Here is a 140,811-nt window from a genome sequence, read left to right on the forward strand (position 1 = left end):
AACACAAAACAATCAATTTTTTTTATTAATGATAGCTAGTTTGAATTGATTGAATGTAACTTTATAGTTTTTTAATTGTAAATCATACATGCTTGCTGGCTCAAGGCTATTTGAAGCAATCTTCAACCTCTTAAAAAAATATTTTTCCTTTATCAAAAAAGTATATTTTCTTATCTCATTACAAGAATAAAAAATTGAAAAACAAACGACTTGAGAATCCAATGGTAAATGTAGATGCCACTGACCATTTGGCATGTTTAGCACTTTTTACTTTTAATAATGGGACAAATATGTGTTGACTCTAGAATATGAATCACATTAGATATATTTTTTTTGAATCAGGATTAATTATTCAAACGAGTTAATTAAAGCCAAGGTAAGTAAGTATGCATTCATTAGAAGAAGAAAAAAAATAAACATTGAACTATTGGGTTAGGAACTAGCTAGCAAGTGATGCTCACTTTTTTCTTAGTGTTTGTTTAACCAGTTTTCAACCTTTGTTGACCTCATACACACAAGAATATCCTCTCAAATTCATACATTGAAGTTATTCCCACTGTGTTAGTTTATTGTAGATCACTTTGAATTAGTCCTCTTAAAAACACTCCTAAACAAGTGTAATTTCTCCCCCTCCTTCCAAATCCTTTCCTTACTTTACCTCTTCTTTATAATATAATATCTTAATGTATTTTTGGATAGGTAACTGGAAACTTTAGAGAAATAACAAATCAAATACTTCAATTAAATTTCATTTAATTTTAAAAAATTTATCTGGAATTTTTTTTATCAAATTCTTCATTCTTAAACTTTGTTGAGCAACCCAAGAACACTTGAATGACATTGTAAGTGTTTATTTCCGGCTTAACCAATGGTCTTGAGTTCGAATCCAATCATGAAAATGCAGCAATAATAAATTTCTTGAGGGAGAATTTTGATATCTATTGTAGTCCTTTTATACTTGAGGGACTAACCTCTACAATTGCATGCGGAAGATACCCAAATCACGGGAAAAAAACTTTGACGGGCTATTATATAATTTTAAATGTTATGAGATAAAGTATAAATATATAATTAACTGTGATCCAAAACAAGGGTTTTAAAAGATTTGTTAAATTACACTTATTGTCATTGAGGTTTTTACGGTCCATTTTCATCCCTAATCTTTATTTTCTGCTTTATATTCTTCTCCATTAAAAAAAAACAACATTCCCTTTGCCCAAAAACAAATCAATATTCTCTTTTGAAATTTAGCATGTTTCTATCATTTTTTTGACAATTAAAATCTCATATTCTTTCACTTCTCAAAAGAATCTCAATACAATATGGAATCAAATCAAACAGTTGGTGACGAGTATGCAATCTTGACTCCCCTGGCGTAAAGTATAAACGACATAATTAGATTGTCTCATAGCAAAACTTATCTTAAAGTTTGGATGTTGTTGTAAAAGAGCTTGACAATCAAATATAATACAACCAAACTCCGCTTGGTTGGTCTTCCTATCAACTATGCTATCAATCACTAGTTTACAATCTAGTTCTATAAACACTTTTGATAAGCCTAATCTACCAAGCCAAGAAATAGCATCACGTAGTCCTATTGCTTCCGCTTCTTGAGGAGGGGAGCTGCCTTCATGCCAACATGTTACTGCCTTTAAGAAATGGCGCCTAGAATTCCAAATACACATACCTAAAGAGAATGCAGAAGCGTTGTTACTTTCTGATCTGTCAATGAGTACAATTTTATACATGAAAACAACATAGAAGCATATATAGAATATTCCTATGTTGTTAACCCATAAATTCTGTCTAGACAATTTCTACCATTTAAGGGATTTGACTCCACATTTATTCCAATCCTGATATCCTTCATTATAGCAGATTGCCTGTCATTATTTATTTTACAATCAGCACCTATCAAGGGATTTTGACTTTGTTCCTTATCATGCCCCCTCAAGCTAGTGGGTGGACTTGGATACACGCCTAGCTTGCTGCGGAATGTGAAAAAAGGATCCTTAGCTAGTGGTTTGGTGAAGACATTTGCAAGTTGAGACGATGTAGGAATATAACGAGTAACAAGAGCTCCCATGGCTACTTTTTCACGGACAAAATGATAGTCGAGTTCAATATGTTTGGTGCGAGCATGAAACACCAGATTGACACTCATGTGAAGAGAACTAATGGTATCACAAAACAGTTGTGGCGCACGAGAAAGAGAAACACCTGTGTCTTGAAAAAGATATGTGATCCATGTTAGCTCGGCAGTGGTGTGAGCCATGGATCGATACTCTGCTTCAGTGCTAGAGCCAAGACTCTTGAGAAGAGTTTATAAAGAGGAGGCAATCCTCACCTTACAAGCCGGTTTTGTGAGGATGAGTTATGCCCCAAATTTCAACATGGTATCAGAGCTTGTCGAATTCAAGGGCCACCTACCGATTCACGCACCAAGCCCAAAGAGTGCTGGGCGTGAGGGGGGTGTATTGGGAAAAACCCAAGTCCCACATCGGATAGATAAGACTCTTAATAAGAGTTTATATAGAGGAGGCAATCCTCACCTTACAAGCCGGTTTTGTAAGGTTGAGTTAGGCCCCGAATTGCAACAATACCAATATCAATACACCTTTGCGCCCCAAACATTGCCGCATCTACATTGCATTTCACGAAATCCTCTTTTGGTGGTTGCTAATTGCTTCTATATGTTGATGTTGGTGTTGTATCGATCTTGCTAGTCTAGACAACACTTTCTGCCATTGAAAAATATATTCACGTGCAAGTTGGACAGCTATATTGATAGGCTTTAAATCATTGTCCCACACTTTGTCATTACAACTGCGCCAAGTCTGTTTCTATCATGAAAAGCCAAAAAAGGGGAAAATGAAAGTGGGTAAATAATAATAATAATAATAATAATAATAATCTATACCTATTAATAAATGGAATACCCTATTTTTATTTATTTATTTATTTATTTATTTATTTTTTCATGCTATAATTTTCCTAATTTAATGACTTTTGTTTTTGTAAAAGTTTTGTTTTTTGTGTTTGATGGGAATTTACAACCGAGAGAAAGACAAAAAAATTATAAGAGGATACTAAAGAGAAACAAAAAATAGAAATAGGGTTTAATCGTAACAAATTAATACGAAGATATTCGAATGTGTGGTGAACAACAATGAGGGATACTAATGTTGTGCCGCAACAGCATGATCGTTGTGATGACAGAAAGTGGTTTGCGACGGAGACAATGGTATTGCGTGGAAGGCACCGGTGCAGACATGTAAATCTCCATCCCATCTATGATGTTGTACTCACAAGAAATTCAAACAATTAATCTATTTGTCATGCTTATATATATATATATATATATAGGTTCATGTTCCTTGATATTATTGTTCGAAATTTCCATTTTACCAATCTATTACATTTCTCGCTTTCTCTACTTCTATTATTTGTTTTTATTTCGCTAATGCTTATGCTTTTCTTTTCTTACCTTTGATATTGTGTTTCTTATATGTGGTAACTCAAAATTGAAGACTATGGTTGCTGACATAAGAATTGAAGTCAAATAGTTAACAAAATTAAAGTATGAATGTGGAGATAATCTATTCCATTAATGGTTGGCAGTCGATAAGGTGTGTAGAATATTAATTGCATTCTCAGTATTGATTTTGAAACTTTTCCATTCACATTAGTTATAATTTTGACCACTTTGTTTTACATATGTTACTCAAATGGTCTTTTAGATGTTCTATCTTAATAATTTTTGTGGACTAATTTGTCTAAACTGATTAAATATGAATATTGCGACTGTGTTTTGTCACTACTATCATTTAAGGAAGGGTTTGTGTTTTTGTTTATGCATGTGATTCAGAAAAATCAATAAGAAGTATGAGAAATAAATTCTTTTACTTATGCTTACACCAGTGTATATAAAATTGAAAGCAATTTATTTTTTTAATGGTCGTAGCTTATTTAAGAATGAAGTATGAGAACAGTAGTCAACAATCAAGACAATATCAAAAGGAAAGACGAACACAAAATGCAAGAGATAGAATACAAATAAAGCATTTCAAGTATTTAAAAGAACAGTTATGTGTACATTTGTGTTATTTGTATGTGTATGAAATTATAAAAATATGTAAATAGCCTTTATATTAGAATCAAAATTATACAAACAAGCTTGGTAAAATATATACACTTGAGTGTAATAAGGAGATGACAAACACCCAAATGAATCGTAGCCTAGTGGGGATGGGTAGCTCACTCAGTGGAGTTAGAGATTAAATGAGTTAAAGAATAAAAGGTAACATGTCATAATCTTAAATATAACTCTTATGTCATAAGTTTTTGATATGTTTCTTCCTAATGGTGTTAAAAAAATTAAAAAAATTATAGTATTTGTGTATGGCATACTATATATTAATTTATACAAAAAAAATATAGTCAAGTATATACATACATTATCGCAGTAGAAAAAGCGGATAGACAGACACGAGAGTGCCCGTCTGAACGCTAGTAGTAGTAGTAGTAGTAATAATAATAATAATAATAATAATAATAATAATAATAATAATAATAATAATAATAATAATAATAATAATAATAATAATAATAATGATAATGAAGATAAACAATACTACCTCCGTCCCTAATTATAGGGCCCTTTTGAGAAAAACACGGAAAATTAAGAAAGTCAATTGTTGAATTAATTTTGTTGACAATTGTTATTGTTTCACTAGATGTTACCATTTATGAAAGGGAATTAGTGGATGTTTTCATAGAGTATTTATTAAATATTGCAGAAAAATATGCAACATAAATAGGGATATAATGGTAAAGAAATAATTAATGTACATTGAAATTTGAAAAGGGTCTTATAAAAATAGATAAAAAAAAAACATAAAAGGGTCTTATAATTAAGGACAGAGGTAGTATTTTATAGTGAAATTATAAGAAATGCGATAAAGTAGAGCACAAAAGACAAACACGACGCATAAATACAATTAAGAGATATTCAATTATTTTATTATTATTAATGTAGTCTATTGATTACTGTAAAAAGGTCGTCTATTGATTACTCTAAGAAAGTATTAGCCAGTATATAAGTGCTAAAAACTAAGAAGTGATCTACTCCCTCCGTTTTAAAATGAGTGTCGCTTTAGCCAAAAAAATTTGTTTTAAAATGAATGTCGCTTTCAGTTTTCAATGCAATAATAACTTTTTATTTTCAATTGTACCCTCCAATTAATACTCTGCACACTACTTCCAAAGTATTACTTTTAAAACTAACCAATAGTTAATAAGGATAATTTGGTAAAATAATCATTCTCTTTCTTTTAATCATTGCATTTCTTAATATGTGTGTAAACACCTAAAACGACACTCATGTTGAAACGGAGGGAGTAACAATTTTCGATTTGTTACATCTAAAGGAGAAGAAACATGACTACAATTCTCAAGTTTGCTTACATTATGATCACATGTCTTATCCTTTTCCTGCTTCACGTTGCAGCCCAAGAAGATTTTAGTACATTTTTTTTCATCCTTTCAAATTTTATTCTTTATTTTATACACAATCTTTCATTCTGACACTAGTTATTTTATGGTTTACAGTAGTTTTTGCCTGCCAGAAAAACAGGGATTGCAACGATGTGTGTGCCATAAATGGTGGTATTCCATGGTGCTTTCAGAATGTCTGTTTGTGCAAGCATTACAATGAAGGGACACTGCATGCAGAATTACACTGAATTGTAATAAATAAAGATGTAATCATGTGAAATAATTATTAAGGAGCAATGCTATATTTAGCGACATTTCTTTTCTTGAAATATCCCAAAGTGTATTTTTATGAATGAAAGAGGCAAAACCGCTGTATTTAATTAATTTTGAATTGTGAGATTCAGCCGGTAGTTGTGTGAAATAACACTATGGTACTGCTTTTGTGATTCATTCGAGATAAAATCCTTCGCTTTAACTAGCATTTTCCATTATTAAATAAAGATAACATGATTATCTCATAATTATATTCATTCATGCATTTATAAGCATACATGGGTCTATTAGATACAATTCTAGACATACAAATTACATTAACCTAATAAATTTTTGTGTTGCTACAATGCCACTCATATTCATGATAAAAACAAAGGTAATTAAGTATCGGGTTAATATGTGTTTACCCCCCTGTAATATAGGTCATTTCCGGTTTTCCCCCCTGTAAAATATTTTTTTTGGATTTCGTCCTCGTAATTTGAAGATTTTTGGTTTTGGACATTCATGAGCTTTGACAGTACAAAATCAAAGATATGGCAGGGGGTAAACCGAAATTTGCTCAAATGAACAGGGGGGTAAACCAATTTTTTTTCAAATTACAAGAGGGGTAAACCTAAATTTGCTCAAATTACAGGGGGTGAAATTTTTAATGAAGGTCTAAAACCAAAATATTTTCAAATTTCAAGGATGAAATTCAAAAAAAATATTTTACAGGGGGGAAAACCGGAAATGACCTATATTACAGGGGGTAAACACATATTAACCCTTAAGTATCAATATCAATAAATTGTAAAGCAGTCGTGCATTTCTTAATGTCCGCCGCTATTGCAAAGTCATGGCCTTCTCTACCGTGTGCCAACCATTGGGTTGCACCCTCCATTCGATCACCCCTCTGTGCAAACGACAAATCGTTACTATGCTCGGTCGTTGGACTGTTGTAGCTTTTCTTTCTCTCTCTTAGGCTCTCAATCGTGTGAGAAAGGGATAAATCATATATTTTTTGGTGTGTAATATCTCAGTTGTTGGATAGGTGCAACAGAGAAGGATGCAAACATACAGACTATTGAGGAACCAGATCTGCAATTTGCTGATTCTTGGTTTTGGAACTCATCTCTATATTTGAAAGATGAAAATGTTTGATGGACTGTCAAATACCTCATTGGCACATTGAAAGAGGAAGATATATAGAATGATGCAATAGATATGATACATATATGGTGCGTTTGATTTGTAAAAGGTGGGATACTGGACAGGACAGTACTGAACAAGTGAGTGAGCCACAGGACAACTTTTTGTACTTTACTGTGTTTGATGGTTGATACACAGGACAAGCTGTTTTGTCCTGTATCTTGTTTGATATGTTGATGCACAAGACAAAACAATGCAAAATTTACTGTAATACCCTTTGTAACGTACTATGTTTGATTTTTCACTGTGTAAAGACACAACAAAATTTTAAAACTATTTTATTTATTTTTCTAATAGTATCAACACACTTAACGATTATTTAAAAAAATTGATAAAGATGTTTATATTTTTTTTTGTGGTGGCCGGGGTTTGAACCCCGGACCTTGCTTATTTTACGCATTGTCTGTCCATACCAACTGAGTTAAGCTCACAAAGACAAAGATGTTTATATATATATATATATATATATATATATATATATATATATATATTATCAACTACATCGTATTAGAAAAATAAAAAACGATTATTTAAACAAAAAAATTTGATAAAGATATATCGTATATATTTATTTAAAAAAAAAAACGAGAGAAAAAAAGGTTACTTCAAAAACAAAAACAAAAAGGTGACATCATAATCATCATATATCTTTAAAAAAAAAATCACCATCATATATAACACACGCAAAGCAGAGGAGGAAAAAAAAAACTGGAAAAAGACAAATTGAAAGAAGAATTGCATGAAGACGATAGTATTGAGGGTTTTAACAAATAGAAGCAGCCCTCAGAAAAGAAAAAAAAAATAGAAACAATGAAGGGATAAAAAAGTATTTTATGTATAAGTGAACACAGGACAAAACTTTGTCCGCTGGTTTGATGCGGTACAAAATAATGGGTAGTTGTCCAGTGCATCACTCCTTATTTTGTGCTGTGCTTTATTGCTTTTCCAAATCAAATGTCGGACAAAAATTGTTGTTCTGTCCAGTGCTTCATTTTTTTACAAATCAAACGCACCCATAATGATGTAATATGGAAAGAGAGAATGAGAGGAGAGAGAAAACATTGTTAAACGAGTGTATGTAATGGGTATTCACATAAGTTGTTAGTAATTCATGGGTGTTCAAATACTATACTCCAAGAGGAATCACATTCATGAAGGTCTGCCTAGAGGCCAGTCCCTGTGAGTTTTGTTGTTTTGCAATGTTTTAGAAATTGAGTTAAACATCACACTAACTAGGCATTTACATCATTGTTCAACTTCTTTAAACCATATAAAATGTGACAAAATTGTACTTAAAATTGCTTTAATAAACGAATTGTAAACAATGCTAGTTCAAGATTAAACTAATTGAATTGAACCATGATTTTTTAAAAATATTAGTGTCTTTCTACACGGATTTAGATTGCATGCAATCAAGAGTGATTTGGTCGTCGATCAAGATCGAGCAATCGAGATTTATAGCAATTTAAATAATAAGAATAAAGCTACTTTAAATTTGGACAGTCTCATTTAGATCAGATGGTCAGATCTCTCCTGCATGAAGTTTTAACTATACGCGCAATTCAGATTATTTTAACGCAATAACTTTAATATTCAACCATTTATGTAACAATATTAATCAAACACATAAATTAAGTATTGCAAAAGCTACCCTAAATTAATACTTGGACGATTTCGAACAAGAATTTTCAAAAGAAATTCATTTACCCTATAATTTTCTGGAAAAAATATATTCCCGTTGAGTACATAAAAATGGCAAATTTATATTTTCATAAAAAAAAAATATATATTTTTATTGAGCACGCTTTAAAATTGAATCCAAGTATAAATTTTTTATCTATTCGATATGAAACATTTAACACATAAAGTAGTTTTGGCATCATGGTTGTCATATATATCATCTTTTGAATATTTGCTCTATTCGTTTGCCTCACTTTACTGTCTCTTCTCTATTTAAAAAAAAATAATAACTATGCGCATCATTCTCTACTAAGATGATGCCCAATCGGCATCACAGTCAGGATGGTTCAAATTGATGTTAGTCTCTTGGGGTACTTTGCTACTTGTAATGTTTTTAAAATAGAACTGGATATAAATCAAAGAGACATCCAACTCATTGTTCTGCTAATTTAAACTTGTCGAACCAGATATAAATCACGATTGAGGAGTGTTATGACAGTTTCTCTAATACCCACTTTCTTATTAAGTAAAACCTATAAAAAGAGTAAGTGTTAAAGATAATGTTAGAAAGAAACTGTTACTTTTAAACTGATGTTTGAACCCGACTTAAAACATTGTTTTTTTTAAGAAGGTCTTCAAACATTGTTGTCTTGTTCCAACACTATAATTCCAATATTCAACCATTTATCTACAGTAATTAATCAAACACCCAAATAATTCATCAATCTATCAAAACATCTTTTACAAAAGACAAAATAATTCATACACAACACTCAAAACAAACAATGCATTGAAGCATATTTGAAGTCGAACTATTGACGCATTAGATTGGGGTTGAACCTTGAGGGTTGACAAACTCTTTATACCTTACACACAAAAAAAGTCTTATAGTTATATTGAAATCGACCTTAAGGTAGTTTATAAACAACCACACTCCTCTTTAAATCAAAGTATGTTTTACAAACAACTATGATTGTTCATACAATACACAATACACAAAGTGGACCATGCTGTGACATGTGGTCACCTACCCAGTGTTCGTTTAGTTTGCAACTTAAAACACAAAACAGTTCTAATTTTATATTTTTTATTAATGATAGTTAGATTGAATTGATTGAATGCAACTTTATTGTTTTTTAAATGTAAATCATACATCCTCCTTGCTGGCTCAAGGCTATTTGAAGCAAATTTCAACCTCTTAAAAAAATATTTTTCTTTTATAAAAAAAAGTATATTTTCTTATCTCATTACAAGAATCAAAAATTGAAAAACAAAACGACTTGAGAATCCTATGGTAAATGTAGATGCCACGGATCATTTGGCATGTTTAGCACTTTATACTTTTAATAATGGGAACAAATATGTGTTGATTAAAGCCAAGGTAGGTAAGCATTCATTAGAAGAAGAAGAAAAAAAAAACATTGAACTATTCCTCTCTTACTATAGCTATTGGGTTAGGAACTAGCTAGCAAGTGATGCTCACTTTTTTCTTAGTGTTTGTTTAACCAGTTTTCAACCTGTGTTGACCTCATACACACAAGAACATCCTCTCAAATTCATAGCATTAAAGTTATTCCCACTGTGTTAGTTTATTATATAAGTTTTCTCCTTCCTTATTTCCCCTTAAAAACACTCATCAGTACAAGTGTACTTTCTATCCCCTCCTTCCAAATCCTTCCCTTACTTTACCTCTTCTTTATCATATAATATCTTAAAAGTATTTTTGGATAGGTAACCGGAAATTTTAGAGAAACAACAAATCAAATACTTCAATTGAATTTCATTTGATTTGAAATTTTTTTATTTGAAAAAAATTAATCAAATTCTTCATTCTTAAGCTTTGTTGAGCAACCCTAGAGGCTAGAACACTTGGATGCCATTGTAAGTGTTCTGTTCCGGCTTAATCAATGGTCTTGAGTTCGAATTCAAACATGGAAATGCAGAAATGTTAAATCTCTTGAGCGAGAGTTTTGATTAGGGATGTAAATCGATATCCATGGATGCGGATAATATGATATTCGTGTCCGCTCTGTTGGATAAATATGAAATATGTACCCTATCCATATCCGTGCATATATCCGTTTAGCGGATTATCCACGGATTTTGAGGTATCTGCGGGTATATACAAATATCCATGGATAACATTTATAAAAAAAAATAAAATTGTTTAATTTTTTTTAGCTAAAATTTAGAAACAAAGGTTCTTTACATGCATTTTCTTTTCTTTTTAGCAAAACATAATATCCATACATTACAAAAACAACAAAGATCATTGACCCAACAAAAACATAAATAAAGTCCCTTACATTTAATAAAAAAAAGTTTTTGATTTAACAAAAACATAGGTAAAGTTCATCATATTCAACAAAAACAAAGCTCTTGCATCAACAATCCCAACCACTTTCACTTTCTTTTAAAGGAGCGTAATAACTAATAACACTCACAATACCTAGGGTTTTTTCTTAGAAAGTTGAATGGTATTAAGTTATTTATGTAATTTACTCGGTTTAATAGCGGGTATGGATATCCGCGGGTGTGGATACCATTAAATTTGCATTCATATCCATTAATTAGCGGGTAGTTAAAAATCCGTTTATTTTATCCATGGATATCTATTAAGGTATCTCCTCCGTGTCCGTGGCTGATTTTATCCACGGGTGCGTATTTTTTTGCCATAACTAGTTTTGATATCTACTGTAGTTCTATCATATTTCGAAGGATTAACCTCTGAAATTGCGCGCATAAGATACTTGGATCACAAAAAAAACTTTGATGAGCTATTATATAATTTTAAATATATAACTAATTGTGATCCAAAACAAGGATATTAGAAGATCAGCTAAAACACCCATTGTTCTTTAGGTTTTTGCATTCCATTTTCATCCCTTAAGTTAAAAAAAATCAACATTTTGGCTACTTAATTTTTTTTTTGTTTTTTTTTTTTGTCTCTTAATAAGTTACAAATGTTAGACACTTTAGACATCAAGTTACACATAATAGACATTGGCAAAAAGAAGTAAAGTGTCTAACATTGTTAATTTAAGGGACCAAAGTGTATGATATTTGTAACTAAAAAGGGACCAAAGTGTACAACATTTGAAACTTATAGTGACCAAAATGATACAACAAACTTATAGAACCAATGTTTCTAATATTTATAACATAAAGAATTAGAAATATAATATAGCCTAAAAAGTTTAGCATAATTTAACCTAAAATACTTAGTATAATTAAGCCTAAAAAATTTATGTCTAATTTGAAATTTCAAAAGTTTGAGAGACCAATTTCAAAATATGAAAAATAGGGACCAATTTTTTTATTAATAAGACCAATTTGTAATAAATAAATAAAATTATATGGAATAATTTGAAAAATAAATAGGCACTAATGTGTAAATTTCTTAAACATATACCAATTGGCATAATTCGAAATCATAAGAACCAATTTGAAGTTCATATTATATAGAGTAAAGAAGACATTTCAAGTTCTTAGTTTTGGCAAAAAAAAAAAAAAATCGTAGTTTTAAAATGGTATTTGAAATGATCTAAATTTAGTTTTGATAAAATACGTCATAAAATCTATTCATTTGAAACTTCTCCATAATTATTGTACACATGAGTAAATTTGCAAGTGATGTCTAAAAATAATTATTCAATTTTGAAATTCATATTAAAAAAATTTAATCATCCTTTAAATATTCTTTAATTTCTTTCTCTATTATCTGAGCTTTAATTTCTTTCTCTATTATCTGAGCTCTTATGCAAGCGGTTGACTGAACTTTTATCTCGGAGCTTGGGATTTTTATTAATGTCAAGTTTATGTCAACTTCAGATTTGATTTTAAATGGTTAATTTCTACTTACTTGATGTTTGAGTTGATCTAGTTTAATTTCTCCTATCTCTTGAATCTTTATGAAAAAAATCGTAACACGTGAGCATGAGATCGTGACACTAATAACAGATAGAGTGTAGTACTGTATTGACATACTAACAGCAAATCGTGACACGATGGGTGTCACAATTTTTCGTATTCTGGACACTTTATAAAACTTCATTATTCACTTTTTTTTTTTCTGATAGAGCGTCGATGGAGAGAAACTTGGAAAATCAAAGGAGTGAAATTTAGGATTGAGTGTCATTGTGAGAGTTTTTTTTTCTTGGTTGAAAAACATTTGTAAACACCTTGGGTAGTGAGATCTCATTATAGGAAGGATAAAAAAGTTTTCTTTAGTGTTTTCTCTTAGGATTCATTGTGAGTGTGGTTGACTTAAAAAATAGGTAGAAATTAGGGTTTGTTCTTTGTGAGCTTTTAAGTTGATTTCTTGTAACCTATTTCTATCATTCTCAGGGGCGGATCTGGGATTAAATTATTAGTGGGGCTAATTTTTATTTTTTTTTCAAAAAAGTATGAATAAAATTTTGACGAAATAAATTATACAAATAATAACATTTGTATTAATCGTAACAAATCGTCAATCATTTTGTTCCTTGTGTGGTAAAGTTGTTTATATTTTAGTGAATTTAACTTTTCAATAATAATTTAAATGACATCATAAAAATGATAAAATAATTTAAATAAATTCGGAGTAAAAAATCTCAATCCAAAAATGGGTCTTCCCTTTATACTTTTTTTTTATAGATTAAATAATGCATGACATAAGTTGCAAAATAAAATCTTAATATATATATTCATGTATAATTTATATTTATATTGTTTATATTATTATCTGAAAAAATTAAGAAAATTGCAAACGAGAGTAGAGTTGAACTTGAAAAAAATTAAGAAAAAGTGCAGAAAGCGAGAGTTGAACCTGAGACCTAAGACATTCAAGTTTGTACTCAAAACCCACACCACCAAGCCACGGTTGTTGAATTGCTAATGTTATGAAATAGAAGATATATATTATTTAAGATTAGCTTTGTATATAAAAAAAAAAAAAAAGTATGGGCTGGGCCTGGGCTGGTGTGGCTATTGCCACACCCTGCCTTGCTCAGGTCCGCCCCTGATCATTCTTATCATAGTGCATTGGAGAGCTGCTCTCTCCCCATAGTAGGTCATTATGGACCTAACTGGGTAAAAAATATTGGTGTGTTGTTTTCTTTCTCTTCTTTCTTATCTTTGTTGCTTTAAATATGCTTGCCGTGTTACTTCACACATAGATCCAAGTCTATTTGTTGTTGTTGTTGCTTGTGGACCTAAGTGTTATTGATGTGATTATTTGCTCGAATTCGCGTAAGTTGTTTTAATTCAATGAAAAACTTTTTTTAAGTAACAAATGAAGAACTTATTTACGACGAAAATAACATTATAATAAATTTGTGATTTCCTTCCTTAAAAAACAAATTTGAGATTTTTGAATTTGGATTTTTCTTGTGATGACGCTTTTTCACCCCAACTAAAAATAAATAAAACTCTTGGATTCCAGTTTCTAATAAATACTTTTATGGTCATAAGTCTAAAAAAAATTATTTAGATACACACACAACAATATATATCATTTGATTATTTTAAAATTTCATGTTATTGAATTATTTTTATTTTACTTTTTTCGTGTGAGTGTGTCTAAATGATTTATATTTAGGATTGTTTAAATAAATATCAATATTGTTCCTAAACTTAGTGATCCTATATATTAAGGAAAATTCTATGGTGAAGTCTCTTGATTGTATCAATGTGTCGTGTTTGTCTTTTCGTGCACTCAATTTATCCCATTTCTTATAATGATTTCACTATAAATCTTCACTATTATTATTATTTTTTACCCACTTTGATGTTCCCCTTTTTTGGCTTTTCATGATAGAAACCGGCTAAATTTCAAAAGAGAATGCTATTCTTTTTTTTCAAAGGAAATGTTTTTTTTAATGGAAAAGAATATATATATATATATATATATATATATATATATATATATAAGTTATTTTAGGATGGAAAATTACAACAAGTCAAAGAAACAATATGTCTTCAAAATACACGAATTAAGATACAATATATCTAACCCGACATTATAATCCAATTAAATAAAGGGTTGAGAGTTCCAATAATCATAAAGATCAAAATAAAAGTCATTTTTCTTGGATTTAATCAATGCCCAAGATAAAAGACATGTATTTTATGAATCTTATAGAAGAATATGATGTTTTTAATGTGGTCTTAGCGTTGAATACTCATCAACAATCTTTCACCTATGTCGGCTCTATTATTGAAGATTGTATTAGTTTAAGTGTTTGATTTCGTAGTTTAAATTTTTTGCATGTTAGGCGAAACCAATCAAGCTACTCATTATTTAGATAAACATGCTCTTCATAATTTAGATTGCATATGAATCGAAGAGACTTCACCTTGTATTTCTGCAATCTCGTCATTTGATTTATTGTCATACTTTTGTTAATGAAATTATCTTTAACGTAAAAAAAAAAAATTAAGAGTTTTACCATATCGATGATTGTTCCTTCATTAATTTCAAGCCATCACAAAAACAAATTATTTTGCATATACCAAGCTATTATTTGATAAAACACCACAAACCCAACCACCCAACTACTTACGTCCAAACCTTCAAAAAAAAAAAACAATAAAAAACAAGATGTTGTGCGCTCCCATTATATCCACATTCGATGACACATAAACAATACTCCAATTGATTAAAACCACGTTTGAGTAGATTACCAATTGTTGCTAATTAATCATTGTAAAGCCTCCACTCAAGTAAAGATACTATATGAGGCACCAATTTGTTCCATGAAACATTGCTTATCGGAGGCTCATTGATTTTGATGGTATGCTTCTTTGACAAAGTATCCTTCACCTAGATTTTGATTCCAAATCCAAGCATTTTTTAACATTTTTATGCAACCTCCAGTCCATGTCACCTAAACCTCCACTCACATTCAACATATCTTCCACAAATGTCTGTTTATTAATAAGAATTTCTCCGACCAAAATAAAGTATATATATCATTTCCAACCACTTTTGGCAAGCGGTTAGAACACTAACTACCAGGAACACCGCCGTACTCAACATTAGCTTTCCCACCAAGATGAATATAGATTACACTCTATGAAAAAACCCCATTTCACCCCATATTTACTTGATAAAAATTGATACCATAAACTCCATTCACACCCCTTATTCTCCAACATCACTTCTCCAACAAAAGCAATATTTACCTTTGGGATCCAATTAAGCAAGCAAGCATCAATTAAAACCGAAATTCTCTACTTAGGCAAGTGCCCATGATACTATTAATCCAATGAGCAATGGTAAGTTCTTTAGTACCTTAAAGTTTGATTGAGTATCGGTTTCCCACAAACAATTTTTTTTAATATTTGAATTTATTTTAAAACAAAGTAATAAAAAAATATGGCATAATGTTGAATGATTGGATGAGGGCTAACACCCAACCAAAATTCATGGGTAGCATTGTGTTCATCATGAGCAATTAATATATGGGAGCTTCTATGGTGCAGTCAGGAAACTGACTTTTTTGGAAAAGTTAATTTTGATCTTAATGCTTGATTCATTTTTAAATTGTTGATTACTGATTAATGATCAATAGTAATTCATCTAGTAATACTTGCAGCATCTTGGACTTATAGGTACTATTTTATCGTTGACATCTTTAACATGCAAACAGAGTTGATGATATTATGTGATAGTCTTAAGTGTTACACTTTGTGGGGGTGTTATACTTAAAACAAGGTTGGATAAAATTAGATTAAGTGTAGTCTTGTTAATCATGATGAATTGATGATACTACGGGGACTGAACTTTTGATGCCACTACAAACAGTGGGGTGTTACTCACCATATTTTTGATGATATAGTGTTAACTTCACCAGAAAAGTCATTCTCATGACTTCACCATAGAATTTTCCTTAATAATTTATTATCATTAATGGTGTCTATTGATCACTGTAAAAAGGTAAGTATTTGCCAATCGGAAATGCTGGATTCAGCGAAAAAAAAAATCACGGGATTTTCCAGATATGAGGTGGCACTTATTAATTGGCTATTCAACACCAACATGCCTTGTATTCCACCAAAGGTCAAAGAGTCAAATGGTTGGTTATTTAAGCATTACACGATCATGATCTCTTCGGGATGAAAAGTTTCGCTTGAAATAGCAGTCCTCTTTGCCAATATATAAGTGCTAAAAACTAGGAAATGATCAAACAATTATCTATTTATTACATTCAAAGGAGAAGAAACATGACTACAATTCTCAAGTTTGCTTATATTATGATCATATGTCTTTTCCTGCTTCACGTTGCAGCCCAAAAAGATTTATGTAAAAAAATTTCATCCTCTCAAATTATATTCTTTATTTTATACACAATCTTTCTTCTCTTTTATCGACACTAATTATTTTATGGTTCACATTATTGATAAAGCAATTCGGGAATGCAAGGAAGATAGAGATTGTGTCTGCGCCGTACATACTGTTTCAAAGTGCATTGACAATCACTGTGTGTGCTATTACCGAGAGTAAAACATCACTCCAAATGAATTGTAATAAATAAAGATGTAATCATGTGAAATAATTATTAAATAAAAATTATAGTATGATTATCATACAATTATATGCATGCATTTATAAGCATACATGAGTCTATTAGATACAATTCTACTAGGCATACAAATTATTAACCTAGTGCATTTTTGTGTGGCTACAATGCCACTCATTTTTGTTATCCAATTTTCTATTTATTTTTAAACGCTGGCATGTATTAAAAATGTTGGATTCCATTTTTTTTATTAAAAATCCCAAATTAATAAAATTGGGTGTTCTTCCTTCTCTTGAAATTTATGGGTTTCAAACCCAGAAGCATCTTCCCTCCCTTTTCTGAACTCGAGCTTCACTAACAAAAAAATAGCCGCAATTTGAAGCAATGATTTGTGAAAAGCAATATGATAATATTTTAATAAATCTCAACTCTTTCTTGACCTCTCTCTATCATGGGTTATTGTTGCTGACCAATCTTCAACCAAAGCTATAACAAAAGAAACTCAATTCATCTTCATCTCCTTGTTTCGTTGTAGGTTTTTTGTTATGTTTTTGGTTGGTTTGGTGTAGATCTAGTGAAAACTTCATATTATGAAAGTTGCTGAATATATAAGTGGTTTGGTCTTTGTGATAAAAAAAGGCTCTGTTTGATAAACGTCATTTTATCATGAACTTCTAGTTTATTTTACGAGCTTATAACTTATTTTTTAGAAGCTATTTCAAATAGCATTTGAGATTATAATTTATATTTTATTATTTTTTTTCTTATTACATGAAAAAAAAACATTAGTTTCACATCTCATTACAAGAATAAAAAATTGAAAAACAAAACGACTTGAGAATCCAATGGTAAATGTAGATGCCACGGACCATTTGGCATGTTTAGCACTTATACTTTTAATAATGGGACAAATATGTGTTGACTAGAATATGAATCACATTAGATTTTTTATTTTTTTTTAATCAGGATTAAATATTCAAACGAGTTAATTAAAGCCAAGGTAAGTAGGTATGCATTCATTAGAAGAAGAAAAAAATAAACATTGAACTATTGGGTTAGGAACTAACTAGCAAGTGATGCTCACTTTTTTCTTTGTGTTTGTTTAACCAGTTTTCAACCTTCGTTGACCTCATACACACAAGAATATCCATCCTCTCATATTCATAGCATTGAAGTTATTCCCACTGTGTTAGTTTATTATAGATCACTTTGAATTAGCAGTCCTCTCAAAAACACTCCTAAACAAGTGTAATTTCTCTCCCTTCCTTCCAAATCCTTCCCGTACATTACCTCTTCTTTATCATATAATATCATAATCATACTGTATTTTTGGATAGGTAATTGGAAACTTTACAGAAATAACAAATCAAATACTTCAATTGAATTTCATTTAATTTGAAATTTTTATCTGGAAAAAATTAATCAAATTCTTCATTCTTAAACTTTGTTGAGCAACCGAAGAACACTTGGATGACATTGGAAGTGTTCTTTTCCGGATTAACCAATGGTCTTGGGTTCTTCAACCATGAAAATGCAGCAATGTTAAATCTCTGGAGAGGAGAGTTATAATATCCAATGGCGGAGGCAGTGGGGGGGCCAATGGTGGCCATGGTCCCCCCTACATTTTCAATAATTTTTTTTTTATATGCTAAACTAACTATGTTATAATGCTTGGTAAGATATATATTAGGCTATGGTCCCCCCAATTAGGCAAGTGTTGGTTCGTTTTTGTTAACCCTCTGGTTCTTAGGGTAAATGAGCCATCGTGATCTTACATTAAGAAGGTAAGTAAAGTCAAAGATACATAAATAATATAGGGTTAAGTATGTTTTTAGTTCCTACAAAATCAAGAGGTTACAAATTTAGTTTATATGAAGTTTCAATTGTAATTTTAGTCCATATAAATGAAAACAAGGACTACAATCTTCTTAAAAAAAGAAAATAAGGACTAAAATTGGATAATTTTTTTAGAGATTAAACTTGAAAGTGTATGATTTTGTAAGGACTAAAATTATTTTAACCTTGGAACATATGCACTATTATTTTTCTAACTTTTTACGATGTTTTTAGGTTTTCGCTCTCTAATTTTTCTTATTTTTTTCTAATAATAAGTCGACACTTGTTGTTGACTATACTTACTATTTAGTTCCTCTCATACTAAATATAGTTACAAATTGTCCACAAGTTCTAACTTAACTGACAAAAATTGTTGAAACTGTTCGGTCGGACGCTATGATTGAGGTTCAAACTCTAACACCAACATGTATGTGTGTGAGTTTATAATAACTTTATATTTCGTCTATTAAAAAAATATAGTTATAAATGTCTTTAACAAACAAGAAAAAAATATTAGTTTAGGGTTTCTCATATACCTTTTGTATTTAAACAATTATTTTTTTTACTTAAATTATGTTTCTTATACTCGGTCCCCCTGACTTTAAATTCCTGGCTCCGCCCCTGATAATATCTATTGTAGTTCTATGATATTCGAGAGAATAACCTCTGGAATTTCTCGCAGAAGATACTTGGATCACAAAAAAACTTCAACAAGGTATTATATAATTTTAAATGTTACGAGATATAGTATAAATATATAATTAAGGGTGATCCAAAACAAGGATTTTAAAAGATCAGCTAAATTACACTCATTGTCCTTTGGGTTATTGCAGTCCATTTTCATCCCTTAAGTTAAAAAAAAAAATTAACATTTTGGCTACTTAATTTATATTTTTTGTCTCTTAATTAGTTACAAATGTTAGACACTTTAGTCATCAAGTTACACATAGTAGACATTGATAGAAGAACTAAAATGTCTAACATTGTTAATTTAAGGGACCAAAGTGTATGATATTTGTATCTAGAAAGCGGCCAAAGTGTATAACATTTGAAACTTAAAGTGACCAAAATGACACAACAAACTTATGGAGGCAAAGTTTCTAATATTTAAAACTTAAAGGATTAGAAGTATAATATAGCCTAAAAAGTTTAGCATAATTTAGACTAAAAATTTTAGTATAATTAAGCCTAAACAATTTATGTCAAATTACTAAAGTTTGAGAGATCAATTTCAAAATATGAAAAATAGGGACCAATTTTGTTATTAACAAGACCAATTTGTAATAAAGAAATAAAATTATACGGAACAATTTGAAAAATTAATAGGCACTAATGTGTAAATTTCTTAAACATATAACAATTGGCATAATTTGAAATTCATATTATATAGAGTAAAGAAGACATTTCAAGTTCTTAGTTTTGGTAAAAAAAAAAAAAAAATCGTAGTTTTAATATGGTACTTGAAATTATCTAAATTTAGTTTTGATAAAATACTTCATAAAATCTATTCATCTTAAACTTCCGCATATTTATTGTACACATGAGTAAATTTGAAAGTGATGTCTAAAAATAATTATTCAAACAATGAAATTCATATTAAAAAAATTTAATCATCCTTTAAATATTCCTTAATTTCTTTCTCTCTTATCTGAGCTCTTATGCAAGCCCATGGTTGACCGAACTTTTATCTCAGAGCTTGGGATTTTTATTAGGGAGCTTCTATGGTGCAGTCAGAAAACTGACTTTTTTAGAAAAGTTAATTTTGATCTTAATGTTTGATTCATTTTTAAATTGTTGATTACTGATTAATGATCAATTGTAATTCATCTAGTAATGCTTGCAACATCTTGGACTTACGGAGACTATTTTATTGTTGGCATCTTTAACATGCAAACAGAGTTGATGATATTATGTGATAGTTTTAAGTGTTGCACTTTATGGGATGTTACACTTAAAACAAAGTAGGATAAAATTAGATTAAGTGTATTCTTGTTAATCTGATGAATTGATAATACTATGGGGACTGAACTTTTGATGCCACTGTACAAACAGTGGAATGTTACTCACTACATTTTTGATGCTATAGTGTTAACTTCACCAAAAAAGTCATTCTCATGACTTCACCATAGAATTTTCCTTTTTATTAATGTCAAGTTTATGTCAACTTCAGATTTGATCTTAAATGGTTAATTTCTACTTAGTTGATGTTTGAGTTGATCTAGTTTAATTTCTACTATCTCTTGAATCTTTGGTTGCATCTGTTTATTAAATATCCGTTTTAATATATGGCCTTATATATATATATATATATATATATATATATATCAAAATGTTTATATTTGACTCAAAATTGGATGTCGAAGTTATGAAAAAAATCATAGAACGTGAGCATGAGATGAGATCGTAACACTATTAACGGATTGAGTGTAGTACTGTATTGACATACTGATAGCAAACCGTGACATGATGGGTGTCTATCATGGCATGATTTTTCGGATTCTGGACACTATATAAAACTTCATTCTTCACTTTTTTTTGTGAGAGAGCTTCGATAGAGAGAAACTTGGGAAACCAAAGAGTGAAATTTAGGATTGAGTGTCTTTGTGAGAATTTTTTCCTGGTTGGAATATATTTGTAAACACATTGGGTAGTGAGTTCTCATTAGAGGAAGGATAAAAATGCTTCCTTTAGTGTTTTCTCTTAGGATTCATTGTGAGTGTGGTTGACTTGAAAATGGATAGAAATCAGAGTTTGTTCTTTGTGAGCTTTTAAGTTGATTTCTTGTAACCTATTTCTATCATTCTTATCATAGTGCATTGGAGAGCTGCTCTCTCCCCATAGTAGGTCATTATGGACCTAACTGGATAAACAATATTGGTGTGTTGTTTTCTTTCTCTTCTTTCTTATCTTTGTTGCTTTAAATATGATTGTCGTGTTACTTCACACTTAGATCCAAGTCTATTTGTTGTTGTTGTTGTTGCTGCTGCTTGTGGACCTAAGTTTTATTGATGTGATTATTTGCTCGAGTTCACAACACAAAACATAGTGAATACTTCAACTTATTAAGGAATGGAAGTAAACGAAACTAAAAGAAAGACTGCCACGACGAACAACTCCTCAAGTGTCCTTCACCTTGCCTTCAACAATTTACTTATCTGTAAACATGAAAACTAATTGGGATGAGAATACATCTCAGTGAGCTCATAACTAAACCATATATGCACCTGGCCCCTTCAATAATATTTGCTTAGTTCTTGCATATAAACTTCCTACTAAAACTCTAATTATGTCTAGATACTGGAATATCATCATCATATATACATATTCGTTAAAGTATGAATAATAGAGTTTATATCTACTATAGAACTTGATCATCAACACAACCCTTTTCCTTAAGGTGTTTTCATCATTTACTTATCTATGCATGTTGCAAAAGTCCACCCAAGCGTGAGTATACTTAGGTGGTTGTCAACCGGTAAGGTAGACATATAAGTCGTAAATAACGCCCTATTTATCTACCCTTACCGAACATACTTAGGATATCCCATGTTCATGAGGATACCCTTCTACCTCACAATTTTTTTCTTTTAAAATTCTTTTATTATACTGCCTAGTCATATAATTTAGTGACTAGCTAGTGTCTTTCACCTTGATTTATAAACTATGATAGATATATAATAGACCTGTAACAATTTGACATCAGAACCGAACTTAAAATTTGACTAGTGTCTTGCACTACCCTTCTACGTGGTAGTGCAAAACCCACTACCACATAGAAGCTAATACTCATGTGTATGTATGTATGTATATATCCATTACGGCGCGCGCGCACACACACACAGATATATATATATATATATAGATATAGATATATGTATATGTATATGTATAATTCCATTCATAACAGAGGTTAATAGACATAGGTTCTTCACAATTCAGAGCATAAGAACTACCTAATATATATACATATGAGTATTATTATTATTATACGGTTTACATACATATACTTATATATAATGATCTTAATTTAGTTTGCCCATAAGTAGTATCCACCAATTATATATAGATTCTAGGTTTTACCTCTCACGGGAACTACACCTAACAGAGCTACATCTCACAGAAGCTACCTTTTTGGGTTCTAACAACATCAAAATTCATTTCAACACAGTTCATCTTGGAGGTTCTAGTAACAACATCATCTATTCTACATGATGACTATTTCAATTACCAAAATATATCTGAATTATTATACCTATTTAATTCTCAAATTCTAATCTCTAAAATCAATACTTAATAAGAACTCACCTTATTAAGAGGGTCAGTGACGATGCCAAGAATTGTTGGAACCGTTCTTGTATTGTTTTTATTTTGGACGGTTTGGACGAAAGTAGTTGGGTGGTTGGGTTTGTGGTGTTTTATCAAATAATAGCTTGGTACATGCATAGAAATTTCTCCGTTTGATATCAAGTGGTAGATAAATGCATGAATGCATCAAATCCATTTGATTATCTTGCATTTAGTCTAGAGATTCGTAAATAATTTGTTTTTGTGATGGCATGAAATTAACGAAGGAACAATCATCGATATGGTAAAACTCTTATCTTTTTTTTTTAACGTTAAATATAATTTCATTACCAAAAGTGGCAATAAATCAAAAGGCAAGATTGCAGAAAATACAAGGTAGAGTCTCTTCGATTCATATGCTATCTAAATTATGAAGAGCATGTTTAGCTAAATAATGAGCAGCTTTATTGACTTTACGTCTAACATGCAAAAAATTTAAACTACGAAAACAAACATTAAAACTAATACAATCTTCAATAATAGAGCCGACATAGGTAGAAGATTGTTGACGAATATTCAACGCCAAGACCATATTAAAAGCATTAGATTCTGTTATAAGATTCATAAAACACATGTCTTTTATCTTGGGCATTGATTAAATCCAAGAAGAATGATTTTTATTTTGATCTTTATCATTATTGGAACTCTCGGCCCCTTTTTTAATTGGGTTATAATGTCGGTCAAGATCTATTGTATCTTAATTTGTGTATTTTGAAGACATATTGTTTCTTTGACTTTTTGTAATTCTCCATCCTAGAATAACTTATATATATGTATCTTATTACAGAAATAAAAATGTTTTTTTAATTACAAAAAAATTGAAAAAAAATCTGAAAATTAATAAAAAAAATTGAAAAAAAATATTATAAAATTCTGGAAAATTGAAAAATTAATAAAAAAATTGAAAAAAATAAAAAAATTCGGGAAAATTGAAAAATTAATAAAAAATGATTAAAAAAATAAAATAATCTAAAAAATTCTGAAAAAATAAAATTTCGAAATTTTCTGAAAAAAAAATTAAAATTCTGGAAAAATTCTAATTAAAATTTTAATGAAAAATAAAAATTCTGGAAAATATTTAAAAAAATTCAAAATTTTCGAAAAAATTAAAAAGATTAATCATTTTTAAAAAAATGAAATTTTTGAAATTTTCATTAGTATTTCTCGAAATTTCGAAATTTTCATTAGTATATATGTCGAGCTTAGGTTTTTTCAGTGTATTTTTCGAAACTTCTAAATTTTCATTAATATTTTTTCCGGGAAAATTTTCATTAGTATTTTTTCCGGGAAATTTTCATTATGTGTATTCCGGTTTACAAAAAATTATGTGTATTCTGGTTTGTAAATACACAAAAAATTATGTGTATTCCGGTTTATAAATACACAAAAATTCCCGGAAAAAATACTAATGAAAATTTCAAAATTTTTTAAATATTTTCCGTATTTTCCAGAATTTTCAATTTTTTCAATTTTCCAGAATTCCGTTTTCAAATTTTCCAGATATTTTTGAAATTTTTAAATTTTTTTAATACTAATTAATTTTCAATTTTTTCAATTTTTTTAATCATTTTTTATTTTTATTAATTTTTCCTGAATTTTTAAATTTTTTTCCGTATTTTTTCAATTATTTTTCATTTTTATTAATTTTTCAATTTTCCAGAATTTTTTAATATTTTATTTCAATTTTTTTTATTAATTTTTCAATTTCCCAGAATTTTTTAATATTTTTTTTCAATTTTTTTATTAATTTTTCAATTTTCCAGAATTTTTAAAAAAAAATTCAATTTTTTTATTAATTTTTCATTTTTCCTGAATTTTTATTTATTTTTTAATTACAAAATAAAAAAAAATATTAAAAAATACAAAAATGCATCCACGTCAGCATTGACTGGGTCAAAATTGGGCTAGGGGGCCAAAATTGCAACCAAAAGTGAACTTAAGGGGCCGAAAAAGAGATATTTTTTTTAGGGGGCCAAAATCGCAACTTTTGGATACTTAGGGGGCCAAAAGTGTAATTAAGCCTAAAAATTAATAGGGAAATCCTTGTGTCGTTGGGGCATAAATTAAAAAGTCAAATGTAGAAGTTTTTTTTTTTTTTTTAAATTTTGTGCATTCAATATTTTAAAATTTTCAAAAGTTATATTTTCAATATAAAATTTATTTTTAATTTCCGTTTTAAGCTCCTTAACTTGTGTCTCTAGGGAACAAGTTAACATGACTCAAAGAATAATAATAGTGAAGATTTATAGTGAAATCATTATAAAAAATGCGATAAATTGAGTGCACGGAACGACAAACACGACACATTAATACAATCAAAAGATATTTAATTATTTTATTGTTATTAATGGTGTCTATTGATTACTGTAAAAAGGTACTATTTGTCAATATACAAGTGCTAAAAACTAAGAAATTACTCCCTCCGTTCCTTTTTAAGTGTCACTTTTGAAGAATTTTTTTGTTCCTATTTAAGTGTCATTTTACATAGTTCAATGCAACATTAAATGTTATTTTACTAATATTACCCTTATTTATTATTGTGGAGGGAGAAATATATGTAATGAGATATTAAATAAATAAGGTTATTATAGTAAAAATATAAATTATTGTATCAAAAGTAGCAATATTTATTGATTGTCTTGGTTTGTGTAAAATGTCAAAATGTGACAATTAAAAAGGAACGGAGGTAGTATCAAACAATTTTCTATTTGATACATCCAAAGGAGAAGAAACATGGCTACAATCTTCAAGTTTACTTATACTACCTTTGTCCCTATATATAAGACCATTTTGCTAAAATCACGAGAATTAAGAAAGTGGATATTTGCATTAAAGTTGTTTGTAATCACTATTGTTTTTACAATTTTATCCTTAAGAGAGAGAGAGAGAGAGAGTTAGTTTATGTTTTCCATATGCTATTTATTGTTGATTGAAGAAAAAGATGTATAATAAATAGGGGCATATATGTAAAGAAATAATTAATGTAGTTGGAAATAGCAAAGGGATCTTATAAAAAGGGACAAATGTTTTTTTTTCAAAAGGGTCTTATAATTAGGGACAGAGGTAGTATTATAATCATATATCTTGAATAACCAATGAAGCTAGCATTATTTTTACGAAGCTAGCATCATTGGGTCTTATACTTGTGATACAACTGCGAAACAAGATTTATGGATGCGCCTGTCTCAATTTATTCTTATCAATGGTGATGCGAATGTCTGTGTTTGTGGGGACTTTACTTCTGTTAGATTGGAGGAGGACAGGAGAGGTAGAAATGTGATTTTTAGACAGTTGGATGCAGATAATTTTAATAATTTCATTGATGGTAGTTTCTTGATAGATTTACCTATTTGTGGAAGATTATACACTTGGTACCGTGGTGATGGTATTTCCATGAGCAGGATTGATAGATTTCTTGTGTATGCAAAGTGGTGTGAATCTTGGCCTAATTGTATTCAAGTGGCGCATCAGCGGGGCCTCTCCGATCATGTTCCGCATGTTCTTTATGTTGATGAGACAAATTGGGGACCTCGACCTCTCCGATTGATGAAGTGCTGGTCTGAATATGATGGTTATGCTGCTTTTGTTCGTGAAAAATTAAACTCTTTTAATTTGGATGGATGGGGCGGCCATGTTCTCAAAATGAAGCTTAAAATGATTAAATCTTGTCTCAAGGAGTGGCATCAAAACCATTCAAAGAATATTAAAGGTAAGATATTAGATGTAAATAATAGACTTTCTTTCCTTGATACTAAAGGGGAGGAAGGTGAGCTGGTGGAGGAAGAGGCTAAGGAGCTTCGCGAGTTGTCTGTTGAATTGCATTCTATGTCTCGCGTTTATACTAGTATGAATTGGCAGAAGGCGGGGGTGAATTGGATAAGGGAAGGTGATGCAAATTCAAAATTCTTTCATAATATGATGTCATATAGACAACGTTGGAATTCTTTACATGTCATTAATGTGGATGGGGCGCGTGTGGAAGGGGTTCAGAATATTAGGATGGCTGTTCTAAAACATTTTGCAAGTCATTACCGCAATCGTGATGTTGCTCGCCCAGATGTTAACGGTCTTAATTTCAGAAAATTGTCTTTTGCTCAGGCAGGTCACTTGGTGCGACCTTTTTCGTTGGATGAGGTTAAACAGGCGGTTTGGGACTGTGATAGTTATAAGAGTCCCGGACCTGATGGTATTAATATGGGGTTCATCAAAGATTTTTGGCATGAACTGAAAAATGATTTTTTGAGGTTTTTTGTGGAATTCCATTGGAACGGGAAGTTGACTAAGGGAGTAAATTCGACGTTTATCACTTTGATTCCGAAGGTGGATAGTCCTCAAAGGCTAGCTGATTTTCGACCAATTTCCCTTGTTGGGTGTTTGTACAAAGTGCTGGCAAGGTCCTTGCTAATCGCCTCCGTAGTGTTTTGGATTTTATGGTGTCGGATGCGCAGTCTGCCTTTGTTTGCGGTAAACAAATTCTTGATGGCATTCTCATTGCGAATGAGGTAGTTGATGAGGCTAAACGAATGAACAAGGAACTGTTATTGTTTAAGGTTGCTTTTGAAATGGCCTACGATTCTATTGATCTCAATTATTTACACTCAGTGATGTTGAATATGAATTTCCCAACACTTTGGAGAAAATGGATTATGGAGTGTGTTGGAACAGCTTCAGTTGTCGTCCTTGTTAATGGGTGTCCGACGGAGGAGTTTCCTATCCAGCGGGGGCTTCGCCAAGGGGATCCTCTTTCGCCGTTTTTATTCTTATTGGCGGCGGAGGGTTTCGATGCTCTGATGAAGGCTTCTGTGTCTAATAATATTTTTCAACCATATGGTGTGGGTTCTCAACGGGATGTAAGGTTGTCTCACCTCCAATTTGTTGATGATACTCTTATTGTGGGTGAAAAAAGCTGGTTGAATGTACGTACGATTCCGGTTGTGTTGCTAATTCTTGAGTAAGTGTTGGGTTTGAAGGTAAATTTCAATAAAAGCATGCTGACGGGTGTAAATATTTCCACATCTTGGCTTTCAGAAGCGGCTGCTGTTTTAAATTGTAGAACTGGTCTGATTCCTTTTGTGTATTTGGGGTTACCTATTGGTGGTGATAGTGGGAAACTTAGTTTTTGGAAACCAGTGGTGGACCGTATTTCTGCTAGAATGTCGTCCTGGAATAATAAGTACTTATCTTTTGGTGGCCGCCTGGTTTTTACGGTTGGTGGAGATACCCACTACCTTGTATGGGTATCATGTAATTGTTTAGTTTTTTTCCTTTAGTGCTGGCATCTTTTTTAGGTGCCTGTTGATTGTATCAGACTTTGGTGGTTCACCACTTTAGCACACCTTGTACGGGATGAAACACTACTCTTTTGAGCAATATATCCCATTTTGAATTGTTAAAAAAAAAAAGTTTCCTATAAACTTATAACAAGATATAGGGAGGAGAGTAAACCATCACTCCATGTAAAATAAATTAATTGTAATAAATAAAGATGTAATCATGTGAAATAATTATTAAATAAAGATAATATGATTATCATACAAACAATTATATGCATGCATTTATAAGCATACATGACTCTATTACATACTCCCTCCTTCCCTGTATGTAAGCATCAATTTGACTAAAAATTTGTACTAACTATAAATCCCTTTTCAAATTACTAGATGCATTTATTATTTTTTCCTAAAGAATGAAACCATTCAATCCCATACCATGCTCTTGCATCGTTATACAAAGTAAGAGCTTCTTCCATTACCGTAGGCCAGAGCAACGCTTTGGCTCTTTAATTCTCTTCCTGTTGGGTAGGCAGAGACAAAACCTACAGGCATATAATCCTATATAACTCATCTATGTCCTCGTATGCCTAGTTGCCAGCCGAGGATCATAGCCAACTGATGCCATTAGTAGAAGCCCAATGTAATCAACTTCATTAACCCCATTGTTGTAAAGCAAAAATCTGGACCTATCAACAACATTAACCCTACTGTTGTAAAGCAGTCGTGCATTTCTTAACGTCCGCCGCTGCTGTAAAGTCACGACCTACTCTTCCGTGTGCCCAGCGGCGAAGCTAGCACTATTTTTACGAGGGGGTCAAATATAAAGAAGAAAAAAATCAAACGCTAATATACGAAACCTAATTAATTTTACTCATTTAATGAAACTGCAACAAAGAAAATAAAAGCTAACAATAGTTGTTTATAAAAGTTGAGCTCTAAGGAGTTTTTCGAAGTTAAATTTATTCATATTTGACACTAAACTAAATAGATTATCAATATTTTTATAATATCATCTCTGTTTTAAGCAACAAAATTGTTTGAAGTAGCCAAATAATATCTTAACAGGGTAGCTACATATATACCTAAGTTAAATATTCAAGATTTTTTTCTTCTTTTGGGGTAGTCAATGCTACCGCATAGTTGTGAAGCCCTTCGCCCCTGCGTGTGCCAACCCTTGGGTTGTATCCTCCATTCAATCACCCCTCTTTGCAAACAAATCGTTATATTTTTTGGTGTGAGAAAGGGATAAACCATATATTTTTTGGTGTGTAATATCTCAGTTGTTGGATAGGTGCAACAGAGAAGGATGCAGACATACAGACTGTTGAGGATATATATATATATATATATATATATATATATATATATATATATAATTTTTTGATTCTCAGTCGTTTGAATATTTGCTCTATTCCTTTGCCGTACTTTACTGTCCCTTCTCTATTTCGAAAAATTCACTTTGAGCATCATTCTCTACTAAGATGATGCCCAATCGTCATCACAGTCAGGAGGGTTCAGATCGATGTTAGTCTCGCAGGGTACTTTGCTACCTGTAATGTTTTAAAATCGAACTGGATATAAATCAAAGAGACATCCAAGTTATTGTTCTGCTACTTTAAACTTGTTGAACGGAGACAAAATCACAATAGAGGAGTGTTATGATAGTTTCTCTAAAACCTACTCTCTAATTAAACCTATAAAAGAGTAATTGTTAAAAACAGTGTTAGAAAAAGAGTGTTACATATAAACTGATGTTTTTCTTGTTAAAAAAAATATAAACTGATGTTGGTTCACATTTAAACTGGTTGAACCCGACTTAAAACTTTGTTATTTTACGAAGGTCTTCAATCATTGGTGTCTCTTTCCAACACTACAATTCCAATATTCAACCATTTATCTACCGAAATTAATCAAACACCTAAATAATTCATCTATCTATCGAGACATCTTTTACTAAAGACAAAATAATGACGCATATACAAAACCAACTTAGGTTGACCTGGTGATATTAGTTTAGGACCTCCTCCTCGAGATCTCAAGTTCGATTCTCCCCATTGTCAATTTAGGTGTGTGCTAATTTAGCTTCATAAAAAAATGAAGCAATCGTTAGATTGAGGTTGAACCTTGAGGGTTGACAAACTCTTTAGACCTTGCACACAAAAAAAGTCTTGGAATTATCTTTTAGAAAAAAAGTCTTGGAATTATCTTTTACAAAAAAAGTCTTTAGACCTTAAACCAAAGTATCTTTTACAAACGTATGGCAATGTTCATACTGTATACAAAACTGGGCAATAGCTCAAAAAAAAAAAATGGTGGAGGAATTTGAGGTCAAAACTAGTCGCACTTTAATATAATTGTCGTTTTTCCTATGTAATCATGGACCATATGCTGTGAAATATGGTCACCTACCCAGAGTTCGTTTAGTCTGCAACTTTAAACACAAATGTTAGACACATACACACACACACACACACACACATATATATATATATAGAGTTAGGATCCGTTGACACCAGGTGTCAACGAATTCGTTGACACCAAATCTCAACCGTCAATTTAATTTCATCAAAGGCTTATATATTTCTATTTTGTGTGTACTGTTTCTCTCAATCGCATAGTATTTTTGTTTTCAATCATTGAAAAACTGAAATTGAAAACGGCATCATGATACTCTTTATTATCTTCTACAAATTGTAATTCTCAGCTACACATCCATTGATATTTATTTAATGTTTGCATCTCTATAATCTATTTCCTCTTGTTAATTCAACGTTTTGAATTGCAGACAAAAGTAGTGTAAACAATGATGGACTTTGTAATTTAGAGCATTATGGAGAACATCAATTTTTCAACAAAATACCATAAATAATTGAGTTTACTAACATCACGTCCATTTATAAATCGATGAAGAACCTTCATTCTCATGATAATTTGTTTGTCCTTGAAATCAATCATTTCCAGCAAAAAATATTACAATTAAAGAGCTAAGATTGGTTTACCATAAAAGAAATAAAGAAAAAGATTCACCTACACCAAAAGAATTGAAGACTTCTTAGGGCCTTAAATGAGTAATTATGAGCCTTTGATTAAATTTAAATGGAGGGTTGAGATTTGGTGTCAATGAATTCGTTGACACCTGGTGTCAACGGATCCTAACTCATATATATATATATATATAAATGGTTTAGATTATATCCTATGAGAATGACATCTTTATATGAGAATGATGAGAATGAATCTCAGCCATCAAGATCAAAATAAATGGTTTAGATTAAAAAAACTTATTTTATATAACACATGCCTTTCCACATGCTATCCTCAATCCATTCATCTTCTCCAACCTACCAGATCTCCCTCAGCCTGAAACTCTCGTGACTTCCAAATCGTTTCCAACATCATCCATCTTTCTATTGTCCGAGTTTCGATAATAATAACAATTGAATCCAATTGAAAATCAATAACCGATTATTTTGAGTTTTGCACAGAACACATCAATTTTCTGTTTAATTTAACAAAGGGTTAAAAAGAATTAAAAATCGTTGTAGATTTGGGGAAAATTGGTTGAGAATTAAAAATAATTATGCCCAATAATAGATCCAAAATTAAATTTTTGTTTAATTTAACCATCAATTCTGTTCAATGGTGTGTACGCCAGCAACGACGACGATTCTGTTTGAGATGCTCACACCGGCGGCCATGTGGTTATGCAGAGAGAGATAGAGAGACGGCGTGACCATGTGGTCGAATGTTGGGGGCGCCACCGTGACCCTGTGTTGTATGAGTCGGAAATGGTGGTGAAAGGGGGTGACGGTGACTGGCGTGGTGGAAGGTGAGAAGAAAAGGAAAGCTTTGAGGTGGAAGGAAGAAGAATCGTAAACATGAGAAGAAGAAGAATGAAAACGTGTGAGATTAAGAAATTTGGCACATGATAAGTTATGACATAATCTTATCCATTCATTTTAATCTGATGGTTCATATTCATTCTCATCATTCTCATATAAAGATGTCATTCTCATAAGATACATCCTATATATATATGTATGTATATATATATATATATATATATATATATATATATATATATGTGTGTGTGTGTATATGTATATGTATATATATGTATATGTATCTGTATGTGTGTGTGTGTGTGTGTGTATATATATATATAAACATAAAGGAGTACACCCTCCGGTCACTATTATATGTAAAAATTTATATGTTTCATTTATTCAATTAATGATGATATATATAGACTATACATCATTTAATAAATGAATCTAAAAATCAAATATTTTTCGAAAAGTGTAAGTTAACAAACCTACTCCCACTTGTAGATAAACAAATTCCAGTAGTTCATGTTACTTTTGAATAGGGATAGTTTTGTAAATTTGATTTAGTTTTATATTTTCTAACAAGATGTCCCAATTGTATTCCTTGTTTTAAGGATGAGTCGGCACTTTTTTTTTGAGCAAATAGTCACTTTAGTCCCTGAATCAGCACCTCGCTGTCATATAGGTCCCTGACTCAGGATTAAATACAAACAAGTTCCTGACTCTACACTTCCGTTATCACTTTAGTCCCTGTAGTTAAAAAAATCTGTTAAGTGATGATGTGGCACGCTGACAAGGAGTATGACGTGTCACAGGTGTTTTATCTTGGTTTTCGGGTGTCAAACATTGATTACGTTTGAACCTTTTAAACCGGTGATATCTTATTTTTTCTTGGGAAGGGAAAAAGTAAGCAAAACCCTTGAGAATCGAGGTCCGGGAGTTGTTTTCGCTACGGGAAGGTGTTAGGCACCCATAACGACTATAGTATCCTATAGGAACCGTCTTTTATTTCTACGCGCGCGCTTTACTTTTAAATGCTATTTTGAAAATGTTTATTAAACCTAAAGGTATTCTAAATGAAGAATTGGAGGGAGAAGAATGTTTTTGGATTTTTATTTTAGTTGAATTGAAGGAATTTTGTTCCTTGCCTACGTACCCGATTAAGGGATCAAATCCACCGTAGTTCTCTTCCAAAAATGTTTTTGTTTTTGTTGGTTGATTTTAAGTTTGAAAATGAAATTTTGAAGAATGAGAGAGAGAGGCCTCAAGGGCATGAGACTTATGAAATGAGTGAGGTTTGATTAGTCATTTTGTAAAAGAAGTCAAAGTTTGATTATTTTTCATTGAAGTTTGATTAAGAAAATAAAAGGAAAATTCAATGGGGTTTTGACCCCAAGGTTTATTGTGAAAAACGTTTGAGTGAAGTTTGTTCAAGTTTTTTGGAAAAATTTTTTTTTCTAAGTATAAGGCCTAAACATACATCTAAACATACAATCCTAAACATACATCTAAACATGCATATTCTAGCTATATAGTGATGTGTGTGCATGTGTCGATGCTTGTGTCGGTGTACATCATTAGAGTCCATTGTCCTTATTACATCATACCCTAGATACATTCTATGGCCTCTTTGCCAAGAAATTAAAAGTGCATAAAGGAAAATATTACAAAACTCCTAAGTGTTTACATTCTAACTTTGGTACAAATTAAATTGCAACAAAATAGAGATGAATATGGGATGAAATGGGAATGCTTATGAAATATATGAGACATGAAATGAAATGGTTAGTAATATAAGGCACAAAATGATAGAAGAGATAGGCAAGAAAGTATTAAGCAAATCAATGAGAATTAGCACTAAAAAGTGGCAAAGACATGCCTAAAATCTACCATGATATGAAAGCAAGATCATGACCTATAATTTTCATGTCCTTGCAAATTTCCAAAGGGTTTTATTTCAGCATATGACATGAAAATCACAAGGCCACATCAAGCTTCCAAAGTTTTGGCATACTTTAGACCTATTCTTGCACTAATTTTGCACATAGTAATATTCAAACAAATCACAACACAAGAAAGTAATATTATGCACTACAAACAGCACCAAATATTCCAGATCAATAACAAATAATGCCCCAAAATTACTCTTCAAGAACCAATTATCATGAGCCAAAATATTGGAATTAAAATGTGCAAAAAGACTTCACAAAATATGATAAAAAACAACACAAATCACTCACAACTTCACGTGTATGTTTTCTAACAATTTTCAACATGCAAAAGGTCACAAGAAACAAGTCTTAATCACTCAAAACAAATGTAAAAGAAATCGCAAGGTTTTGGCAAGTTTTTCATCAAGACTTTCAACAAAAATTAAAGAAAAAACAATAAACCAAAGTAAAAATAATTCTCCAGTATTTCTTGATCAATCTTGACATGCAATATGTCAAAATTGATCAAAAAGTACAAAGAAAATTATAGGAATTTTTCCAGAATTTTTAAAGGACTTTTTGAACATGCAGGGGTGCAATTAGCAAAAACATTAACTAAAACGTACAGAAAGGGGGGTGTAAACAGCATACTGGAAAAATGAAGCACTTTGGGCTGCAAGATGGGACCAAGGGAGGTTGGATATGCTTGCTGGAGCGGGTTATTGGGTCGAACTGACCCAGTTCAGTTGGGTTATGGGTTAGTTGCAGGTATAAAAGGGCTTTCTACCCTCAAACCTTTCATTCCAGTAAGTATTTCCTCTCCCTCACATAAAACCAGCGCCGCCTGTACTCATCTTCTCCGGCGAGCACCAAATTTCCGACGCGGTGGTCGGCCGGCGGCGCCACCGTGTCGGAGTTCAAACTTCGCCGTTTTTTGAAACGAACACCATTTTCTACAATCATTTTTCTTCCTCTTTACGAATCCACCGTTAATTTTCGAAAACAAACACTAAAAAGTTCTAGATCTACGTTTTTATCTTCAAAAGAATGTTGCAAACCATGAACGAACAATAAACGTGCGCAGCAGAGAAGGGAAAGGAATCCAGGTACCTTGTTTAAATCGGAGAAACTGATGCGAATTCTGGTCCTTTGTGCGGTTCCAATTTCTTCTTCAATTCTTCTCCGGTTCGAAACAGTCCCACGAGTCTTCTTGCTTTCTTGTGATTCTAATCCGTTGGCTTTGAATTTGGGAGGTGACTTGCGCTTCAGATTCGGTTGTGTGGTATAACCTTGATAAAGATTGTACTCGAAACCTCAAATGTCATCGTTACTTTGTTGAACAGAAATTCGAAAATAGGTGTTGTTGTTTGGGCCAAAGTTTCTATGCCATGGAATTTGCATGATTTTGTGAATTGATTGAGACTTTTGATTGTGGAATGGAGGTTGAAGATGATGAATGTGGTGGTTGAAGTGGTGGTTGAAGTGGTGGTTTAGGTTGGTTATGGAGGTTAGGGGGTTAGTTAGGGTGGTTTTGGTGGTGGTGAAAAGTTGTTAGAGTGGAGAGAAAAGGTTGTTAGGGTGGTGGAAAATAATAGACACGTGGGAGAAGAAAAGAGGGAAGAAAGAAAATTTATTTTTTTGACTTTTTGTGAATTTTTGTGGAAAATGATTGAATGATTAATTGTGTTGAAAATTGACCACAAGTTTGACTTATATAGGTGATATGGTAAGCTTGGACCAATGAGACAATGCCATGTGTACTTGGACTTGTAACAAACTCTTATGGACCAATAGCATTTGGACACGTGGCACTTGGACTCTAACAAACTAAAAAGGATTAAAATGCAAATAACAAAAATACAAGGACCAAAATGGAAACTAAAACTAAAATTGAATTGAAAAAAGTAAATTGAAAATTAACGTAAAGCGAGACGATTAAAAACAACGAAACAGACAAGAGTTTTTATGTGAAATGACCAAAACGCCCCTAGGGACTAAAACGACTAAAAACGACTCAAATGCAATTTTAAAATGATTTTTTAACAAGGGATTAAAGCAAGAGCTTATTCAAACAAATTAAAAGACTCAGAGACAAATTTTAGAATTTAAACAGGGTTTTAACGCATGAAAAGACTAAAATGCCCCTAGGGGCAAAACTGACTCAAAATGACTTCAAATGCAATTTTAAAAATGGATTTTGACATAAAATGAAACAAAGACTTATTCTAACCAAATGAAAAGACTCAAACATTTTTTCAAAGACTGAAAGAAATTTTAACATGGGAAATGACTAAAATGCCCCTAGGGGCTAAACTAGAAAATGACTCAACTGATATTTTTTGGAATGACTTTTGACATGAGATTGAAACAAAGGCTTATACAAACCAATTTAAAAGACTCAAACAATTTTCAAGGATTAAAATGAGTAGAATGCAGGAAATGACTAAAATACCCTTCTATGTGAATTTTGCAAATAACATTGAAATAAAATGCAGAGAAAGATGCAATTGATCAGAGACAGTTCAGATGATTTATAATGCAAGAAAAGAAAAATTGATTAGTATTTTTAGGTCCAAAATTAGGGTATAACAGCTGCCCCTATTTAAGTTTCTTTGTCCGGAGAGTCAAGAGACGAAGTCTTAGAGTTGACGGGACGAAGATACTTAAATATTAACATTTGCACTGCTTTTGGACATAAAAATACGTTTTCAGATTTTCAAAAACATGAATGCCATGCAACATTTCATTTATGAATGCAAGACAATCGAACCGGAATCTACGGGCTGTGTCACACCACCAAGGGATTTATAGACATCAAGGTAGAAAGAACGGGCAACAAATAGACAGGTACAAGCTGTTCTTTGGATCGAACTTGCCACTTGACCGAGAGATACAAACAAGAGATGGGTACAAGCTGTTCTTTGGATCGAACTTGCCACTTGACCGAGAGAATACAAACAAGAGATGGGTACAAGCTGTTCTTTGGATCGAACTTGCCACTTGACCAAGGAAATACAAACAGGAAACGGATACAAGCTGTTCTTTGGATCGAACTTGCCACTTGATCGGTGATACAAACAAAGGGTAGATACAAGCTGTTCTGATCGAACCTGCCACTTGATCAGTACCACAACATGTAGGTCGGTGCAAACTGTTCTTTGGATCGAACTTGCCGTTTGACCGGAAACATAGACATATAAGCAGGTACAAGTGGTTCTTTTTGGATTGAACCTTGCACTTGACCAGTAACAAGATACAAATTGAAAGTCTGGTTTAACAAGATACCAATTGAGGGTAAATTGTCATTGACTTGATTTGAAAATAGACATGACCATTTTTGTTGGCCCAAAAGTAAATTGACATTGATTTGAATTGAATTGAAAGTTGAATTTGACATTGACATTGACATTGGCTTGGAAATTGAAATTGACATTGACATTGACATTGGCATTGACATTGACATTGACATTGACATTGGCATTGGATAGTGAAATTGACATTGACATTGACATTGGATTGGCATTGACATTGACATTGACATTGGCATTTGACATTAACATTGACATTGACATTGACATTGGCATTTGACATTAACATTGACATTGACATTGGCATTGACATTGACATTGACATTAACATTGACATTGACATTGGCATTGACATTGACATTGACATTGACATTGACATTTGACATTAACATTGACATTGACATTGAAATTGACATTGACATTGGATACTGACATTTGACATTGACATTGGATATTGACATTTGTCATTGAAATTGACATTGAATTTGACAGCTGACAGTTGGATATGCAACATGTATGCATGGTATAGCAAGATTATTGGATGTATGAGCACATAAAATGCATGATTATGCATGTATGAATGCTTGAAATGCATGATTGGTTGGCAATTTGGCAGAGAAGTTTCACAAAGGCAGACAAGACATTGGAAGATTGGGCACGTAGTGGCTCGTGTTGCAACATATTCACAGGGGAAAACCTCTTTGGAGAGACCGTCGTTGAGAGACGTATCGAAACCATGGCTGAGGGCAATAAAACTTGTAAAGGAGGACCCTTGGAAGGTTCTTGGATACAGGTCGCCGTTGCTAGGCGTGTCAGTGCTGGGTGAACATTGGATGTTCGCATCTGCGGTCAATGCTTTTCAATATTCCATTCTTTCCTTTTTCATTTTCAAACCCCACTTTTGCCTGAACCGCCCTTTCGGGTTTTCGATTCACCGGGGAATAGATTCTTTTCATTGCCCCATTTTGCCTGAATTGCCTTCATTGGTTGTCAATCAGCGGGGTGCTCATTTTTGCCTAAGCCGCCCTTTCGGGTTTTCAACTTAGCGAGCTTTTCATTTTCATTTTTTTCATTTTTTCACTTTCATTTTCATTCTGTTTTTTCATTCTTGCCATTGACCACAGATCATCCCGGGGAGTAACCTGCTTGTAACATGTATTGAAATAGACATTGACACTCATTCATTCATGCATGTTTCATTGAAATGTACCCTGTTGCTCATGTTTGCTTTCAAAAATAGACAGGAAAAGATTTTTCAATTTTCAAAGATGTTTGTTTCAGACATTGACATTATCAAATAGAAAGAAAATGTTTTGTATATAGCATTGAAAGAAGAAAGACAATAGAATTTCAAACAATAGAAAGGCTCAAATTGATGTAGAAGAGTGAGAGTCAGCCAGAGGCATGACTTCACGGATTTACAAAGCTTGGAAAATGGTAATTTTATTGGTTGGTGATACATTGAACACGATGACCGCTACATTTCATAGAAATTTTGAACCCACAAGTACAGAAGCCTCTGATGAAGAAGATCATTGACAGTTGCAGATGCCCCAAGGGGTGATGGTAATTTGCCAGATATAGTTACTTGTCTTTCATCAACCTCATTTTTGCATGAACCGCCCTTTCGGGTTTTCGGCCCATCGAGGCGCTCATTTTTGCCTGAGTTGCGTACAATCTCAGCGAGCTCTTTCATATTCATTTTTTTTGTCCCTAACTTTTGCCTGGATCGCCCTTGCGGGTTTTCGATCCACCGGGAAGCGCATTTTTGCCTAGGCCGCCCTTTCGGGTTTTCGACCTACCACGCTGTTCTTTTCTTTCTAGACAAAGTATTTCTTGACTATATCGGCATTAACAGGATTTGGAAGCTCAACACCATCCATGTGTGTAAGAATCAAAGCACCACCAGAGAAAGCCTTCTTGACAACATAAGGACCTTCGTAGTTAGGTGTCCACTTGCCCCTTGGGTCGGGTTGCTGACTTATCCTTCTTTTCAATACAAGTTCGCCTTCCTTGAATTCTCGAGGTCGGACTTTCTTGTCAAAAGCATTCTTCATTCGCACTTGATACAACTGTCCATGAGTCATAGCATCCATACGTTTCTCTTCAATCAGATTCAATTGATCATACCGACTTTGACACCATTCAGCCTCAGTTAATTTTGCTTCCATTATCACTCGAAGAGATGGAATCTCCACTTCCAGAGGGAGAATTGCTTCCATACCATACACCAAAGAGAAAGGGGTTGCCCCGGTTGAGCTGCGCACTGTAGTACGATAACCATGCAAGGCAAAAGGTAACATTTCATGCCAGTCTTTGTAAGTAGTGACCATCTTCTGAACAATCTTCTTGATGTTCTTGTTAGCGGCCTCAACTGCACCATTCATCTGAGGTCTATAAGGAGAAGAGTTGTGATGTTCAATTTTGAATTCTTCACATAAAGCTTGCATCATGCTATTGTTCAGATTGGAACCATTGTCAGTGATGATCTTGTTGGGAACACCATATCGACAAATGATGTTATTCTTGATAAACTTGACAACCACTTGCTTGGTCACATTTGCATAGGAGGCAGCTTCAACCCACTTGGTGAAGTAGTCAATTGCCACTAGGATGAAACGATGTCCATTGGAAGCTTTTGGTTCAATTCTTCCGATCATGTCAATGCCCCACATAGAGAAAGGCCATGGGGAAGATATAACATTGAGAGCATGTGGAGGCACATGGATCTTATCAGCATAAATTTGACATTTGTGGCATCTTTTAGCATGTTTGTGGCAGTCACGCTCCATAGTTATCCAGTAATAGCCGGCTCTTAACAGTTTCCTTGACATGGTGTGACCCGAAGCATGGGTCCCAAAGGTACCATCATGTACATCATGCATCAACTTCTCAGCTTCTTGTTTGTCAACACATCTCAGCAAGACCATGTCATAGTTCCTCTTGTATAGGATTTCTCCGTCCAGAAAGAATCTACTAGCCCATCGTCTCAAAGTTTTTTTATCCCTGTTGGAAGCACCAGGTGGATATTCACGGTTCTGCAAGAATTGCTTGATGTTGTAATACCAAGGCTTTTTATCATTCACATCTTCATCAGCTTGATCTGGCATATTTTCAATAGTAAACACATGAGCGGGTCTATCAAGACGCTGCACCTTGATCACAGGCACATCATTCCAGTGATTCACACGAAACATGGAAGACAAAGTAGCGAGAGCATCGACCATCTGATTTTCATCCCGAGGGATGTGGTGCAGTTCAACCTTTGTAAAGTATGTCAACAGACGTCTTGCATAGTCACGGTATGGGATCAGCTTCTCATGATGAGTCTCCCATTCACCCTTTATCTGATTAATAACAAGTGCGGAATCTCCATAGATGTCAAGGTGCTTAATTCTCAGATCGAGGGCTTCTTCAATGCCCAAGATGCATGCTTCATATTCAGCTACGTTGTTTGTGCATTCAAAAGTTATTCGAGCGGTGAAAGGAATGTGGTGCCCCTGCGGAGTTACAATGATGGCTCCAATTCCATTACCATAAACATTAACAGCTCCATCAAACACCAATCCCCATTTGCTATTGGGATCTGGCCCTTCATTGATCAGTGGCTCTTCACAGTCTTTTGCCTTCAGATACATAACTTCTTCATCAGGGAAATCAAATTTAATTGGCTGGTAATCATCAAGAGGTTGACAAGCAAGATGCTCAGCAAGGACACTTCCTTTGATTGCTTTCTGAGCTTTGTACACAATATCATATTCAGACAACAACATTTGCCAACGCGCAATCTTTCCAGTAACAGCAGGCTTTTCAAAGATGTACTTGATTGGATCCATTCGGGATATCAACCAAGTTGTATGATTCACCATATAATGACGCAGGCGTTTGGCAGCCCAAGCTAAAGCACAACAAGTCTTCTCAAGCATTGTATACCGAGTCTCACAGTCGGTGAACTTCTTGCTCAGATAGTAGATAGCATGCTCTTTCTTACCAGTCTCATCTTGTTGTCCGAGAACACAACCCACTGAATCATCTAACACTGACAGATACATAATCAATGGCCTTCCTTCCACTGGCGGGACAAGGATAGGTGGTTCCAACAGGTATTATTTAATGCTATCAAAAGCTTCCTGGCATTCATCATTCCATACAACAGGCTGATTCTTTCTGAGCAATTTGAAAATTGGTCCGCAAGTAGTAGTCATGTGAGATGTGAATCTTGAAATATAGTTCAGACGTCCGAGGAAACCTCTGACTTGCTTCTCAGTCTGAGGGGCTGGCATCTCTCTAATGGCTCGGACTTTGTCAGGATCAACTTCAATGCCTCTTTGACTGACAATGAAGCCTAGCAACTTTCCAGATCTTACACCAAATGTACACTTGTTAGGATTCAACCGCAGCTTGTACTTTCTCAGTCTTTCAAACATCTTTTTCAAATACACAACATGCTGCTCCTCATCACTTGACTTCACAATCATATCATCAACGTATACTTCAATCTCTTTGTGAATCATATCATGAAACAGAGTGGTCATACCCCTTTGATAGGTAGCACCAGCGTTTATCAAGCCGAACGGCATCACTTTGTAACAGAACGTTCCCCACGGAGTGATGAAGGACGTCTTTTCTCTATCTTCAGGAGACATTCGTATTTGATTATAACCAGAGAAACCATCCATAAAGGAGAACACTTTGGATTGAGCAGTACTGTCAACAAGCACATCAATATGAGGTAGTGGGAAGTTATCTTTTGGACTGGCTTTATTCAGATCTCTGTAATCAACACACATTCGGACTTTCCCATCTTTCTTTGGTACTGGTACGATGTTGGCAATCCACTCAGGGTATTTAGCTGTCATGAGGAAACCCGCATCAATTTGCTTTTGCACCTCAGCCTTTATCTTAAGAGCCATGTCTGGACGAGACCTTCTCAATTTCTGTTTGACAGGAGGACATTCAGGTCTTGTCGGTATCCGATGTTCCACAATCTGGGGATCTAGACCCGGCATATCTTCATAAGACCATGCAAAGACATCTGGATAATCATGGAGAAGTTGAATGATCTTCTTTTTCACTTCTGGCTCAAGTGCAGCACCAATCTTGATCTCTCGCTTGTTCTCTTCAGTACCCAGGTTGATAAGCTCAATTTCTTCCTGGTGAGGCTGAATGGCTCTTCTTTCTTGCTCAAGCAGTCGAGTGATCTCATACGGTATCTCTTCATCATCATCCTCATCTTCAGCCTCATACACAGGGAATTCAAAATTTGGAGGAACCATAGGGTCACTGTGTTCAACGGGTTTATTATGGTTCAATCTGCATAATATGATTGGGATGATTTTAGAAAAAGTTTTTCATGCAGATTTTTGAAATTAATAAGAAAAATACAGATGTTTTGGTTTTTTCTGGCATTACCATTATTTCCAAGAAAAAGGCACTAAAAAGTAAAAAGCAAAGAGTCGTGAGAAAGACGACAACTTTTATTGAAAACGGCAATGCCGAAACAAACAGCCCTTACAATGATATCACTTTCGCCTTGGGCAGAGCGAAATGATTGTTATTTTGAAAACAAGAAAACATGAGCAACAAGACACATTACATGGAAGCATGCATGACTAAGGGAACATCAATGGCTTCCCAATTTCTCACAGTGCCTCCTGGTATAACAAATGTAGGCACGTAACCACCTCCAGCAGCATCTTCAGTAATAGCGTTGATGAACCCAGCACTGTAGAAGGTTCCTGTTGAAACGCCTGAGGTTGGAGAGAATCCAAGGCCCTCTTTACGCTTGTTTTCCAAAATCTGAATCACTTTGCTCCAGCCAGCAGCTTGCCCTTCTTGACCCGGAGAATCCTGAAGCACTGGCACAATCACACATACATCACTGACGGTCAAGCGTTTGTCATCCATCAGACTCTGGATATCATCCTGCACCACACGACAGCCCATAGGATTTTGGAGACATTCTAAACAGGAAGCATGATCGTGATTAAACAAAGAAGCTTGACAAAGCTTGGTATGTAGTGGTACCAAGGGAGTAACGACATTGCGGACATCCAGCATGGGATCCTCTTGAGGAACAGGGATCCTTTCAAAAGCCTCGATCATGTTAACTGCATCATGGTTTGGGAGTGGATTATCAAGAACATGAGGAGCACTATTCTCAAAAGTCAACCGTCCCTTTTCTATTAGGTCTTTCACAATATACTTCAGAGCAAGGCAACCCTCAACATCATGGCCTTGAGCACCCTGATGAAATTCACATGTTAGATCCTGTCGGAACCTGGGAGGCAATGGATTAGGCGGAGGCCTGCCTGGTCTAGTGACACAGTGTCCCTTGGCCAGTAGAGTTGGGAGCAGCTCACCATACCGCATTGGTATTGGTGGAAAGGAAGGTTTGGGTCGGGGTCCCTGTTGTTGCTGCTGTTGCTGTTGAGCAGGAGGCTGTTGTTGCACTTGCTGTGCGATGGCATTGACGGGCACTGGTGGTTGGCCCGGTGGCAGAGGATATTGCTGGTAGAATGGCGGGAAGAAAGGATGCTGAGAGTACTGCATGTAATGATAAGGCATAGGTAATTGTGTAGCCGCTACAGATGGGTTACCAGACACCATCCCCACATCAGATTCTTTCTTCTTATGATGACCATTACCATACTTCTTTGATGCACTGTTTGAAGATTCACCTTTCTCTAGGACAATAATACCATCTCGGACGGCCTCCTCTAGACGCGTTCCCATTGTAACCATATCAGAGAAGTTGTTTGGGGCAGAGACTATCATTCTCTCCTTATATTCCTTCTTCAGAGTCTTCAGGAATGTCTGTGTTAATTCTTCCTCATCAAGTCGAGGAGAAACACGGGCAGCTGCCCCTCTCCATCTTTGAGCATACTCTCGGAAGGTTTCATCTGATTTCTGAGACAGGGCTTTAAGAGAGTCCCTATTTGGTCTCAGACGGGTATTGAATTCATATTGACTCTCAAAAGCAGCAGCCAGATCCTCAAAAGTATGGATGTTGTCCTTACTACCAATCTGCTGCATCATCTGTCAAGCTACTCTGGAAGCAATGGATCATTAGTGCATCATTGTCGGCGTAGTTAGCCATCTTTCGGACATACCGGATAACATGGTTGTGTGGACAAGAAGTCCCATTGTATTTGTCAAATTCTGGCTCTTTGAATTTCTTAGGAACCTCAAATTGGGATACCAAGCATAGATCACGAGCTTTAGCAGGAGCACCATTGTTTCCTCGGCTAGCCTTGACCTCACGGAGTTCTCCGGCCAACTCCCTTAATTGTCTCTTCATAGCTTCCATTGCGGGATCTTGTCCACGCGGAGTATCGACATCAATTACCTGTTGCACAGTGTGTACAATAGGATCGGTAACAACGGTGGTTACTTGAGGCATAGCAGTAGATACAGGAATCTGTCCTTGACCAGCAAAACCAGAGACACCAGCAGCAGTATTAGGAGAATAGTAAGCTGAGAGACCATAAGGACGCCCATTGGGCATAACAAAACGAGCATCAGTAGCCACAGTAGATAGTGGGATAGACGGAATTGCTTCAGTAGAAACTGGGACAGATGTGGCTGGTTGTTCTTGTGCAGCCAGCAAAGCAGACATAGTGTCATGAGCCTTAGCCAAGTCTTCTTTCATAGCAGCCAATTCGGCACGGAGCCGAGCATTTTCTTCTTCAAAGTTAGTCATGATCCTTCTCTTGTGAAATCTTGTTTGATGCACTCTATCTGGTTGGTAAATCTTGCGACCACGAGCCACTTTTCAGACTGCGGCGGACAAAACCAGGAGGCAATGAGCACGAGAGAAGCTTTTTGTGACCAATGAATGCATATGATGCATGAAATGTGTAAATGCATATGCAAAAAGATTCTTTTTATGTGTTATCGAAGGGTTTTTAGACAAATTAGAAACTTGTAAACATTACTAAACAACGATTAACATGAACGGGAAACAAATAACCAACATATAGTTTTTACAAGACGATTCCCTTTGAAATGCTAAGCCAAGGGATAGACTTTAAAATGTAAATCAACACAAAATGGAAATAACAACAGGAAATGGAGATCCTCAAGCATAGGAAGTGGAAGCATCATCCTCAGACTCAGACTCATAGCTGCAGTATCGTGCATAGAAGTCACGGGCACCCCTAGCCCTCTTAGAGTCCCTCATAAGCATCCTATCTTTCTCTTCAATCTCTCTCTTAGCCTTAGCTAACTCTTTCTTCAGTGTCAAGACCTCATGAGTCTTCTGCTCATCCTTTCCATCCAAAGTCATGATCAAGTTCTCAGCCTCATAGTATCTAGCTCTCCACTGATGCTTCTCCCGACTCTCCATAGCTAGATGCTCCTGATACATCTCCTGGGTAGGTGGGAGTAGAGGCAAAGGCATGGTAGGAACAGATGCAGACACATATCTCATAGGGGGGTAAGGCATACCAATCTCATTAGCTTGGTTTATAACCCACTGTGTATATGCCTCATGAGCAATACCGGACCTTACACCCATATGCTTCACCTCTTTCTTCCGAAGCTTAGTCCAAGCTTCCATGAAATCCTCTCTTATTCCTGTGGGAGCATTGGAGTAGTGAAAGAAGTAAGGAGCTGTAGCAAGATTGATGGGCTTATCTTTCATCGGGAAACCAAATTGTCTCAAAGCGAGCTCCGGGTTATAGTTGATTCCACCCCGGGTACCAAGAAGAGGTACATTAAGAAACTTTCCACCACCAAAGATAATTTCCTTAAGCCTAGAAGCGGGAGTGAGCCAAACCACTTCATTAGGAGTGAGAGCCATAATCCTCTGTGAAATAGACCAATTCTCCGGATTGGCGTGGAAAGACTCCGGAAGGTGCGAAATAAACCACCTATAGAGGAGAGGCACACAACAAAGAATGTAGCCACGTCCCTTGCCGGAACGATCATGAATAGCATGGTATGTGTCAGCTAGCAAAGTAGGAACTGGATTCTTGGAGTGGAAGATCATAATAGCATTCATGTCCACGAAGCCATCAAGATTCGGAAAGAGAATAAGCCCATAGATGAGAAGTGCAAGAATAGCCTCGAGAGTGTCCTGACAAGTGGTATTGAGGTTGGCTTTCCCAAGAAGATACTCTGAAGTGAACCCTCGGATGCGTGCTTTAGTGACAAGATTCTTGGAGACATCGGTGGTCTTGAGATAGAGATCCTTAGCAATAACCAATGGAGTAAGAGGAGGCTCAAGTCCTGAGAAAGGTACCCCCTTAGCAATAGACAGATCCATCAAGGAAGAATAAGCCTCTAGAGTAGGCACCAGCTGAAAGTCCGGAAAAGTAAAGTACCGATAGTCCCGATCATAGAATTGCACTAGAGTGTGCACAAGCTTCTCATCCACATTAGTCTGGAGAATAGTAAGTAAAGCCCCGTAACGACGTCGGAAACCAGTCGGATCCTCAATCTTGAGTGCCAAATCTCTCAAACTAGCCAAATCCACTTCCTTGAACTTGTAGGAATTAGTCCTCTTCATTCCTACAATGTTTACAAATTCAACTTGTCTAAGCCCTTCGATAACAATGCATGGAAAAAGTTTATGCATGTATGCATGTATGCATGAATGCATGATTATGTTCAAGTTCGGAGAAAACATGGTGGGTTGAAGTTCAAAGTCGAGGAGTCACGGGTGGACACGGTGTCCGGTGAATCTAGGGCTTTAGGATAATAGTAACCGGGTTCTAAAAAAGGTTCCCAAGTTGCAACCTCTCCGACGTATATCATGGTGCTATGAGGCAACACTCGCTCCATGATTATCCGTGGAAGGTCTAACTTGAGTGTAGTATCGCGTGACGACTAAAACTCGAGACAACACTCGGTTTAGCCTCCGCACTACATCCTAGAAAGTGGCCACGGATGGATTTGGTTATCTACGGTTCATAGCGTCATAGAACAATTAGAAGTAAAGTGCCTAAACGCGACGACACGCGCCGACAACATCACCCCCAAAATGCCTCAGCTATGTGGGATTGATCGCATAATCCAAAACACGAGGCAACCCCCGGAATGAATTGTCGATTATATCCCTCCTAAATCCTAAGTTCACTCAGCCCGGGTGCAGGACTTTTGATATTCTCACCCCACACGTTTGCAAGAATTTAAACATTTATTCACATAGGAAAGCAAGTAAAAGAAACAAGTAAAAAGAGCGCGAGCGTGGAAATAAAGACTAGGCGTAACTCTCGAATCTCCCCAGTGAAGTCGCCAGCTATTTTATCTTGGTTTTCGGGTGTTAAACATTGATTACGTTTGAACCTTTTAAACCGGTGATATCTTATTTTTTCTTGGGAAGGGAAAAAGTAAGCAAAACCCTTGAGAATCGAGGTCCGGGAGTTGTTTTCGCTACGGGAAGGTGTTAGGCACCCATAACGACTATAGTATCCTATAGGAACCGTCTTTTATTTCTACGCGCGCGCTTTACTTTTAAATGCTATTTTGAAAATGTTTATTAAACCTAAAGGTATTCTAAATGAAGAATTGGAGGGAGAAGAATGTTTTTGGATTTTTATTTTAGTTGAATTGAAGGAATTTTGTTCCTTGCCTACGTACCCGATTAAGGGATCAAATCCACCGTAGTTCTCTTCCAAAAATGTTTTTGTTTTTGTTGGTTGATTTTAAGTTTGAAAATGAAATTTTGAAGAATGAGAGAGAGAGGCCTCAAGGGCATGAGACTTATGAAATGAGTGAGGTTTGATTAGTCATTTTGTAAAAGAAGTCAAAGTTTGATTATTTTTCATTGAAGTTTGATTAAGAAAATAAAAGGAAAATTCAATGGGGTTTTGACCCCAAGGTTTATTGTGAAAAACGTTTGAGTGAAGTTTGTTCAAGTTTTTTGGAAATTTTTTTTTTTCTAAGTATAAGGCCTAAACATACATCTAAACATACAATCCTAAACATACATCTAAACATGCATATTCTAGCTATATAGTGATGTGTGTGCATGTGTCGATGCTTGTGTCGGTGTACATCATTAGAGTCCATTGTCCTTATTACATCATACCCTAGATACATTCTATGGCCTCTTTGCCAAGAAATTAAAAGTGCATAAAGGAAAATATTACAAAACTCCTACGTGTTTACATTCTAACTTTGGTACAAATTAAATTGCAACAAAATAGAGATGAATATGGGATGAAATGGGAATGCTTATGAAATATATGAGACATGAAATGAAATGGTTAGTAATATAAGGCACAAAATGATAGAAGAGATAGGCAAGAAAGTATTAAGCAAATCAATGAGAATTAGCACTAAAAAGTGGCAAAGACATGCCTAAAATCTACCATGATATGAAAGCAAGATCATGACCTATAATTTTCATGTCCTTGCAAATTTCCAAAGGGTTTTATTTCAGCATATGACATGAAAATCACAAGGCCACATCAAGCTTCCAAAGTTTTGGCATACTTTAGACCTATTCTTGCACTAATTTTGCACATCGTAATATTCAAACAAATCACAACACAAGAAAGTAATATTATGCACTACAAACAGCACCAAATATTCCAGATCAATAACAAATAATGCCCCAAAATTACTCTTCAAGCACCAATTATCATGAGCCAAAATATTGGAATTAAAATGTGCAAAAAGACTTCACAAAATATGATAAAAAACAACACAAATCACTCACAACTTCACGTGTATGTTTTCTAACAATTTTCAACATGCAAAAGGTCACAAGAAACAAGTCTTAATCACTCAAAACAAATGTAAAAGAAATCGCAAGGTTTTGGCAAGTTTTTCATCAAGACTTTCAACAAAAATTAAAGAAAAAACAATAAACCAAAGTAAAAATAATTCTCCAGTATTTCTTGATCAATCTTGACATGCAATATGTCAAAATTGATCAAAAAGTACAAAGAAAATTATAGGAATTTTTCCAGAATTTTTAAAGGACTTTTTGAACATGCAGGGGTGCAATTAGCAAAAACATTAACTAAAACGTACAGAAAGGGGGGTGTAAACAGCATACTGGAAAAATGAAGCACTTTGGGCTGCAAGATGGGACCAAGGGAGGTTGGATATGCTTGCTGGAGCGGGTTATTGGGTCGAACTGACCCAGTTCAGTTGGGTTATGGGTTAGTTGCAGGTATAAAAGGGCTTTCTACCCTCAAACCTTTCATTCCAGCAAGTATTTCCTCTCCCTCACATAAAACCAGCGCCGCCTGTACTCATCTTCTCCGGCGAGCACCAAATTTCCGACGCGGTGGTCGGCCGGCGGCGCCACCGTGTCGGAGTTCAAACTTCGCCGTTTTTTGAAACGAACACCATTTTCTACAATCATTTTTCTTCCTCTTTACGAATCCACCGTTAATTTTCGAAAACAAACACTAAAAAGTTCTAGATCTACGTTTTTATCTTCAAAAGAATGTTGCAAACCATGAACGAACAATAAACGTGCGCAGCAGAGAAGGGAAAGGAATCCAGGTACCTTGTTTAAATCGGAGAAACTGATGCGAATTCTGGTCCTTTGTGCGGTTCCAATTTCTTCTTCAATTCTTCTCCGGTTCGAAACAGTCCCACGAGTCTTCTTGCTTTCTTGTGATTCTAATCCGTTGGCTTTGAATTTGGGAGGTGACTTGCGCTTCAGATTCGGTTGTGTGGTATAACCTTGATAAAGATTGTACTCGAAACCTCAAATGTCATCGTTACTTTGTTGAACAGAAATTCGAAAATAGGTGTTGTTGTTTGGGCCAAAGTTTCTATGCCATGGAATTTGCATGATTTTGTGAATTGATTGAGACTTTTGATTGTGGAATGGAGGTTGAAGATGATGAATGTGGTGGTTGAAGTGGTGGTTGAAGTGGTGGTTTAGGTTGGTTATGGAGGTTAGGGGGTTAGTTAGGGTGGTTTTGGTGGTGGTGAAAAGTTGTTAGAGTGGAGAGAAAAGGTTGTTAGGGTGGTGGAAAATAATAGACACGTGGGAGAAGAAAAGAGGGAAGAAAGAAAATTTATTTTTTGACTTTTTGTGAATTTTTGTGGAAAATGATTGAATGATTAATTGTGTTGAAAATTGACCACAAGTTTGACTTATATAGGTGATATGGTAAGCTTGGACCAATGAGACAATGCCATGTGTACTTGGACTTGTAACAAACTCTTATGGACCAATAGCATTTGGACACGTGGCACTTGGACTCTAACAAACTAAAAAGGATTAAAATGCAAATAACAAAAATACAAGGACCAAAATGGAAACTAAAACTAAAATTGAATTGAAAAAAGTAAATTGAAAATTAACGTAAAGCGAGACGATTAAAAACAACGAAACAGACAAGAGTTTTTATGTGAAATGACCAAAACGCCCCTAGGGACTAAAACGACTAAAAACGACTCAAATGCAATTTTAAAATGATTTTTTAACAAGGGATTAAAGCAAGAGCTTATTCAAACAAATTAAAAGACTCAGAGACAAATTTTAGAATTTAAACAGGGTTTTAACGCATGAAAAGACTAAAATGCCCCTAGGGGCAAAACTGACTCAAAATGACTTCAAATGCAATTTTAAAAATGGATTTTGACATAAAATGAAACAAAGACTTATTCTAACAAAATGAAAAGACTCAAACAATTTTTCAAAGACTGAAAGAAATTTTAACATGGGAAATGACTAAAATGCCCCTAGGGGCTAAACTAACTAGAAAATGACTCAACTGATATTTTTTGGAATGACTTTTGACATGAGATTGAAACAAAGGCTTATACAAACCAATTTAAAAGACTCAAACAATTTTCAAGGATTAAAATGAGTAGAATGCAGGAAATGACTAAAATACCCTTCTATGTGAATTTTGCAAATAACATTGAAATAAAATGCAGAGAAAGATGCAATTGATCGGAGACAGTTCAGATGATTTATAATGCAAGAAAAGAAAAATTGATTAGTATTTTTAGGTCCAAAATTAGGGTATAACAACAGGGACTAAAGTGAAAGTAAAAAATGGTCACTTTGGTCCCTGAATTGAAAATCAATATCCTCAATTTACTGTTAGATCCCTGACTTTGTATACTTACTGTCAGTTAGGTCCCTGAATTGAAAATCAATGTCCTCTACTTATTGTTAGGTCCCTGACTGTGTATACTTACTGTCAATTAGGTCCTTGACAGTAAACACAAAATTTCAATAAGATCCTTGGCAAGTTGTTAGTTTAATATGAATGAACAACAAATGCACGTCTGAATTCATATCTCAAGGCCACCACCTATTAGAGGGCAAAATTCAAATGAACGTCTGAATGAACAACAAATGCTTACATCTTTCATGCCAACTCCAAGATTTACTCCAAAGGGTCTGAGGCCAACTATGTGATGTTTGTTAGTTTATTTATGTACCGAAATTGCCAAATTATAAGCACAACTGTGGTGCAATATTTTGTTTAATATTTTTCTGAATCATTATGTAATGACTTGTTGAATTATATGCCCAAATATGTTGCAATCTTTTGATTGCTCTATGGTTAACATTAATGACTTAATAGTTAAGTTATGGAAACATTTGATATTAAACTATGGAATCATTTTTATAAGTGTTATAATAATATTTTGGTATTTAGCACCGATACCATAGTGTTGTCGGTAAGTAGCACGTTGAACTAACAACTTGCCAAAGATCTTAGTAAAAATTTGTGTTTACTATCAGGGACCTAACTGACAGTAAGTATACACAGTCAAGGACCTAACAGTAAGTTGAGGATATTGATTTTCGATTCAGGGACCTAACTGACAGTAAGTATACACAGCCAGGGATCTAACAGTAAATTGAGGATATTGATTTTCGATTCAGGGACCAAAGTGACCATTTTTTACTTTCACTTTAGTCCCTGTGACACGTCATACTCCTTGTCAGCGTGCCACATCATCACTTAACAAATTTTTTTAATGGCAGGGACTAAAATGATAACGGAAGTATATAGTCAGGGACTTGTTTTTATTTAATCGTGAGTCAGGGACCTATGTGACAGCGACGTGCAGAGTCAAGGACTAAAGTGACTATTTGCTCCTTTTTTTTTTTTAAGGAATGACTCGGCACTTATTCTTACGATATTTTTTTTAAGATGTCCCAATTGTTTTCCTTGTTTTAACAATGTATTCCATTGTTGGACAACGGGTGACTTCAAAATTAACAACATATTATACTTTCGAATATAAAAATTAAAAATAAAGAATTCTGTTATTTATCCAACACATTTTGCTCATTCCCAATTGAAATTACAAAAATACCTCTGCGTGAGTTAACTCACGCTTGTGTAATCCTTAAAACAAGATTTACAGTAGCGCGAGTTAACTCACGCAGGGGCATTATGAGAATCTCAGTTGAGAACGAACAATTTTGGTTGGGTAAAGAGCATAATTCAAAATTAAAAGTAACCACTCACGTAAAACATATATGAATATCATAAATTGATGCGATTTTTTTTTAGGGTCATGTTAACCAGTGCTCCCGGGGCACTGATTAAGGAAAGCCAAAAGAAGAAATTGCTAATAAAAAATGATATTTTTTAAACTTTTAATGCATTGATTACACAACTTTCAATGCAAAAATTATTATATATGCTTCCTTAACCAGTGGCCCGGAGGCACTGGTTAACATTTTTTTTTTTTTAAATCAAGACATTCGTTTATTAAAAGTGCTAACTTGCTATGAATTATATGTTTAACCTTGCTATGCACGTCTGAATTCATATCTCAAGGCCACCACCATTAAGATTGATCCAAGGGTTATAATTTAACCCTCTCATCTCTCATTGTAAAAGTCCTCTCACTTGATATGACCTCATATATATATATATATATATATATATATATATATATATATATATATATATATATATGGGTCATGTTAACCAGTGCCCCCGGGGCACTAGTTAAGAAAACCATAAAGAGAAAGTTTTAATTTAAAAAAGACACTTTATTGACTTTTAAGTTAACATTACCCTATATATATATATACATACACACACATATTCTTTTCCATTAAAAAAACAACATTCCCTTTGCCCAAAAACAAAAAGTATTCTCTTTTAAAATCTTACCCGCTTCTATCGTGAGAAGCCAAAAAAAGGGGAAAATGAAAATGGGTAAATAAAATAGTGAAGATAAATAATATTTTATAGTGAAATTTGTATAAGAAATGCGAGAAATTAAGTGCACGAAAAAAACAAACACGACACATGAATACAATCAAGAGATATTTAATTATTTTATTATTATTTATGGTGTCTAATGATTGTCCCTTAAAAAGGAGTATTTGCCAATATATAAGTGCTAAAACCTAGGAAATGATCAAACAATTTTCTATTTGTTACATCCAAAGGAGAAGAAACATGACTACAATTCTCAAAGTTGCTTATATTATGATCATATGTCTTGTTGTGCTTTACGTTGCAGCCCAAGTTGATTCACGTACATTTTTTTACCCTCTCAATTTTTATTCTTTATTTTATACACAATTTTTCATCTCTTTATTGACACTAATTATTTACGGTTTACATTGTAGAAAAAAGACTTCATGGGTGCAAGGAAGACAGAGATTGTGATAACATCTGCACCGTACATGCTGTTACAAAGTGCATTGGGAATTTTTGTCGCTGCTTAGCCAATGTAAAATAAATGAATTGTAATAAAATAAAGATGTAATCATGTGAAATAATTATTAAATAAAGATAACATGATTATCACATAATTATATTCATTCAGGCATTAATTTTTTTTGAAGGAATTCATTCAGGCATTTATAAGCATACATGAGTCTATTACAATTCTAGGCATACAAATTACATTAACCCAATACTAATAATTTTTGTGTGGCTACGATGCCATTCATTTTCGTTATCCAATTATCCATTTTTTTTAAACGTTGACATGTATTAAAAATATTGTGATGGCAAGCCCGTGTTGGATTCCAAAAAATATTTTTTATTAAAATAACAAAAATCTCAAATTAATAAAATTCGGTGTTCTTCCTTCCCTTTAAATTTATGGGTTTCAAACCCCGAAATTGCATCCCCCTCCCCTTTCTGAACTCGAGCAGCACTAGCAAAAAAATAGCCACAAGAATTTGCGATTTTAGAATTTGGTTTATTCTTGTGATGATGCTTTTTCACCCCTCCTAAAAAAAATTAAACTTTTAGATTTCAGTTTCTAATAAATACTTCTATGGTCATAAGTCTAAAAAAATTATTTAGATACACACATAGCAATATATATCGTTTAATTATTTTAGAATATCACATTATTGAATTATTTTTATTTTACTTTTTTCAAGTTATGGGCAGGGCCGTCCTAATGAAACTGGAGGCTCGACTCTCATAGTAAAAATAGACCCCTAATAGAAAAAACGCACAATTTTTTTTAAAAGATAAATCTTCTATTTAAATTGAAAATAACACTCGTATAATGATTATTAGCCACCGAAATTAAAATTAGCAATTATTTTTACTAAGGACGTGTTTTTAACTTAGAAATAGAAACATGGAACACAATTTTTTACAGTAGAAACTCTTTAAATTAATACTCGGTAAATTAATAAACTCTCTAAAATAATAAATTTGTCCGGTCCCGACTTGGGCCAATGTAAAAAATTGAAAAACTCGATAAAATAATAAGATAATAATTTTTCGGGAGATCCCTTTATAATTTTCGGTCCCAAGAAAATCATAAATTAATAATTCATAAAAACTGAAATAAATATATTACACTCTATTGAAATATGATTCAATAGTTGTCTATTTTCCTTTAAAGTTCAAAAGTCATTATTGATTTCCAATGCATATGAACACAGTAGTTACTAATTTACGTTGAGTCCCAAGGTTCGCTACAACGTAATTCTAAGAGGCACAGACTAATTTGCCTTTTTGTTTGGTATGTACAGTATAATTACTTAAAAACTCTTTAAATTAATAATTATTAATTTATCGATAAATTAATAACTCTCTAAATTAATAAATTTCTCCGGTCCTGACATTATTAATTTATAGAGTTTCTACTTCTTAGAAATTGAAACATGAAACAGGATATTGAGCAATAATTTTTTTCTTGAGGCCCATCAATTTGAGAGGCCCAGCTCGGTTGAGCTCTTTGCACTCCCCAAAAAACGCCTCTGGTTATGGGAGTGTGTCTAAATGATTTATATTTAGGATTGTTCAATTAAAGATCAATATTGTTCCTAAACTTAGTGATCCTGTATATTAATTGTTCATGATAACACACTGCTACCCACGAAGTTAAGTTGGGTATTACCCCTCATCCAATCATTCAACATTTTGTGATGTTTTTAATAATTTGTTTTAAAATAAATTCAAATATTAAACAAATTTTGTTTGCGGGGTACTGATACTCAAACAAAATTTAAGGTAAATATTGGATCAATAGTATCATGAGCACTTGCTCAAGTAGAGAATTTCGGTTTTAATTGATGCTTGCTTGCTTAATTGGGTCCCAAAGGTAAATATTGCTTTTGTTGGAGAAGTGATGTTAGACAATGAAGGATATGAATGGAGTCTTTGGTATAAATTTTTAGGGCAGCGCTAAAGAACGCGAATGAATATGTCGTGAAAATTCAAGAAAGCATATGCGTATAGCATGTATTGGTGAACAGTCTTGATTTGGTGGAATAAAGGAGGTAGTGGTGCAATTTTTTTTTTTTGTATCAACTAGTCACAGGTATCGGGAAAAATTCGCTATAATTTTTTCGGGAACTTTATCATTTCCGAAATTTTTATCAAGTAAATATAGGGTGGAATGGGGTTTTTCATAGGGTGTAATCTAGATTCATCTTGGTGGGAAAACTTATGTTAAGTACAAATGGTGGCGGTGTCGTCCCTGGTAATTGGTTTTCTAACCGCATGCCAAAAGTGGTTGTAAATGGCATAGTGATTTGTGGGTAGTCAGATTTTTTTATTTTTTTGGATAAACTCAATCAACTTTTTAGTTTATCTATCAATTAATAAACATGCATTTGTGGAAGATATGTTGAATGTGAGTGGTGGTTTAGGCGACATGGATCAGAGGTTGCATAAAAATATTTTCCTTTGGGAGGAGAATTTAGTGGGAGAATGTAGAGATTTTTTGGCTAACATCTCTTTGCATCAAAATGTTAAAAAATGCTTAGATTTGGAATCAAAATCCAGGTGAAGGATACACTGTTAAAGAAGCATACCATCAACATTAATGATCCTTCGATAAGAAAATGTTTCATGGAACAAATTGGTGTCTCATACAGTCTATTTACTTCAGTGGAGGCTTTACAATGATTGATTACCAACAAAGGGTGATCTACTAAAACGTGGTTTTAATCAATTGAATTATTGTTTGTGTATCAACGAATGTGTATTTAATGGGAACGCACAACATCTTGTTTTTATGGTTTTTTTTTTTTTAAGGTTTAAACGAAAGTAGTTGGGTGGTTGGGTTTGTGGTGTTTTATCAAATAATAGCTTGGTACTAGAACTTTTACCCGTGCTACCGCCCGGGTCATAAATAATGGAGAAGTTAATATATTACAATATAATCCATTACATAGATAAGAAAACAATTCAACATAAACAATATTTTAGGACATATAACAGTTACTCACACATTTTGGAATATCTCTTTATACACTACTTTGAAGTGGTGTTGATACAATCCCCATTATCATCCGTTCTATCGCACAGGTCTAGAGATGAAGCACGGTTGTTTTTTAACGATTTTCTCGTTCTATTTTTTTGGTTCTATTGGTACGCTGTTAACAATTTTTTTTTTTTTGTCAATTTATGAATCTTGTTATTAATACATTTAATTTAATACAAAATAAATCTTTTTCCAAATTTCACAACGGGCCATGCCAATTACGGGTCATATACATTGTAAAAGAACACAAGAAAATAAGAGAGTTTTAAAGTTTTGTGCTATCCAAAAGTTCTTACAAAATATCGTAATCTCTAATAACCATAAAGTGCATAAAATAATGAGCTAAGTGTATCTTATAGAATTCATTTGTTGATGAAACTTTATTAAGCAAGAAATAAAAAACAAATTGAATATAGAGGGTTTTGAGGGGCATGTCGTAAAATTACACTACAATAGAAAAACATATTTTGACAAAGTCTAAAATATCATTAGATCAAATGAATAGCAGCCTAGATACATATTTATCTTAACTGTATTCATGAATCAATTTTGTTGCATTTATACATATTTATCTCCACCATATTCAATGAATCTGAGACTGGCCTGCAAAGTTTGCATTGTGAGATAACTTTCATTCACATATAATTCTAGAAAAGATGCTGGTTTAGAATCATCCAAGCCTTTCCTAATCATAAATACCTGCAAGATCAGACCACATCAAACAGATAATTAGAATCGCTGAACTTAAGCAATAAAAACCTTGTGCTGAAATGGGAGAGAGGGGGGTATGAAGCCATTTACAAATTGACTTTATGAGCTCCGCCACAATGAACGACCAACATAGAGATTCTTCATTTACACTTGTGAAAACACATTAACTAACATAGTATCATCAACAAAGCAGTCATGGTAGGGAATAACAGTAGCACATACAACATACATTACAGTTACAAATGCAAGTTTTAAAATGGCTAATTTAAACTTAATTAAATAACCAAATTGTACTGGTTTTGTCAAAAGAAATAAAACAGTTGACACACGCAACTTCAGGTTCAATTTGCATCTACTATCAAAAAATAATCACTTACACATAAAAACTCAATATCTAGAAGTACAACACATGTGAAAGTTACTAATAAGGAAATCCTTGCTATGATGGATATATCTAGAATCTAGAAGTACAACACACATGATAGTTACTAATAAAAGAATCCTTGCTAAGATGGATAAATATGAGTATAAATTATAAAAATAAGTAACATGTAACATGCTTCTCATAATTGAAATAGTCATCTGGTATCTATAAAAAAACAAATCAGGTATCTAGTTTAATTTTGAGCAGTTATGATATAGATGAATACAAACAATAGGTGAAAAATTATGTTCGCGTTATATGAAACTTCAAAGGTTTACAATAATTGTTCGAGAAATATCCTAAATAATCTGGCAAAGGACTCCTACAACTCAGTCTCAATGCTTTCAAGCTAAAAACTTAGACATGTCTCATCTTGAACAAAGATTCATGATCAGGTATCAACACAATCATCACCAAACAACAACAAAATTGAACACATTGACATCCCTTTGATTAAGTTCACTCAACCAAATTTTAGTTAAATAGAAACAACATATGATAAGTTCACTCAAAATTCTCTAAGTTGTTTTGGGAATTTACTTACAATGGACAACATACATGTATAAAATTTAGTCCTACAGGTATATTGTGAGCAAATTACATAGTAATTTAGTTGCTAATCTAATTGGTCAGAAAAGAGAAAGGAAAAACTGCCTTACGTGTTCAAACTCTGCTTCACAGAGGCATCCAATGAGGCAATTCAGGACAACTTATGGAAACAGCTTATGATAAATTATGTTCTGTTTGAATAAATAGCTTAATTAGGTTTGAACCCTAGAACCATCACCCTATAATTCCAAATTATTTTGAAATGAAGTAGACAGAGAGCAATATAACTTTATAAGCGTATTTTGGATTTGCAGGATCTTCCTTATAAGAATCAAGAATCGCCTAATCAGAAAAACAGATAACAAACAACTTAATCAAAAGAAAATCAAAATTAAGATTAAAATATATTTTAACAGTGTAGTGAAAAAATAATACTTGAATATCACGATCCGGTTGTGAGAATGCAACTGGAGCGACATTACCATTTAAGTAGTCAATTGAGAATTTGGAAACGGCAAAGGTTGGGGCGCCGACTTTTACAACTCGTCAAAATAGCCTGCAAATAAAAGTAAAGCAATAAAAACCATAACTTGTCCAAATTAGCAAGTTATTGCTATGTCAATTCAAATGCATTTTAGTGGACCAAATCATAAACTATACATAAGCCAAAGTAAATATAGGAAATTAATAAGGAAAAATAAGTTAGATATATTTATAATTTGCAAGAATTTCCAGCAGACTAATGTCAATTGAAGCCACAAAAATACATGCAAGTGTAGTGGCACATCTAACAGTATCAACTGTCACTGCCATCCTATGTTTGTATTAGATTTTTAGTTTTAGTGTTGTCTGAGCTCCCTCAATCGCACAGTTCTGAGATTCAGACCCTGTGATGGCAAAAGCATTCGCTAGTTGCTCCTATAACCTATGGAACAAAAAATTGATTAGATTTGTGGTTGCTTGTTTTTTTAATTCACTACTTGTTCATTTCTGTAACTAAATATACTTGGCAATAATATTTTGAATTTATAAACACAGAGCCAAGAGGAAAGCACAATCATTAAAGGTCAGCATCAATTGACATATTGGTGTGTTTGAAAAGAAAAAATACACATGATTTTAAAGTATCAATCAATTTATTAACATTATAATACATGATGGTAAAATCTATTTAAATATCATCAATTCACTTGCAAACAAACCAAAAATGTAATGGAAAAACAAAGTTAGGGAAAAGTTATGGGAACAGTGATTTAGGATCAAATATATAGTAGCATCTTCAACCCCTAATTGGATACGTACAAAGTTTTTAAATCACATAATTAAAAAGGGCATTAAAACAATTCCTTACATGTAAATCCTTTGGGATTTATCAAATAATAGCTTGGTATATGCAAAGAAATTTCTCAGTTTGGTATCAAGTGGTAGACAAATGCATTAATGCATCAAATCCAATTGATTATCTTGCATTTGGTCTAGAGATTCATAAATAATTTTTTTTTACTCCATGAAATGAATGAAGGAACAATATTCGTTGTGGTAAAACTCTTATCTTGGGCATTGATTAAATCCAGGAAGAATAACTTTTATTTTGATCTTTATCATTGAAACTCTCAACCCCTTATTTCATTGGGTTATAATGTTGGTTAAGATTTATTAATGTTTTATTGGAAAGAGAAGTCATGTGTTCCACTAAAAGGGGTCTTTTAATCTCAACCATTAAATTGGATCCAATGGACATAAATAACTCCTCTCATCCTCTCATTATAACACTTCCTCTCATTTGATACATCCCCTATATATATATATATATATATATATATATATATATATATATATATATATATATTCTTCTCCATTAAAAGAAACACATTCCCTTTGCCCAAAAACAAATTAATTTTCTCTTTTGAAATTTAATTAGCCTGTTTCTATCATTTTTTTTTGACAATCAAAATCTCATATTCTTTCACTTCTCAAAAGAGTCTCAATACAAGATGAAATCAAATCAAACTGTTGGTGACGAGTATGTAATCTTGACTCCCCTACTAAAGTATAAACGACATAATTAGATTGTCTCCTAGCAAAACTTATCTTAAAGTTTGGATGTTGTTCTAAAAGAGCTTAACAATCAGATATAATACAACCAAACTCCGCTTAGTTTACAATCTAGTTCTATAAACACCTTTGATAAGCCTAAACTACCAAGCCAAGAAATAACATCACGTAGTCCTATTGCTTCTGCTTCTTGAGGAGGGGAGCTGCCTTCATGCCAACATGTTGCTGCCTTTAAGAAATGGCCCCTAGAACACCTTTTTGTCTCAAACATTGCCGCATCTACATTGCATTTCACAAAATCTTCTTTTGGTGGTTGCTACTTGCTTCTATATGTTGTTGTTAGTGTTGTATCGATGTTGCTGGTCTCGACCGCACTTTCTGCCATTGAAAAAAAGATTCACGTGCAAGTTGGACAGCTATATTGATAGGCTTTAAATCATTGTCCCACACTTTGTCATTACAACGGCGCCAAGCTGTTTTTATCATGGAAAACCAAAAATGGGGGAAATGAGTGTACGAAAAGACAAACACGACACATAGATACAATTAAGAGATATTCAATTATTTTATTATTATTAATGTTGCCTATTGATTACTGTAAAAAAGTATTTGCCAATATATAAGTTCTAAAAATTAGGACATGATCAAACAATTTTCAATTTGTTAGATCCAAAGGAGAAGAAACATGACTACAATTCTCAAGTTTGCTTGTATTATGATCATATGTCTTTTCCTGATTCACGTTGCAGCCGAAAAAGCTTTAAGTACATTTTTTTCATCCTCACAAATTTTATTCTTTATTTTATACACAATCATTCATTCTGACACTAGTTATTTTATGGTTTATAGTAGTTTTTTCCTGCCAGAAAGACGGAGATTGCAATGACCCGTGTGCCAAAAATGGTGGTTTTCCATGGTGCTTTAAGAATGTCTGTTTCTGCAAGCATTACAATGAAGGGGGGACACTGCATGCAGAATTACAATGAATTGTAATAAATAAAGATGTAATCATGTGAAATTATTATTAAATAAAGATAACATGATTATCACATAATTCCTTCAAAAAAAAAATTGATTATCACATAATTATATTCATTCATGCATTTATAAGCATACATGAGTCTATTAGACACAATTCTAGGCATACAAATTACATTAACCTAATACATTTTTGTGTGGCTACAATGCTACTCATATTCGTCATAAAAATCAGGGAAATGTTAACCGATGCCCCATGACACTAGTTAATGATGCTAAAAAAGGAAATTATCCCTCAATAGATGACCTAGTTGACTCCGACACACATACCAATGCATATGTTTTATCTTTGATATCTTCAATTCTCTACTAAAAAAATTATGAAAGTTGAATATTTTAAAAATATTCATCGAGACGAATCCAACATCTTACGTGATATTATTTATCTTTGTGAATTAGTAGAAAAATATGGTTAAAGTATGCAAAGTCAATAATGTATATTGTCAAATGAGTCATTTATTAAGGGACGAAGAGAGTAGTAGTTGTTGCATTGAAAACTGTGTAATTAATACTAAAAAAGTCAAAAATGTTTTCTTTTATGGTACTCCCTCCGTCTCTAAATAATAGTCGTTTAAGGTTTATGCACGATTATTAAAGAAATGATTAATTGTGTTGATTTTGATGGTAAAATTATTATTATTTAATAAAACACCCTTATTAATTGTAGTTAGTGGAGTAGTTAAGTTGGATGAAATTTAATAAATAATGGTATAATAATGGAAAAAAAACAATAAATGTTGCATTGGTATTCTAAAGTGACAATTATTTTGAGAAAAAGAAAAATGGGTAAAGAGACAATTATTGTGAAACGGAGGGAGTAATAATTTCCTTTTTTCAATCCTTAACCGGTGCCCCGGGGACACCGGTTAGCATGACCCTAAAAACAAAGGTAGTTAAGCATCTAATAGATGCAATTCTAATCAAATTGTGTGAGATTGTTATATTTTATGATATTTACGCCGTAGTACCATAAATTCCAGAGATTAACACAAATTAAAGCGGGTGAGAGAGGAAGGAAGGTTGAATCATGGTAAAATATTCATTTCATCTATGTCTCATTCATCGAGTATTTCATATATAATATTTGAAACATGAAAGTAAATCTTTCTAAACATAGGCAAAGTATGGTTCTTTATCTTAGAGTTTTTTATTTTATTTATGTGTAATATTGTGAGTCCTCTATATTTTTTTTCCTCTCTTTTGAATCTATATCTTTTTTTTTTATGGTTGGGGTTCGAGGCTCAAACCTTGCATATATTATGTATTGTCTTTAACAACTGAATTAAGTTTATGAGATTAAAAATGTTGTGATGGCAAGCCCATGTTGGATTCCAAAAAATATTTTTTATTAAAATATCAAAAACCCCAAATTAATAAAATTAGGTGTTCTTCCTTCTCTTTAAATTATGGGTTTCAACCCCAGAAATTGCAACCCCTCCCCTTTTTGAACTCGAGCTTCACTAACAAAAAAATGAGCCTCAATTTGAAGCAATGATTTGTGAAAAGCAATATGATAATCTTTTTTTTTTTTTAATAAATCTCAAGTCTCTCGACCTCTCTCTATCATGGCTTATTGTTGCTTACCAATCTTCAACCAAAGCTATAACAACAAAACTCAATTCATCTTCATCTCCTTGCTTCTTTCATTTATTGAAAATCGAAGCGAATGTGAGACGGACAGAGGTTAAACAAATGAGACTTTTAAATCCATCTTCACTTTGATGAACAAAAAAAAAAAAACTTATGGGACCTGTCCAAAGATAACTTTAAGGAGTAGAAGTACTCCGTATAATTTAGCCTAAATTTTGGGTCAAATTTAAAATTTCAAAAGTTTGAGATATCAATTTCAAAATATGAAATATAAGGACCAATTTGTAAAAGAAATTAAAATTTATATGGAACAATTTGAAAAATAAATAGGAACTAATGTGTAAATTTCTTAAACATAGGAACCAATTTGCATCATTTGAAAGAATAATAGGAACTAATTTGAGATTCATATTATGTAGAGTAAAGAAGATAGGGGCATTGCATAATATAAGCAGGGGTCACAGTTCGAACCCTGAACACCTCACTTTATTCACTTTAAGAAAGTAAATTTCTAGACATTAGACCAATTAATTTTTTTCTTCAGGTTCTTAGTTTTTAAATGGTATTTGTAATTCTCTAAATTGAGTTTTGAGGAAATATTTCATAAAATCTATGCGTTTGAAATTTCTTCATGCTAATTATTAGACAAAACAGTAAATTTACAAGTGATGTCTGCAAACTAATTATTCAAACAACAAATTCACATTAAATTTTTTGAATTATCCTCTAAAACTACATTACTTCAAAAATGTAACACATCCAAAGTCCAAACAAAATTTTAGATATTCCTTTATTTCTTTCTCTGATCTGAATTCTGAGGTTCCATGGTTGACTAAATTTTTTCTTCATGCTTGGGATTTTTAATGTCAACTTGAGGTTTGATCTTAAAGGGTACTTTAATTCTAATTACTTTATGTTTGAGCTTTAGGTTTGATTTAGTTTATTTTCCATTATTTCATGAATCTTTGGTGGCATCATTATATTAAACCTTTTTTAATATGTGGCCTCGAAAACCTCTAAACGTGTAAACCTTCTTTTCTTGATTTTACACTTATGTTTAGATTGGAAAAGGGGAAGTTCTAATGTTGACTACATTTCAAGGTGTCCACCATGGATCGATAAGTTCTATTGACCTCCCTTGTATTGAAAAAAATAAATAAACTCTAGATTCTGTTTCAATAAAGAATCAAAATTGTTCTTGAAATTAGTGATCCTACGGTAAGTTCATGGGATCAATTGTATCATGAGCAGTTGTCTTCGTAGAGAACTTGGGTTTCAATCGATACTTGCTTATAGGGGTGGAAATAGGCTAGGCCGGGCCGGGCTTTGTAAGGCCCAAGCCTGGCCTACTTCAAAAATTATAGGCCTGAGCCTGGCCTATTACCCGTCATAGGCTCAATTTCGAGATCTGGCCTGGCCTATTTAAAGGCCTGATGAAGCCCGAAAGCCTATTTAAAAGCCTATTTTACACTAAAGTCTAGCAACACATGTAAGCCTACTACTAAATAGGCCAAAATTTATGAAGGCCTAAAGCACATGAATATATGTGCTACTAAATAATGAAATCTTACAAAAGTCTAATCACACCAATATATCTACTACTAAATAACCAATCATATGAAGGCTTGAGTTTATGAGAAAAAAAACTTCAACGATATCAATAATGGAAGATATATTATACATAAAAAGCTTAATAGGCCGGCCCGACGGGCTTAATAGGCTTTTTTGTAAGCCTTAGCCTGGCCTATTTAATTAAATAGGCTTTATAAAAAGCTTGAGCCTGGCCTTGTTAATAAACGAGCTGGGCCGAGCTAGGCTTTATACTACAAGAAATATTGCATTTTGCCAGGGGCAGAAACCCTGGTAAAATGCAAAAAGCCTTGGCAATTGGACGTTTGCCAAGGGTTTTGCCAGGAGCAGAATCACCAGCAAATCTGCTCATCGCAAATTGTCCTGCCAGGGGTTCAGCTCCTGGCAAAATGTGCTCCTGGCATAGGCCCTGGCTCAACCCCTGGCAAATTGTGTATCACATCAGTCATTTTCAAAACCTGCCAAGGACATTGCGAGGGGTTAACCCCTGGCAAATTGTGTACGATTTTTTTTTAAAAACGTTACTAAAATATTTAAAATAAACGTTTTTAAATTGTTTTTTTTAAATATTAAAATAATAATATTTAAAATATTAAAATAATAATATTTAAAATATTATTATTATACCTAATAATAATATTTTGCTGGTCTTATAAACAATTGCCAGGAAGGAGATAAAACTCCATTCATTTGAAAGACTCAAATGATTGTATATAAAAAAAATTATCAACTCAAATTTGTCTTCAAATTTATAAAAATTTCAACTAACAAGAGGCATTACATAATGATACATGCATCAAATCTAATCCAAATAGAAATGAAAGTCCTCAAAATACATACAAATATAAATCAACAAATAAACTACAAAGAAAATATCAACTCAGACATGCTAAAGAACCTAGTCATGAAATTCTGCCGCTAAAATCCAACATGGTTGCAACATCAGCTCTCCAATCTTCGTGGCCTCTGCTAGCATAAAATAGGAAAGAAAGTGGAAGGGGAAAAACCAAATAGACAAATTAGGAATATGAAATTAACAACAAGGTAGTTCAATCTATATCAAAATAAAGATTTCTCAACTTAACAGGGAAAATAAAGTTTGACCTTCAATCAACAAAATAGACAAATTATAGAATTAAGTGAGTATGCTAAACAAAAGGTGGCTTACCATGAACAAAGATAACACAACAATGAAACCGCAACTCCGGTGCGGTGGCTGTTGATGACAGCACAACGACAGGAGAAAAATGGGTGCACGAAAAGTTTCTCTTTTCTTGAAATTAATTGGACCAATAGAAAGCTCTCGTCGAGGGGATGAAGAAAATGGTACTACTTTGTTTGATTGGTGAAAACGGCGGACGGAACGGCACTGTAAAAATGAGGGTGGTGGTGTTTCAATGGAGGAGGCTTTGGTGTTATTTCAATAAAGGAGAGAGAGTAAAAATGAAAAATGAATTAGAAGGGGGAAAGGGAGTCTGACGAGAGAAAGGGATAGGGGAAGAGAAGTTGTGTGGTCCATGTGATCACTAGAAGAAAAAATGAGAAAAATAATAATTATGACAAATTTGCAGGCTTTGAAGTTGTGTGGTCCATGTGGTCTCACGTAGCCTTTGCAGGCATTGCTGACAAATTTGCAGGCTTTGCAATTTGCCAGGGGTTTTTGGTGGCACAACCCCTGGCAAAGTGTTGTACCGTCCTGCTTTTTCTGACCACACAAGAATCTTTTCTGCTGCATACATTTTGTCACGACTTTTGTGAGGGGTTGCCCCTGGCAACTTTGCCAGGAGTTTTCCCTGGCATAGCTCCTGGCAAATTCGCCAGGAGTTCTTGCTTCTGCATTGTTCCCTGGTAATATGCAAGATTTCTTGTAGTGTTAAATAGGCTAGGCCATAGGCCCCTGTCGGACGGCCTGGCCTGTTCCCACCCCTACTTGCTTACTTAGTTGGGTCCCAAGCCCTTAATTAGCAAATGTATTTTTTAACAAATGTTTCTTTTACGGGAAAAATTGATCCTATTGATGATTGTTATCCTTCATTTAATTTTGTTTAAGAATGTAAATTGGATTAAAAACTGAGATCCTTGAATTTTCAGGATAAGGAGTATAAAATACCAGGATGGATGATTCACATTAAATTAAAAGCCACAAAAAATAGAATAAAAGAGGACAAAACAACCTCAATACAAAATAATTCTAAAAAAAGCTAACAGATTTAGCCACCAGAAGTGATAGCTAAAAGAGAGAAAAAAATTATTTGCTTGCAGCCACCAATAGCTTGAAGCTTAATTTTGTCAAGAAGATGTTGAAACGTTTCCTACTAAAGACCCGATCATTTCTTTCACGTCAAATCACCCAGACACTAGATAACCAAATGAGTTGAAAAGTAGCATGGATGCTTTTAGAAAACTCACCTAAATGTTCAAATCGAAGTAAGTGATCTTCTAAGTGTTCATGGTGCCCTATAGTGAGACCAAACAAATTATAGAGACCAAGCCAATTTTTCCCAAAAATGTCGCAAGAGAGAAATACATAGTCGATGTCAATTGTTGGTAGATGGTTCCGAAGTAAGCGCCAGACAAAAAGATTGACCTTCAGAGGGACCTCAATGTTCTAAATTGTTGTTGTATGATCAATTGTGACAGACGACGCCAAGTAATTATAAACACTTGTTACATTATATTTGTGGGAAGTATGTAAATGTCAAAGCCACCCGTCAGAAGTATTAGGCTGCAGAACAATATTAGATTAAATCGCACACTACAAGAATTTTGACTTTTATCGAGGAAAATTAAACCTCAGTAATGTAAAATATCCCTCGGTAATGCATATTACTGGCAGATTGGTGACAATAAATTCCTCCGTAATACTGACGTTAGTAATGTTATTGACAGAATTTTCCCTCAGTAGTGGTGACGCAGTTATGACAAAACATTACTTAGGGAAGTCTGTCAGCAATTACTGGCGGAATAATCTCTCAGTAATGTCCTTATCAAATCACATTATTATTGGCAGAAAAATCCCTCAATAATGTTTATACAGATTTGCAGTACTGACGAAAATTTCCGCCAGTAATGTACTTCACACTTTTCTTGTGATCCCTTCCCACTTTTTTATTTTAATTAAATAAATAAAATTAACTAAATACAAATAAATTAAAGAAATAAAATTTGAATTTAATAAGACAAAAATTAATTAAACAACATATCATCATGATATTTGTACAATCCATAAATAATTTTTGTACAAAATCATAAATATTTTAATAATATTCATACAATCTAAAAACTAACGAAATAAACTAATTATCATAATATTCAGGCAAATTCGATCATGATCTCCCACATGATGATATCCCGCTCCTATTTCCTCCGCTCCCCGTATTTTGGGGATTTTCTTGCAAAACATCATCTATATAATTATTAAAGTTTCCATATAATTATCTTGTTGTCTTTGAAAAGCTTCAACAAAAGTTCTTATGGTGGCTGCACATATATTCAAAATTAAATATAAGTAAGTTATCCTAGAAAACCAACTAGTAACCATAGTTGATGCACAAGGTGAATAGCAGCCTAAAATAAAAACTATCTTAAAACTTGCATTAAGCATGAGAAATCAATAAGACTGCCAAAAATACAGTGTATAATTAAATTAACTCATGCACTTTCTTCTGAAACAGGTCATGATAGTTGACCTCAAATTACCAAAAGGAATTCAATTTACAACTTTAATGATCGAACACACACCACACAAGTTTAAGTAGAGTATTTATCACCGTAATTTCTAACATTCTAAAACATTATAGTTTAATCCCTCACTATTAATTGGATAAACACGATGATCAAAAGAGTAAAATGATCTTCCATTCTAGCTCAGCTTTCTGAATATCTCTGGCAATTTCAGCAAGGAAAAGCTTCAATGTGAAGTGTCGAAGAGCAAACAAACACAATTCATTAGAACTCAAAAAGGGAATTCTTGTAGTGGCGCAACACTCCCTAACTTGATCTTCCTCCCAAGCTAATAACCGACGCCGCCACTTCTAAGCTTCACCACCCTCCCGCCACCCAAGGGAGAACATGTCAGCCATAGTTGCCATTTTATTATTAGTAAGATCAAAAAGGCGACTAAAATTACTCTTTAAGATCATACCATCAAGTCACGGATCCCACCAAAATATAGTTTCAGTACCATCGCCAACCTCTCTTCCTAAATGATCATCAAACCACCGACAAACTCCCACATCAACACCCCTTTAATTTTAATATTAATCAACCTCCAAACTGAATTTGCTCTGCCCTCCTCCGCTAAACAACCTCCAACCTCTCCATATCCTTCATTTAATTAGTTCCTATTATATTTGGCAACAGTCGGTGAGAGATTATATTCTTAAAAAAAAAATTAAATAAATTATTGTGAGATTATTAATTTTCATTCTCATTTGGGAATCACTTCTAGTTTGACAAATCCTCCATCTAGTCATTGTGAGAACGCTTTGATTATAAGCTTCTTGTCAATAGCTTATTTGTTTGCTTTTATAAGCAAATTTATTAGAACGAGTACTCAAAACTCAGTATAAAACAAACTGTTGCCACTTTGAAGATATAACAGTTGATTAGTCTACCTCCTTCAAAAAAAAAAAAGTTGATTAGTCTACCAATATACCTAAAAACCTATTTTTTGTTCATACATTATCTACAAATAAACCTTAGAAGGAGATAATTTAATAATTCGTTCAACCACTTTCAAATGATAAGCCATTAATAATTTCTGGTCCAATAGTCGTTGGAAAACGCCCGCATAATTTCCATCCTCTCCATGAACTCAAAATAGGCATTAAGTAGAAACGTAAAATGATACAACAAAATTTTAGGATTGAAAACCTTCTGAATGTGACTAAGGAAAAATCATGGGACCAGTAGATCTTTTAAACTCTACCATAATAATAATAATGAGAATACTAATTTTTACCCTTACATAGACCTAATTATATATCTCAATTTGTAGATACAACTCTCACAAATTTGACCCACTGTAATTTTCTTTTAAAAGACTAAGTGAAGCTCTCTATTTCTTCTCTCTAACTATGTGAGGAATATTGTTGTGTTTCATTGCTTTGTTGAAGCTCATATTTATAGGTGAAATTGAAACCAAGTACATTAAATGTTTGGTTCTCATTTTCCATGTTTTGTTGCACCCTATATGACTATTGTTTTCACATTATCCAAGCATTTCAAATGTTTCTAACACAATTTGATTATAAAAACCACAAGGTAGGAAGCTTATGACATGTTGGTGCAACAATGTCTTCTTACCTTTCGGTGCTTGCTGTTGGCTTGATCCCAACAATTATCCCCCTATTGCAAAACAAAAACTATACTTAGATTAATTTGGCATTGCTGTCAAGCATGCTACTTCTTTATAAAACTCTAAATTCTTTTTTGGTTGAGCTTTTTTGTCATCATATATGCCTTGCTGTCATTGGTGTGAATTTTCTCTATTTGCAGCAATTTATCCTCTAACACATCATGTATTCAATGATTACTTACATTGATGTGTTTTGACCTTGAATGGTATATGTCGAATTCTTGCTGAGCTGAATTTCACTTTGACCATCACAATAGAGAACGAAACTTTCTTGATTGGGTAAAAAAAAGGGGGAAAAAGAAAGTGGGTAAAAAAATAATAATAGTGAAGATAAACAATATTTTATAGTCTTGATAAAAAAAATTATAATGAAATCTTTATAAGAAATGCAATAAATTAAGTGCACGAAAAGACAACACACGACACATGGATACAATCAAGAGATATTTAATTATTTTATTATTATTAATGTCGTCTATTGATTACTGTAAAAAGGTATTTGTCAATATATAAGTGCTAAAAACTAGGAAATGATCAACCAATTTTCTATTTGTTATCCAAAGGAGAAGAAGCATGACTACAATTTTCAAGTTTGCTTATATTATGATCATATGTCTTTTCCTGCTTCACGTTGCAGCCCTAGAAGCTATAGGTACATTTTTTTTTCCTCTCAAATTTTATTCATAATTTTATACACAATCTTTCATCTCTTTTATTTGATTGACACTAATTATTTTATGGTTTGCACCTGGTAAAGACCTTCTGAACTGCACGACAGACGAAGAATGTGATGTACCAGAATGTGTCAAACCTGGTATTCCAAAGTGCATTGTGAACATCTGTTTCTGCTTTCATATAATCTTATAACAAGATATAGGGAGGAGAGTAAAACGTCACTGCATGCAGAATTTCAAATGAATTTTAATAAATAAAGATGTAATCATGTGAAATAATTATTAAAATAAGATAACATGATTATCAGATTTAAGTGTGCTTGGCGTTTAAAAAAAAAATTGAAAGCGACTGTGAGCATGAGAGACCAAGAGCGACGTGATCGGTGGCGATCACACCGGCGTTCATTCTCGCCGGACGTGAGGACAAATTGGGGGCGTGAGGGATGGGGATGATTGGCAAGATGTGAGACCACGACGTTTGAAAGCGTTGGGACCCTAAGCACGCTGAAGCACCTTGAACCCGAAGCATGCTTGAACTGTTTGGATTATAAAAACATAGAATATATATTTTATAGTCCGTTTTGGATTATAAAATCCAAAAAGTGTCAAACACCCCATAAATGTCAAACTTTGGAGTAAAAAAAGACACTTTTCAGATTATATAATTTGAAATATCTCAGCACAGAGACAGAAGTGTTGTGTTTTGGCTGAGACTTGCATTTGACACTTAAATTGCTTACAAACGATATAAACATGCATTCGTGATCGTACAAAATAAGTGCTGTAATGCAAAACAGAAATTAAACACACAACAAAATTTTCAAACATTAAATTAAAAACAAAATATCCCAAGGTTACGAACCAAATGTTCAAAAATAAAATTCAAAATAGAAATTATCTATAGGTTACAACACCACAAAATTTGTCCGTGTTTTCTTATGCCACAATGATAAATAGGTATCCTATATTTTTATGTTTATTAGTGATAAATATATATCCTATGTTTTTATGCATTTGCGAGAAATATGTTTCCATTATTTTTTATATTTGTCAATCGAATAAGTTTGTCTTTATTTTAGTAAAAAAAAATTGTTTGTTCTCGTGAGCTTAGTTCAGTTGTTAGGGACAATGCATTATATATGCAAGGTCCGGGGTTCAAACCCTGACAAACACAAAAAAACATAAAAATCATATTGTTTATTCTCAAATATATCTATCGGAGATTTGTTTGTACTTTTTTAATGTTTTGTTCATAAGACCATTTCAACTTTACTTTTTTATTTTGACAAAAAAAAAATCATATGCAAGAAACAATGTAATCATTTTAGATTATGTTTTTTAATCAGTGCAGAATATATCCTATAAATAAATAGATATTATATCATAATTAAAAAACATCTATTTTTGTAGATTTAATAAATTAAAATACTATTTTTAAAATTTTGAAATAATGTCATTTTATGTAAATATTTATTAAGCTTATTTTTCAAAATTTTATTGTTGAAGATTTGTATTTGATTATTAGTTATACTTTGTTACTTTAATATGTCATAAATGGTGTCATTAAAAAAGAAAATTTCTTAAATGGTGTGTTTGGACTATGATTTGTATGATTCAACCTTACATTCCCACATCTAACTTTTCTTTTACATTTGATTATGATATGTCATGTGTATTGTTCATTTTGAACATTCTGAAATGTATGTAAAGAGGATATAGATATCCTTTTTAATATGTAGCCTTAACAAACTCAAAACGTGTATTTATAAAAAAGAAAAAAAATCATAATGTTTATATTTGACACAAAATTGTATGTCGAAGTTATGGAAAAACCGTGGCACGTGAGTATGAGACCGTGACACGATTACCATATAGAGTGTAGTACTGTATTGGCGTACTAACCGTAAATCGTTGCATGACGGGTGCCAATAATGGCACGATTTCTCGGATTTCGGACACTATATAAGACTTCATTCTTGGAAATCAAAGGAGGAAACTTTAGGGTTGAGAGTATTTGGTGAGAGTTTTTTTTTTCTTGGGTTGGGAAACATTTGTAAACACCATGGATAGTGAGATCTCATTAAAGGAAGGATAAAAAAAAAGTTTCCTTTAGTGTTTTCTCTTAGAAATTAGGGTTTTTTCTTTGTAAGCTTTTAAGTTGATTTCTTGTAACCTATTTATATTTATATCATTCTTATCATATTGGATTGGAGAGATACTCTCACTCTCTCTCTCTCTCTCTCTCTCTCTCTCTATATATATATATATATATATATATATATATATATATATATATATATATATATATATATAGTAGATCATTATGGACCGAATTATGTAAACAATATTAGTGTGTTGTTTTCTTTCTCATTTGTCTTATCTTTGTTGGTTTAAATATGACTGTGGTGATACTTCACACTGAGATCTAGGTCTATATATTGTTGTTGCTTGATTCTACTTTGCTCATTGATTACTATTTCTTTTACTCCACACATCTAAGTTTTATTGGTGTGCGATTATTTAGTCAAATTCACAACACAAAACGTGTAAACCTTCTTTTCTTGATTTTACATCTTTAGATTAGAAAAGGGGTAGTTCTATTGTGGACTACATATCAAGGTGTCCCACCATCGATCGATATGTAAAAACTATCCAAAATATCAATATTGAGAAGTAGAAGTTTACAATTATTTGTTTAGTATACCTCAGTTGATATGAACAATACTTTTTAGGGAAATGTTAACCAGTGCCCCGGAGGCACTGGTTAAGGAAGCAAATATAGTAGCTTTTGCATCGGAAATTGTGTAATCAATTTCTCAAAAGTCAAAAAAGTGTTATTTTTCATTGAAATTTTCCTTTTTTGGATTTCTTAACGAGTGCCCCGGGGACACGGGTTAACATGACCCTACTTTTTAATATACAGAGGTCAGGATTTGAACTCCGAAAACTTTATTTATGGTGAATTCTAACTACTAGACAACTTTAAAAGAAAATATAAAGTTCACAATTATCATAGTCTTTATGTTTGTCGCGTGAGTTTGTTTAATTCAATGAAAAACTTTTTTTTTTGAAGTAACAAATAAAAAACATACGATGAAAATAACTTTTGAACAAATTTGAAATTTCCTTCCTTAAAAACAACAAATTTGATATTTTGGAATTGAAATGACGCTTTTTCACCCCTCCGAAAAATAAATCAAACTCTTTCATTCCAGTTTCTAATGAATACTTCTATGTCATAAGTCTAAATAAAAATAATTTAGAAACACAAACAGCTATATCTCATTTATTTAATTTAAAATATCACATTGAATTATTTTTTTATCTTTTTTATGATGTGTGAGTGTGTCGAAATGATTTATATCCAGGATTGTTTAAGTAGAGAATCAACATTTTTCCTGAATTTGGTGATCCTATATATTAATTTTTCATGATGAACACAATGCTACCCATGAAGTTTGGTTGGGTATTACCACTCATCCAATCATTCAACATCATGTCATATTTCTTATTAATTTGTTTTAGAAAAATTCAAATATTAAACAAATTTTGTTTACAGGGTACCAATACTCAATCAAACATTAGGGTACTAAAGAATTTACCATTGTTCATTGGATCAGTTGTATCATGAGCACTTGCCCTAGTAGAGAATTTTGGTTTTAGTTGATGTTTGCTTGCTTAATTGGGTCCTAAAGTGAATATTGCTTTTGTTGGAGAAGTGGTGTTGGAGAATGAGCGATGTGAATGGATTTTATGATTTAAATTTTCATCAAGTGAATATGGGTTGTAATGGGGTTTTTCGCAAGGTGTAATCTAGATTCATCTTGGTGGGAAAACTAATGTTGAGTAAAGATTGTGGCGGTAATGTTCTTGGTAGTTTTTCTAACCGCTTGTTAAAAGTGGTTGGAAATGGTATACATACTTTATTTTGGTTTGATTTGTGGATGGTCGGAGAAATATGTATGGATAAACTCAACCAATCTTTTTAGTATATCTATCAATTAATAAACAGGTGTTTGTGGAAGATATGTTGAATGTGAGTGGAGGTTTAGATAACATGGACTTGAGGCTGCATAAAAATATTTTCTTTGGGAGGATGACATGTAGAGATTTTTTGGCTAACATCTCATTGCATTAAAATGTTAAAAATTGCTTGGATTTAAAATCAAAATCTAGGTGAAGGATACTCTGTCAAAGAAGCACAACATTGATAATCCTCCGATAAGCAATGTTCCATGGAACAAATTGGTGCATCAAACATTATCTTTACTTGAGTCGAGGCCTCACAATGATAAATTAGCAACAAAGGGTAATCTACTCAAACGTGGTTTTAATCAATTGGAGTATTGTTTGTGTCAACGAATGTGTATTTAATGGGAGCGCATAACATCTAATTTTTTATTTTTTGGAAGGCTTGGACGAAAGTAGTTGGGTGGTTGGGTTTGTGGTATTTTATCAAATACTCCCTCCGGTCACATTTATAAACAAAAAACAACTTTTTAGATACATTAAATAATTAATGTATCTGGTCACATTTATAGATCATATACATTAATTATCCAATGTATCTAAAAAACTGTTTTTTGCTTATAAATGTAACCAGAGGGAGTAATAGTTTGGTACATGCAAATAAATTTCTTAGTTTGGTATAAAGTGGTAGACAAATGCGTGAATGCATCAAATCCATTTGATTATCTTGCATTTCGTCTAGAGATTCATAAACAATTTTTTTTTTGACGACATGAAATTAATGAAGAATTAATAATCGATATGGTAAAACTTAGAATTTTGCTCTTCACCCTGCACATTTTGCTCGCGCCCTGCAGCCGTTCCAATTATACCCTTGCGCATGTTAACTAACGCAAGTGTAAATGTATGCGTTAGTTAACATACGTTACCCAACTTAAGTAACACAAGTGTAAAACACTGCGTCAGTTAACTTGCGCAGCCAATTAGCCATGCATGAGTTAACTCACGCACATTCTGTGCATACAACCAGAAGAGGCAGAAACCTCTATTTTCCCTATTTTTTCAATCCTTCTTTCATACATTCATTCAAGCATACATTTTTCATCATTCATTCAAGCATTTATTCAATCAAGCATTAACTCATAATTATATTACGAAAAAATAACATAATAAAACAATGGAATAAAATAACGCATAATGTCCTAAAAACGCTAAAAAGCGCAAGTGTGATAGGATTACACCCAAATCCAACAAAATGTCAAACAAAAAAAAACTACACAAGTCATAAAAGCTACACAAGTCATGCTGGTCCATCCCGTGGACTCCTACTCCTCCTCCGCGGAGCCGACACCTGCTCCACTCAGACTGTATGCCCTGCATGATGCGAGGAACCTCTGGATTACCAAACACATCTGGATGCCCAATTGCACTGTCCACTCTAGCTCTGATGTTGCTGATGATCTGGTATGGGTCGGGAGGATGTCTGGCCCACTGCTGCTCAACAAGAACCTCCTCATAAGGAGGGACAAGACGAGGAGGGGCATCAGCTGCGTAGTCAGGAATGGCCCCAGGGGGTTCACAATAGGATGTGATACTCTAACGAACCATCTCATGTACCCCCTAGTATGAGACCACGACTCGTTATCTGAAACCGGATGACCCCTCTGCTGATGGCTACGGACATGTAGAGCAACCTCCGTGAAGGCCTGGGCCACGTCATCCGCCGCAAGAAGCTCAATGTCCGTAGGAGGCCTGGGAATTCTTTGGACATGCCCATACTGCCGAAGAACCCGCTCTGGCAAGTAACAGACCATCCTGTCGCTGCCGGCCATGATCCATCCGGAGTACCAACATATATCCTGAAAGGGCGTGATGTGTTGTCGTCTCTTGTACGGCCTCTAGGTGACATGAGAAAGGTCCATCGAATCAATGGCAGCTATGTCGTGTCCAGGATTAGAAAAGCCCCTGGGAGGTTTCCATTGACTCACAAGCGGGGAAACAGTAGGGTCGTAGGCATCATCATCAATCCTCGGAATGATGTTCGAGAAGTGCGCCAAAGTCCATCCAATAAGTATTTATATCACCGCAAGTATTATACAAACAACTAAACATTTACGATCCAATAAGTAAAAAAGAAGAAAAACAAATATTACCACAAGCAATGCCATGTAACCACCAATGGAGTCCATAAATGAGTCGGAGGTAAGAGATAGCTGCTCATATAGGAAAGCAAGTCCCATCCCACCCCATGACCAGCTGTCCAACTCGTCCATATCTTGCAGCGCAAGCAACCAAAGAAGATTAATGTTTTTGCTGTTCTTGGCGGAAAAAATGGTCCAGCCAAGCAAGAGCAACAGAAACGCCTTAACGCAGGCCACCCTAACTTGAGCTCGCTCGTTTTGCTCCTCAACTGTGTCAATCTCAAGAAGCTGATTACACCTATTCAAGAGCTCCTCGTATCGCCTCTTCAGTACACCAAAACTGATGTGAGAACCACCCTGTTTTGTCAGCTCCTTAGCGGCATCCTCCTTTGTAAACAGTAGGTCCGCCTGCATCATCTCTAGTCCCTCCTCACTGGTTAACTCTCTATCAGGAAGGAGTCTCCCAGTGATGGGGATGCCTAGGAGACACACCACATCATCTAGTGTGATGGTCATCTCTCGAACCGGTAGATGGAAGCTTCTGGTCTTCTCATGCCATCTCTCTGTCATCGCACAAACGAACCCGTGAGATATGTTCTCGTACCCACTAGTCATGAGGGGAGTCAGACCGAACATATTCACTTCATCCCAAAACCACTCATTTTGTTCCCCCGATATAGGCAATGCCAAATTTTTAATGCTCAGCTTCTTCCCGTGCGAGATACCTTTCACCCTATGTTTTCTTCGAAACTGAAATACAAAAACAAAACACAACAAACAACACCGTTAAATAAATAATAAGTAAAACAAACATTAAATATATGCTAACATAAATGTTAATTCTAACGTTAAATAAGTAAAATAATAATTAGAATAAGTTGTATAAATAGTAAAAGAAGTAAAATAAACACTGAGTAAGAACAGCATAGACATTTAACAAAAAAGAAGTAGAATAAACATTAAATTATACTTACATCGGCATCAACCCATATCCTGCATGCCACATGTCCAACAAAGTGAGGTAAAAACGTGAGATCAGAAGGCCCCCCTGCATAGCCGTCTGGGCCGGCCTCGTACACCACCCTCGGCACCCCCTGAAAACGAGCCCCACCATCATGCTGCTCAGGCTCATCATTCTGTTGAGGCTCCTTAATAACAGGCGGCTCCTCAACAACAGGCTCCTCAATAACAAACTGATACTGGTGAGGTTGAGGCTCCTGAAACTGATACGCATGATCCTGCGGCTGCTGGTAGACCTCATAATGTTGCTGATACTACGTCGGGTCCACCGTCTGGGATGGACCCGTCTGTGACGTTGACCCCTCTGCAGCATCAAGTCTACCAAGTCTCGTTCCCCCACCTCTCCCTCGACCAGCCATAGGAGAGCGTAATGCTTCTTTCTCCCTCCGTACACTAGCAGTAAGGGCCATCCTCCCTGCCCTAAGTCTGTCACTCCTATCCTGAGGCGGCTCAGGCGGTCTCTAAGACGTATTCCTCCGAGGCATATCTGCACAACATTTAACAAAACACAAATTCGATATACATTTTCACACTCACATTGTGTCATTTCCAACAATTCAACAACAACACTAAAATTCCAACAATGTCATTTAAATCCGTAAACTACCACATTGCAGTCAAACATGTTATAATCAAAATTAACAAACCATATGCTAACTAATTTGATAAGTCACAATCCAAAAAAACAAAATAATTACCATTGAGACATTTTACCAAACACATGGTGTGCAATTTTCAAACAACTATCTTAATCTAACAATTTGTAAACCCTAAACTACCACATTCTACTCTAAACAATTTCTAAACAACAATTCCTAAGTTAATTCTTCACTAACAATCATCAAACCTACATGCAAGCAAAATTTATAAAAACCTAAAAATGTCATATTTCCTCAAAAAAACTAAAATTTCTACAAGTTAAATGCAATTAAGTAGAGTAATCATCACTTACTTGATAATGTGGGAGAAATTGGCTTTGAATGGCGCAAGAATGATGAAAATCAGATATGGGGGAAAAATTTCGAAGTTGGGAAGTTGGAGAAATGAGGGAATTGTGTTTCTGTGTTGCTGAAATATGACTTAAGTAACGCTGCGCAAGTTAACTCACGCAACGCCACTTAAGTCACGCATAAAATACAACTTGCGCAAGTTAAGGTGCGCAGCGTTACTTAACTTGCGCAGGGGTAAAAATGGAAACGCTGCAGGGTGCGAGTGATTTATGCTGGGTGAAGAGCAAATTCTAAAACTTAGAGGTGTTATATGGTCTGGCCCGACCCGAGAGGCCCGACTATAAAAATGGGCCAGCCTGGCCCATCCAATTTATAATTGGGCCGCAAATTCTATAGCCTGGCTCGACCTCGTGTGGGTCATTGGCCAGCCCGGCCGGACCCGTTTATGTTTTATTTTTAAAATTTATTCACTCTTGTTTATGCATTTTTTATGTATCAGTTACTCACCACTATTTTTTCTAAAATATGATTGGATGGACATAAAAATATAAATAATATTTACATTAACATTGAATAATAATTAAAATCTAGATTATTCCTTCAATTAACTCAAATTAATAATTTATAAACTTTAAAATTTTAAAACTTTAAGCTAAATTCATTCATATTTATTAAGTTTATTTATTTAAATATTTTTGTTAATAAATTTAAAATTAGTTGATAATTTTGTTAAAAAAATATATTGTTATTTTATCAAAAGTCGAATGAAATATCGATAATAGGTCAGCCGAAGCCCGATGGACCAGCTCCGCCTGACACCACTTTTGTATGGGTCAAATGGGCTTGGGCCAAAAAAGTCCGATTGCATTTTTTGGGCTTGCGTTTTAGTCCCGGTCCAGCCCAAAATATGGGCTAATGGGCCAATCCATTAGCCTGTCCCATTTTTGACATTGATTAAATCCAAGTAGAATGACTTGGAACTCTCTACCCCTTATTTAGTTGGGTTATAAAGTCGGTTAAGATTTTCTCCGTCTTAATTCGTGTATTTTAAAGAAATATTGTTTCTTTGACTTGAACTATCTTTTAATTCTCCATCTGAACGAACTTTTATATATATTCTTTTCCATTAAATAAAACAACATTCCCTTTTCCATTAAATAAAACATTATTCTCTTTTGAAATTTAGAATGTTTTAACAGTGAAGATAAACAATATTCTATAGTTAAATCTTTATAAGAAATGCGATAATTGATTTCCGAAAAAGACAAACACAACACATGGATACAATCAAGAGACGTTTAGTTATTTTATTATTATTTATGGTGTCTATTGATTATCCTCTAAAAAGGTATTTGCTAATATATAAGTGCTAAAAACAAGGAAATAATCAAACAACTTTATTTTTGTTACATCTAAAGGAGAAGAAACATGACTACAATTCTCAAGTTTGCTTATATTACTATCATATGTCTTTTCCTGCTTCACGTTGCAGCCCAAGAAGTTTTAGGTACATTTTTTATCTCTCAAATTTTATTCTTTATTTTATATACAATCTTTCATCTCTTTTATTGACCCTAATTATTTTATGGTTTACATTATAGAAAAAGAAATTTTTCGCTGCAAGAAAGACGGAGAGTGTGATCACATGTGTGTTACACCTGGTATTCCAAAGTGCGTTGCGAGTATGTGTTTCTGCTTTGACAATTTATAAATGAATTTAGTTTCCTATGAATTGAGTAAAACGTCACTGCATGCAGAATTTCAAATGAATTGTAATAAATAATAAAGATGTAATCATATGAAATAATTATTAAATAAAGATAACATGATTATCACATAATTATATTCAGTCATGCATTTATAAGCATACATGAGTCTATTAGATACAATTCTTGGCATACAAATTACATTAACCTAATACATTTTTTGTCTGGCTACATTGCCACTCATATTCATGATAAAAACAAAGGTAATTAAGTATCTAATAGATGCAGTTTTAATTAAATTGTGTAAGATAATATTTTATGCAATTTTTTTTACTAGAATGCTTTCACATAAAGTTCTTTAACAAAAACAAAGTTTTCCTCCCCTAAAAAAAAAAAACAAAGTTTTCCTACGGAGTTTTATCCAAACTTTAGATATGCAGAAAATATCAAATTAAGTTAATTCACAGCAAAATCTTCAAGAGTTCCTCTAGATATTTGAAACATGTAAGTAATTTTTTATTTTTTTAAACAAAGTTGTCACAAAAATGTTCATAGTTCAAATATCATTTCTCTTAAATTTATGGGTTTCAAACCCAGAAATTGCATCCCGCCTCCCCTTTCTGAACCCAAGCTTCACTATCAAAAAAATAGCCTGGATTTGAAGCAATGATTTGTGAAAAGCAATATGATAATCTTTTTTTTTTTTTGGTATCAAATCTTAACTTTTTCTTGACCTCTCTCTATCATGGCTTATTGTTGCTGAACAATCTTCAACCAAAGCTTTAACAAAAAAAACTCAATTCATCTTCATCTCCTTGCATAATTTGAAAGAATCATATGAACTAATCTGATATTCATATTAGATAGAGTAAAGAAGGTATGTACATTGCATAATATATACCGGGGCCGGTGTTAAACCCACTCATTTACTTTAAGAAAGTGAATTTCTAGCCATTAGACTACTTGAAAGAAGAAAAAACATTTTACGTTCTTAGTTTTTAATTGGTATTTGAAATTATCTAAATTGATTTTTGACAAATATTTCATAAGATCTATGCGTTGAAATTTCTTCACGTTTATTAGACACATCAGTGAATTTACAAGTGATGTCTACAAATTAGTAAATTTACAAGTGATGTCTACAAACTAATTATTCAAACAATAAAATTCACATTAAAACTACATTACTTCAGAAAAGGTATCGCATCCAAAGTCAAACACAAAATGTATCATGGATTCTCCATTTTTATGGTTTTTCACAAACTCAGAGTGGTCTACGTCTTTGTGAAATTATGTTGGTCATGAAGAGATTGAACTTCTTGTATCATTATCTTGGAGCTTGCTTTAAGCCCTATAAAATTCTCTTCAGACAACACACATGGTATTCTTTGCTTGGTTCTACAAAACCTTCAGGTTGCTCCATATAGATTTCTTCCTCTAATTCTCCATGCCAGAATGATATTTTAACATTAAGTTGTTCTATCTCTAAGTCTAGTTTTGAAACTAGACCAAGGATTTCTCTAATGGATGTCATTTACACCACCGTTGAGAATATTTCTTCAAAATCATTGCCTTTATTTTGATCGAACCCCTTAACGACAATTCATGCTTTTTACCTGGGGTTCAACTTAAAAAGCTTCAAGTAGGAAGATCTCCATCATCCTCTTGCACACTCTTGCACACTCTTTTATTCATTCAGAAAGCTAGCGATACAAGGCAGGGGTCCAACATCAAGAGCTTCAAGTAGGAGGATCTCCATCATCCTCTTGTTTTCTCAATGGTATGCTTTCTATTGTTTTGTAATGATGTTGGTTGCCATGTGCAACTAAACCTCTTTGATTAGGGTTCCACGGTGAACCCTTTCTTAGTTGTTGGATTCAATTAATAAAGTTTTTTTATTCAATTTATGATCTATAGTATGATTTAATTTGTATATGTCTATTTTTAAACAACATCTTATTATATGGAGCACATCATGATTGAAAACCCTAATTTCGTCTGACCCTGACATAGTAGATTGCCTAGTTTCTAAATTATATTCTTTTAATCGAATCTAAGTATCAATTTGGGGTTATGACTAATATTAAGGAAACACCACAATTGTATTTGCTTGAATTGCGACGATATTAAAATAAACTTCTACTGATTTATCACGGGCTCATGTTCTACTTTCTTAAATCCAAAAAAAGCAAGTCATAAACTAATAATCAATCAAGTTAATTTCAACAAACACAGGGGGGCAATCCTTGTGGAGACGATAACTTACTACTTTATTAACTGTTATGATTTGGTCCACTCGCCGATATACACCATCAATATTCACCATGCTTTTTGGTTTATCTATCAGTTAATACATGCAATTGTAGAAGACATGTTGAATGAGAGTGGAGGTTTAGGCAACGTGGATTCGAGGTTGCGTAGAAGTATTTTCATTTGGGAGAAGAATTTAGAAGAATATAGTGATTTTTTTGGCTAACATCTATTTGGATTTCCCTCGAAAAAAAATCTATTTGGATTAAAATGTGAAAAATGATTTGATTTGGAATAAAAATCTTGATGGAGGATACTCTATCAAAAAAGCACATCATGCACATCATGTAACCAACGAGTGATGATTCATGGAACAAATTGGTGCCTCAAAGAGTCTCCTTATTTACGTGGAGGCTTAACAATGATAGTTTGGTACATGTAAATCAACTTTTAAGTTTGGTATCAAGTTGTAGACATATGCATGAACACATCCAATTTATTTGGTTCTCTTGAATTTGGTTTGGTGATTCATAAATAATTTAATTTTTCAGCAGCTTTAGATTAATAAAGGAACAATATATTAATATGGTAAAATTCTTAACCCTTGATTGCTTGGGTTATAATTTCGTTTAAGAAACTAATTCTTCAGCATGACACGTCTTATGCTATGACAGTTTAGTGTATATATATTTCATTTGCCTTATTAAAAAAACCACTATCTTCTTTGCCCAAAAACTAATAATTATTCTCTTATACCATAAAAAGCCAAAAATTGGGGGGATGACAAACAAGAGTGATGATGATGATGACAAATAATATTTTAAAGTGAGATCTTTACTAAAGATAGTGATCAAAAAGACAAACACGACACATTCAGGTGCGGATATACCCCCCAGCTAGGCTGGGCTCCAGCCCAGGCTCAACTTTTGCTTTATTTGGAACAAGCCCAACCCATTAGCCCATTTTGTACTTAAAAAAAAAAAATTATGGGCAGAAATGAATTGTTTCAGCGCGCGTAGTTACGAAAAGAAAAAACTCTTCTCCTTCAGAGTGAGTCGCGACTCTCACCTCTCTGGCTCTCCATCTCAGTTTCACTTTCCTCTCCATCTCTCAAGTACTAGCACCTCTCCCTCTCTCAAGTTCAACTCTCAGTCATTTTCATTCCTTCTCCTCTCTCCTCTCCAATCTCCACTCTCTAGGTTTGATCTATGTTTTTTTTTTGTTTGTTCTATTTTATTGTTGCTTGTTATTTGTTAATGGGTGAATCATTTCAATGAGTTGATTATTCAAATTTCAAACCACAATTTAGAATTGTTGATTATCCCCAATTTTGATTTTCCAAACCCTAATTTAGAATTGTGCATTTTGTGTGATTGAGTAGAGAGTTTATGAAATGAAGGAACACTTACGGTTGTGAATATAAGGTTGTGATTATCATAGTTTTGTGTGGTTATGAAATGCAAGTTGCTCATTTTGTGTGGTTAACCGAAGCATAGGTTGTTCATGCATTTTGTGTGGCAAGTTGCTCATTTTGTGAGGTTAAATTTATAAGGTTGTGATTATCACAACTTCTATCACTTACGGTTGTATTCATCTTATAATCTAGCTAAATAATTTTTCGTGATTATCAAATTCATTTTGGATGGTGAATGTATTGTAACTAATAACGTGATGTTTATAACTTGGGTAGATTAGCGTAGATGAGGAGATTTTTGGTTGATAGAACAAGTAATGTGAATGTTGTGCAACCGGAAGCCATAGTAGAAGAACCACCGCCTAATGTGGCCAATGAGTTTAATCCAAATGAGATTGTGCGTGATCCAGGTCGTAGGAAACAAATTCATACATATGCTCCGAATATTCAAGACCAAGTGAGGAGGGCATATATATTGAAGGGTCCAATGCAACCAAATTTGTCAAGTTTTCCTCAATATTGTGCTTGCCATGGAATTAATTAATGTCGTCAAAGCTCGATTGGCCACATTGAGAGATAGTGGTTGGGATAATTTATTTGTTGATGTGCAAGAATTTTGTGTTGCTAAAGGTATTCCGGTGCCAAATATGGATGAAGAAATACCGGTTCAGGGTCGTTCAAGACTAGAAGGGAGGACTGTCACTAATCTTCACCATTACCGTGCCGAGATTTTTTATGTTGCTATTGACAAAATATGTGTGGAGATGGATCATCGCTTTAGTGAAGGAAGTAACATTGTGCTTGATTGCTTGTCATGTCTTGACCCCAAAAACTCTTTCTCCAAGTTTGATGTTGACAAGCTTGCTCATCTTGCTGATATTTATCGTGCAGACTTTTCTGATGATGATCGTGGAACAATAATGGAGCAACTTGACACTTATGTACTTCAAGTGAAAAGGCATGCTTCCTTTTCTTCTTGTGAAGATGTTCAAAGTTTGGCTATGAAAATGGTTCAAACTGAGAAACATTTGGTATTTCCATTGGTCTACAAACTCATTGAGTTGGCTTTGATATTGCCGTTGTCGACAACTTCCGTTGAAAGAGCTTTTTCAGCAATGAAGATTATCAAGACTAAATTGCGCAACAAGATCAACAACGATTGGTTGAATGACTTGATGATATGTTACACCGAGCGGGAGATATTCAAGTCACTTGATGATGTTGATATTATTCGAACATTCACTCGAAAGAGGTCGCGGAAAGGGCATTTACCTCCTAATTTTATTTAGCATTCTATTGTCAGGTTATATTTCTTCTCTCTCATTTCAAATTGTAATTTTGTTGAAAAAATAGCGAACCTCTTTTATTTCTATTTACGAGTATTTATATATATTATGTCATATATGAATTCGCGATAAAAAATTTGCCCAGGCTCTAGAAAATTCTGGCTCCGCCACTGGACACATTGATATAATCAAACGACATTTAATAGTTATCATTAATGTTAGTCCTTACTCCATCCGTCCTGCAATAAATGATCCATTTGAAAATTTGCAATTTTGACCTAACTTACTTTGACCATATTTTTCTGCTAATATACAAAGATAAATAATACTCCCTCCGGTCCTTAATATAAGAAGAAAAACCAAAAAACATCAAAACCAATACACTTATTTATTAGTGTAACTTTTTGAATATTTTTACAAATATACCCTCATAAAAAATTGTGTAGCGTTAAATACACTCACAAATATTAAAAAGACAAACATTAAATAAGGGGTAGAAAAGTTTTTTAAGCAATAACTACACCTTAAAAGTTGTGATATTTTCTTATAAATAGGACCAACAATTTTTTTGAAAATTTTCTTATATATAGGACCGGAGGGAGTATTTTATAGTGAAAATATCAAGATAATATGGGACGGAGGGAGTATTTCATAATAATAATAATTTGCTTTTAGTATTATTACTAATGTTAGTATTATTATATGAAACATAATGATTATTTTTTATAAAGGGTTTCATTTCCCAATACATAAATGATACTCCCTCCGGTCCTATTTATAAGAGAAATTTTGGTCAACAAAAGTTAATGTATCTAGTTAACAATTTAGTCCAAATCCATCAACTTTTGTTGACCTAATTTTCTCTTATAAATAGGACTGGAGGAAGTAGAAACTATAAAGTGATCAAACAATATTCTATTTCTTACACTCAAAAGAGAAGAAACATGGCTGCAATTTTGTTTGTTTATATTAGGATCCTATATCTTTTCCTACTTCATGTTGTAGCTGAAGGTTTACGTACACTATTTTTCTCATCTTATCAAATTTTATTCTTTATTTACACACAATATTTCATCCCTCTATATTGACATTAACTATTTTATGATTTACATTACAGCAATTCACGAATGTAATAGAGACAAAGATTGTCACATCTCATGTGTCCCACCCGAACTTCCGAAGTGCATTGCACATATGTGTTTCTGTTTTGACAGTTAAGCTGACAAATAATTAGTTACTTTCAAACTTATAATTTTATTTCAACATGTTTATATATAGTCTTATGATTTCTTTGTTAAATTTGATTTCACTCTAACCGTTAAATTTCTTTGATAGGCATAGAACCATATTGACTATATTATGCAAGTGTTCTCATCTTTGTTTGCTTTTACAAGACACATGGAGGATAAAATGTCACTGCGTAAATGAATTGCAACAAATTAAGATGCGATTATGTAAAATTATTATGAAATAAAGACAATATGGTTATCATGTAAAAACAAATTAATCTCTTTGAATATTCATCAATGTCTCTTTCCTTGGGATATATGTTTGTTCCGTTCTAAGGTTAAAAGAGATCATATGGAGGGTGTAGAGAGCTAAGCTACCAACCTACCACACACGACTATTTGAGATTATATTTTTCAAGAGTGAAAATACTAGCTCGTCTATTATTTTCCACAAACTTATATTCCTTCTTTCATTGAATATTTGATATTTAATTTTTGAAACATGAAACTATAATATACTAGAATAAAGGATATAAGAGCCCGAAAGCAAATCTCTTTAAATATTCATCAATATGTCTCTTCCCATGGGAAACATAGTTGTTTGTTGGCTTCTAAGTTTAGGAGAGATCACGTGGAGGGTGCAAAGAGCTAAGCTACCACCCTACCCCACGAATAGTTGAGACATAGTTAATTAGGAGTGAAAATACTTAATTAACTTGACCAATAAATTGTAAAGTGGTTTATAAATAATACTATTAATTTAAGTTATTTAATCTAATTATATAATTACAAAATGTTAATTAAGGGGTTGGCCAAGTGTCTTAAACCCTCGAAACTAAAGAACGTGCTCCTTTTTAGAATCTTCGAGATACAATATCTTTGTTGAATCAATCCATACATTATTTTTCTAAGATTTTAATTGGAACCCTTATTAATAGATGGTGAGATTGATCAACGAAATTAATAGGTTCTTAGGTTAGATACCGACTTTTTTTTTTAAAATACATTCTATTTATCTAATTAAACATGTCTATAACACTACATTTTTCCCTAAAAAAATATCATTCACTTCATTTTAAATACATTTATGACATTATCAATTTAACATATTATAGTTCATGACAAGATGAGCCTAAGGTGCGGGGAAGTGCGACCATACATACATGACTATATATTTTCTTTTATGGATCTTGCGAACAAATATCATGAGGACATTATTTATAAAATGGGAAATGTTAACCAGTGCCCCTGGGGCACTGGTTAAGGAAGCCAAATGTAGTAATGTTACATTGAAACTTGTGCACTCATGGTCTTAAAAGTATAAAAAGTAACATTTTTAATTTAAAACTTTCTATTTTAACTTCCTTAACCAGTGCCCCGGGGGCACTGGTTAACATGACCCTTATAAAATATATGAAAAAGGATTTTGTTTTAAAAAATACAAGTCAAATATATGTGAAAGTCATAACTACATAATTTTTAATATAAAAGTTACTCACACTAACAAATGTTTAAACAATGTCCTATGGACATTTATTAGCATTTTCATTAAAAAAACTACAAAAAAAAAAATCAAATTCAAAATATTCATCTTATTTGCTCTACTCCTTGCAAATGGGTTTTGCAACTTGAATTTCGATTCGATCTCTACACACAAGCAACATTTAACTCTAATTTTTGGGATAAAAACATCGATTAAGAGAAGCCCTCAATTAATTTTAATAAAAACACAAAATATATTAAATTAGGATTGATAGGTTCATTATTTTCATCATCAAACCCATAAAAAAAAACCCAGAAAATTATGAATTTCTTGGGTTACCCAAAAATTGAAACAACAAACACTTGGATCTTGAAATTGATTAAGTTCATTGTTCCACTCTTTTTCTGATAAATAACTAACTGTGAGAAGGTGGAAGCATAGTAAATATCTTCGAGTGTAGAAAACGAAATCAATGGGTACTTTTACTTGACATTGTTTGCTACTCTCTCTGTTACAAAATATAAGCAAAAGTGTGTCAAATAAATTGATGTATTTGATTTAAAATATGGTTCAAATACATCAAAATATGGTTCAAATACATCAACTTTCTTTGAATCATCACCATTGCTTATAAGGAAGTTGTGCATTCACCCATGGTAGTCAAATCGAGATACGTATCGTGTATCGTAAGATACATAAACAAAAAAAGGCCTTAAAATATCATATATGAACTTCAAGATACTTCAAAAATTAAGTAATAAACAAAAGTAAATAACATAAAACATCCTTAGTTCAATCAAAATCAAGAGAAGGTGAGTGGCTTTTGGGAATAATTGCAAATTGATTGGTAGGTTATAAAACAAATCTCTTGAACATAAATGGTTCACCTGCAATATATGATGGGTCACATAAATCCGACCCAAGAAAATCGGGTAAATTTGGGGTTTTCTGGATGGTCATGCAAAACCCTACCCGGTTCTAGGACTGATCCATAAAAAACATAAAAAGTTTTGGAATTTTTGTCGGGTTGTGCAACCCGACCCGGTTTCTGCCACTGAAATGCAAATGTCATAGTATCATAGGATACTAGATTGAATCAGGATACAAGGGATACGCTCGCGATACATAGGATACATGGGATACACATGGCATCACCCATGGTTGTTTTCGTATCATATCAAGATACATATTGTGGGATAGGTGGGATACTAATTACACTGCATTCACCAATGACGCTCCACTAATTGTTTTTTATTCCAATTATTGTGTGCCGTTCCATTTTGATAACTGGTTTTTAGATGATTTAGTGGTTTTCTTTTACTTTTCTTGTCTTATGATTTCTTGCATAATTAAACTTTCTATCTCTAAACCTTTAATTTATTCGACAGACATATAAGCATGATGACTATATTATGCAAGTGTTGTTATTTTGGTTTGCCGTTGCAAGATATATGGAGAATAAAATGCCACTATATTCAGAATTATAAATGAATGTGACAAATAAAGGTAATGCAATTATGTAAAATCATTACTATTAAATAAAGATAATATAATTATCATGTAATTATACTATGCATATACAATTGTTTTACTCACTATGCATACACTTATTAGCATAAATACATCTATTGGGTAATATTCAAATCATACAAATCACATTAAACTAATTAGTATATTTTTATGTGGGTACAACAACAGTCAAATTCATGATAAAACAAAGTAAATAAGGATCTATTATACACAATACTAAATTGTGTACGATTAGAATTGTATTTATAATGAGTAAATTCTATTTTATGCAAAAATGTTTCACTAGAATACCTTGATAACAAATTCTTCAACAAATAGAAGGATATTTTTACAGTTTTCTTCGAACTCCAGATCCGCAAAATATATCCTTTTTTATACCTTGTACAAGAAAATTTAAAAAGTTTGCATTTTGAGACTTTCTTTCATATCTTGGACAATAAAACATAAAGTTTAACAATATATCATTTTTAAAGGTCGAACTTGCAATTGGCTTTCCGTTCAAAATAGAGCATATCATTGTAGCAAAATGAAATTGTTATAATATGTCATAATATATTACATATATTATTCATGTTTGAAAAAACGGGGTTTACCGTCAATTTTTGAATCATCATCGACTGGTAGTAAGCTCCTTTTCTAAACATTGGTAAGGGTGTACTTGTAAAAGCACTATAATGACAAAGTCAGGCAATGTGCTAATTGGATGGATATTGAGTGAGTTTCATGAGATATGATGATCATACATGGAGGAGTACAACTTATTTACAATAATGTAACATGGATTATGACGAGGAGGGTAAATTGCCACACTACACCGTGCATTTATGCCGAGGTGAGAAAGTCGGGTGTGTTTGTTGTTGGGTCTCTCTATTGTGCATGTTGTTCCTTTTTAAGGTGGGATTTTTTTTTTAAACTATTACCTTTCCCACCCTATGTTAATCTTATACGTCCTATTTTTCCTCCAACATACCATTTGTTTGAATTATATAACCCTATAACACTAAATGGAAGAAATTGGACAACCATCCTTCATATATACTATCGTAAAATGGTTGTCATTCGCATGCGTTAGACATATTATTTGATTTCTGTGTGAAAGTGTACCATATAAAGGGAACAAGGTTTCTGATTGCCCTTTTTTTTTTTGGGACAGTAGAACCACCACATGATTGTATCTCTTTCCAATGATAAAACTCAAATCCAACATGATCATCCATTTATCCGATGGAGCAAAGACAATACCATCACTAGCTTGAGCGTGTTTGACCTAGTTGAATTATTTCTCCAAGCCAATCAATCAAAAATGACACTGACTATCATCACCGGTCAGATCTTTTAGAAGTTGATATAACGAATAATCTAATAATCATAAACTAACATATCACGTAGGCCAACAACCGCACATAATGCACAATGACAATCATCAGCTACATCTGTCACATTTTCAATGAATTCACACGTGAACGACGATATTTTGTATTTGTGTGGGATGTCGACTTTAACTGGAGGTGGTTTTAGGATTAGGAGACATATTATTTTTACAAGCACTTTTCACGCTTGAGCCTACTGACTTGGACTATGAAGCTTGTGTGTCTAGATCGCGAGAGTCAACATGCTCCTAGAGGGAAGATGATAACTTAGTTGACCATACATTATGTTTATGCTTCTTTTGAGCATCTTTTGTATTGACCTTTCTTGGAGGTGGATGCATAAATGTTGTTTCCGGAAAAACAAACTGTCGAAACTTCTCTTTAATATTAACCTGCATGTTGTAGTCAAAATCTTTGAACCAAGTTTGCATTGTATAACATAATGTTAGGTGGAATGCAGGAAATTGCATTTTGTTATGTTGTTGGGACATTTTGAATTATATAATATGAATTATATATTCGAATTATATAATCCAAAGTGCCTCATACACCTTACATTCATGTAGAACAAGTACGTTGCATGAGACTGAAAAACCTCAAATTCGAATTTTATAATCAGAAATACATATATATTTTAAATTATATAATCTGTATTGTCTCACTACAAGAACAAAAATCACAACAAGAGTAAATACATTCAATATGGTATGTTGAATCATCAATAAAATATTCATCTACGTCTCATTCATTGAGGATTTGATAATTAATTTGTAAAACATGAAAGTAAATTTCTTAAAACATACTAGATTAATGAAGATAAGAACCCCGAATGCGAGTTAATCTCTTTAAATATTCATCGATGTCTCTTTCCATGGGACACATAATTCTCCTATCTGTTTGGTTCTAAGGTTGTAAGAGCTCACATATAGGGTGTAAGAGCTAAGCTACCACCCTGCCACACGAACACTTGATATGAGATTTTTTTTAAGCGTGTAAGTACTTAATTAACTTGACCAATAAATTGTAAAATGATTTATATATTGCACTATCAATTTATATTACTTTAATATGATTTTATAATTACAAAATGTTAAGGGATGGGCATGTTGTGGTTAAGATTTGAAACCTTTGAGTGAGCTCCTTTTATATATTTTATATTTGAATCCTTCATATGCTAATTAATATGGGTACGGGAGATATCTACATATTCAGGTTATCTTAGAGAGAGAAGCGCTTCTCTCCTCTTCCACATCTCACCGCCTTTCTTTTCTTTATATTGCCCTCCTTTCTCCTTCTCCCCTTACATCCAAACACCTTCAATCCGATGTAACCTATATGGACGTTGGTGCGACGAGCTTCGGTTATTTAGTTATGGAAAACAATTTTATTGATTATTTGTTATAGAAAAAATGATAGCGAGAACAATGAGAATGGGTAAAAGTTTTATTTTGGAAAAATGATTTTCTTGAAACATCATTATTGAATAAAGTAAAAGTTGTCATTTTTTCTTATAAGATAATGATTTTTCTTAGTCTTTAGTAAAAAAATAAGTTTCTTTTTAAAAAGACGATTGAATATTTTTTCTCATAATTTTTTTTCCTTATAATTTAGGATGAAAAGAGTAAGGTATTATTTCAAATTTCGCCTCTATTACAGGAGTAAAATTTAAAAAGTAGAGAACACACGGAGTGCATTCAATTGAATGTGGGAGTCCTCCACTTTTAAAAATGAAGAGTGTTTTTTTTGTTGTTGGCGTAAACTAGTAATCTCCACGCGTGTAACTTCAAAGACTAATTATTTGAGTCTTGTGAGACCTAAATGGATGACAAACTCTCTCTAAGAGTTTTAACATTAGTGCATGCCCTAGGTAGTATTCAAACCCTTTACTTTGGTTAAGTTAAAAGAGACCTTCGTCATTTCATTTAAGCGCTCTTGGGTATATGAAGAGTGTTTTTGTATTTTTTTTTTGTTGACAAAAGTGTTTCTGTTTTCATGTTATTGTAACTTTAGCCAGTCGGAACAATTCCTATTTTAATTGCATGTTTAATACATATTTCGATCACTATTATAAAAAACTAAATAATTTTTAAATTCATTGAATACTTAATATATTTAATTTATAATATTCATCAAATACATCAGTTATTCAATAAATTTAAAAATGATTTTTTGCTTAAACTAGTGACAAGAGCGTGTACGTGTTTTATGAACTCAATGTATGAGTTATCCGATTACATTAAACTATTCAGGTTACATGACTTAGTGAATACCGGATAATCTCCATGATAATGCATATATAGCATACAAAAGTAGAGTCCAAGAACCTGGGATGAAAAACAAAATTCTGCAGCTAAAACAAAAATAAACAACACAAGATATTGTTTGAAACCAGCCATCTTTGACTTCAAATATGACTCAACTATTGTGCAAAACTAATCCTTTGAAAGTGCAAGGGGTCTTGACTAATCCTGATTTGTAGGAGGAACCGGTGTAATTGTTTTGTGTCTTGCTTTTCTCTATGTAAGTGCGTGCGCACGCGTGCACGCATGCATGTTTGTTTTTAATCCGCTGCAAAACCAAACTCTAAATTCAGACTCTGAACAGAACACACTTTAATTCAGACTCTGAACAGTTTAAATGCTTATTTTTTTTTAGCCAACACAATTCAACCCTTTTCTTACATTACATTCTTACCGGATCCAATGGATAAACCCACTGTTGTTGGGAATGATACAACACATACCATTGGAAGTGATGGGAAACAATTAGGGACATCAAATAGTGCATCAGTCGCGGTGAATTTGAACTACTTCATTGCAGTCAACATTGCAGCCAACATTAAATTTCCGGTATTGAAAATAAATTAACTTAGTATCAATCCAAATACACCTCATAGCTTTTTTTAAGCACTTGTTATGATACTATATTCCTGTTTTATTGTTTTAGCTACTTATAAGAAATCAAAAGTATGATAAAAAAATGGTCACTCACAATTTTTTTCTTATTAAAACAGAATGCTGCATCACCACGCATTGGGACAAACGAAGATCAAGCTGTTGCATTTTGCACTTCAGGAAACAAAAGTGTTATTAATCTTCATCTTATTAAATTTTATATAGAGATGATAAAGCCATGGTGGTTGTTGTTTAAACTTTTGTTAGTTTCTAGTAATTTTTTTGATTCTAGCTCTCCAATTGTCAGTAGCCAATATAGGATCAAGCAAGCCAATCAGACGTGACTAAATTGTGTTACTTTGTCCAAACATTGAATTTTAAAAATCCATGATTCTTAGTAAGTACAATAGAAATCCAAGACTGATTAGGAGATCTCCTGTTTTAAGTTTTAAGACATATGGCAACTTTTAACTTGGAAGCTTTCAAAAAAGTGAATGATACTGTTTTGTCCTAAAGGCAACTATAATCTGTTTAGTGCTGCACAAATTTCTTAAAGTGAATGATAAATGTGAAAAATCTACTATAAATTCAAGTATTGGAAAAATATCAGTTGTTCCAATTCTGGTTTTATTTTATACTGGCGTGGTGAATGGGATCCAACACAAGCTAATGTCAAATACATAGAAGAAATAAGAAACACCATTAGAGACCAATTGCCACGACAAATGTGACATCAACGCTAGTTTTTATTTTATTTTTATGCATTTGCTTTATACTGAAAAAATTGTCGAGATTACTTTTTTATGGATATTTTAAATATTGTTATCAGTTGTATTTTAAACTTTAGGGAAGATATCATATGTGATCTTCAAGTTAGACGTTTTTTTTTGTAGTGTTCAAGTTAGACGTTTATAACAATTATGGTAGGACAAACATTGGGCATTTTTATTTAAAATATAAATTACACGACACGGGTTAAAAGTATCGGGAAAAAATAAATTGTATAAAAAATAGTTTTTATAAAAATTGAACAGACAAATGTTTTTTTAAAAATTGCATAAAAAGAATTGTATTTAAATATTCACAACAAGTGAATTTTGAAAAAACCGTGCATAAAAGAAAGTGATTTTTTTAAAACAAACATGTTTAAAAAAATCAATTCTGAGGAATTCTAACCAAACAAGTTAAAAATGATTTTTTTTAAAAAGTGATTTTTATGAGAGTAAACAAACAGAAATAGCTTTAGATTTTTTTCAAAATCTCTAAAAAAAAAAAATCTCTAGATTCTTTTAACTCAAAATCTATTTTTTTTAAAGCTGAAACAAACACACCCTATATTCCATGTTTTATTGTTTTGCTAACTTATAAGGATACAATGCGAAAAGAAGAGGGCATAAGAAAATCATAATTTATATAAAAAAAAAGTATGATAAAAATGGTTACTCACAATTATTTCTCTTATTAAAACAGAACGCTGCGTCACCACTCGCCACGCATTAGGTCAAACGAAGATCAAGTTGTTGCATTTTGCACTTTAGGAAACAAAAGTGCTTTCTACAATTGCTCTTTCTACGAATTTCAAGACACATTGTACGATCACTATGACTTACATTACTTTAAAAGTTGCTTTATTCAAGGCTCTGTCGATTTAATCTTCAACAATGGGAGATCCTTTATGAGGTATGCTTCCATTTCAATTTTTTTATAGGATCCTAAAAATGCTTTCTTTAAAAGAAGATATAAGCAACTTGATTCAACTCGTTTAGGTTTAGCTCATTGACTCAAATCAAATAATTCTAAAATCATTTTTTAATCAAAAATTTTTATATCTTTGACCTTTTAATTTTTCTTTTGAAAAAGGCAAATATTGAATTAAAGAAAAATTTATTACAAACATATATTATTTAAAGGACAAACACAAATACAAAGTTCATACAAGGTAATTCCACAATTAGATTTGAGAATGTTCTCAAAAAACTTTTTCATTTCCACACACAAACGCTCGCACGCACGCACGCGCGCGCACACATACATGTACGTATGTTTGGGAGTATGATCCAAGCTCATTAATTGGAATCAAAAGAGTGTTAAATATGTATGGCAAAGTGCGGTTGCAAATTTCAAACACAGATTGAATTATTTAAGGCTTTGAATTGTTTCTCTCGCTTGGACCCATGGCCTCAAACATAAACTTCTACCCCATCCAAGGGCAGATATTTATGAGTGATCAGTATTACACAAAAACGTGTACATGGTTCTTTAACCCTTTTACATATCATGTATTGCATTTAATTTTCATGTCAACAATTAATCAAACCCAACCACGGTTACTTTAGCCTAGATTATAAATATGAAAGGCTGAGTTGTTTCCTTGATTTCAAATACAATTTTAACTTTGCATTGTTTCACCCTTCAGTAAGGAGCTAATCTCAAGCTAAATTAACAGATTGACTAATGTTATTATTGCATAATAAAGAAATACGAGAAAATATGAGTTAATTGCAGAGATAACTTGTTCCACAAGTTATCTAGCTAGTTAGTTCTAACTAACTGTATTAGGATCTTGATAGCATATAGTTGATGTACCATTGTTATCCTAACTCTATATAAACTGTAATGCTTATTTGATTCCAATTAATGAGAATTTTATTTATTCATTTCTTCTTTCATATTAGTGCAGCTCATCAACGGCCACTACTTCCTCCATCTCCAATATCCCTTTTTCAAAATGAGTAGCATGATCTCACGAGGTGTACTCTCCATCCGAAGATGAGCCGATTAAGGATTCTTTCCAATAAAGCAGTTCAAAGCAGAACATAAATTTACAAATGATTTCTTCTGATCAAATTGATTGAATTGCCAATAGTACCACACTTGGAAAAGGACAAGGCACAAGCAATATAGCAGTAGAGGAGCACTTTTAAAGTTAAAGTCTACTTACACTAAATAATGCATTGATCTCTAAATACACGACTTGGAAATTTGTGAAAATATTCAAGCAATCTTGAACTTGGAAATTTGTAATAAATTCTGCACACTTGGCAGATTAGTGTAATATAATTTTTACATTTTGGATTATTTTAGCATCAACCAAAACTTAATTTTCTTCTTCTGGTTTTCTATTCTACTTACACTTGCAATGTGTAACTATCCCAAGATTATTTATACGTGCTAGAAGACTTCAGTTCTAAAAGGGTTCTTCTAATTGAAATGATGAAACATGAGAATCATCAATTCATTGATTTTTCCTCATTTGGTTAGTGAGAGAAGAATTTGATTGGTATAATGAACTAAATGAAGCCAAAACCAAAGTTTCAAGCAAATTTAAAGACAAAGTTCACTCTTTTGGTTTTTAAATATGCAAAAACCAAACTTCATCATGCAATTGGAAATAGCTTACAACCAATCACCAACTGGTCTACCTTAAAGGCTCTTAGGATTCTTTTTCCATCAATTCTGCCTTCTCCTTCTGCTTCTCATCAGGAGCAAAATTTTGAAAATTCTTTTTGCACCTCCCTGAATAATTACCATACAGGACATGAAATTAGCAAAGCAGAGGTTTACATCAAGAGCAAATTTTCAGAATATTAAACATAGAGTTTTTCATGCTTCAAACTATGAAAATGAAATTAACAAGGTAAGAAATTTTACTCGACATAAATCCGTTTAAAGCTTTCGAGACAATTCATTTTATCCTCCAAAGTTTGCATTTCAATTCTGATACTTTCTAAGTTCCCTTTTAATTCCATTCTATCTTCGACAAACTTGATAGACTCGAGAAATTAAAATTCAGCGTAAAGCTTTTCATACTTCAAACAAACGTCAAAATATTATCAAACTTGGCCACATTGATTATCATCCGTTGTACATCAAGATTTTCCAGATTTTCTCCCTTCTTCTCCAATTGTTTCCCTTTTTCCATAAATTTATGTAGTTCAGCCAACACATTCTTCTTCCATTGTTTCTCTTCTTCCTCTTCTTCTTCAGCATCAACATCACCATCTTCTTCTTCTTCCTCCTCCTCCTCCTCATCCTCCTCTTCATAAAAATCAAGATCAAGATCTTCCTCGTTGACGTCATCTTCTTTTTCTTGTTCTTCCTTAATACGCAACTTGAAAGCATTGAATTGTTCCATGGCCTTACGACATAGAGAAGCGAGGTTGGTGAATGAAGTGCGAAGGTGATTCTTCATGAAGTGAGGATCAAGAACTAACGATTTCCACGACTTGCAAACGCATCTCAACTCCAAATGATTGATTGTATCAACTCTTGAGAGAATTTCGATCATCAGTTCTTCCGGGAGTACACTGTTCAGTGACATTGCCATTTTTTTCGCCATTGTTAAACGTGAAGAGGTCGCTGGAAAATGGTAGTTACGGTGGCCAGAAAATGGCAGTTACAGTGGCGGTTGCGACGGATAGGGTCTGTTTGTTTTGATAGAATTAGAGAAGATATAAGTATGGAAGAGAAAAGTAGAGAAGAGGTTACTGTCAATTTATTTTGGTCTCTACAATAAAAATTGAATAATGTTTTCACTAAACTGGAAAATGTGTACATATAAGGGGATATATAGAGAGAGGAAAACTATACAAACTGTCTCCATAACTAACTGGAGATAAATTAACTAATTATACAATTAAATAACTAACACCTAATTTGTGAAAGCTAAGTAACAGATCCCAATAATTTTAACCCAAATATGTTTTTTTCCTACAAATCACAAAGCTCACCTTCATCGCAATTCGTCATGGGAAGATGTCCAATGTGACGAAATATCTTATGACTTCGTATTGGAAATTTATAGTCTAAGAAGTAACACTTGGGGTCATTTGACTTGAGCAATCATGTTTTTTTTTTTTTTTACAACAATCATGCCCTTAGCAATACACATATGTGGAGACATGATTTGTGATATTAAATGGATCTATTGCTTCGATCTCATTGTATTATGAAACGACTACCTTTCATATATCACTTTTAGGCGAAGTTAGTGTGAGTGAATCATGGACTAATAACTCTTTATTTTTGGATATTTGCATTACATTGAGTATCATATTGGAACGTATAGTAATCATGATATATTCTTTACAACAAAAGATGGAGAACTAGTCTGCTTTGATTTAAGTACCCAAACAACTAAGGAACTTGTCTGTTTTAAAGAAGCAGGTTCAAATATAATAGTTTATAAGAAAAATCTTCTTTCGATTGGAGGAATAAATCATTAGTTGTGTTTCATGTTTTCACCCAAGAGATGTATCCTTTATTGGTTTAGTAATTCAGTTTAGTTAGAATTAGTGTTATCTTTGTTTAGTAGTTTGTTAGAAACTTGCATGTTAAGTAACTAGCTTTTGTTACTTGCATGTGAAGTTAAGAGTTTGTTACAATTTGTTACTCTAGTTTGTTACATCACTTGATGTATATATAGCTTCCTAGCCTTTGTACATATTATGAGTTCATTCAATCAATAAAATTTTACAAGTTTATCTCTCTCTCTCTCTCTCTCTCTCTCTCTCTCTCTCTCTCTCTCTCTCTCTCTCTTCCTTCTACAACCAGTAACCCTAGAAACCCTAACCCTAATTTCTCATCAAATCTGCGCATAGTTCTTGTTGTTTCCTTCAATCTTTATGCGTTGTTCCATCAAATTGGTATTAGAGCCTGGTTCGTTCGTTGTTGTTAGAGAATTCGTGAAGAATGGCAACTCATAACAGCAACATTCCTGCGCATCTACCAATCTTTGAAGGCAAGAATTTTGATCAATGGAGCGTAAAGATGAAGGTGATTTTCAAATATCAGGATGTTCTGGAAATTGTGAATGAAGGTATTGCACCACTTGCAGTGAATGCAACTGATGTTCAACAAACAACACATAGAGATTTGAAGAAGAAAGATGGGAAAGCTATGTTCTTGATGCATCAGAGTGTGAGTGATGAGATCTTTGAGAAGATCATGCACTATGGTAGCGCAAAAGAGACATGGGATGCATTAGAGAAACTGTATGCTGGTGATGGCAAGTTAAAGAAGGTGAGACTTCAAGCTTTGAGGAGACAGTATGAAGTATTGACAATGGAAGAGGAAGAATCTGTGAGTCAATACCATGATAAGGTGATCAATCTTACAAATCAGATGACAAGGAATCTGTCACTGATGTGATGAAGGTGGAAAAGGTTCTCAGAACCCTAACGCCAAGATTTGATCATATTGTAGTGGCCCTAGAGGAATCTAAAAACATAGATTCTATGAAGATAGAGGAACTACAGGCAAGTCTTGAAGCACATGAGTTGAGACTGATTGATAGGAACAAAGAAAAAGGAAAGAGTGCATCATCTGATCAAGCTTTGCAAGCTCAGTATGAGAAGAAAGGAAAATCCAAGAAAGGGAAGAAATCCTGGAATAATCAATCTCATAAGGATGGTGAAGGTTCTAGCAAGAATCAAGAAAAAGAAGATGCAAAGTCTGATCAGAAGAAGAAGAAGAAAGATAAGAAAGACATTCAATGCTATAATTGTCAGAAGTGGGGACATTATGCATCTGAATGCAGATCAAAGAGGGTTCCAAGGAACAAGGATGAAGCTCAGTTTGCTCAGAATGAAGATTCAGATTCTGATGAAGTACTCTTGATGGCAACAGTCAAGGAAGAAGAAGAAATAAGTAATGAATGGTATCTGGACACTGGGTGTTCAAATCATATGACAGGCAGAAAATCTTGGTTCTCTGAATTAGATGATTCAGTGAACAGAAAGATAAGATTTGCAGACAATAGTATAGTTTGTGCAGTTGGTATTGGGAAAGTATTGATTCATAGAAAGGATGGCAAGAGAGCTTGCATCACTGATGTGTTGTATGTACCAAACATGAGAAACAATCTCATTAGTATTGGTCAGTTACTACAGAAAGGTTACACTATGAAGATGGAGGCACAAACAATAAAGGTGTTTGATAGCAAGAATATGTTGATTCTGAAAGCTCCTCTATCAAAACAAAGGACTTTCAAAATCAACATTAGTGTTATTGAAGACAAATGTATGCTGTCAGAAGTAAAGAGTGAAAACTGGCTGCGGCATCAAAGGTATGGGCATATCAACTTCAGGGACTTGAATATGCTTAGTGAGAAGAAGTTGGTGCTGGGTTTGCCAAAGATAAAGCTGCTTGATGAAGTGTGTGAGAAATGTTGCACTGGAAAGCAAGCCAGAAATTCTTACAAATCAGAAGTACCATTCAATGCAACCAGAAAACTTGAGGTAATTCATTCTGATGTATGTGGACCTTTTGAAGTGAATTCAGTAGGAGGAAATAGGTACTTTGTGACATTCATAGATGAATTTACCAGAAAGTTGTGGATATACTTGTTGGTTAAGAAAAGTGATGTGCTTAGTGTGTTTAAGAAGTTCAGACTGCTTGTTCAAAATGAAAGTGGTGAAGTAATAAGCAGATTAAGAACAGATGAAGGAGGTGAGTATACATCCACTGAGTTCAATGATTTTTGCTCATCAAATGGCGTAAATCATGAAGTTACTGCACCCTATACACCTCAAAACAATGGAATCTCAGAGAGGAAGAATAGGACACTGGTAAACATGATAAGGAGTATGCTGAAGCAAAAGCAGATGCCTCATTATATGTGGGGAGAAGCAGCTGCTACTGCAGCATATCTCATCAACAGAAGCCCCACAAAGAAGCTGAAAGATAAGACACCAGAGGAAGCATGGTGTGGAGTAAAGCCCAGTGTTCAACATCTGAAGGTTTTTGGTTCATTGTGTTTCAAACATGTACCTGATCAGCTGAGAAAGAAACTTGATGACAAATCTCAGGTAATGATTATGGTTGGATATCACTCAACTGGTGCCTACAAGCTATATGATCCAATCAGTAAGAAAATAGTATTCAGCAAGGATGTGAAGTTTGATGAATCAAAATGCTGGAACTGGAAAGATATGACATCAAATAGCTTTGACAGTCACTTTTATCTGCCTGATTCAGAAATAGAAGATGCTGGGACTGAAGAAGGAGAAATAGTTGGTGATATAGATGAAAGAGGTGCAGGTAATAGGCCAAGAAGGAATAATCAACCACCAGCCAGGTTGAGAGATTATGAAAGGTTTCCAGATCAAGCAATCACAGATGATGGTGATATGGTTCAATCAGCAATGTTTGTAGAAGCTGAACCAGTATCTTTTGAAGAAGCTCTTAAACAAAGTCATTGGAAGAAAGCAATGATTGAAGAACTAGACTCCATAGAAAAGAATGAAACTTGGAGATTGGTTCAATTACCTATTGACAAGAAGTGTATTGATGTTAAGTGGGTTTTCAAGACAAAACTGAAGCCAGATGGTCAGGTTGCAAAATACAAGGCCAGGCTAGTTGCAAGAGGATTTCTGCAGAAGTATAGTCAAGATTATTATGAAGTATATGCTCTAGTGGCAAGGATGGAAACAATCAGATTGATTGTTGCTATAGCAGTCAAGAACAACTGGTCAATGTACCAGTTGGATGTGAAATATGCTTTTCTCAATGGTGAGCTTGAAGAAGAAGTATATGTGAACCAACCACCAGGATTTGAGATAAAGGGAAAGGAGGAGTATGTATATAAGCTTGACAAAGCTCTGTATGGTTTGAAGCAAGCTCCAAGAGCTTGGAATAAGAAAATAGACAGTTTTCTTGTTCAGCAAGGCTTCCTGAAATGTGTTACTGAACATGGAATTTACTGCAGGAATATCACTAATAAGCTCATTGTATGCTTATATGTGGATGACATGATTGTTACTGGAAACAATGAAGAGGAAATGAAGGTTTTCAAGAAGAATATGATGAAGGAGTTTGAGATGTCTGATCTGGGCAATCTCACATATTTTCTAGGAATTGAGTTTGAAATGAATTCACAAGGAATTCTAATACATCAAAGAAAATATGCACAAGATGTTTTGAAGAGGTTCAATATGTTGAATTGTAAACCAGTTTCTACTCCAGTTGACACAGGAGTGAAATTGTCTCTTGAAACTGATGAGAAAGAAGTGAATCCCACTTTGTTCAAGCAGATTGTGGGATCATTGAGGTATTTGTGCCACACAAGGCCTGACATTGCATATGGTGTAGGTTTGATCAGCAGGTATATGGTGAAACCTACCACTTCACACTTAGTTGCAGCAAAGAGGATTCTGAGATATGTGAAGGGTACAAGCAGTTATGGTATTCAGTACTCTAAGAATCAGAGTGATGAACGAGTTGGCTATTCAGACTCTGATTGGAGTGGAGATAAAAATGATAGGAAGAGCACAGCTCCATATGTGTTCATGTTTGGAAATGCAGCCTTCTCATGGAGTTCTAAGAAGGAACCAGTGGTTGCACTATCTTCTTGTGAAGCAGAGTACATTGCAGCCTCCATGACAGCATGTCAAGCTCAGTGGATCAACATGCTACTGATGGAACTGCAACTGATGAAAGATGAGAAGATGGAGCTCAGAATTGATAGCAAGTCTGCTATAGATTTGGCAAGACATCCAGTGGCACATGGAAGAAGCAAGCATATTGAGACCAAATTCCACTTTCTAAGAGACCAGGTGAACAATGGAAAGCTGGAAGTGAAGCACTGCAAGACAGAAGAGCAGATTGTAGACCTGCTCACAAAGCCATTGAAGCTAAGCAGCTTTGATTACTTGAGGAAGAAGCTAGGAATGGCTGAAGCATCTAACTAAATGAATTAAGGAGGTGTATTGGTTTAGTAATTCAGTTTAGTTAGAATTAGTTTTATCTTTGTTTAGTAGTTTGTTAGAAACTTGCATGTTAAGTAACTAGCTTTTGTTACTTGCATGTGAAGTTAAGAGTTTGTTACAATTTGTTACTCTAGTTTGTTACATCACTTGATGTATATATAGCTTCCTAGCCTTTGTACATATTATGAGTTCATTCAATCAATAAAATTTTACAAGTTTATCTCTCTCTCTCTCTCTCTCTCTCTCTCTCTCTCTCTCTCTCTCTCTTCCTTCTACAACCAGTAACCCTAGAAACCCTAACCCTAATTTCTCATCAAATCTGCGCATAGTTCTTGCTGTTTCCTTCAATCTTTATGCGTTGTTCCATCATCCTTTTGTTTATTAATTTGGATCATTTTTACTATTATAATAAAGGGTCAAGTTAACCGGTGCCCCCGGGGTACTGGTTAAGGAAACCAAAAAAAGGAAGTTTTAAAATGAAAGTAACACTTTTTATGCTTTTGAAGAGTTGACAGTCAAATGTAGTAAGTATTACATTGGAACTTGTGTTGTCAACTCTTCAAAAGCATAAAAAGTGTTGCTTTCATTTTAAAACTTCCTCTTTTTTTAGTTTCCTTAACTAGTGTCTCGGGGGCACCAGTTAACATGACCCTTTATATATAATATATTTTGCCATTAAAAAAAAACGTTTAGATGGTAAAAAATGCAAATTCCCAAAGTAATAAAAATGACTATGGATTTTAATTCACTTAATCATGTGGTTATTTTCTACTGGGTGATTAGAACCTATATTGGATCTATCTTTTGTTTAGAACTCGGCTCACTAAACTTGATTAACTTAGAGGATTATACTAAAATGTGTAGTCCATTAATGTCCATCTGACTCAAACAAAGACGTCGTCCAACTAAAAAAACATCTCGACTATGTAAAGCTTTGTAGAACCAATGTGGAACTCACACATAAGACATTCACACCTCAGCACAATCCATCTGATATATGCTTCCTATGAAATACACAAACATATAGTTGCAACTCAAACATTTAATAAGATCAGACACTAACAATGTCAATAGTCACATTCCTGCGCTAACTTAGACACCCTTTTTAAAAAATACTAATAAAATTATTCGTCCATTTCTCTTCAATTTAGCATAAGATAATTTTCTTTACCAAAGATTGACATTGTATAGCAGTTAATTTTTTAGAAGATAAAGGAACCTCCAAACATTTAAAAGGGAGTTTAGCTTTGGTAAGACTAAACTTGGTAAGGATTACCTCTTGAGCATTTAAAGTTACACCACCAAAGTATATTGAGCTTTTGAATTGGTTAGCTTTGAGTCCTGATGCAGCAAAAAACAAATTAAAAGCTTCAAACAATTGAGTAACATACCCTACATCTCCTCTTGAAAAAAGTAGTAAATCATCCCCCATTTTTCGTGCATCAAGTTTGGAAACATTTGATGCTTAGTCAATACATTAAGAAACCTGAACGGGGTATTCCTCGTGAAAGAAAGACAAGCCAAATCCAAACTTTTAGGAAAGTGATCAAATACTCCTTTAGGATACACTTCGCCCATTACATTACTAAAACTTTGTAACCAACTAGTGTTAGCAAGAAATCTATCTATCTTAGAATAGATTTTATAATTTCTTGCTTGATTATTGCACCATGTGTGTAGAAATCTATCTATTGTTTTTATCTCTGACAGAGTATTCATGAGGAGACAATATGCAAAATCTTGAATTTCTAGTTGATTAACTGGATTACCATTCAACCTATCATTAACTAATAATACACTGATGAAACCACACCTCCAATTAACAAGTTCCCATAAGTTTTATTACAAGTGTCATTAATGAATTTCCACAACCTTTTCCTTTGTTCTTGGGTGTTAAATGCATACACATCAATCAGATTAAAACAAATGTTTGATTCCAAATGAACCACTTTACAATGTTTAGCTTGGGCACAAGACTTAATATCCCAAATTTTTGGGTTCCAAATCCAGTCAATCCAAATTCTTCGATTTGCAGCATCATCATCATAGTTATTAAGAATAGACCAATCTCTAAACATAGAGCTTGAAACTTTTTGAACTTTTCAGCTTTAACTCTAGAATTTCAAGCATAACACAATTTCAAATTTATTTTTATGCAAAAAGTTTTTGATTTCTTTTGGCTTAAAGAGCTTGTTGATGCTCCTCACATTCCAACAAACTAGCGTCATAAGGAAACAAAGGGGATAGGGTCCTCGCCACTTGCAGTAGAGGTTTCAAGTTCAAACTCAATTATTGGTTCACGAAGTGTTGTTTTTGGCTTCAAATTTGTGGTTTTGAGAAACAGAGAAAACGTGACACGATTTCATCAACGTGTCACGATTTTGGCTATGTCGAAAGCATGTTTTGCTGGTGTATAATCGTGGCACGATTTTGGGAAAACGTGACACGATTTTCGGCTTGCTGGGCACGTTTTCAGGATAAGGTTGGTCGTACCTTGGGTCGTATGTATCAAACGTGTCACGATTTGGACAAACGTGACACGATTTTGACAGCTGAAGACTGCTATATAAGTGTTTCTTTGCAGATTTTGAAGAGCAAAAAAGAGAGAGAAACTTGGATTACAAAGGAGGTAACTTTAGGGTTGAGTGTCTTTGTAGTGAGGATCTCTTGGGTTGGGAAACATTGTAAACACCTTGGGTAGTGAGATTTCACCTTTGGAAGGATCAAAAGCTTCCTTTTGTGTTTTCTCTTAGGATTCATTGTTGAGTGTGGGTGACATGAAAATGGGTAGAAATTAGGTCTTGTTCTTTTGTGAGCTTTTAAACTAATTTCTTGTAACCCATTTGTATCACTTTCATCTTAGTGGATTGGAGGGCTGCTCTCTCCCCCAGAGTAGGTCATATTGGACCGAACTGGGTTACCATCTTGGTGTGTTTGTTCCTTTCTTTCATTGCTTATCTTTATTGCTTTGATTATGCTTGTGGTGTTGCTCTACACTTAGATTTAGATCTGTTTTTGTTGTTGTTGCTTGGAGACACTTTATCTATTGATTACCACTTCCTTTGCTCCACACATCTTTGTTATTCATTGGTGTGATTTTGTCCGAATTCACAACACGAAGTGTATCTTCATGCGGCAAGAACTCATAAGAATTGGCAATATGTACCTCATCAGTATTCTGGCCTCCTACAAGGTCTTTAGAGCAAGCTTTCTTAGGAACATTCCATTAATTCATCATCATCATCATCATTTCCATTTGATATCCCTAGTTGCTTACTTGGTTGCTCACCTTTCTCTATCACAATGACTTTCTTCTTTGGAATCCAATCCTTCCTAGGCCTTGTTTCAGGTTGAACCGGTTGCATTGCTTCACAAGCATGCCCAACTTGTTAAAAAGGCGCAACCTCATGCAAATTCAGAAATAACTAACAATCTCATTGAAAATTTACACTGAAATTTATATATAATGTGCCAAATGCAAAATTCTAAGCTTCAGTAATAGCCACATCGTTGTCGAATCAGGACTGCAACTTATTTTATCATTGTTCACACCAGTATTTTGTTTGGAGAGAAGAAAAAAAATCATTATTCTCTTCTGAGATCATGCCCCTTTCCATCATGAAAAGCCAAAATGAAGAAACCGAAAGTGGATAAAAAAAAAATAGTGATGACAAACAATATTTTAATGTGAAATATTTATTAAAGACGTGTGATCAATTTACTGAGTAAAACGATAAAAGTTACACATCATAACAAACATTATTCTTTCAAAAAAAAAAACAAACATTATTATTTTGTCAAAAATTATTATTATTATTATTATAATAATTATAATTATAATAATAATAATAATAATAATAATTATTATTATTATTATTAGCCCCTTTCTATCATGAAAAGCCAAAAAAGGGAGAAAACAAATGTGGATAAAAAAAGGGACGACGTGAAATATTTACTAAAGATATGTTATCAATTGAGTGAGGAAAGGGATAAAAGTTACACATCGATATAAATAAGACAATTTTTTTTTTGAGGGAACAAATAACACAATTAATTATTATTATTATTATTATTATTATTATTATTATTATTATTATTATTATAAAAATCAAATTTATCTATTTAAATGACACCAACAATATAACAAATGTTAAACAATATGATTTTTATAGACAAATTTGTTCAAAGACATTATTAAAAAAGAAAAAGTCAATCTAAAAATTATGTATTACGTTAATATATAGTATAGATATAGATATTAGAGTAATGATTAGTTTTTAAAAAGGATTTTACATGCCTGTGTATTTTTTTTTTTTTTGAAGGAACATGCCTGTGTGTTTGAAGAATGCTAACAACACACTTTTTAACACACTCTCTTTGATTGGTTAAAATTCACATGGGTCCCATATAAATTTGGTGGGGTCCATATGAATTTTAATCAACCAAAGAGAGTGTGTGTTAAAATGTGTGTTGCTAGCATTTCTCATTATATATATATATATATATATATATATATATATGCATGCTAAAAACTAGAAAGTGATCGATCAATTTTTTATTTGGTACAAGCAAAGGATAATAAACATGGATGCGGTTCTCAAGTTTGTTTATACTATGATCCTATATATTTTTCTACTTCATGTTGTAGCTGAAGATTTCCGTAAGTCGTTTTTATCACACTCTCAAATCTTATTTTTTATTTTATAAACAACCTTTCATCCCTTTTTTTAAGAAAACATTTCATCGCTTTGAATTGACATTATTTATTTTGTGGTTTATATTATAGCATTTCACAAATGTGAAAAGGATGAAGACTGTCTAGAAATTTGTGCTGAAGATGAAATGGCAATGTGCATTTTGAATGTTTGTTTTTGTTATTAACAGTTAAGTTGACAAAAAATTTAATTACTTCTAGACCCATAATTATATTTCTACATGTTATTACTCTTATGATTTATTGCATAATTAGATTCTCTCTCACTAACCTTTAATTTATTTGACAGACGGCTAAGCATATTGCCTATTATGCAAGTGTTGTTATTAGTGGTTTGCTGATACAAGATATACGAAGAATAAAATGTCAATACTGGCATAAATATAAATGAACTACAACAAATAAATGTAATGTGATTATGTAAAATCATTATTACTCTCTCCGTCCCATATTAGATGACCTAGTTGACTCTGACACAAATATCAATATACCTTTTTTTATCTTTAATCATCGATTTGAAAAAATTATGAAAATTTAATATTTTGAAAATATTAATCGAGACGAATCCAACAACATCTTACATGATATTATTTACCTTTGTATATTAGTAGAAAAATATGGTCAAAGTATGTCAGGTCAAAAGCGCATATTGTCAAACATGTCATCTAATATGAGACAGAGGTAGTACTAAATTATGACAATGTAATTATCATGTAATTATAATATGTATACAATTTTTGTTTACTCAATATGCATGCACTTATAAACATAAATACATTTATTGGATACAATTCTAATCATATAAATTACATATTAAACCAATTAATACATTTTTGTGTGGGTACAACATCACTCAAATTCATGATAAAAAAAAAAGTAACTAAGTATCTATTAGACATCCCTTCGAAAAAGAAAGTATCTATTAGACACAACTCTAAATTGTGCACGATTAAAATCTATTGAGCGTAACTTCTATTTTATGCAAAAATGTTTCTCTAAAATACCTTCGTACAAATTCTTCAACAAATGTAGTTTTCTTCGAACCCTAGAACCGTAAAATATGTCCATTTTATATTTTGTACAATAAAATATAAAAATGTTTTCATTTTGAGACTTTAACTCATATCTTGCACAAGAAAATATAAAAAAGTTTAAAAAATGTCACTTTTAACTTTTAAGGGGTCAAACTCGCAAATTGGCTCGTCGTTCAAAATATAGCATGTCATTGTGGCAAGGTGTAAATTGTTAAAATATGTCACAATATATTACATATAAGAATCATGTTTGAAGACACAGTGTTTAATATCAATTGTTGAATAATTCGTGATTGGTAGTAAGCCCCTTTTGTAAGCTTATGAAAGGATGTACCTACAAAAGCACATTGATACCAAAGCTATTGATTGACTTTCATGAGATATGGTGATCATACATGGGGAAATATAATTTGTTTATGTAATGTGCTCTAGTGGTGTGCGCTGTTGGTGGCAAACTTTCCTCTTGAGATTGCTTTTGATATTCTAAGTTTATTTAGAGAAACTAAAACAATATAGACGGGGTGCATTTATGATTTGAATGTGTTCCCTGATGCTAGGAATAACTTGATCATGTGTCGATGCTAAAGACAGTGGAACACGTCCATGTTGTTAGATTCCTGATGTGGAGTCGAGGTGATCTTGTGGATATCTCTGGACTCTGAGGATAAAGCTCCACACTACACCATGCATTATGACAAGTTGATAACCTCAAATATTTTTGTTTTTGAGACTCGTTATTGGGCATAATGTTCCTTTCAAGCTGGGATTTATTTTTGGACACTTGATATGATGACTAAGTTGAGTCTTATATGTTCATACTATTACACAAACTCCCTAAACCATTAGTTATGATGATAGTAGAACTATTATCGATTTGCATTGTATCGATTTACTCTATCAATTTGAATGAATGAATATCATTTATTTTTGTCAAAAAAAAAAAAGAACATTTTATTTATTTCTTTAATAAAAAGCGTTGAAGTTGAACGTAATCAACCACATACAATTGAATATTAACTATTAATAACCTTTTTTTTTTTAATAATATATGCATAATAATTGTAAGTATTATTCCAACATTAATTTCTATTCACTATAGAGGTCTCACAAGTGGAAACACATTAGGAACAATTTAATTGGATTTGACAGTTCTCCAATTTTTTAAAAATGAAGAGTCTCAAGCAAATTGTGAATTCTCGATTATAAATTAATAATTCATAAAAGGGCAGTGCTATATAACACAACACAATCTCCCACACCAAAGCGCACGACAAGCTCATCAACACATGATTTTCTATGTAAATGGTTGGTAGCTTATAATGTTTAAAATAAATGATAAACCATGATAAATAAAACATATAGAGAAGACATATTGTGTTAGTGCTAGTGGTAATATATTGGGTTTGGGGTACTACTACTTATTTTCACCTTTTGACAAACAAGCAAAAGATTGAGGTGGAAAAACAGCACCAAAAAGAAAGATGTTTGCCGTTTCTCTCATAAACAAACACATGTGAAACTAACATGGTCATTTGGTGTAAAGTCAAATTTAAAAAAGAAATTAAATGAAAGTTTATAACCATTCGTGTGCTTTGTACGAACATTGTTGTCGTACATTTAAGCATTTTCCTTCATAAAATTACCACTAAAATTAATTTAATCAATATAATAAAATATTAAAATTAATTACCAACATGATCAACGATGTGTGGTTCAATGACTTGATGATATGTTACATCGAGCGAGAGATATTCAAGTCATTTGATGATGTTGATATTATTCGAACATTCATCGCAAAGAGGTCTCGGAAAGGGCATTTACCTCCTAATTTTATTTAGCACACTATTGACAAATTATGTTTCATCTCTCTTATTTTAAATTGTACATTTATTGACAAAATGACAAGCCTCTTTTATTTCGATTTATGACTATTTATATATTATGTCGCATGTGAATTTGCGATCAAAATTTTGACCAGACTCAATAAAATTCCTAGATCCGCCACTGTTGAGAATCCAACGATAAATGTAGATGCCACGGACCATTTTGACATGTTTTGCACTTTACACTGTTAATAATTGGACAAATATGTGTTTGATTAGATTATGAATTATATTAGATTAGATAATACTAAATATTCAAACGAGTTAATCAAAGCCAAGGTAAGTAAGCATTCAGCTATTATTAGAAGAAAAAAATAATAAACATTGAACTATTCCTCTCTTACTAGCTATTGGGTTAGGAACTAGCTAGCAAGTGATGCACACTTTTTTCTTAGTGTTGGTTAAACCAATTTTCAATGAATAAGAATATCCTCTCAGATTCATAACATTGAATTGTTATATGTAAAAGGTAGTAGTTTATAAAGATCACTTTGAAATTAGTTGTAAGTTTTCACCTCAATTTTCCCGAAAAGTTTGATCTTTTTTATTAGTTTTATTAGTTTTTTTTTTTTTTTTTGCATCAAATGTAATCTTATTTGAGACATATCATGTAACAAATTTGAACATTGATTTGATAAGTTGTGGAAATTTAGTTCATTTCACTAGACTCAACCCTTTTAATTCTTCTTCTTCTTCTTCGTCCTTTTATCCCTTTCATAAACACTTCAAAAAAATGCAATTTCTTTCACCCTTCCTCCGAATTCTTGCCTTACTTTCCCTTTTCATTTTTCAAATAATACCTCAGAGTGTGGTTGGATGAAATAATTAAAAATTCTAGAGAAATTAAAATTTTAACAATTCAATTGTTTTCATTTATTCTCATTATTTCAAATCCATTTGTTTGGATGAAGTGAAAAAATTCTACGCATAACACATAAATCATCAAAGCATTTAGAAAAATGTGTGTTTCTAGAGAGTGTCCTTACCTCTGCACTCTTCTAGCACAAAAACATATTGCACTCTAAATCCACATATAAGTTTAAGGTAACTCACGTATCTAAACCAAAGACGTATTACCCAACAGAGTGAAACTTGGCAACAAAGATGACACTTGTTAAAAATACTAGTTTTCCTTAAAATTTTCAACGAAACATTTTTCTCAAACATTTTATAAGTCTTCAGAGAGACATTAAATAATTATAAAATATTTTTCTCTACACCGATAAACCATGAAATATATTTTACGTTTGGAACATCTTTTCAAAGAAAAACTAAGTTAAAATCATTCCAACGAATTTAAACAGTGTATCCATTTTGTTTACGTTGTTTGGCAGAGTATCTAGCTCAGTCAACCTAAACACAATCTCATACACATACTATTTCCACCAAACAACAACTCAAACATTAACGGTGTGCCATGAAGCATGAACACAGATACCAGATACGACACAAACACATCGACATAGGAGTATTTTAAAAAATTACATAATTTAATGTAATTATAAATAGTATTGTGTTGGTATCGGTGTCAGACAGCGTGTCCGACACCGCTAAATTTGACGCCTTTTTTTCAAAAAATTCGTTATAAAATGATTTCTAGTTGGAATGTGGGGAACATATTATACGTTGTTGTGTGTGGGAAGAATGGAGACAGAAATAACATCCTTTGATTTTGTCTTTTTCTGTGCCACCTGTCTCATTCCAAATTGTTGGAACGCTTTTTTTCGATTCAAACAACGTTAACTAATTTTTTGTCATTTTATGAGTCCCACCGTCATTTTCAATTCTCACTCTCACACTCTTCACAGTACCCTTCTTCTACTCGTTTTCTACTTCTCTTCTCAATCACCAAGTTGAAGAATTGTTAACAAAGATGAAGAAAAGTTAGGGTTTTTCACCAAGTTGCAGGTAACAACTTCATTTCTCATCATTGTTCTTCAATGTTTGTTTTTTTATTTGCTCTGTTTCTATATTCAGCGATCCATTATTCACTTAGTAAAAAAATGGGTAACTAAGTTTAGCTTAAAGGTTTAATCTTTCCTTCTTTAAATCAACTATTGTTCATCTTGTTAACTTCTTTTGCTGTTTATTGTTCATCTTTGTTGACATGACTTGTTTTTGAGCTTATACAAAACAGCTTATTCAGATAAATAAGCTTTTATGTATTATTCATAAGCTTAAGCTTGTCAAGGTAGCTTATGAAAAAACAACTTGTGAAAAATACAATTTTCATTAGTGAGAATTTATGAATTAACATAAAAACTTATTTTATTTTGCAAAAGCTATTTTTCATAAACTCAAAAATAAGCTAATCTAAATGGGTCCTTTATTTGTTACAACATTGCCATGTTAATTTTAAAAGCTTTTTGTTACTAGATTGATTTTGAAGTGAAAAATGTTGTGTGTCGTTTTAATTTGTTAGTGATTGAATTAAGAAAGGGAAGTAATAATTGCAATGACAAGCTTCTCATGCTGGTGATTATGCTGCTAGTGATTATGGATGGTTTTAGTTTAATTTGTTGGGGAATTCATATGTTGATTTTCAATGAGTGATGTTATCTGAACATGTAAAATTTGATGCGTTATAAAAATACATTTATAACGATGGATGTGACTTGGAGACAAAGATAAGAAACTAATTAAGAAACGAAATTGTATCCATACCATATACATGTACGGTGTTGGACAGGAAAAATTGTTTTTCTATGCTCTAGAGTCTAGGTTATTGTCCATATTTTTTTTTTTTATGCTCTATTTTTCGTTGATGAAAATTATTTTCATTTTTTTTGCAGATTCACTTCCATTCCAGATTGCAGGTAACAATATTTTTCTAAAAGTTGAGAATAATATAGGAGTTCCAAAAGTGAAACTGCTCAAAACAGACATCACCTCTGTCTTAGGAATTGGAAGTAGAAACAAAAATTGAAGTGCAGCATCGATCTCAGCATTTTAGGGCTTGCATTGCTTTATAAAAGTGGTTTCTGATGTATAGTTTGATTTGCCTAATGCATTTATTTATTTCATAAGTCCTCATCAGAATACATAATAAGATCCTAATGGATATGGACATTAGATAGAAATCTTGTCATTAACTTGTTTCGTGATGACATGTGCTGAACATAAGAGGTATGAACTTCCTAAGTAACTCAATTAGAAACTAATCTTTTTCATATGCATTTACAAACTTAACTTTTTTCCTTAGTGACTTTTTTTACAGATTAAACTTGTTTAATGTTGCTATGCATGTATATATTTGTGATTGTGTATGAGATATTGCTTACATACTTTATATGTTTAATTATATGAAATAACTACTCACTTACTTTTACATACATATGGCTTCTGGTTACTCTTCATACAGTACAGCAATGGGAAAGCTCAGATATTTTACTCTCGCCGCTGTTTCATTTGCGTCATCTGCAATTTCTCCACACCTTGGATTCCGCTTACAAAATGCTGAGACTATTCCATACATTAATCGAACCTGTTTCATTGACCCAACAAAAGCTTCCACCGAGAGGATCTCTGGTCAGAGAGAGTTTGAAAAGTGGAAACAATTGTTTCAATGGCTGACATTAGCTTCAACACATTCAGATAGTGTTAGGGTTACAAGGATCGCCAAAAATATTGTTGGCGCTATGCATTCAGAGATCAACAAAATGAGGTCTATTTCTGAGGATATTTCTCAATATGGCTTTTGGCATCGTGTTTGGTTGCGTTTGACCCGAAAGCTACCGCCTTCTTTGTCTCATTTGGATGGATTGAATTGGGAGGTTTTGATCGTGACTGGTATCCCTGTTACTTCTTTTCCTTCTTTAGTTTGCCCGGGTGGGAAGATTATTGCATCCACTGCTTTCATTGAACTTCATCCAAGTGATGTAGAGTTAGCAACTATGCTTGCACATGAGGTAATTGATCATCTTCCTTTGTATTACTCATTGTGGCAGTTGCGGTTGCATTGTGAATCTTGACTCTTTCTCTTTTTTGTTGAAAAAATAATGTCGATTTTCTCGTTAATTAGATTGCACATATTATGGCTCATCACGGTTGTGAAAGGCAGTCAGAGTTCTTTCTGATTTCTATGATAAACCATGTGATTAATCGATTTGTCACCATTGATTTTTACCAAACAGCAATGAATTAGATGAATCGACGGTAAGATTAATTCATTATCTCTCTTTTCTAATCCATTGATTTACCGTTTTGTTCTTTAATTGTAGTAGATTCATTTCATTGATAATAAAATTGAAGGTGTATACATGATTGAATGAAAATTAAAATAGAGACTTAGTGAGTTAAAGAAAATGAAATTGGTGAGTTAGGAGCAATTCCATACTTTTATGGGTGGAATTTGTGACAACCAGAAGAATAATTCTGCTACTCTAGGGCTATTACATTTAAGATACTCAATGTGCATGACTGCAACACCGGTAGAAACCAACCTATCTTCAAAGAAATGATAACTTTGTATGTTTATGCTATGCTTTAAAACATGTTATGCCTCTTCTCTAATCCAATGGTCTTTTCTGCTAGTCAATGTTGTCTTCTTAATAGAACATATACAAGTGCTTGTTCTCAACAAAATTTATTCACAATTTGCAGGTTTGAATATGAAGCTGATTACATTGGGCTTCTACTGATGGCAGCAGCTGGCTATGATCCCCGGCAGGCACCTAAATACTATGAGAAGATGGCAAAGTTAGATGCACCTGTAAAATATCCAGTGCTTGCAAGTTTTCCATGTAGCCATCCACCAGGAAGAGAAAGAGCCAAAGCGGTGGCTCGACCGGAGATAATGAAGGAAGCTCTTCTCTTGTATAATGATGTCAGAGTAAGCCATTGGGTTGAATGATTTCATTCTTCAGGACACTATATTCATCACCTCCACAAACTACAAAGTGCATTCAGTTGAAACTATGTTTGCTTCGATCTCTGGAATTTTGCCAATGAAAAAAAACCATTGCACTAGTACCATTATAAAAACTGTACTGTGCCTTCTTTATTGCATTGTGGTTGTATATGGTTTCTAAGATTTTTTTTACTTCTCTTTAATGAGTATGTGGTTAAGAAAATGTGATAAAGTGATAGGTGCTCTCTAATGAGTATATGATTATTATACTTGTGTTGAAATTTGTTGATGTATGTATGGCATATTGAGTACTTAGGATATTGTTATTGCATATTGAGTACAAATGGATTGGAACCAGCTGGTGTTTTTTTTATCAAACTTATAATGGGATTTTGGATCAGACGATGGAGTCCTTGATATCCTTATAGATCAGATGATGGAGTCCTTGATATCCTTATAGGTAGCTTAGTTATGTTAGAATTACTAGGTGATGAGTGTTTTTAGGCCTAAGATTTGTTATTGGAAGTGTTCTGGTGTGTTATTAGGTGATAAGTGTTTTTCGTGTTATTGTTAAGAGCATTTTCGTAAGAGGGGGATAGGATTTATCAGAAGTTGTCATGGCAGCTCTTGTTGCCAATGTGATGTAGTGTTGGGGATTGGGTGGTTTGGTTTCTCAAGTCTTAAACCCTTCATAGAACATTGTGTGTGTATCACGCGGTCCATTTGTATAAAATTAAAGTGATTAAAACATGGAAAGAGATGAAGGATAAATGATTGTTGGCAGTATGGTGCCCCCCCTTCACAAAATGTTTGGAAATGGAGTGTTTATGGATCGTCGAAAGGGAAGCCGGGAGCTGCGCGTATTGGTTGTGTGCCAAGGAATTCACCATGAGAGATGAAGCCGATGTTTGCAACATCAATTGGTTTTAAAGACTCAAATGAATCTGAATTAATGGATACATTATCAGTATGCTGCCGACACACACCGACTCATGTGGCTACATTCAATCACTTCTAGTCGAATGAGTATCCGTGTCTGTGTCAATGTCAGTGTTGTGTTAAAAAGCTTAATTATCTTTATGTTCCAGCAATTTCCTTGACCATTGTGGATAGCATCAACCAACAAGGCAGTGTAATTCCAATTCTTAATCACATTGTATGGTCCATAATGGATTTCAACTTCAACAGATGTATCCACGATTGTTGATCAAGAAGATTATGGACACATCCTGTGCAGTCACCATTATTTAAATTGCAAAACACAAAAGGATAATTTTGTCGAGAATAACAATCTGACCAAAGAGTAGTTAACCATTATGGTTAACTTTGGATTTGCCTTTATATAATGCATAAATATATCCTTAAAAAAATAAAATAAATAGAGTATAGAATGCTGCTGTCCTGCAACTATTTCATTGAGGTTCCATTCTTTTCTTTTCTTTTCGAACCCACAGTTTCTCACATTTTAACATCTAGTGTGTGCGAGTTTAGTAGTTAGGCTGGTTGTTAAAGAATAATCAGATGTACATAATATATGTAAGGTCTGGGGTTCGAACCCCGGCCACCACAAAAAAAAAAAAAAGAATAATCAGATGTGCATGTCAATATAAAAAAAAATGAGATTATTGGGAGTTGAACCATACTCCTCTTAGCATTGTAGTCAAAATCGCGACTTAAGTCCCAAAATCCAGAATTTTGCGATTATACGTAGCTTCAACGACTCAAATCCATATTAGAATCCCAAAAATAGGCAAAATCCTATCAAAATCGCACAAAATCGTGAAATCCGTTCAAAATCATTGAAGCTACGTAATATAGGATCAACGTCATTAACGAACACGCCACATTATCCAAAAAGAAGGGGGACTATAAATTTTTGTTGACTTTTTAAATAGGGGGATCAATGTTAGCTGATATTTTCACCACGCCTCATTTAATGTGGTCAACATTAATTGACTTTTACTCTTGCAGGAATTGAAGTCTTTTCTTCAATCAAAGGAGTTCGACGAGATGTTGGATTTAGTATAAGAAGTCTCAAAGCTTTGAAGTTCGACAAGATACGGAGCAAGAGGCGAAGCCGTCGAAGTCAAGCAACTGCCTTTGAAGCAGGAAGATTCGAATTTGAGAAGAGAAGCGATTTCCTCAAGGGAGAACGTGGGAGACAAGCGGTTTTCTGCATGGAGGAAGTGCTGATCGTGGGATTAGTTTCATTCCATTTATTTCCTATGTATAAGTAGTAGTTTTCCATAGGGAAAACGGGTCGCAAATCACCTATACAGAATTCTAAAACACTCGAAGTACCCAGCGCAGGAGAAAAGAGTCATAAAGAATGTATATAAAGGATTTGTCGAACTACCTTTATTTTTAATTCACTTGCATTTGCATTTTTTCTTTTCTTTAAGTTTCTGCAATTTAAACTTAATGCACCTTTATCGCTTCTAAAACCTGTCGAAAGACGCCACACGGTCTCGTCCCGTTCGTCAAGCAACCTACGAACTTGATGAACACACAACAACAGCATGGACAACATGTCCTAGAATCTCTGGTTTGGTCCTTCTTGTTATAATCAAAACAGTCGGTATTTGTTTACCAAAAACACCGGTATACAATCAAAAAGTTTGTTTTAGAAAATAGGGTATTAAAAATTAATAAAATTGTAAATAGGAGAATCAAAATTACATTTAAGTCTAAAAAAAATTAGCCCAAAATCTCTACCCCTTCATATATAGTTTTAGATTAGATAATATTATTCGTATTGGAGCGGGATAATCATTTTTTAATGGGATTTAATTTTTTTTCTTAACATTTAAATTAATTTTTTTTTTTAAGGAAACATGTTAACATCTATACTATATATAAAGAAAAATACCCTACCCGTGAGCTTAGCTCAGTTGGTAGGGATATTGCATATTATATGCAGGGGCCGGGGTTCGAACCGCGGACACTCCACTTCTCCACAATTTAATTGTGTGAGCTCTAGCCAAAAAAAAAAAAAAAAACTACCCCTTTCAGCACACTTTTGGGTTGGACTTTTCATTCCAAAAATACCCTTAATTTTTAATTTTAATTTTAAATAAAAATAACACATTTAACAATTGACCAAAAAAAAAAAATACCCCTTTCAGCACACTTTTGGGTTGGACTTTTCATTCCAAAAATACCCTTAATTTTTAATTTTAATTTTAAATAAAAATAACATATGTAACAAATAGATAAAAATAAATTTAATTTAAGGAGAAAACTTACGTACAATTCCTTATGAACTGTTCTTACTGTTAGCCAATTATAAAATAACAAGTGGATTACTAATCCATGTCACTAATCGTCCCCATTAACCCTCTTTTACCTCCGTTAACCACAGATCAAACTCACACAAAACTAGCACAAAACAAAAACACATGTTACTTTTTTATCAGTCGATTTTATGTTTTACATCTGTTTGTTCCCCTCAATACAACCGACAAAGATTGTCAAGTATTTTCATATCACTTTCACAAAAAACAATATTTCCATATTATTTTATTACTTCCACAAAAATACAGTATTTTCATATTATTTTATTATTTTATTAATATAGGCTACTCTTCCTTAGCCTTTGATCAATTGTAACAAACTCGAGCAAAAAATAATGGTAACGATTGGACTTTAAATCCTCTAAAAAAATATTGGTAACAAACGTGAGCAAAAAATAATGTTAAAGATTGGACTTTAAATCCTCTAAAAAAAAAGATTAGCAACAAACGTGAGCAAAAAATAATGTTAAGGATGGACTTTAAATCCTCTAAAAAAATATTAGTAACAAACGTGAGCAAAAAATATTGTTAAAGATTGGACTTTAAATCCTCTAAAAAAAGATTAGTAACAAACGTGGCCAAAAAATAATGTTAATGATTGGACTTTAAATCCTCTAAAAGAAAATATTAGTAACAAACGTGAGCAAAAAATAATAATATTAAAGATTGGACTTTAAATACTCTAAAAAAAAATATTAGTAACAAACGTGAGCAAGAAATAATGTTAAAGATTGGACTTTAAATCTTCTGATAAAAAGATTAGTAACAAATGTGAGCAAAATATAATGTTAAAGATTGAACTTTAAATCCTTTAAAAAAAATTAGTAACAAACGTGAGGAAAAAATAATGTTAAAGATTGGACTTTAAATCCTCTAAAAAAAGATTAGGACTCAAAATATTTTAGAAAAAGATTTGTTAGCACTATATTAAATATTAATAAGTAGGGTTCTCACAATTAATAATTCCTGCATTGTTTAGTTTTTCTCAACCTTTCTGAACCCTCTGCATCAGAATTCAGAATTAACCTGTTTAGTTTTTTTCTTTTTCTTTCATGTTACAACTAATCAAAATCAATTAATTTTATGAATTATATATTTGACTTTTCTGGTTTATAAGCGATTATGATTCAAATTGTTTACGATAAATTTTAAGAAATATTTGACGTTGCTGGTTTATAATTGCTTATACAAACTATGATCGCGTGACTTTTTTTTATATAAAGAGAACCATGGTTTTTTTTTTAATTATTAAATAAAGGAAAAATAAGCAATAACATCCCCTGCCTTTAAGCTCCCTCCACTGCCGTTTAAAGGAATAAAAGCATTGCTTTTTTCTTTGTGATTCCAAACGTTTTGCATGTATACAATTGATAAACTGCTCCCATAGCCCCTATCCAATATCCAACAAAATATAGTGAAATCAAAGTATTAAAACCATTTAAACAATTCAAAATTGTTAAATGATAATCACACTCATGGTACCAACAACTAAAAACAGAAAGACTAGAAAGCTTCAAACCACCATCTTTTGTTTTTGGTTACATTCAAACCACCATCTAAGAGGCCATAAAAAGAGAGGGACGCTAAGAAGTATGGATACAAACACCGACACTAGATACAACACGGATATTGACACGCCAATAACGTTGATAGTTTGAGAAAATCACATAATTTAGGATAATTATATTCGTGGATGCGGATGAAACACGTGTTCAGACACATCTAATGTGAGAAGTGTATGTGATTCATAGGCGAGGAGTAATATCATAATTCATATATGATCGAAAGAGCCATAATTACACCTACAAATGATGATGTTCAAAAATTGAATGACATAATTATCGATCAGTTTTCAGGAGAATAACATAATTTGTTGTCATTTAACGAGGTTGAAGGGGATACTCATAACTTATATCAACAGGAACTCCTAAACTCAACTTCTTAAGGAAGTATCCCACCACATATTTTAAAGTTAAAAAAAAGGTGCACCTTTGATGTTGTTGCGAAACATAGACCCTAGATATGGCCTGTGTAATGGAACACGATTGTTATGTCGTGGTTTATTTAAAAATATGTTGGATGTGAAAATCCTAATAGGAAGCAAGGCTGGAAAAAGAGCATTCTTGCCTAGAATTAAATTAAAAACAAATGCGAGTTCATGACTTCCCTTTGTGCTTAGTAGAAAACAATTTCCCGTTAGACTAAATTTTGCTATTACCATAAATAAGTCACAAGGGAAAACCATTCCCAAGTCAGAATCTATCTTCCACATCATGTTTTCAGCCATGGTCAATTATATGTAGCTTTATCAATAGGAGTTTCTCAAAATTCAACAAAAGTTCTCGTTAAAGAAGGGAAAATAGAAGGAGAAGATAGAGACTTTACGAAAAATGTAGTTTTTAAATATATTCTTTTATCGCAATCATAGCAACAAATGTTTCTTTTACATAACATGTCATATATACATTTGTGTTATGATGTTGCTAATTACTATTAGAATAAACTATAAATGATCATTATTTTATATGCAGACAAACTAAAATATGTTGAATTCATAAATAATTTTGTTATATGTCTTGACAATATTTTGTTTATAAATGAATAATTTCCATTAATATTTTAAAATTTTAATCAAATCACATGCGTTAGCGTGGTAGAAAAAGCGGACAGACGGGCACGATTGTGCCTGTCTTTCCGCTAGTAGATAAAATAATAAATAAAATAATTAAAATGAAGCATAAAATTGGTAAAAGAAAAATTAAAATGAAGCGTAAAAAAGGTAAAAAAAAAAAAATCAACTTAAAGGAAGAAAATTACTATTTACGTGACATGCTCTCCTAAACCCTAATCTCCCGAGAGAAGCAAAAACGGTTTTCTTACTTCTCTTCTCAATCACCGCACAAAAGTGAAAAGTTAGAGTTTTTCAGATCCAGCACATATAGCAGCAGGTAACAGTATAACTTCTCATCATTGTTGATTTCTGTTCATAGCTTTCGTTTTATAATCATTTTCTCTATTTGTTTTCCCTTCTAGGTATAAGTTAAACTATTTGTTTCACCAAAACCATTTATAGAATCTCATGTTGTATCTTCATATACGTTATTGCACTGTTAAAATTACCATAATTTTGAATTTTGATTTTGGGTTTTAAACTCTTTGTTATTTATCTGATTTCGGGATTTAAAATAATTTTGCATATTTATTTTTTGAATTTTTTTACTAACATATATTTTTTATCAATATCAATGAGAGCTTGAGGGATTATTATTATTGCCTTCCCTCTCCCAAAGACACACACACACTTACAATTTGACACACATCTAATTTTTAAAAAAATTACATAAACAAATATAATCACATGTGTTGGTGTCGTATTGTGTCGGTGTCAGACATTGACATGTGTCGTACCACAAAACACACAATGGATCATAAGTACCGGTTCTATATCAAGCTATTACACGTATCTATTTCTTTCAGTTTAAAATTGCAGCTGGATCTCATTGTTATGTACCATTGTTCACTTTTTAAAATCCCTTTGACTAATAAGTAATCTAAAATTGAGCACGCGTTGTTTATATGTATGTTGGGATGTATAGTATTTAATTTGGCAGCATTTGGATCACATTCCATATGTCAAATAATATTCTGAGATCACCTATTGCTCATATGCTACCGTCTTTTTTAAAAGTAACTTAACAATTGACTAAATGTTGATAGATATATTTGATTATGCAGGTGAATGATAACAAATGCATGCCCTAGTCAATACAGCAATGAGTTTTTTTAATACTTCAAATTAACCATATAGATCAACATTTTTAGTCCCTAAAAATGGAAAGAAAGATGTTATAGGGACTAACAACAAAATTTTGGATATTTATATGAACCAACTTTTTGTCAAAAAATTTATATGAACTAACTTAATTAACCCTTTATATTAATACTTCGCATTTAAGTTTGCTTTTTATTTTCAATTGAAAATCATTCTTGAAATTTAAAATAATCAGTTTAAATATTTAAAATAATCGGTTTAAATATTCTTGAAATTTAAAATAATCACTGCTGTAGGCTTTACTTCTTAAATTTATATGCTTCACCTCGCCAGTTAGCCCTTTCTCAATAACCTATATAAACCATTTTGATTCACAGACCTTCAATATGTTAATTATGACCAATTAGCTCATTTTCACTAACCCTAATAAATTGTTTTCATTGACGTACATTAGTTGACATATGAAATATACCCTATTGAATACAATTTTTTATGTTGCTGATTATAGAATATAAATGGAGCTTGAGGAAGATCGATTATCAAGCCTGCCAAAAATAATTCTTCATCACATTCTGTCAAGGTTGTCAAAGAAAGATCGTGCTAGGACAAGTGTTTTGTCCAAGGCTTGGTTAGACACATGGTATACTTTTCCTATCTTGTCTATTTCTGATAGGGAAATTCTAGGAATGCCTGTAGAAGAACCAATGGAAGATAGTGTGAGGAAGAGATATATCTTAGAATTTGATGATTACGTGAAGAGAAGAATGCTAATGTTTCGTGACCAAAGTTTGGCTATTAAAGAATTGACGCTCAATATGTACGGTTTTGTACTTAGCTACATGTCAAAGGATGTTGATATTTGGTTGAAATTGGCTTGTGAATGTGGTGTTGAGGTAATAAAGTATTCCCAACAGGTACTGGAAGGTCAGGAGCAATATCATGTCTTGCCAATAAGTGTCATTGAAGCCAAATCACTTACGAAGTTGGTGTTGCAGGGGCATATCAAGATTGATCCAATATTCATGAATCATTCAATCAAATTTTCCTCATTGAGGGTATTGTCACTAAGGCATGTACGTTTGGGAGATGAACATGCAATTAACCACCTCATCTCTTTTTGTCCTTTGATTGAATATATAACTTTGGAATTTTGTTTGGTGTTAAGTTCTGGTGGTGGCACAAACGAGTTAATGAAGTCTTTGAGCATTAGTGGTCTACAAAAGCTCAAGAGCGTTGATGTTTCAGGAATAAATTATGTTTCTATTGATGCCTCGAGTCTTGAGAATTTATGTTATTCTCCTTATGATCTTATTTACGGTGAAACATCTAAGATTGATTTTGATAGGTGTAGAAATTTAAGAGAGATATATTTGAAGTCTGTGAAGAGTACTTGTTCAATAGACAAGTGGTTTCTTGAATTGTTTCCGAAATTCCCTTTTCTTGAGAGTTTGAAATTATATTCTTGTGACATGCCTGAGAAGATTGATATTTCAAGTGTTCGACTTAAGAAGTTGGAGTTTTTGGGTTGCTTTTACTTGAAGGCGGTTAATATTGATTCTCCAAATCTATTATCATTTAGATATAGCGGTTATGGTGCTTCAGAACCTACCATATCTTTCTTGAAAAATTCTAGTCAACTGGAAGTCTATATTCATATTGCGGTTGAAAATGAGGATCTTAGCAACTTGAGGGAATTCGTGCAAAACGTTAAACCTAACAATGTTTTGACATCACTATCTCTAGGCATTGGGGAGTCATATGTGGTGAGTATCAATTAAGTACTTGATTCATTGGTTAATTCAATTTGTATGTTTACTTATTAATATTTGTGTATACTTGCTCCGGAATATGTAGGATCGATTGGACCTAGTTGTTTCATCTCCTCCACCAAACATCAAAAACTTGGTCATTACTGGCTGCGGAATATGGGATTATGAAGGACATTTATTTCGCTCAAAAAAATCGTCTCTTATAAATATCTTACTTTCAAGCTGCTGTCCTGAAACTATTTCTTTTAGGATAGATATTTTTAAGTTCAGCAAATCATTCATTGAGGTATGTCATTGTCTCCCATGCTCAAATTTTAACTCGTGCTTTGAGCAATGAAATTCTTTAATAACATATTTCTTGCCATATTTTCCTTTTGTGTCAAACTTATTGCATTTATGCTTAAAATATTGGGATTAAATGCAATTTTGCTCCCTGCCATTTGTGCCATATTGAGGTATGTTTATTTTTTGGGATTCCAACCTTGTAATTTAAAGATTCTTCTCTTTTAAACCTTCATGGAAGTTTTTTTTTACATAATTAATGGTATTTTCGCCCCTTGTCATTTTGGTGAATTTCGGTTAATCCCTGCCACATCATCTGTTTTGTATGGTCAAATGTCACGAGGGTCTAAAAACCAAATAATCTCTAAATTACAATGTTGGAATCCAATTTTTTTTATAGGGTGTAAACTGGAAGTCGCTCAAATGAAAAGAGGCGAAAGTGCATTTTACTCCAAAATGTGTATAATTAATGTTATCTGCAGCTTGTGTGTTCTAACTCTATTTTATTTCCATCTAAAACTACAGCTTTTCTATGAGACACTAATGAGAAAAAAAGACGATTGCTTTTGCATTTCTGCTGAAACTAAGTGTTGGTGGCATGGCTTGAAGGATGTGAAAGTCATAAGCTCTAAGAAGATTGATGAGAATGTTTGTTTTAACACAATTTTAGATTCATCGCCAGCTTATGCACCAGAATCTGAACATGAAACAAATATTACCTTCAGGCTAGAATTTTAATGTTGTTTAGAAGTTTGATATTACCTCTTGAAAAGAGGTGCATTCTTTTTTGTTGAAAAATGTTGAAAAGAGGTTATATTATTTTGTTCCAACTCCCAGGTATTTTGTTCCAACACTTATAAAATACAGTAATGTGCCTTCTTTATTGTGTTGTGGATGAATATGGTTTCTAAGAATTTTTTTACTTGCTCTCTAATAAGTATGTGGTTAAGTGCTCTCTAGTGAGTATATGATTATTATACTTGTATTAAGATTTGTTGATGCATGGCATATTGATGTATGGCATAGTGACGAGATAAATTGCCTCTGCAAACACAGTCGACAGAAATATAGATAATAATTAAAACAAATTTAATAATAATTTTGTTTATTAAATTCGAGTTTGAATACTGATGAGAGTGTTATAATGAGAGGATGAGAGGAGTAATTAGCAACCATCTGATTAAATCCAACGGTCAAAATGCATTCATCATTAAAACATGTTAAAACCATGTGATTAAATTTTACCCCTTCTCTTTCCTTGCGTTGGGTTTCATTTGCCTGGTTTCTATGAATTTCTCAAACTCATTACTTGATGCCCACAAATCACGACAACAATATATCTTCAAATTTGGATCCCAATTTTTCATCTTATTTTATTTTATAAGGAATTAAATTAATTTATGAAATTACGTAAAAAAAAAAAATTAGTTTATGAAAAAAATTAGTTTGTGAGAAGAAGGGGTAAAATTTAATCACATGGTTTTAACATGTTTTAATGATGAATGCATTTTGACCGTTGGATTTAATCAGATGGTTGCTAATTACTCCTCTCATCCTCTCATTATAACACTCCTCTCATTTGATACACACTCTCTCTCTCTCTCTCTCTCTCTCTCTCTCTCTCTATATATATATATATATATATATATATATATATAGGGGTTTGCTACAATAGACCCACTTCATTTTATGAAGGTCTATTTTAGCAACAAGCACCTTTTCTTTTAGACACAAACGCCCTTGTTTTTGTTTTTTGGGAAAATTAAATCTAAAGGGCACAAATGTAACTTTAGTTTAAAGGTTAGATTTTTTTGTTCTCTTTCGCAGAAACTCTTCGTGTCCCTCTCATTCTCTTCATCTTTCTTTCTTCCTTCTCTGTACCCTCTTTTTCTTGTGTTTGACACTATGTAACCGATTGTTTCATAATATTCAATTTTAGCCAAATATGTTTCAGTGTCACAACTCAATTGAATCCAAATCCAATAAAACTAAAACTCATTTCCACTCATGTTTTGAGCTATTAAAGGTGGTGAAGGAGAAAGTTTGTGTTAAGAATAATTGATTCAAATTACATAGCCATTTATGTTATCTTGTAAAGGATAAATTAAAGTAAAAATTTATTACGCATACTAGTTGTACAAGAAGTAACAGGCAGCTGCAAAATGAAAATACAATTGATTTGGACAAGACCAATAACTAGTCCTCCTTGCAACAACCTCTCAAAAGGAACAAAACTAAGATAGGCAACGCAACAAAAGCTAGCACCGAAACATAGAAAAATAAATAGCATACAGGGACTGCCAATACCAAAAGAAAGAAAGAATTGAGCTATTCAAGTTTCTAATGGGAGGTGGATGGGAATCATGCCGCAGCGGTACCCGTGCCGACGCCAGTTGATGCTATGACGCGTTTCTGAGGGGAGGTTAAAGAAAGTTGCATTTTTTAGGTGTAACAACGGCGACCCGTGAAGAAGGAGGACAGTTGCATTTCTGATCGGAGGAAGAACCGAAACATCCCATGGTGGCGCCGGCGCCGGAAAAGAAACTCAAGGAAAGTGGGGAGAGAAAGGAAGAAAGAAAGAGAATGAGAGGAAGTGAAGAGTTTCTCGTGAAAGAGAAAAAAAAAAAACTCTAACATTTAAACCAAAGTTACACTTGTGCCCTTTAAATTTAATTTGCCCAAAAAACAAAAACAAGGGTGTTTATGTCCAAATGAAAAGGTGTTGGTTGCTAAAATAGACCTTCATAAAATGAAGTGGGTCTATTGTAGGAAACCCCATATATATATATATATATATATATATATATATATATATATATATATATATATATATATATATATATATATATTCATTTGAAAACCCTCTCACTAAGAAAAGCTCTCTTCTCTCACTAAACCAACCAGTAACCACCGCCTTTCAGTTCCTTCACCACACACCCTCCAAAATCCAAAAACCTTCAATCCAGATGTAGATCCGACAACAGGTGGTGCTCGCGTCGCTTCACGACGGCACCACCTCATCTTCCCGTTCGAATCCAAATGGTTCGTTCAACCCTCGCCGATGGTGAGTGGTTCTACATCAGCCATAGTCGCCGGTGTTATGCCGACGCGACTTGTTCTTTTTGATTCCTCGTTTTGGTTATGCTTCAGAAACTCGCACAGCGGCATCCGATGGGGAGCTTCTGGCGGGTCGGTTTGGTTCCGGTTGGTTATTGGTCGTTGGAACACGGTTGGGTCTGGTTGTTACGGATTTGGCTGTTGTCTCCTCCGTCCATCTCTTGCCATCTAAACCCGTTTGTGTTTGGCTCTTTCCCAATCCGTTCGGGTAGGTTTGTTACGTGAGGTACTGGTTTGTGTTATTGTTTATTGGATCTCTGATAGTTGTTCAGACTTGTTGAAGTTCTGCAGGGTTCGATAGTTCAAGTTCCACGAACGGTCCTTTGATATCTGCATCAGTCTTTTATTGATTGATTTCAGATTGGTTACATTCAGTTTGGTTACATATCCTTATATCCTTGACTTTGAAATATGATAGTTGGACTCGAAAGAGTCGTGAAACTTGCTGCCTTTATTTGCAGGGAGCTGTTGGTCCTTGGAATCGTTCCGTGTTGACGGTCATTCCATACACCAGTTTTTTGAACCTCTGGTTGGTGCTTCAAACTGTTCACGATCATCTTTTTTTGCAACTTGGTTTCGCGCCCGTACGCGGGCGTGCTGGGTTGTCTCTGTGGTCACTGATGTTTGATAGGATTAATTAGGGGTTGGATCTATAAGTGTTGATTTTATTGTATTATTTTCCCGTTTGGGTTGACCTACACTCGTGTGATTTTGCTGGTCAGGCTCTTTGTCCCCCAGCTTTGTACTCTTGTTTTTTATTAATCTAATGTTTGTTTGCTTAAAAAAAAAAGTTATGGAATAATTTCAACGCAAAAAAAAATATATATATATATTTATTTTTTCATTATCCGCATTATACACGCATAGAAGTAGAACAACTTTTTCTATAATCTATACTATATCTATTCTATATATAAAAGTTGTCCCAAGCCAATTTTGAAGCCCTAATTTTTCCTAAACCCTAGCAAATAAAATACCTGTTTTAACCCTGACCTAAACCTTAATTACGAAACAGCTATGGTAACAAAAGATGAGAAAAAAAAGCCGCAAACAACACAATAGAAACCAAAAGAAACAACTTTTGCGTTCCATATTCTTCTCACATATCCCAACAATTTGAAAACTTTCAGCCGTTCTACTTCTGACCCTCACCGTTCTCCACCTTCTACTTCTGACCCTCACCGTTCTCCACCTCCCACCCTCACTATCTTCACTTCCGGTCATTCTTCCATTGCCACTGTCCTCTCCTGCCGCCAGAACCACCGCGGATCTCCGCCGTATCACCCCCATCACCAGTCTTCAACACTTGACACTCCAACTTTCACCGTCGTATTTCTCCTCTCAACGCTCATTGTCGTCGACTCGACCGCCACCGTCTGTGGCATCATATCATTACAACAAACTCATAACAACAATCGCTACTTGCGGTAAGTGCTCTCTCAAACCTTCCTTCACCATTTCTGTAAGCAATATTCTGCCGCACCATTCTGCAGCACCACCCACACTTCAGCGAATCGCTAATTTCAATCTGAGTAACCTTCCCAAACCTTCAGATCGATTAACTATTCCCAAACCTTCCTTCACTATTTACGATTTCAGATTATCACCCACACCTTCTGTTTCTCCTTCATCACTTCCGATTCAGAAACGCTAATCCGTTTCGATTACCGATTCATAAAAGGTTTGATTTCTTCTCCATCCAAATCTCATCCTGTTCATCTAAATTTTATCAAAGCTAAATTATCCAGAACTGATTACTGCTGACTGCTAATTTTAGTTTTTTTTTTTTAAATTGTGGATTGCTATTATCTCATGAACTGATTACTGCTGACAGCTAATTGTATCTAATGTTTTTGTTTGTTGTATTTAGAATGTTGCAACAACTATTTTTGTGTGATTCTTTTGGTTCTTTTTTTAATTAATTTGTGATATTCTTTTAATTCTCACTTCCTTTTTTGATTCATTTAAATGTTAGATGCAAGAGGTTGGGAGATAATTCATCAAAGTTGGTCTATTTGCGGCTGATGTTGTGGGATATATCGTAGTCAAGATTTTGTTTGATTGGATTTTATACTGGTACTTATGGTAATTATCTGCTCAAATTAATGCAGATAACTTTGATAGTTTGCTTCTCTTATGTTATCACATAATTCACCGTGAAATTGAGAACAAATGAATTGTTTATTTTTGTTTGGTTGACACTTGACACTGTAAAATTGTTTAGTATTTAATTTGATTTTGTAGTTTGATTTTTGGTTTTGGTGTCTTTTGACTGCACTGAAAAAGAGTACGGAGAGATTGACATGGGATGTAATAGCGATAAGATTGGAAGGAATGAGTTAAATCCAATAACCACTTATGCATTAGGTGTTTTCATTTTTTATTTTATTTTGTTTCTTTACTTGAATTTATGATAGATTAATGGAGATAAGTTAATTGGTTTCAACTACAATATTGACGATAATCTTGATTTAAATTTGGTGTAGAGTTTGTTGATACTGATGTTAGAATTTTGATTTAATTTGTGGCAGACAATGTTTTGGCCACGTACAAATTTTGACGAGGTGTATGAAGGAGCAGCCAGACGTGTAGTGAATTCAGCCATTGATAGGTTGTATATCATCATCTATGTTGTTACTACTTTCAATTTAGCATTTTAACATAATGAAAATCAACATGTATTTTGATGTTTGAGTTATATATTATAGTTTATCTATTTTTCTTCTTCTAAATGGATACATATTGATATAAATATATATTTATTGCATTAGATGATGAATTGATGCAGATCTACTTTGTTCTTGCAATCAATATGTGGTTTTAACTTTTAAGGTTCTCTCATTCCATTTTACTTTGAAGTTTTATGCATATCAATAACTTTTATAATATATTGTTTTGATATCTTGCTTTTTCAAATGACAGCTCTAACTTTGTTAATTTTCTTTTGTCTATGAATTTCATAAAGTCTGCTTCTTTTCTTTTTTTTGTGTTTGCTGATTGATAAAAGTTAATTTGTAAAACAGTGTAAGCGGACAATACCTTATCCTACTTCTAACTCTTTAATAAGGTGTCGGTTTTCCATCTAAGAGTAAATTCAAAGTTGGAAAAATTGGCAGGCTCATGTATTGAAAATGCATTTTGGTAAGTTATTTAACAGTTGGAATGAGATGTAAAAGCACCAGTTTGACGCCGATCTCCTAATCTTCATCTTTTACACCATTGTTATGACAATCCCTTTTTCTTAGTTTAGTGTAGCAAATAATTAGAATCCTTTAATTTAATTTATAAGTCTATATTTTTCCTCTCTTCCCGACTATTTGATTTTTTTTTCTGCAACATCGATTGGAAAAAGTTCAATCCCAACCACCATTATAGAAATTGGGCAAATGAAGGATCTGTTTTTCCATCGACACTGCGCAATTTGTTTGTTCATCGCATGTGTTTGGATGACTTTATTTGGATAATTATCATATTATTTTATTTGTAAGTATTTCTATATGAAATTTTTGCTCAGGCATTTGAAAACTTCTTACATAAATGCATGCACACAAGTTTTTTTTTTTTATTCCATTTAATTTTTATAGAGGCAAATTGTATGAAAATGACAAGTATAAAGTAGTTGATATGGTACTGTTATTATAACGTTTATTTGATTTAGATTTTAATCATAGTTCTCTTTTTTGGTCTTCTTTTTATGTTGATTTTATCTTATGTTTTTGATTTGGACAATAGGATGATTATGCTGCTGATGACAGATGAATTCGAGGAGAAATTAAAAAAGGAGACAATGACTCTTTTTGTTTTTGGTAGCCACACCCACGCTTCTAAAAAAAATCCAATCTCTTCCACTTTGGCAGAAGCTATGGCTCCGAGGTGGTTCCTTCAATTGAGCTTTAGGTACTAACTTGGACTCTCACACAAATATAAAAACTGATTCTATGTCTATTGTTAAATTCCTTGATGCAAATTATCTTAGATTGTACTGATTTGTTCTCTTTGAGACCCAACCCTAGAGTAGTTTTTTTTAAAAGATGCATAAATTCTGCAGCAAATGCATTTTTTAGGGTAGCTAGAAATTATGGCTCTAAATCTTGGGTGGAAACTCTCCCTGGACCCATTGTTTTTATCATCTGTAAGGATTCAATGGGGTTTCTATAATGAACAGCCTTGGTTTCTCAGCTGATAGTCCAGACAAATATTGATATTCATATATCCTTTTTCTGATGCTTATCTCCACATATTTGCACATGAGATGTCCAACGTTCATTTTGTGAATTTGTTTGTGTGATGTTTGTTGTTTTCTGATCTGTGTGTGAAATAACATGCAGGGTAATCTCTAGAAAGTAATCTGTCATAGATGGATTATCTTGCGACTTGAGACAGATATGATCCACTTTTGATTGTGGGAAAAAATTGTGCTAATAAATTTGAGAATGTATTTTAGTATTGACTTATAGTAAAAAAAAATCAAAATTTCCATTAGAGCACTACATTTTCAAAAGCTTATATTTTTGTTTAAATCTTAATCTGAACATTATCTTATATGTTATCCCTTATCTTACTTAAAACGTGTAATGGTGAATGTTGGGGTAAATGAAAGCAATTGAGTAATTTCTAAATGTGTTTTGAATTTTTGATTGGATGTGGCTTGAGTTTGATACGTTTTTATGGTTACAGTAGTTATACTTGAAGCATAGGTTCTCATTATGTTATTTTTAATTTTCTGCTATTCAAGTTGAATTTGAGGTTTTTTTTTATCATGGTTTGCAAGTTAGCATCAGAGTGCTTCAACTTTGGTGTTCTGAGGTGTATTACGGCTCTAATTTTCGTTGCAACTTTTGGTCCGTTTTGAGTTGTGCTAAGGTTGTTGTTCTTCAACCAAACAAGGTATATGTTGTTATGGTAATATTTGAGTTTCTGATTTCATAATTTTTTTATAGAGATCATTTCTGTTTGTTTTCTTAGATTGTCACACATTTCCTTAATACTTATGTGTATGCTAGACCGAATTCAGTTTACTTGGTCACATTTCCTTACTTTGGGGACGACATTTGCGTGGTATGCAATAGTGATAAGATTTTTAGGAATGAGTAAAATCAAACTACTGCTTTGCATTAGGTATTTACTTTGCATTAAGATTATTACTCTAGAGTGAGTTGTTTCCTTCTTCTTTATGCATTTATTTATATTTTATCACTTTTTGTTTGAAGCATTTGAGATGAAGGGATCTGTTTGGGCTCATTTTGTTAAGTTGTTTATGTTTAAGCTGATTTAATGTTGCTAATTTTATTTAAGATGCTTTGTTTAAGTTGTTTTTGGTGAAATATTCATGTAATACGAAATGAAGCATAAAGTTGTTTCTGTTTAGGCCAATTTTGTTTAAACTGTTTATGTCAAAGGTGTTTAAGTTGTTTCTGTTTAAGCTGTTTTTATTTGCTTGCTGTTTAAGCTGTTTTCATATGCTGCGTATATGGAAGAAGAAAATCACTGGGTTCCTCATTTTGTGCCAGGTAATTTCGGCAAATGCATGGAATGGTACAAAGTTGATCATGGATTCTGGATTTCTGCAATAAATTTTCAGAACAATACATTCCTAAAGATAAACCTTCTACATCACAACCTCCAAACGTTGTACCACTTCCTAATCCAGAGGATGATGTCTCAGATGGTGAATCCAGCTCTACAGGTAGTGATGAGAATGGTGAAAGCTCCGACAGTGATGATGACAGCTTTGAACGGCAAGGGAACACATTTTACAGCGATCACCAAGTTACACATACCATAATTAGTTCATTTTATCTTAATAATAGTAAGGTACTACAAATTGATTATCTCTAATCAAAGAAAAGTGAAACTCATATACATCACTGTCATTCTTAATAGAAGTTAAATAAGTCAGAATTTACATATTTGGACGCAGCTATTCTTTTGTTATGCTGCTCACAGCGGCAGGCCGCTTGCGACGGGCACATCAATTGAAGGGTAATGGTACCTTTTCTCTTATTCTCTCTAAACAACGAATTTGGTGCAATTTTATTTTTATTTTCTGTTTTTTTTTGTCAACGAAATATAGGAGGAGGAATCACCAATGAAGCATATTTACACTAACTGAGGTAAACGAGCTATTAGTTATGTTTGGGCTAAATTAAGAGTAACTACTTTATTGCAAAATCCATATTTCGACTTCATTTGGTCTCTGTTTTTCAATGTGGTTATGTAGATTAACATGTGTAATTGTTCTTGGTCATCCTTTTATTAGTTGGCTTCTTTCCGCCCCTTGGAAAACTTTTTTAGAAGGTATATGTCTCTATCTTTTTGATGGTTTTTTATAGAGCACTATGGCGTCATTTGATCCATGTAGCCGACCCCACTTAGTGGGATAAGGCTTGGTTGTTGTTGTATATGTCTCTATCTTTTTGAAAAATTCATGATTGCACAAAAGGATCATACTTCTAAGATTACTAAGCGTAGATATAAACTAAACTTCATGCGAGGAACTGTTCTTTTCAAAGTCACAAAATGATCATACATTGCTAAGATTAATTTGTTGTTATTCTCTTCTTTTTCGCCATTTTAGCATCACTATTTTTTCTTAGCTGCACTTCATACCCACATCTAAATAGCCTTATGTGTTAATTAATATCTTAGTTTACTTGCTACCTTGGATCAAACACTTTTCACCTTGAGATTTTGTCTATTACCCTCTTTGCTAATAAGGCTTTTGGACCGGTTATCCTTTACTTTGTGTTTTGGTCACTATTAGAGTCCATTGGAGAAATTTTTCTCATCAAATTATTAAATACATGATCAGTTAGTTTGTAGTTATTTTAATGAATAATAACGAGGTTACAAGGTATTTATTTCTCTATGTTGTGCTCCAATCAACCAAGACACAAGTATTTCATCACTTCTATATGGTTGTTTACTCATTATCTGCACTATTTTATGAAGGTAGTGTGACATTTGAGAACGAACAGAACCTCAGAACCTGAAGTATACTAAGCTTAGATCGTGGCTTCCATGGACATGGAAAATGAGGAAGAAAAAGCACTATATGTTAGTTTGCTTTATGTTTATAATGCCTCCCAATTTCGTATTATTTCAAGTTACAACATTCTCTCATTACGATAAAATAAATTGTATAGTTTAAGAAGAAAAGTCTTACGTAATTGTAGTTGACTTGGTTGAGAACCATATTAAGACTTCCTTTAATCCAGTTGTATCAATTTTTTAGATTTGAATTAATGCCATCAGAGTTAATTATTCTCATACTTCTAAATTCCAACCAGATTGCACCCAGAAAATATTTATGGTGCTGATTTTAAAAGCAGTAATTACTGCGCCCCTACACCCTATTTACAAGCCAATTCTTAAGTCAAACAAAAATGCCCTATATCAAAAATATTATTTTCATTTTATTCTTATTAATCTTTATCCTGCGCCCCTACACCCTATTTACAAGCCAATTCTTAAGTCAAACAAAATGCCCTATCAAAAATATTAATTTCATTTTATTCATATTAATCTTTATCTTGCGCCCCTGCACCCTATTTACAAGCCAATTCTTAAGTCAAACAATGTGCCCCTACATGCCAATGTCGCAATATCACGAGTTACTTCAAGGGGTGGTTTAAAGATATTGATTAATGACGAGGACGGCGATGATACCGATGTTGCATCAAATGTGGTCTACAGGGAAGTTTTGCATAATGTGTAGGACTTTGTGTGCTATTCATTTTCTTACTTATTGAAACTATTTACATGTCAACGAACTTCAGTTTCCCTTTTAAAATTATATGTTATGTTAAAGTAACAGGAACTACGTAATAGAATTATGGAACAATAACAAAGTCTATGGTAATTGACATTATGGTTTGATTTACGACAATTTTTACATTCAAGCGAACTACATTGTTTTATTTTTACAGTGAATATTAGCTTCTTAAAATGACCCGTGCGGTAGCACGGGTCGATGGTCTAGTATAAAGAAAACTACCCCTTTCAGCACACTTTTGGGTTGGAATTTTCTTTCCAAAAATACCCTTAATTTTTAATTTTAATTTTAAATACAAATAATACATGTAACAAATAGATAATAATAAATTTAATTTAAGGAGAAAACTTACACACAATTCCTTATGAATATTTCTTAGTGTTAGCCAATTATAAAATAACACGTGGATTAATCCATGTCACTAATCGTCTCCGTTAACCCTCCTTTACATCCGTTAACCACAGATCAAACTCACAAAAAATTAGCACAAAAAAAAAAACTCATGTTACTTTTTTATCAGCCGATTTTATGTTGTACATCTGTGTTGTTCCCTTCTGAACATTTTCATATCCCTTCCAAAAAAACAGTATTTCCATATTATTTTATTACTTCCAAGAAAAACAGTATTTTCATATTATCTATACTATATATAAAGAAAACTACTCCTTTCAGCACACTTTTGGGTTGGAATTTTCTTTCCAAAAATACCCTTAATTTTAAATACAAATAACATATGTAACAAATATATAACAATAAATTTAATTTAAGGAGAAAAACTTACACTCAGTTCCTTACTGTTAGCCAATTATAAAATAACACGTGGATTACTAATTCATGTCACTATTCGTCACCGTTAACCCTCTTTTACCTCTGTAACCACCGATCAAACTCAAAAAACTAGCACAAAACAAAATTTCATGCTACTTTTTTATCAGCCGCTTTTATGTTGTGCATTTGTGTTTCCCTAAACAAAAATGTTGTACATCTGTGTTTTTCCCCTCAATACAACCGACAAAGATTGTCAAGTATTTTCATATCCCTTACAAAAAAAAGTATTTCCATATTATTTTATTATTTTATTTTATTAATATTATTATTTTATTTTATTAATTTAAGTTACTCTTCCTTAGCCTTTGATCAATTGTAACAAACGTCAGAAAAAATGGTAAAGATTTGACTTTAAATCTTCTAAAAAAAAGATTAGGAACAAACGTGAACAAAAAATAATGTTAAAGATTGGACTTTAAATTCTCTAAAAAATATATTAGTAACAAACGTGGGAAAAAAATATTGTTAAAGATTGGACTTTAAATCCTCTAAAATAAAGATTAGTAACAAACGTGAGAAAAAAATAATGTTAAAGATTGGACTTTAAATCCTCTAAAAAAAGATTAGTAACAAACGCGAGCAAAAAAAATTGTTGAAGATTGAACTTTAAATCCTCTAAAAAAAAAGATTAGTAACAAACGTGAGCAAAAAATAATGTTAATGATTGGACTTTAAATCCTCTAAAAAAAGATTAGTAACAAACGTGATCAAAAAATAATGTTAAAATTGGACTTTAAATCTTTTAAAAAAAAGATTAGTAACAAACGTGAGCCAAAAATATTGTTAAAGATTGAACTTTAAATCATCTAAAAAAAATTATGACTCAAAATATTTTAGAAAACGATTTGTTAGCACTATATTAAACATTAAATATTAATAAGTAGGGTTCTCATAGTTCGTAGTTCGTACCCGCATTGTTTAGTTTTTCTCAACCTCTCTCAGCCCTCTGCATTAGAATTCTGAATTAACCTGTAAGTTTTTTTCTTTTTCTTTCATGTTACAACTAATCAAAGTCGATTAATTTTATGGATTATTTGACTTTGCTTGTTTATAAGTGATTATGATTCAAATTGTTTACGGTTAATTTCAAGAATTATTTGACTTTGATGGTTTATAATTGCTTATACAAACTATAATAGCGTGACTTTTTTTTTTATATAAAGTGAACCGTGGTTTTTTTTAATTATTAAATAAATCATTATTTTGTTTAAAGCAATATTTCTTTTACATAACATGTCATTTATACATTAATGTTATGATGTTACTAATTACTAATCATTATTTTATCTTTATTTTATATGCAGGCAATCTAAAATATGTTGAGTTTATAAATAATTTTGTTATATGCATTGACAATATTTTGTTTATAAATCAATATATCACTAATTTCCATTAATATTTTAAAATTTAATCAAACTTATACAAACAAACATAATAAAATAATCACATGCGTTAGCGCAGTAGAAAGAGCGTGCCCGTCTTTCCGCTAGTTTTATTATTATAAGTTACTCTTTCTTTGCTTTTGATCAATTGTAACAAACGTGAGAAAAAAATAATATTAAAGATTGGACCTTAAATCTATACTATATATAAAGAAAACTACCCCTTTCAGCACACTTTTGGGTTGGAATTTTCTTTCCAAAAATACCCTTAATTTTAAATACAAATAGCCAATTATAAAATAACACGTGGATTAATAATCAATGTCACCAATCGTCACCGTTAACTTTCTTTTACCACCGTTAACAACAGATCAAACTCACAAAAAGTTTAAAAATTATATTTGCATTCTTTATGTCTCTTCTCATGAATTCAAATCGATCCAGAATTCATCATAGTACTCTCTGATCACATCTCATCACCTCTAAAAAATTAGAAAGTTCCAAGGCTCACGAACTTGATTAATACTTCTGAAGCACCATTGAATGGAATATCTTTAAGGTCCACTTCATGAATTGAATATCTTTCTGTTTTATCCTTCGAGCAATTTACTTTCCGCCAACATTACAATTCAAGCTTTGTTTTTACTTTTTTTTTGTTAGAAGAATGAATGAATCAGAATTTGAGAAAATCAAAGTTGAACAATAATCATTTATGAAAAAAATAATCCAAAGTTTATGTTTTTTCTGCTTTATTTCTCACGAGTCTATGTGTTTTTTTAATTTTTTTTGAACAAAAATAATGGCCGATGAGGATTGGACTATAAATCCTCTAAAAAATATTAGTAACAAACGTGAGCAAAAATTATTGTTAAAGATTGGACTTTAAATCCTCTAAAAAAAAGATTAGTAACAAACATGAGCAAAAAATAATGTTAAAGATTAGACTTTAAATCCTCTAATAAAATATTAGTAACAAACATGAGCAAAAAAAAAGATTAGTAACAAACTAAGCAAAAAATAATGTTAAAAATTGGACTTTAAATCCTCTGATAAAAATATTAGTAACAAACATGAGCAAAATATTATGATTCAAAATCTTTTAGAAAAAGATTTGTTAGCACTATATTAAATGGACTATAAATCCTCTAAAAAAAGATTAGTAATAAACATGAGCAAAAAATAATGTTAAATATTAGACTTTAAATCCTCTAATAAAAGATTAGTAACAAACGTGAGGAAAAAAAAAAGAAATTAATAACAAACATGAGATAAAAATAATGTTAAAAATTGGACTTTAAATCCTCTGATAAAAATATTAGTAATAAACGTGAGCAAAATATTATGATTCAAAATCTTTTAGAAAAAGATTTGTTAGCACTATATTAAAAATATTAATAAGTAGGGTTCTCACAGTTCATAGTTCGTTCCCGCATTGTTTAATTTTTCTCAACCTCTCTCCGCCCTCTGCATCAGAATTCAGAATTAACCTGTAAGTTTTTTTTTTTCTTTCATGTTACAACTAATCAAAGTTGATTAATTTTATGGATTATTTGACTTTGCTGATTTATAAGTGATTATGATTCAAATTATTTACGATTAATTTTAAGAATTATTTGACTTTGCTGGTTTATAATTGCTTATACAAACTATGATAGTGTGTTTTATTTTTAATCTATAAGCACACCTTTGGGTTGGACCTTTCTTTCCAAAAATACCCTTAATTTTAAATACAAATAGCCAATTATAAAATAATATGTGGATTAGTAATCCATGTCACTAATCGTCACTGTTAACCCTCTTTTACCTCTGTTAACCAGAGATCAAACTCACAAAAAAACTAGCACAAAACAACAACTCATGTTACTTTT

At 33.0% G+C, this 140,811-nt stretch overlaps 3 protein-coding genes, 10 long non-coding RNA genes and 1 pseudogene across 18 annotated transcripts; 8 read left to right on the forward strand and 6 right to left on the reverse strand.

Moving 5' to 3' along the window:
• Nucleotides 1-1,303: 1,303 nt before the first annotated feature.
• On the reverse strand, nucleotides 1,304-2,818 carry LOC146911964 (uncharacterized). The gene is made up of 2 exons (XR_015015064.1): nucleotides 2,604-2,818; nucleotides 1,304-1,687 (listed from the first exon to the last, which is right to left on the reverse strand). It is a non-coding gene; the product is annotated as an uncharacterized LOC146911964 (long non-coding RNA).
• Nucleotides 2,819-4,662: 1,844 nt separating this feature from the next.
• LOC146911965 (uncharacterized) lies at nucleotides 4,663-5,895 on the forward strand. Its single transcript, XR_015015065.1, has 2 exons — nucleotides 4,663-5,524; nucleotides 5,611-5,895. It is a non-coding gene; the product is annotated as an uncharacterized LOC146911965 (long non-coding RNA).
• Nucleotides 5,896-21,850: 15,955 nt separating this feature from the next.
• Nucleotides 21,851-23,521, reverse strand: LOC146911966 (uncharacterized). The gene is made up of 2 exons (XR_015015066.1): nucleotides 23,283-23,521; nucleotides 21,851-22,132 (listed from the first exon to the last, which is right to left on the reverse strand). It is a non-coding gene; the product is annotated as an uncharacterized LOC146911966 (long non-coding RNA).
• A 30,150-nt stretch (nucleotides 23,522-53,671) lies between these two features.
• Nucleotides 53,672-54,380, forward strand: LOC146911967 (uncharacterized). Its single transcript, XR_015015067.1, has 2 exons — nucleotides 53,672-54,100; nucleotides 54,195-54,380. It is a non-coding gene; the product is annotated as an uncharacterized LOC146911967 (long non-coding RNA).
• Nucleotides 54,381-57,683: 3,303 nt separating this feature from the next.
• LOC146911968 (uncharacterized) lies at nucleotides 57,684-60,684 on the reverse strand. 2 transcript variants are annotated; one of them, XR_015015069.1, is made up of 2 exons: nucleotides 60,343-60,684; nucleotides 57,684-59,547 (listed from the first exon to the last, which is right to left on the reverse strand). It is a non-coding gene; the product is annotated as an uncharacterized LOC146911968 (long non-coding RNA). The 2 variants fall into 2 exon arrangements; XR_015015068.1 differs by having other exon boundaries at nucleotides 57,684-59,916.
• Nucleotides 60,685-60,842: 158 nt separating this feature from the next.
• LOC146911969 (uncharacterized) lies at nucleotides 60,843-62,100 on the forward strand. The gene is made up of 2 exons (XR_015015070.1): nucleotides 60,843-61,810; nucleotides 61,896-62,100. It is a non-coding gene; the product is annotated as an uncharacterized LOC146911969 (long non-coding RNA).
• Nucleotides 62,101-65,924: 3,824 nt separating this feature from the next.
• Nucleotides 65,925-67,066, reverse strand: LOC146911970 (uncharacterized). The gene is made up of 2 exons (XR_015015071.1): nucleotides 66,433-67,066; nucleotides 65,925-66,230 (listed from the first exon to the last, which is right to left on the reverse strand). It is a non-coding gene; the product is annotated as an uncharacterized LOC146911970 (long non-coding RNA).
• Nucleotides 67,067-68,959: 1,893 nt separating this feature from the next.
• LOC146911971 (uncharacterized) lies at nucleotides 68,960-70,911 on the reverse strand. The gene is made up of 2 exons (XR_015015072.1): nucleotides 70,572-70,911; nucleotides 68,960-69,883 (listed from the first exon to the last, which is right to left on the reverse strand). It is a non-coding gene; the product is annotated as an uncharacterized LOC146911971 (long non-coding RNA).
• Nucleotides 70,912-71,046: 135 nt separating this feature from the next.
• LOC146911972 (uncharacterized) lies at nucleotides 71,047-71,606 on the forward strand. Its single transcript, XR_015015076.1, has 2 exons — nucleotides 71,047-71,275; nucleotides 71,381-71,606. It is a non-coding gene; the product is annotated as an uncharacterized LOC146911972 (long non-coding RNA).
• A 9,160-nt stretch (nucleotides 71,607-80,766) lies between these two features.
• On the forward strand, nucleotides 80,767-87,579 carry LOC146911973 (uncharacterized). Of its 4 annotated transcripts, XR_015015074.1 has the most exons (5): nucleotides 80,767-80,884; nucleotides 80,979-82,863; nucleotides 83,431-86,050; nucleotides 87,151-87,246; nucleotides 87,369-87,579. XR_015015074.1 is itself a non-coding variant. In XM_085718559.1 (3 exons), the coding sequence occupies exon 2, from the start codon at nucleotides 85,278-85,280 to the stop codon at nucleotides 86,034-86,036; it is 759 nt and encodes a 252-aa protein (XP_085574685.1). In that variant the 5' UTR covers nucleotides 80,767-80,884; nucleotides 80,979-85,277; the 3' UTR covers nucleotides 86,037-86,050; nucleotides 87,151-87,332. The 4 variants fall into 4 exon arrangements, 1 of the variants encoding a protein (XP_085574685.1); XR_015015073.1 differs by having other exon boundaries at nucleotides 80,979-86,050; XR_015015075.1 differs by lacking the exon at nucleotides 83,431-86,050.
• Nucleotides 87,580-98,163: 10,584 nt separating this feature from the next.
• LOC146911974 (uncharacterized) lies at nucleotides 98,164-99,395 on the reverse strand (annotated as a pseudogene).
• A 15,849-nt stretch (nucleotides 99,396-115,244) lies between these two features.
• Nucleotides 115,245-116,897, forward strand: LOC146911975 (mitochondrial metalloendopeptidase OMA1-like). Its single transcript, XM_085717384.1, has 3 exons — nucleotides 115,245-115,785; nucleotides 115,899-116,032; nucleotides 116,480-116,897. Exons 1-2 carry the CDS (start codon nucleotides 115,246-115,248, stop codon nucleotides 116,019-116,021), a joined length of 663 nt encoding a protein of 220 aa, XP_085573510.1. The 5' UTR covers nucleotide 115,245; the 3' UTR covers nucleotides 116,022-116,032; nucleotides 116,480-116,897.
• A 5,690-nt stretch (nucleotides 116,898-122,587) lies between these two features.
• On the forward strand, nucleotides 122,588-126,779 carry LOC146911976 (F-box/FBD/LRR-repeat protein At5g53840-like). Its single transcript, XM_085717312.1, has 4 exons — nucleotides 122,588-122,967; nucleotides 124,300-125,554; nucleotides 125,646-125,846; nucleotides 126,368-126,779. The coding sequence occupies exons 2-4, from the start codon at nucleotides 124,307-124,309 to the stop codon at nucleotides 126,578-126,580; spliced, it is 1,662 nt and encodes a 553-aa protein (XP_085573438.1). The 5' UTR covers nucleotides 122,588-122,967; nucleotides 124,300-124,306; the 3' UTR covers nucleotides 126,581-126,779.
• Nucleotides 126,780-132,728: 5,949 nt separating this feature from the next.
• LOC146911977 (uncharacterized) lies at nucleotides 132,729-136,228 on the forward strand. Of its 2 annotated transcripts, XR_015014167.1 has the most exons (3): nucleotides 132,729-133,846; nucleotides 134,470-134,773; nucleotides 134,880-136,228. It is a non-coding gene; the product is annotated as an uncharacterized LOC146911977 (long non-coding RNA). The 2 variants fall into 2 exon arrangements; XR_015014166.1 differs by having other exon boundaries at nucleotides 134,470-136,228.
• Nucleotides 136,229-140,811: the final 4,583 nt, after the last annotated feature.

The sequence above is a fragment of the Medicago sativa genome, chromosome 6 (genome assembly GCF_051527215.1).
Source record: "Medicago sativa cultivar Bolivia chromosome 6, Bolivia_mono, whole genome shotgun sequence".
In the NCBI taxonomy this organism is placed as follows: domain Eukaryota; kingdom Viridiplantae; phylum Streptophyta; class Magnoliopsida; order Fabales; family Fabaceae; genus Medicago; species Medicago sativa.

Bases quoted from the DNA above. Each gene is read 5' to 3' on its own strand.
- LOC146911973 (XM_085718559.1), top strand. From the start codon at position 85,278: ATGGAATTAATTAATGTCGTCAAAGCTCGATTGGCCACATTGAGAGAT.
- LOC146911975 (XM_085717384.1), top strand. From the start codon at position 115,246: ATGGGAAAGCTCAGATATTTTACTCTCGCCGCTGTTTCATTTGCGTCA. The intron at 115,786-115,898 runs GTAATTGATCAT...CTCGTTAATTAG, and splicing joins CAACTATGCTTGCACATGAG to ATTGCACATATTATGGCTCA.
- LOC146911976 (XM_085717312.1), top strand. From the start codon at position 124,307: ATGGAGCTTGAGGAAGATCGATTATCAAGCCTGCCAAAAATAATTCTT. The intron at 125,555-125,645 runs GTGAGTATCAAT...CGGAATATGTAG, and splicing joins GCATTGGGGAGTCATATGTG to GATCGATTGGACCTAGTTGT. The intron at 125,847-126,367 runs GTATGTCATTGT...CTAAAACTACAG, and splicing joins TCAGCAAATCATTCATTGAG to CTTTTCTATGAGACACTAAT.